The 127,027-nt window shown below is 42.6% G+C and overlaps 1 long non-coding RNA gene across 1 annotated transcript; it reads left to right on the plus strand.

Annotated features, from left to right (window-relative positions):
* The first annotated feature begins 22,746 nt into the window (after positions 1–22,746).
* Positions 22,747–92,476, plus strand: LOC128324821 (uncharacterized). The gene is made up of 5 exons (XR_008307111.1): positions 22,747–22,795; positions 65,902–66,140; positions 86,941–87,086; positions 88,631–88,767; positions 91,773–92,476. It is a non-coding gene; the product is annotated as an uncharacterized LOC128324821 (long non-coding RNA).
* The last annotated feature ends 34,551 nt before the right edge of the window (positions 92,477–127,027 follow it).

Consider the following 127,027-nt stretch of genomic DNA (forward strand, 5'->3'; position numbering starts at 1 on the left):
GGGATTTTCATGCAGAGGTGTTGTGGGTTTTTTTCATTGCCACCATGTCCTTTCACATATAAGCCTGTGTTTCTGCTCCAAGTGTTGGTGTTGGCTGCTGTTCCATCTGCCTGGAAAAGGAGTGAGTACAAATTAAAGAAAGAATGCAGCTCTTAACGCCTACACCCAGGAGCTTTCAAAACAGAAGGCTGCTACACCTGTGGGGATAGAACAAGTGTATCAGTGTCCCGGGCTTTGCCTCGGCTCGTCCGCCTTTGTCAGCTGGAATTTGCCGATGAGACAATCAGGTGCAGCAGGCGCGTGGCAGCCTGCTTCAAGGCTGCTTCTTTGGAGACAGGGAGGGGTCTGTGACTCATGGAGCTGTATAAGCTCATGATGATAACCATTTTCAAATGTGGCAATTAGGGCATAATGGAAAGTATTGTGTTGCTCGGTCTGATTTGTCAGCCCCCGTTCTGTTGATTTGCTAGAGGGACACATTCTCTATACGCAAATAATTAGTCTTGCAGCAAGTACGTAAGGAATATATGTAAGGGATTGCTTGCAAGAGAGGTGCAAAAGTGTGGAAGTCTCTAGGAATAATCTGGGATGCCCCTGCGGGTATCTTCAGATATTGTCCTGGCTGGCTGGCGATTATGAGTGTACTTCACTGGGAAAGGCTCCTTTGCACTGCAAAGTGCAGACCCCTTATTTTTTTATTTTTATTTTTTTATTACATTTTATATCCCGCTTTTCCTCCAAGGAGCCCAGAGCGGTGTACTACATACTTAAGTTTCTCCTCATAACAACCCAGTGAAGTAGGTTAGGCTGAGAGAGAAGTGACTGGCCCAGAGTCACCCAGCAAGTCTCATGGCTGAATGGGGATTTGAACTCGGGTCTCCCTGGTCCTAGTCCAGCACTCTAACCACTACACCATGCTGGCTCTCCTACACCACGCTGGCTCTCTTCAAAATCAATAGGAATTTGTGAAGGGGTCTTTTGTTGCATTTGTGTTGTTCCTAATCATTTGATAGGGTTTGCACAGGAAAACTTCATGAATGGTTCTATTTTATTTATGTATTTATTTTTACATTTATATCCTGCTCTTCCTCCGAGGAGCTTAGAGCGTTGTACATGCTTATTTTTAACCTCACAATAACCCTCTGAGGTAGGTTAGGCTGAGAGATACATGACTGGCCCAGAGTCACCCAGTGAGTTTCATGGTTGAATGGAGATTTGAACTTTGGTCTTCCCAGCCCTAGTCCAACACTCTAACCACTACACTATCCCATGTGTTTGGCGCAGAATGGCCTCTGACAGAGCTGGCATTATGGGTGGGCAGGGGGGGAGAGGAGGCCTGGCCCCTTACTTTTGGTGATGGCCCTTCTAGATACTGTTTTTAGAAAGCTACAGGGGGGCTGTGAGTTGGATAAAACTGATAGGAAATGGGGCTTGTAGATTTCATTAAGGGTCTCCCTACTTTTTATTCGCATAATTCAAGTATTGCTTCCAGGCACCAGTAACCTCCCTAAACTAGCTTCTGTGTATCTTTCAATATATGGTAATATCTCACTTTCTAAACATATGGATCCTTCCTTGAATTGTTCCTCACAACTGGAGACCAACATTATCCCCTGCTAACTTGGCAAAGAGGCACCTTTTAATGTGGTGATTCTCTTTATTTAGAAGGGGGGAATAACTGGCCCTCTCCATCCCCAACACAGTACCTCCAGTGACTGTTGCTGGTGTCCATCCCGTGTTTCTTTTTCGATTGTGAGCCCTTTGGGGACAGAGAGCCATCTTATTTATTTATTTGTTATTTCTCTATGTAAACCACCCTGAGCCATTTTTGGAAGGGCGGTATAGAAATTGAATAAATAAATAAATAAATAAATAACAACAACAACAACAACAACATTAGGTGCCATCAGGCTTGCTCCCAGTGATCCCCACGCACAGCCTAATACAGGCTGGGCTTCCCTAGCCTGGGTTAGGGTGCACATGAGAATAGCCTCAATGTGTGTGATCTAATAATCTATTTGCTGATCCTGCTTTGTACATAAAGAAACAGCTTGCAGTGCATTTAGGGGGCGGTGATTAAATTTGCGTCTCAGAAAGTCTACAGTGCAGTACTGTAATCTAAAATATAGTTTTCTGCTCTAATCATGATGTATCATGTCAGCATAACTGCTGCTTTGACAAATGCCCATTTCTATTGTAGTTTCTCTCCCTTTATTTTTAACATCACACATCTGAACACTGCATGTTAGACTCTGACATTAACACACTCCTGCATATGGATGTTTACTTTAGTTAAAGAAGCATTCTGCACATAAAGAAATACAACCACATTTGAAGTGCAAATGACCAGCATTAAAAAGGTCTGGAACTAAAAACAACAACATATGAATTTTCTAGAAAATGTGAATGCAACTTAAATTGTCATTTTACCAGTATGTGGGAGTAGGGAGAGAGATCTCATAGGAACATAGGAAGCTGTCATATACTGAGTCAGACCATTGGTCTATCTAGCTCAGTATTGTCTTCACAGACTGGCTGTGGCTTCTCCAAGGTTGCAGGCAGGAATCTCTCTCAGCCCTATCTTGGAGATGCCAGGGAGGGAACATGGAACCTAGATGCTCTTCCCAGAGCAGCTCCATCCATTAAGGGGAATATTTTAGAGTGCTCACACATGTAGTCTCCCATTCATATGCAACCAGTGTATACCTTGCTTAGCTAAGGAGACAAGTCATACTTGCTACCACAAGACCAGCTCTCCTCTCCAAACCTGTGCTCCTCTCCTAAAGACTGTTTGTAAAAAATGGACAGCTGTTGCTGCAGTTGGAAAACCCTTCCAGGCTCCACCTGCCTTGCTTGTGCCAATTTCTTTAAGTACCACTATTTCTAGCATGCTGAGTACACATTACTGTCAAGCCCTAGTATTATAAGGATGGGTATGCAAGCCTGCACTAGCCGTTAGTAGCACATTTATAGGCAGAATCAACAGCTCTGAGCAAGGATGGTACATAGGCATCATGCTTTACGTTTGCTCAGGAGCATATGCACAATATGATGTAATGTATTCTCATTTTACAAGCTGAAAATGGAGGACCAATCAACTGCACCTGAAAGAAATGGAAACTCTGATATAGATGGTACCAGATGGCTTATTCAAAGATCCACAATAAATGCACAGACTGAGAAATTTGTCTGGTGTGGATGAGAGAGGTAAAACACTCGTTAATATTTATTATATTTATTATTTTCAAGAATTCTATCCAGCCTTTCAAACCCATGGTCTCTCAAGGCAGATTGCAACCAGATTAAGACATAGTACAAAAGATCAAAAACAGCAATAAAGAGCAAAGTAAAATAGCAGCAGACTAACACCAGGTAAAATCAAATAAATTAAGAGCCTTATGGAACAACTGCTCTTTCACTGCTGCCTTAAAAGCAGCTAAAGAGGGAGCCAGACAAATCTTCCTGGGGAAAGAGTTCCACAGTCGTGGTGCCACCAAAGAAAAAGCCCTCTCCCTGTTCACTGCCAAATGAACACAAGACAATGGCAGGTAGAACTTGTGCAGCAGATCTTAAAACTTTGGTAAGATCACTTGGGAACAGGCAGTCCTTAGGGTATTAGGGTCTTTTAAACAGACCCAACACAAGCTCAACTGGTGCCTGAAGCAGCAGGACAGGCCACTACCCCTGCATACACACACACACACACACACACACACACATTCTCAATTTTTCTCCCCCATCTTCTCCCCCCCATCTCCGCCCCCCTCAAAGCACAAAGTGCACTGAAGACAAGAGCAACTACTCACCACCTGCCCCAAACCCTGATGCCTTTCCCTTTCTCCTTCCTCCCCAGCCATTCCCATCTCCTTGGAACATATGATGCTGAAGAGCAAGTTCCTTCTACCCCTCACTCCAACCCAAATCCCAGCATCTCTTCACCTCTCCTCCTGCCTCCTCACTTTCCCCTTCTCTTCAGTGCACAAGATCCAAGAAGCAACTTCTTTCCTCCACTCCCAACCCAAACCCTAATCAAAATGCCTTCCTCATCCTCCATACCTGCCGAAATTTCAGAATGAGAAAAAGGGACATTGTGTGTGTCTGTGTGTGTGGGGTGGGTGGGAGCGGTGTGTTTGTGTGTGTGTGTGTAATATCTCCATAGGTACAACATCTTTGTCAGACACTATACACAGCCCTACTCTCTACACATCTAAATTTCCTTGGAAAAGCTTCCCATAAGTGAGTGATATGCAGGCTGATCTTCCTGAATAATCTGGTTACAGATGCCATGGTTATGGATGTTACCGTCTCGTCTGGTGGCGACCCAGGACTGGGCTTTCTGCCCCAGGGCTTTGGAATATGCTCCCTACTGAAATAAGAGCATCTCCTTCTCTGTTTGTTTTCAGGAAGAACCTCAAGACTCTCCTGTTTTTGCAGGCTTTTAATTAGAATTAATTTTAATAATTTTAAAACTTGTTTTAACTTCTATTTTATTCTGTTGTTTTTATTGTCATGTATTTTAATCGGTAACTTTTAAATATTTTGAATTTTGTACACCACCTAGAAATCAGGTGGCATAGAAATATGATAGATAGATAGACAGATAAATAAATAAATAAATAAATAATATGCTGAGGCATATCACTTATTCCACTGCCAGGCATTATATTATTATTATTATTATTATTATTATTATTATTATTATTATTTAAAAAAATTATTTTTTGAAGACCCACTGGGATAAGCACAGCACCATTAAACATTATTAAAGCATCTGAAGAATAAACAAAGTATAGCAAGCAGGATCTCAGAGAACATTTATTTCCTGCTTTCCCACCAGCTCTATAGTATTTAGAGCACCTAGCAATGTAGATCATTAAATAAGCAGATAACAATAAAAATCCAATCAATGATGTGATGTAGTCATGCTAGCTGGGGATAAGTAAAAATGTTTTATTCCCTTCTGTCTTCACTCCCTTGTTATGTGGTTATCCAAACTTCATTCTGGCCTTGAAACTTATAGGTCAGGTGACATTTGACATTTTGTTGTATTTTTTAAAATAAAAAACTCTGAATAAGATGCATCTCACTGACCAGAAACCAAATTGTGAAGGAGGTGGGTGGCTGTTGCTGGACTTTTCCCTATGTTGCAGCCATTCTGCAGTGCCAAGAAGGCTCTGGGCTACCAGGAGCCTTCTCGGCCTTCCTCTAGCAGCTCCGTGTGCAGATCTTGTCGTAAGTATCACAAGAGGGGACTTTGGACTCTCATGAGACTTCCAACAAGATCCGCAGATTGAGCTACTGGAGGAAGGAGGAGGAGAAGGCCTAGCCGAGTGTGGGGGAGAGGGAGGCGGCAGTGAAACAGGGATTTTGGCAGACCTCCTTGCAATACTGGGAATCAGTTAAAAATGTGGCTGTCCCAGGTAAAATGGGGCAGTTGGCAGGTATGTTTCTCTTCCCACCATTCCTTTCCCCTCAGCACAGAAGGCACTAAGGAACAACGTTCCCCCTCATACTCCTAACCCCAACCTCAATATCTTTACCTTCCTCCTCCTGTTCCCTCACCGTTCCCTTCCCTTTGGTGCACAAGGCACCACAAGAAGCAACTCCCACCACACACACACACACACACTTTTGCCCCAACCTAAACTCTGACTTTTCCTCACTATTTACACTTTCTCTCAATTTTTACTGCCTTCAAATTTCCCTGCTCTCCCTGACTGCAGGGGTTGGAAAATGGAGCAACAGGGAGTGTGCATCCACACTTCCTGTTGCTCCATTCCCCACTCCCCAAAGGCAGAGAGAGCATGGGTGGATTAAGGCAGAGGCAGAGGAGGCATCTGCCTACAGCAGCAAAATTTGAGGAGTGGCAAATTGCCGCTCCTCAAATTTTGCCGTGCCTCTCTGGGGGCAGTGGTAGCCTAGTGGAGGGTGGCATGAGGGGAAATCCCCCTTTACCTCTAAACATGGCTGCTGCTGGCAGTGGGATGGGGCGTGGTGTCGGTGGCTGGCTGCAGGGAGGAGGGGGATGAGGAGGGAAGAGTGCCCCGCTTTTAACCCTTTAAAGTGCTAGGCGTGGCAGTGGCCTGTCTCTGGCCCCACTGGCAGCCCCTCCAGTAGCATCCTCTGCACGGGGCATTTGCTTAGTTTGAATTAATTAACATTGAAATATACTATTAAGTGAAAATAAACTCATTTGCAATTTGCAGCTTCCTGCAATTTTTTTTTTGGGGGGGGGGTGCGTTTATTTGTGGCATTTCTTAGGGCCGTGGTCATAATAATGCAGTGTCAGCCAGCACCAGCATGCCCAGCAAATCCTTGATTAATTAATGGAAAAACTGTTGCAGGAACGCTGTGTGAATATCAAAATTTGTAATCCAGAAGACATTGCTATTAAGATTGCAGCACATACATCTAATGATATGCTAAGCAGATATTGTGCTCTTTTGTTAAGTATACCATCATCAAGCACTTCAACAAAATTTCCCTGTTTATTCACGTTACTCAGTTAACACAGGACATCTCACAAGACAGATGTGTCATTCTTGGCATGTTGGTACATCTTTACTTGTTGGGAAATGCTAGAGTAAAGCTAGTGATAAAGAGATAAATGATATCTTCTGGTGCTTTCTACTTTAAAGTATTCATCTATGTAGAAAGAAAGAAAGAAAGAAAGAAAGAAAGAGAAAGGAAGGAAGAAAGATAATAAGGCTATTCACACAACAGGAGCCACCTGGGGAAACCCAGGTGGCTTGTCTCGTCTGGAATGCCAAGAGCCCTCCTCTTTGGGCTGCTCCAGAACGTGGCAGCCCTGTTTTTTTTTACCCAGGGTGTTACCAAGGTTCCTGTATGGAAGCTGACGGGAATCTCCTAGACTTCCATAATGTTTGTCATTTACTCTCTTCTATAGGACTTCCTAAATCCATTTCCCAAATATCCTTCAAAACTCTTGGGCAGGCTGGTGGGGAGGTACCAGCCAAAATTTTCATCGAATTACTGCAACCACTTTATCATGTTGGTAGCACAGCAGGTGAAATCAAGATGATATATTTTTCTACATGAAGATAGTTAATTCCATTTTAACAAAAAGAAACAGGGCCTTTGCTCTCAATCAACTTGCTAGGGTTTGCTTTTCCTAATTTAGCGCCCTGAAGAAATATAATTCGTAGGCATGAAAACATCACCCATAAAAGTGTAGATATGTAACATAGTCATTCATTAAAATGAATAATGCTCAGTTGTGATAGTACTCAATGTCCTTGTGCTAACAATACATTGTTAGTTCATGTCTGAGGCACCTTGCTTTACGACTGCAACTAGTGAATAAGGCCTAGTATTTTTTGTGAAAAGACCAACCGTGAGGGTTTCATGATGCTCAGATGCCAAGAGAAATCAGAGAAAAACTTATTCACAGCTACCACTCAAGAGCTACATGAACGGCATACATCATTTTTACCACAGATTTTTTTCTTTCTCCCTCTCTTAAATACTACGAACTACAGTGCTGATGTAAGACACTATGCCTTACATGAAAGAGAGAACATGCTGAATAACATGAAACAGCGCTATGGAACTTTAAAAACCTCAGAGTTGTTTCTGTGTCATCTGACATGTCTGGCATTTGCCTGAATCTGTGGACAATTTTGTTGTGCACATTTCCTAGCTATTCATCATTGTTCTTGTGAAAGGCTGCTGTGAGTGATTCAATAAAAAAGCAGCTCATGAAATTGCACATGACCAGCTGACTCAGACATGCTGAATTTTCTATATATCAGTGCATATAAACCAACTGTAGATCACTACATGAATCTATTTTGCTATGTATTTATGTAGAGATGTGCAAAATGATTTGATTTGAATTGATTCAAGCTTGAAATGGGCCATTTCGAGTTATTTGAACTCATAAGAACAACCCTGCTGGATCAGTCCAAAGCCCTATCTAGTCTAGCATCCTATTTCACACAGTGCCATAGTGGCCCACCAGATGCCTCTGGGAAGCCCACAGGCAGGAGCTGAGGGCATACCCTCTCTCCTACTGTTACCTCCCTTCAACTGGTATTTAGAGGCATCTTGCCTCTGAGGCTGGACGTGGCCCACAGACTAGTAGCCATTGATGGACCTGTCCTCCATGAATTTATCTAAACCCCTCTTAAAGCCATGCAGGCTGTTGGCTGTCACCACATCTGATTGCACATCTTGTGGCAGAGAATTCCAAAGGTTGATGGTGCATTGTGTTGTTTGAAAAAGTACTTCCTTTTGTTCTTCCTAAATGTCTTAGCAATCACTTTCATGGGATGACCATGGGTTCTAGTGTTATGCAAGAGAGAGAGAAATTTCTCCCTATCAACTTTCTCCACACAATGCAAGATTTTATATACCTCTATCATGTCACCCCCAGACATCTTTTTTCTAAACTAAAAAGCCAAAGGTGTTGTAGCCTTGCCTTGTAAGTAAGGTGCTCCAGGCCCCAATCATCTTGGTTGCTCTCTTCTGCACCTTTTCCATTTCTACAATGTCCTTCTTAAAATATGGTGACCAGAACTGTACACAGTAGCAATAGCAATAGCAATAGCACTTACATTTATATACCGCTCTATAGCCGGAGCTCTCTAAGCGGTTTACAATGATTTAGCACAGTACTCCAAATATGTACTGTATATAGTACTCAAATCAAAACACCCTTAAAATAAAGGGCCTGATTCAAGTTAGAATCAAAATAACCCCAATTTGAGTTTGAATCGAGTGACTTGAGCACCATTTTGGGTCCCATTTCCCCCTTGCTGATTGGTTTTCTAGCACTGGATTCCAATTATTTTGAGATCTCCTTGCTTCTTGGTTGGCTTGTTATTCAAATCAAGTGTTGGCATGGGCAACTGTGCCCCCAATGGCTGGGGGAGGGAGGGGAGAGGCCAAAGGAGAGAGTTTTTAAAATTATTTATTTTATTATTTATGTATTTTATATACTGCCTGACTCCAAAGGCTCTAGATGGTTCACAAAAATAAACACAATAGAAGTCCTTGCAGGATTGGGGCTGGGGAGGAGGGTGACTTGGCAGTTTCCTGCATCCTATCTGCCTAGAGCTGCCTGCTCAGGGCTATATAGGCTTCTGCCAGTGACTTCAGCCCCCAGAAGCTTGCAGGAGAGACAAGAGGAGAGACAACATGTGCTCCCAGGTAGACCCCAGGGTGTGAGACTGGGTGCCTGCCTGTGTGCTTCTCCTGATGCCCCCCTGTCTGTTATGTGCCCCCCAGGACTGGTTGCTGTGCTGAGGTGAGGCCTTGTAGGATTGGGGCCGGGGAGGAGGCTGACTTGGCAGTTTCCTGCATCCCATCTGCCTAGAGCTGCCTGCTCAGGGCTACATAGGCTTCTGCCAGTGGCAGCGGGCCTGCCACTGGTGGGGTTGCCACTGAAGGGGTGACACCAAAAGGGGTTGCCCCCTTGGGGGAGCCACTTTGGGGGACAGCCAGGGCCAGGGCCAGGTCTCTTGGCCTAGGTATTTGTATGGGGGGGCATTTAATAGTGGAGCTTCTGTTTTAATTTGTCCTGGGTGAGACAATCTTAGAACGTGTCTGGGCTTAACTGGAAATGGGGAGACAGGGGGCGTGTCCACTGACTGTGGGGAGGCCATTCCGGTTGTGGTGGGGAACAGAAGAAGTAACGTTGGCAGGTCAGTGGGCTGTTATAGGGTAAGGGGACTTGGAAATCTAATAGCTGTTTCCCCTTCCAGCTGTCCTGCCAGCCCTTTGACCTTGGGGAGCAGTGCTGATCATCCTTGGAACCTCACCTTGCTCCTCTGTAATGCCAGGTCGGTCCAGAACAAATCAGAAACCATCCATGATTTGATTCTGGATGAAGGTGCCGACCTAGTATGTATTACAGAGACCTGGCTGGGGGAGGCTGGGGGCCCAGTGTGGTCCCAGCTTCTTGCTCCAGGCTACTCTGTTGAGGAGCAGGTGAGGGACCGTGGGTGGATGTCTTCTTCTTGCTTCAGCCCCCAGTGGCTTTAACTGGGAGCTTCTTTGAATTTTTTTTTCTTGTGTGGATTTTTCCCCCTTATTGCTTGTAGCCAGCCCCCTATGGCTTTAATAACGGGGTGCTGTGCTTCTCCACTTCCGTTTGAAGCCCCAAGCTGCACCTTTTTGCTGCTGCTAATGTGTGCCTGCCTGTCTGGATCAGACTGCATTTTCTTTTTCTTTTTTTGGCAGGTTGGTGTTCTGTGCCCAGCCTGCCCAGGCTCTCTCTGTTTTCCTGGAGTTTCTTTGTCATCCCCCACTTTTCATTTTTCATTTTTGGGGTGGTTTGGTGCCTGACTGGTGCCCATCTGCCCTCCCTCCAGCTTTTGAGTCTTAGTGTCTGCTCAGCACTAGTCCCTCGAGAGCAACACCTGGCCAGACTCCAGCTGAAGGTCCAGGAAGGTAACCTCCCCCCCCCGCACACACCACATCCCCTTGGTCAGGTAATCAGAACTTCTTTCAATAGGGCCTAGTTTGGAAGAGGGTTTAAGTGGGCAGTAGAGGACTTTGGGACAGGAGTTGTGTTAATTTAGGAGAGCCCACAGTAATCCCCTCTCCCTTCCCTTCCCTTCGACTTACCCCACTGTTGCTCACTCCCTTCCAAACCCCCCACCCCAATAAAGCCTGCTTCTTTATTTGAGGGAATTTGATTTTTTCTAGCTTCTGTGTGTATACGACAGTGCTATAGATAGCCCTGTGTACAGCACACACAGACCATCCCATCCCGATCCCACACCATACCCACCTTAACGGTGCTTCTTTTCTCCCCCCCACCCTCCGCATCACAGTTAGGGCTTAATTAAAAAAAAAAAAAATCCAGGATGTCAAGGAGGGTGTGAGAGGCAGAGCCAGGAGCACAGTGGCAGGCAGAGGGAGGAGTGATGCTACCATGCTAACCACATGGCTCATCATAATCATCATCATCCTTTCTTACAGTCATAGACCAGCATGAAAATACATGTTAAAGAATACGAGTAAATAAAAGTGGAAACAGAAGGTGGTTACATATATGATAATGCATATTAAAATTAAAAGAACTAATAATACTAAGAATGTATGAGGGTGATTACATGTTAAAAAATACGAGTACTAAAAAAGCTAAACATACTAAAATACTAAACATGAAAATGAATAAAATAATAGTACTATTACTATTATGTTTAAAAGTCATAAAATGCATTAAAAAGGGGACATAAAATAGAGTTTTAAAACCCCATAATATAAAAGAGCTATAAAAACCAGAATAAAAATTATATTAAGCATTAACCAATTAAAAAGGAATAAAAAGGGAGGCATGAGCAATTACAGGGTCAAATCAGGGCTAAAAAGGCTCAGAGCCTGTCATCCGCCGACGGGTGCCGATTGCAGCTGCACAGTATCTGGCAACACTAAGTTATGGTAGGCTTAAGGTCAGAGAGTAGCAGGGAACTGTAGAACTGTCTCAGACGTCCCGGAAACTTGCTTAACAGTGGAAGAATGAGAGAGGCACGAATGTCTCTATAGAACGAGCAGTATAGGAGGACATGCTCAGTAGTTTCAATCTGACCTGAGCCACAGGGGCATAGACGGTCTGCAAATGGGATCCTTCTATAGCGGCCTTCTAGCACTGCTGAGGGGAGGCCATGGCAGCGAGCCAAGGTGAACGCCCTTCTGTGGTTTGGGGCCTCCAGTTGATTGAGATATGCTGCAGGAGAAGCAGAATATCTAAGCCCGTCACTGATAGAAAATTTTGGGACACTGCTGAGATCAGTTTGGCGCTCAATGTCTGTAATGCGCTGCTTGATGGTTGCTTTTGCCTGATCATAGCCCATGGTGAGCAAGGTCAGGGGGGAAAGGCCCCGAGTAGCCATTTTGGCCTCAATTGTCTGTATCCAACTGGAATGGTAATCATTGTGTGGGGTTAAGGGGGCAGGGCCAATTGGGCAAGAGGATAATCTGAGCCAATAACAGAGTGGTCGCCCATACCCTTATGGTATGGAGCAAACTAATGGGTCTGTAATTGGCGGGAACCACATGGTTAAATGAAAGCCCTGTTCAGGCATTCAGGAGGATGCTTCTGAACATGCTTACAGAGCTTGAGATGGGTTGAAAGTCCCAACCCTTGCCCATCACTCACCCTCCTCCTGGCCCCCACTCTTCATGCTTACTACAGCATTCGCCTGAAGAGACAAACACTGTAAATGTGATGGTGCGCCTTCCCATGATCAGGAGACCAGTCTAAAATTCTTTATGATTCTACGATCCAGTTTTAATGAGATGCCAAGCATGTGGAATGCAACATGGGCACAATTTCCCTACCCTTCCAGCACCATATTTAAATTATACCTGGATCTGTCAGAATGAGAACTTATCTTGTAAGCTGAAACATTGTTAGGACAAAATACATCCAAGAAAGATTTTCTATAGTGACACAGAAGCACAAACGTGAACCCCAGCAGTTACAGAAGATAGTTCTGAGACCGTCTTGTGCTGTCTCTCTAGAATTTTCTATTCAAAAATGCCATTTCTTTCAAAAGCAGCCTTTGCTACATTTTTGTTATGGAACAATCTAGAAGCACAGGACACCAATCAGTTCTAACTGAATGATGAATTTCCCATTGATTTTAATGGTTCTGGATCTCAGCTTTAGATCTTTAACTTGCCTAACATAAACCTAATTGTAACCAGATAAAAAATTATTTACTTGAGCCAAAACTATTCTTCTTCAAATGGAAAGAGTTCATGGTGGTTGTTTTGCTTCTAGAGGAGATGGAATAAAACACTTTGCAGCATTGCTTTGGAGAACTGACAAACTCAGCATGGAAAGGATGTGCTTTTTTAAAAAAGGTTTAGCTGCATGCGGCGGGGGTGGGGGGAGAGCTGTTATAGTGTCACCAATTCTTCTTCCTTAGGCACCATATAAAAAAGAATGTGAACTCTGTTTATCATGAATAGGAATGTTTCATGCTAAATAGAAATACATAGCAAAAGGTTTTTTTACTTGACCATATTGTTTTAACAGTTCTTGAAAACTGTTATTTAATAAGTAAAGTCTCCAAAGGGAAATCTAAACCAACATTTCCCCCCACAAAGGATACATTTATTCCAGTCCAGTTGGATTTTCTGTGGGCACTGCAGTTATAAAAGAAATGTAAACATATGCAGTGTTTTGGTGTCAGAAGACAAAAAACTGCCAACACTAGCTAATCAAAATCAAATACTAGTTCAAATGCAGCTATTCCTCCTCCTTCACAATCCCCTTCCCCAATTATTTTAAATTAAATTAATTTAATTAGGGTCAGTGAAATAGCCTCAGCATATCATTCAGGAAGAACAGCCTGCATATCACTCACTTATGGGGAACTTTTCCAAGGAGATTTAGATGTGTAGAGAGTAGAGCTGTGTATCGTGTCTGACAGAGATGTTGGATCTATGACCTCCTGAGATATGTGATCGAGGCCATACTGGGCATTTTTTGAGAGAAGTTTCACAACTGCATGGAGCCAGTGATATTTGGAACTCTTGGGAGACTCCTTGCGATCACTGCAGAATTCTGTCAGATAACCACCTTCCTCGCTGCACTCTTGTCCTCCTTGCTTTTTACTGGGGTGGGGCAGAGGATCGTGCTGCATGGTTGCTGGATCTTCACTTGGAGGAAGCACATACAGCCCTTGCAGCATAAGCTTAAAAGGCATGCTTTTCCCTTTCCTTAAACCTTCCTTCTGGGGTCCCTAAGTGGTGCAAGTGCATCACAGTCTAGCAGTGGTAAGACTGCTGCCATGGCTGGGACCACAGAAAAAACTCAATTTCCCTGCCACTCAAGGAAAAGGAAAAAGGCAGGTTTTCCCTACCACAGGGAGATGATGTCTGCATGTTCTAACCCTTAAATGCCACATATGGAGATGGGAAGAATGAGTTTCGAAGCTCCAACCCACAGCATACACTTGAAAATTATATATGCTAGATGGAATGTAGATGGAATATATTAGAAAATTATATATGTTAGATGGCAAGCTACCTTAATTATTCTATAGAAGGGTGAAATAAACATAAACAAACATGTTTATTCAGAAGTAAGTCTCATTGAGTTCAGTTCGGCTTCCTTTCAAACAGTGTGCATAGGACCACTGTCTTAGACTCCCTAAACAGAGCAGGATGTATTTTTAAGTGAATATAGGGAGGATGGGTCTGTAAGTCACAACTAACATGTCCACCATTGATTGGCTAGGCTGTGGAGGTGCCTGATTGGCTGGCACACCCAGGAGGAGGAGAATTGGCCGGCCCGCACTGGCGGGCCTGGCCTGGTGACCAGTGGTGGCCACAGACTCTAGCGAGCGAGAGAGGCGAGAGGCGTGGGGGGGAGGGGAAAGACAGGGCAAGCGAGAGGGGTGGGGGGGGAAGGGGAGAGAGACAGAGTGAGAGAGGTGCACGGGGGGGAGAGACAGGGCGAGCGAGAGAGGCGCGCGGGGGGAGAAACAGGGTGAGCGAGAGAGGCGCGCGGGGGGGGGCAGGGTGAGCGAGAGAGGCGTGCGGGGGGAGGGACAGGGCGAGCGAGAGAGGCGCGCGGGGGGAGGGACAGGGCGAGCGAGAGAGCTGTTGTGTGTGGGGGGGACAGAGCGAGTGAGAGAGCTGTGGGAGGACCAGCCAAATGAATTCTCCCAACTAAACCCAAAAAGGAAGTGAACTACCGCACAGATGCTCTGTGTGGGTTCAGCTAGTTACTAATATTTGTTGGGATGGGCATTCTGTACTTTGAGCAAAGTTCAATAGGCTATAGCTGATGTGAGAAGTTAAGAAACTTTACATATTTTAAGCATTTTAAATTCAAAATGTTTAGAAGGGCCGGATCTTACAATCAAAACAATATTGGTTAGACATACATTCTCACGGTGTGCATACTCTTGATTTCTGGTTGTGAGAATCAAGACATTTTTGGCAATATTAGATTGACAATATGCCAACAACTGACACTGACAACTGGAGCACAAATTCTAGATTAATGATGCCAGTTAAATGCTGGGTTGATTTGTTTCAAAACCAACATCAGTGAAATTTTCCAGGTTCTCACAACAGGACATTGGGAAAAGGCTTGTCTAGAGAGCAAGAGGCTGTTAGTTTAAATACCCGTCGGTGTGTTTCCCAGACTGTGCCTAGTAAATATATATTTGTCGTCACCTATATTGGGCAGCAGCGATATAGGAAGGTGCTGGAGGCGGATGCTCACTTCAGTGACAATGGCAAAAGGCATCATCTCTTACTGTGCGGGAGGAAGGCAGTGGTAAACCCCTCCTGTAGTCTACCAAGAAAACCACATGGCTCTGTGGTCACCAGGTGTCGACACCAACTTGATGGCATAATCTTTCCTTTCCTTTTTTTTCACCACGGTAATGTATAGCTTACTGTCTAACTGACATTGTTTTTTATCACAAGAACTGGCCCAAAGTAAAACTTTTCCAAGTAAATTGGTATCAGATACCGTATGGCTTTAAAATATCTTGTGACTATTAGGCCCAAGAAGACTAGTAGATGTTTGTAAGAAAAGGAACAAAGATGTCCAATTATATGACAAATTTACTCCAGAATTACAATCTCATGGCAGCATTTTTCTGAATGACAACACTGAATAATTGTAATGATGGAAACAGAGGTGTAACTAGGAGAAAGGGGGCCTATGTTCACCCCCCTCCCTAACGGCCCCTTGGAGTGAGGGAGATAATGAAGAAAATAGGGAAGGGTGGAGCTGGGGGGTGCTCAGGAGCTGGGGGCCCCAGATTCTTTGAACCCATCCGCTCAATTATAGCTACACCCCTGGATGGAAAGAAGAAGCTACTTGTGTGAAAAATACAGTCTGAAATGAAAGTGCATTTTTCTAAGGAAAAGAAATGTTATGATTCCTCATGCCCAGGTGCTATATGTTTTCAGCCGACATGCACATGCCATAATCTGGGCATATTGGACCAAAGAAGAAATTCACTAAAAATTGCTTTCAGTTCTTGGCAGGCACACAGAACTGCATTCCTGGATTACATGGTAGACTCTAGTCAGTTGGAGGGATGTGGAAAAAATTTATGTCAGTTACCAGTTTGAATGCAATGCTTGTAAATATAGCAGCTTGGTGGAAAAAGCTTGCTCCACTTTTGTCATTACAGTCAGACTGCAAAGACTAGAAGTGTGTTTTCTAAGATCCTATACACAGAGCAGCATGCACAAAATGCTATTTTGTTTGTTTTTAAAAGCAAAATGCATGGGGGTGGGAATCAATTTCTGGTGAGTTATTATAGCACACATTTACTAGATAGAATGCAATTATGAGCTCATCACACATTAAAACTAGATACACATGAAAGCCCTCCTTCTTGATTTGGAATGGTCCTTCTAAATCGGGAGGAACTAAAACTATTGAGCTAGGATTCCTAGCACTGATGGACAGAGATCCATCTAGGTAATTTTGGAGTGTGGACCTAAAGGCCTTTGGGCGTGGGGGCAAAAATTAAGCATAATTATGTTCCATTGGGTGACCAAATCACCCAGAATAGACTAAAGAGGATTTGGGTGCCCCCAGTGGCTGTGGAGGCCCTGGACTTCGACCCCAGGGCTCCAGGGGTAAGAGCGCATCTGCTGATGGAGGCTGCTGAGCTTGCTTGGTGTAATGATTGCTGTAATCTGGAGATGCTCCCTTGCAGGGAACATTGGGATAGGAATTTGGAGCTAATCCCTGAGATGGAGCAGCAAGGAGCATGCAGCCACTTCCAGTTGTAACCAATTTGTTTAAGCTGTACTCAGCTCAGTTCATTAATATTCATTCTGTAATAAAGAAGTTGACTTTCTTGTTCAAGAGCCTGTCCTTGAATAGAACCCAAATATTACACTAGGAAGCATCCAGTGCCTCACTGGAGATACTGTAAACCTAAGCATCGCTCTCTGCCACATGCGCGCTCTCTCTCTCTCTCTCTCTCTCTCACACACACACACACACACACACACAGAGAGAGAGAAAAGTCCTGGGGACATCCATATACTGGTATCCCTCTCTCCTCACATAAGAGCCCTATGCACACATGATGTTCACACATGTATACAGTGGCTGGCATTCTGATTAAATTTACTGGAGGAAATCCTACTGAAATTTAGTAGTCTGTTTGAATAGTACATAGTCCTTAGAATCCTTTTGAGTTGTACAATTGAATAATTTAGTCAGGATGTCTGCCATTATGATCTATAGGCATGTACAGTTATTCACACATGTCCAACACATGTACAGAAGTACACATCCTACCTGTATCATCTGTATCCCGCATTTGAAGGGGTCTATCCCCAGCTTCATTTTTAAAATGAATCCATGTACAGTGATTCACACAGAAATTATGCACATGTGTATAGACACCAGTACACACATATAACATAATGCCTGAATACTGCTAAGGGAAGTTTAATAAAGCAGGAAAAGGGAGAAAAATCTGCAGCAGTAAAGACTGGTGATTTTTCCAAACAGAGAATTCATTTCTGAACCTTGTGATTCTTAAATTCAGTACCATCCCTAATTAAAACCATTCTGAGACAGCTTTCTTTCCCACATTTCTTTCCTAGACTTCCACTGCCTTTTCCCAGGACTGAGCTCATTCAGCACAGATGCAACTTTGTCACTGTTTACACCCACCTCCAACCCCACACTACTCCAAATACACACTGGGGACTATAAACTGGTGATTGCTCCATTCCCTGAGGCTGGTCTTAGAAGAGGGGTTATCTCTCTGTTTTCAGGATCTATGAGCTTAAAATTATTTTAATAGATTGCAATATGAAGTTTGAGATGTAAGTGAGGGGTCTTTGCGGGAGGGAACACCCCTTCCCCCACTTAAGAGGGAGAAATCGGTGTCTGCCATCACAGCCATTTGTAACAACCATAGAATTTATAGCAGTATTCTCATTTGTTCACAGCTTTGTTTTATTTTATTTATTTTAAAAAATTCTATACTGCCCCAAACTTGCATCTCAGCAGTTTGTTTGTTTATTCGATTTCTATACTGCCCTTCCAAAAATGGCTCAGGGCAGTTTACATAGAGAAATAAATAAGATGGATCCCTGTCCCCAAAGGGCTCACAATCTAAAAAGAAACATGACACCAGCAACAGTCACTGGAGGTACTGTGCTGGGAGTTGGATAGGGCCAATTTATAATTAAAGTCATTTAAAACACTTAAAACATTTAAAATCCGATTAAAATTATTAAAACTATAAATCTAATTAAAAGGTCGGGATTAATAAATGTGTCTTCAGTACCTTTTAAAAAGTTGCCAGAGATGGGGGAGGGCCTCTTATTTCGATAGGGAGTGCATTCCAAAGTCTAGGGGCAGCAACTGAGAAGGCCCATTCCCGAGTAGCCGCCAACTGCAGTTTCCAGACTGTGTACAAAGGCAGTCCCACATAGAGCGCATTGCAGCAATTCAGCTTAGAGGTTACCAGTACATGTACCACCAGAGGTTGTTCATCTAAAGAAATTGATGCAGCTGGTGTTTTTAATAGGGAAGCACTGAGATTTCCAAACAGATAGGATAATATGGCAGGCAAACAATGTCCCTGATATGAGGAAATGAGTCTCATCCCATCAGCAGACCACCTATGTGGCAGAGATGGGCAAAATACTCAGAAAATCTATTTTCGATGCAAAATACCCGAGAAAATGTATTTATAAACAAAATACAAAATACTTGGTAAGCAACCAGTAATAATACAAAATACAAAATAGTATTTTAAAATACATCTTAAAATACAAAATACAATGCCTGAAAAAAGGAAACAATTTTGAGGTGTTCATTACTTATCCAAACTTGTTTCCATTTCCTTTAAGCAATACAAGTTTTTCAAAGATTAAATCACTCAAGTTGTGCCTCCTGGGGCTGTGAATCATCCCATCAAAGGAAAACAACCATTCTACAGGACCAACTGACGTTAGACTAGTATTATACCTAAAAAAATAGCCATCGGACAATGGGTTATCCATCCAATATACTAATGTGAATAATCATCTTTTGTTATTGTTCTCAACAAATTTCTAACACTCAGTCAGATCAATAATTAAAAAACCAGGGGCGTAGACTTCTCAGTTTGGGAGGGGGAGCACGGGGCACATGGGAGGAGAGGTCTTGTGGTAGCAAGCATGAATGTTCCCTTTTGCTAAGCAGGGTCCACCCTGGTTTGCATTTGAATGGGAGACTGCATGTGTGAGCACTGTAAGATATTCCCCATAGGGCAGGCCTGCTCAAAAGGTCCCCCAACTGTTTTTGGACTACAACTCCCATAATCTCCAGCCACAGTAGCTATTAGCCAGGGATTATAGGAGTTGTAGGCCAACATCTGCAGGAGAGCCGAAGTTCAGAATGCCTGCCTTAGAAGATGGGATTGCTCTGGAAAGATCACCTGCATGCTTGCATGCAGAAGGTTCCAGGTGCCCTCCCCTCCCTGGAGCAACAGGGCTGAGAGAATCTCCTGCTTGTAATTTTGGAGAAGCTGCTGCCAATCGGTTTAGAAAATACTGAGCTAGATGGACCAAGGGTTTGACTCAGTTAGGGCAACTTCCCATGTTCCTTCCTATATTCCTATGGCTAAAAACAGTCCCCAGGACAGGCACAGGTATATTCATCTATATGTTTTCATTATTTATATTTCTAGATACAACATACAAAAGGATTGAAAATACCTATTTTAAAATACATGTATTTTAGATACTGCCCATCTCTTCTATGTGGAAGATGCTGGAATCGGTCCAAGACACCAACATTTCCCCCTCATGATTGTGTGAAAAAGCTGAAGGGAAAAATACTGAAAGAATGTCTTCTGCAGTTGCTCCAACAAAGCCTATGATTGGTTCCCAAAATGAAGAGGAGTGGCCGATAGCTCAGGTAAATCCCACATCTGAGTATATGTCTTCAAAAAGAAACTTTAGCAGCAGCTAAATAAGACGGTGAAAAAGAATACAAGTGAAAGAAATAGAAGGAATGTTTCAGCACTAGTTTTAAGTTATAAGTTTATTCGGTCATTGACCAGCAGTCAGCACTATACAAAGCCTATTAATTATGTACATTTGATTAATACATTGTTCAGTGAGAGCACTGTATCATCCTTGTAATAACTCCCCATGAACATAAGAGGGAATTGTTGCTGACATTTTGATGAAAATTAGTCCCATTAGAATTAAATGGACAAGTAAGACATTGCATAACTTGTCCTTTTAACATCATTGGGACACTTTAATTTCCCTCTGTATGTCAGCCTGAATATTTAAGCCTGAGTGGCGAGACCCCTCCTGACCCCCCCTAACTCCATCCCCCAAATCACAAACCCTGCATGTGAAGAGTGCATATGCACCATCCACATATTAGTACAAACTAAGTAATGACATGCTTCCAACCCCACAGCTGATCAACTTTACATAGTGCATAATATAATCTGTATTCAATAATGCTTACAAATACACTGAATATTATGCTCATATATTATGCTGAATATTATAATCAACTTGTGGAATTCTCTGACACAGGATGTGGTGACAGCCAACAATCTGGAAGGCTTTAAGAGGGGTTTGGATAACTTCATGGAGGAGAGGTCTATCAGTGGCTACTAGTCAGAGGGCTATAGGCTACCTCCAGCCTCAAAGGCAGGATGCTTCTGAGTACCAGTTGCAGGGGAGTAACAGCAGAAGAGAGGGCATGCCCTCAACTCCTGCCTGTAGGCTTCCAGTGGCATCTGGTGGGCCATTGTGTGAAACAGGATGCTGGACTAGATGGGCCTTGGGCCTGATCCAGCAGGGCTGTTCTTATGTCCTTATGCTCAGGGAGAGTAGATAAAAGATGTGTATCTCAAAGCAGACATACATGTGTATCTTCAAACATGAGGAACATAGGAAGCTGCCATATACTGAGTCAGACCATTGGTCTGTCTAGCTTATTGACTACACAGACTGGCAGCGACTTCTCAAAAGTTGCAGGCGGGAGTCTCTCTCAGCCCTATCTTGGAAATGCCAGAGAGGGAAGTTGGAACCTTCTGCTCTTCCCAGAGCGGCTCCATCTAGGCATGGAGCCTGACCACCGGTGGCCCATGTGCAGCCACAGTCCCGCTGACCCTGCCCTCGCGTCTGACATCAGATGCGAGGGCCATGCCACCGCATCTGATGTCAGACATGGGGGGCATGGCCTGGCTCCCGAACAGAGCCTTGAGGCTCCCTTCGGGAGTTGGACTTCAACTCCCAAAGGGGCTCGTGGCCCCTGCTCGGGAGCTAAACCAGCACCCCTGCATCTGATGTCAGATGCGTGTGTGTGTGTGTGTGTGTGTTGGTGCTGCGAGGCGCGGCCCCTGATTTGGTGCGGCCCAGATTCTTTGAACCCAATTGTGGCTCCGCCCATGGCTCCATCCCCTGAGGGGAATATTTTACACTGATTACACTTCTAGTCTCCCATTCAGATGCAACCAGGGCAGACCCTGCTTAGCTAAAGGGACAAGTCATGCTTGCTACCCCAAGACCAGCTCTCCTCTCTGTTCATACTCTTCTTTAAAGGCTTTAACTGCTTTCTGGTGGAAGAGGCTTGCCATGTATCATTTCTTTCAGTCACAGTGCCACAACTGGCAAATGCAAATACTATTTTTCAGCTTTCATTATGCATGTGCATTGTCTTCCATAACTAACTGTTGGAGATGAACTTCCAGTGCATCGACCTTTTGCACCAACTGTCCTAATGACCACTAGGGGCATTGGGAGTAGAGACAGTGAGTCAGGGTCTCCCTATCTGTCCCTACTCTATGACCCCTGAACTGACTCTGCAGCACTTCCTGTGCTGAGTCACAATCCTTCCTTTCCTCCTAGAGAGCAGATGGAAACATCTCTCTCTCTCCTTACCTATCCACTATGTAGTCCTTTAGATTAGAGATAGGTCTTTCCTATCTAGGTGTATTTAACCAATAAATATTTAGTGTTTAGTCATACAAGGATCTCCATGTGTTTTCTTTAAATAGCTGCAATATCTGAACCATCCTCTGCTACCTACTCTGTAACTGGAGTGTGTGCTCATTCCTTAGTGCTCTGCTGTTTTACCTATTGTGGGTTTAAAAAAAAAATCAACAACCTCTAACACTAACATTACTCTTCCCCTTCTAACCAGGCAAAGAGGCACTCCAAAGTGGTGCCTCTCTTTATATTTAGCAGGGGGAGAGCAAATGGCCCTTTTCAACCCCAGCAGGGTCCCTCCAGTGGCTGTTGCTGGTTTCTGCCTTGTGTTTATTTTTAGACTTTGAACCCTTTGGGGGAGGGGGGAGGGAACCATATTCTTTTTTTATTTAAGTGAACTGCTTTGAGAACTTTTGTTTTGCAAAGCAGTGTATAAAAAGTAATAGTAATATTCTCTGCATAGCTGGGAGCTGGCGACCTTTCCTGACCAGGGTTGTCCTTAGAGAGCCCTGGTGGGGTGTGGGGCCCGGGGTAAATCAGTTAGTGCGGGGCCCCCTTCCAGTTAATTCTAATGGGGTGTGTGTGTTAAAAAGCGGGGCCTGCTGTGGTCACCCTGCTTGCTATGCCCTAAGGACATCCCTGTTCCTGACAGACAAGTGATAAAGCGTTCTGTGCCATTTCAGAAGCTTGCATGTTAGACTTCACATCCACAGAAGATGGTTCTTCCCCTCCCCGCCCGCACCAAATCACTGTATATATTTTGTGCCTGTTTTATTCCCCCTCAGTCCTACATTTATATTCTCTACCACAGGGGAAATAATTTGACTGGCTGGAGTTCTTAAGAAGTGAAGACTAAAAAAGGCATAAGGTAAAAATAAGTAAATTAATTAAAATTCCCAGATGTGGCTGATAGAGATTTCATTTTTTTAAAAATGATTCATTATGAATTCCTGTTCTACTCTGATTTTGTTTCAACGACCTGTCTGTGGATCTTAAACATTTAGAGATTAATATCCATTCTGGTTCTCTGATATGTTTGGTAACATACTCTTAACCTTGGCTAATTTTTAGCATCACCACCCCCTTTTAAGGAAAGAAGGTGCTTGTGTATTCTAGGAATAAAGTACTTTTGAAATGTTCATTTTTCCATGGTGTTGTATATGTGTGTGTGAGTGTGCGTATGTGTGTCTGTTGTGTAAATTTTCCTTGGTGGCAATGAACAAAGTAGTCTTCTGTGGAGGCTGCTCTCCTGTCTCCTTCAGCAGACTCAGTGTCTGTACAGGGAATTCCTGTTCCTGGCCCAAACCCACAGGCCCTCGGCATTGAAGGCCGAGGTCAGGCTTCACACACATGCTCTCTCCCTCTGCTGATAGTTGATCTGTGCTCTGGAGAAATATGGTAGCGAAACCTATGCACACAAGTGCACACACACAGCCATTGCCTTCTTGCAAGTAAAAGCTGATATTGAATCGCTCTTTAAAAACAAAACAAAACCCTAAAGTCTCTTTGATTCAAGCTTTGTAAAAACAAACAAATCTTACTTTAGCTCTTTCATTGAGCTAAATAAATCTGCATGAGGAAATCTTCATTATGTCGCTAACCCTGAGAGCAGGCTAGTGATAAAACTGGATTTTCCAAAATGATTTTGTACCTTTCTGCCCATCCATGCTTATTGATAGAATTTATCCATTTGCTTATTGATCAAATCACAGCAGCAACCAAAGCTGAAGATGGGGATGCTGGCATCGAACACTGCTTCTGTAGACATCAGTCAAAAAGCCCAGGCGGCATACTTCAGGGGTATTTATTTATGTTGTTGGAGATATGCAGGTGCTCCCATAACAGTTAATGGTGACCTTAAATGCACTCTAGGTATTGCAGGAGGCGTTCTTAGGTCTTTCAAGTGTTTGTGTGGCTTCAGAGAAAGCCATGAGCACACATTGCAATGGTTGCTTAAATCTAGAGTAAATGTATCAAATACAGGCTAAAAAGTGCTAGAAGGGATGTCCAGAAAGGAGTAGCACCATTGAATCCATCCTGAGTACAGAACTGTATGAAATTAATTTCACTCTACATGATGGGGTATCAACTCAAACCCATTTTCTTTGAGTTTTGTTTGAATGCACACATACAGGGGAAAGTGAGAATATGCCTGCTGTCCCTCCCCCATATGTACAAAGAGCGCACGTGCATATCAACTCTATGTGCTTCAGTATTCTCCCCATGCATTTGGTGCTCCCCTTCAAGGCTCCATGAATGTGTACCCCTCAGCACTAAAGAGTATATAGCTGCTTTCAATCTTTTGGCAGTAGGGCAAACTGCCAGGAACAGGAAGTATCCTACTTCCTCCTACATACCGGGGTGCTACTACTCAGAAAGGTTAAAAAGCATATAAAATGATGAAAACAGTTTTGGGGAGTCTTGCTTCTGTGTTCTGATGGTATATATACTATTGTTATTTATCATGACTATGGTGTTTTCAGAGCTTCTTTGACTGTCCTAGAGAAGCGGTGAAGCATTGGTGAGTGGATATTCCTCTCCACACACTCCCAGAACTTGTCTGAAGGGAGGAGATGAACATTTTCCCATAGAGATATGAATATTTGTTGTTGTTTTGATCCGTGGATATGAAGCATAGCCCTTCCTTTGGCTAAGAACCAGTGGAGGAAGTACAAGTGTGCCTCCTTTCTTGTTGTGCTTTTCAATGCTCATTTGTCCTTATATTACAACTCCTTTGAGGGAGGTTAAGCTGATTGTTATCTTGGTAGAATTGTTAGCTTGGCAAAAGGGTGTTTCCAAACCAGTGTTTGCCAAGTTAATGTGAATGCAGAGGTGGAGAACCCTTGCAAGGGAAGTTTGAGGGGCAAGCAAGGATCTTGCTTTAATCCCCCGGGTCATTTCCCCCATCCAACAGCAAGGAAAACTTCCAGTTTTGGAGCTTGGCTGCAAAACAACAACCATCTTATTTAAAATAGCTGGGGAACATTTGCAGGGAGAAATCAGTGGGTGGAGGAAAGAGTTAAGCACCCTTCCTGCCTTTTAAATTACTCTGCCTTCAATGTTCATTTCTACCCTAAGAGAGTTTGACTTGTCCAAGGCCACCCAGTGAGCTCCATGGCTGACCAAAGATGGGAACCTAGCTCTCACACATCCCCACTTAATGCTTCACGTACAAAACCAGTCTGACCATAAGGCTGTAAATAATTTGAGAGCTCTGTACAGTTGTTGTTGATTTCTGCATCTTAACGACACACCATAATCAAGCTTTCATGGATTTCTCTGCGGGTGAAAGGCAAAGTTTTCTTCAACTTCCTAACTTCTGTACCTTTAGCTTCATAAAGAATGCTGAAAGCAAGAAACTAAGGAGGCTGTGGCCCTACTTAGACATTATGTTGTACGTGCATTCAGGTTTCTGTGCATATGTCCATGTTTTGGTGGGAATGTACACATATACATGTGCACATTTAAACACTGAACTTGGATACAGAGCCTCTCAAATACAGAGGCATTTCTGTGCACGTATTTAACATAATATGTGAAAATTGTACATACATTCAGATCTGTATGTGCATGGAATTTCCACATTGGTGGAAAGCACCTGGTGACTGATTTTATGAATATCTGAGGTCCCTTTGTTGCTGCTGATATTCCTGGGCTAATACCTGAATAACATGGCATTTTTAACACACAGTTCTTATCTTCACAACTCCTTTGTGGGACAGAAAAGTGCCTTTGACAGAAAAACTGTGAGGCAGATTGATTGCTCCTGAGTTAATGGTTTGAGGATTAAGGTAAAATGGCTAGGCCAAGGTCAAAGAATTATCCTCCTATTGGAAATAGCTCACCCAGAGTGACAAAACAGCACCTGAAGATTTCTGTGTGGGCGTCAGGCTCACCACAGAGCCGATTGTGCTATTAACATTTTACCCACAAGAGTGAAACTAACAACTCAAGTTCCAGTTCATTCAACCTTTCTGGCAACTTCCCAGTTTAGAATCCCTTGCATTAATTGCTTTTGGAAATCTGGCCGTAGTTTTGGTGCCCAAGGTAGTCTGTGCATCACTCTATTATCCCCAGATGGAATTTTTATTTATTTATTTATTTATTTATTCATTCATTCATTCATTCATTCATTCAATTTCTATTCTATACCGCCCTTCCAAAAATAGCTCAAGGTGGTTTACACAGAGAAATAACAAATAAATAAGATGGATCCCTGTCCCCAAAGGGCTCACAGTCTAAAAAGAAACATAAGATAGACACCAGCAACAGTCACTGGAGGTACTGTGCTGGTGGTTGGTAGGGCCAGTTACTCTCCCCCTGCTAAATAAAGAGAATCACCACATTAAAAGGTGCCTCTTTGCCAGGTTAGCAGGGGTTTGCATCCTCTTTACACCAATGTGGGACTTCTCTGAGTAACCTGCACTGGCCTGTGGCTTCTACAGTAGGTGGTAGATCTAAACACCAGACTAGTACCCTACAGCAATTGTGCTTCTAGAGACTGCACACATGCTGGAGTGGTGGCCGTATTGGGCCACCGTGGAGTGCAATTTTTGCTTTATACTTATTTCACAATCCTTTTGCAGTAGAGCAGAAGAGGAGGATGCCCATGCAGGGAAGACATGGCCCAGGCAGGAGCAAATATCTTTGGAAGATCTAGCCATGATTACGAGTACCAAGCTATAGAAAATTTGGCCCTTGCGAGTCTTTCTCTTCATCATCAGCTTAAGATGCCAGATGCATCTGGCCCTTTGGCAACAGGGGAAACTGCTCTGTACTTTTGTTTGTTTTGTTAAGGTTGCTAGTTAGGAATACCTTCTACTATAATAGAACACTAAACCGTCTGATGAGCTGTCACTCCATGAAATGCTGATTGCAATCAGATGGCTTGCCGAAGGCCTTGGCTGTTTGTGTGTGTGTGTGTGTGATTGTGTGTACATGCATATTCCGAGTGGTAATTTCCTGTACTTGGCTCTTTCATTCTCTGCACGTAGTAATGTATCTGCATCCACCAAGAACATTATCTACTTGTCCCAGATAACAAAATCTGCAAGAGATGAAAGTAGGAATAGCTGACTAAATAGAGTGAAAAATGAATGTCAGATATTTTGGAAACAAGCACGCTGTGTTCCTGCTCCATTAGAATCAACGAGATTCTGCTCCATGTTATTGATTTGAATAGGAACAGAACTGTATCCTTCTTCAATATGTGCAGTGAGGGGAGGACCACGGCAGCCCAGAATGTCTGTTTGACTAGGGATGAATACTGCAGAGACCCAGATCCAGAAAATGAATGATTGGCTGTATGCCCAACCAAAGGTATAGGCCTGTTTGCTGTGGAAGGGAGTTCTGTGTCTGGCAGACAGGACTAAAAGGTAGGCAACAGAGTGATGTTACATGAACATATGAAGTTGCAGTGTTCAGCGAATCAAACCATTGGTTGATCTAGCCCTCTGTACTGGCAGTGGCTTCCCAAAGTCTTTGAGAAGGCTCTTTCCCAGTCCTGGTCCCTGACAGATAAATCCTGCCAGGGTCCAAAGGTGATACTCATGGGCCTGCTGGCTCATCCTAAAATAATCTCAATGAAGATACACTGAACAGGCTGACTGAGACCATCTTAATCTCTCTCCCACTCTTACACGAATGCTGGATTGAACAGCAACCATTGCTTGTATTGGCCTTTCTAAATATGTAGGATGCTTCACAGCATCCCTAACATGGCATTCGTAATTTATTATTTTCTAATGGAGCTTCTGAATAATCGGCTACATCCATAGTGACACTCTGCAATGTCACACAATCGCTTGTGGAAGAAGAACCACTAGTGGTAGAAGAGCTTGTGGAAGAAGTAATGCAACATGTTGCGCAAATCTTCCACTAGTGCAAGAACTACTCTAGAATGGAGCTTACTTTCTCCATGTGATGAGCTTGTGCAACATCCCACCACTCATGCAAGAGCTATTCTGCTTCTAGACTGACGGTTCTAGATATTTCCCAATTTCTAGTGTAGGCAGTGTGAAGTAGAGTACATTTAGAATTGCAATCCTGCAATCCAGGATTGCAATTCTGCAATCCAGAATTGCAGCTAAGCCTCCACATTCCTGATACCTCTTTCCTGTCCAACATTTTGGCTGCTTCCTGGACCTGTTTCCATTCTTCAGTTCCATAAATCAAGAACAGAAACAAGACATTCTATATGCCCCCTTAGAGCTTTGATCAGCAGCTTTGAATATAATAGACATAAAAGTAGGATATGTGCACATATAAAAATACGTCAGTCGGTCAACCAGTCAGTAAGGTTTCTAAATCATGAGTATTGCCTGCCACAACTGTTGAGTCCTCTAAATACTCTGGACTCCTTTGGAGCTGATCCTGCATCACCTGACCTTGATCTCAGGGCAACTTTTGACACACATTGTCAGAGTTCATACTGCCAACATTTTGTCTGGCCTTAATCCTTCAAAACTGCTTATACAAAGAGTTTAATCACCCTACTGATGCTCTTAACAGCATTTCATGAAATGCATCAGACAGATGTCACATCATAAGCATTCCTCTGTAGAGTGCTATTTTATCTAGAAATGTTCATACTTGAATCTCAACATAAGATTTGCAATGTGGTTTTCAAGTTATTAAAGTTGATAAAGGCTTGTGTACAAATGAATACAGACCGCTAGTATGAGTTGACTTGGGAGTTACTGTGAGTCAGCAATACACTTCCGAAGAGTCACACTTCCTCACCTGCCACTTCATTGTTAAAAAAAGGATGGTAATTTTATGCTAGAAAGCTACCAGGCCTATCCCTACTTCACACAGCATTGCCTTGTCTATGGGGTGTGTGTGAATAAAACACAGCGAGCCTCCACCCTTAACTTGAAATAACTGCAGAGCTTCTGCTGGCATCCCATCTCTCTTTTTTCTCCCTTTCAGAAACTGCATATTGCCCATTAACTTCCCTAGTTCTCATGTCAGAACACAAAACAATGGCTGATATCCTGATGAAAACTGCAAATATGCACCCACGCCAGGAGGCCACATAACTGAGCAGATGCTCAAAGTTGCTCAGTCTTTGGCGTTTTGATCCACTTGCACAATAAAGATAGTGGATAGCTTCGCACCATTCCCTGCAATGTATATGGGCTAAGGAAGAGGTTTCCCAACAGGAGGTGCCACATGTTGTGCAGGCACCCCCTGTTGCACTGGCACAATACAAATTCTAACTTAGTCTGGAACACACATTCATAGGGACATAGGAAGCTGCCATATACTGCGTCAGACCATTGGTCCATCTAGCTTAGTACTATCTTCACAGACTGGCAGCAGCTTCTCCAAGGTTGCAGGCTGGAATCTCCCTCAGCCTTATCTTGGAGAAGCCAGGGAGGGAACTTGAAACCTTCTGCTTGTCCCAGAGCGGCTCCATCCCCTCCTGAGGGGACTATCTTACAGTGCTCACACTTCTAGTCTCTCTTTTCATATGCAACCAGGGCGGACCCTGCTTAGCTAAGGGGACAAGTCATACTTGCTACCACAAGACCAGCTCTCCTAACTAGCTACTTCAGGGGGTCCCAACCTATTTTACTCCAGATGTTGAACTACAACTCCCATCATCCCCATCACAATAAATTGAAGATGATGTAGTTCAGTATCTGGAGTACCAGAAGTTGGGAACCCCTGCGCTAGTGCAACATCTTCACACTAGTACTTGTAAATTCATTTATTCAAATCTCAGTTCTGCTCATTGAGCAGCCTTTCTCAAACCACTGTCATCCATCCTCAGCCCCTGTTTTATTTGCAGTATATGAGGATGCTGGCCTACATTATTAGTTTGTGAGGGTTACTAAGGTATGTGAAGCATGTATTATAAGCATTATTACAATTTTCATTATCATTTATATCATGCAGGCAGTTATAGTTGCTTTTGTGGTTCATCATCTTTCAATGTGCAAAGAATGAAGTTAGAAGTACATTAGATGTGTTCAGTTTCCTGTCTACACTGCAGAATTGTTGGCCTCCAGTTGATGCTGGGTTCATGAAACGCTGCCTCAGATTTCCTTGCTCTTGATATCACTTGCTTCTGGGTATCTCCATTGACTGTTGCCAGATTTGGCTTTTTTAAAGCCAAATTTTGGGTTACAGCCCATTTGACTCACGAGTATACCCCTGAGGTTCTGGCCAGGGATTGTGCAGCCCAGATTACATGTATCAATTAGACCATCTGTATACTGCAGCCCCTACACACACATGCAAAATGTATGCATAGAGGCTCTGTACATATGGCTGGAACCCTATTTCTTTTGTAGAGATCATACAGATTGCTGAGTGAACGTGAGTGGGGTTAGGATGAATCTTGTTGCTGTGATCCTGCTCCTTTCATATGTATTCACTGTACATATGTTCAATCATTTGAAAACAGAATGCAGAAAAGTAAGAGCAAATCGTTTCTACATCTGTCTCTTGACCACAGAATGTGCATTTTGGGGAAAAAATCCACTCCATGAACTCCTCTGGTACTAGATAAAGGAAGTTGTTTTCTGCAGTTGTCCAGAAAATAGGACTACAAGATTATTAACTGGGACTGGACATTTTGATCATATCACTCTAGTGCTTCATCAGCTGCACTGGCTCCCAGTCTGTTTTTGGGTCCAATGTAAAGTGGAGGTTTTGAACTTTAAAGCCCTAAACTGGAAGAGAGCATTGTCCCATATGACCTTACCAGGAGAAGCAGGAGGGCCTACTGGGCATACTCCAAGTGTCCTTGCCAAATGAGGCAGGTGGTTAGTAGGGAGAGGGCCTTTTTGGTGGTGCCACCCTGTTTAAAGAATAGTTTCCTGAGTGAGGTTCCCCTGGCACATCACTAAGTTTTTTAGACACCTTGTGTTCACCTAGTGTCCCCCCTTTTGTTGTTCACTCAGGCTTTTAAAAAAAGTTACTGTTTTTTGATTATATTTTATTGTCATTTTTGTTTTTATTTCAATGTGTTTTCAGTAATATGTTTTAGTCTATTTTTGTCTTATTGTTTTACTTTGTTAGTTGCCCAGAGAACAATCATTAAGAGATGAAATGATATAATGGTGATGAATGTGCATGCCTTCACAAAAGCTTCAAAATGACCTCTTTAATGCACAAAAACAGGATGTTAAAATAAACTTACAAACGTACAGACATGTAAGCAGAGCAAACGTTTGGGCGTAAAACACCATCATCAGTGCTCTAGTCTTTTTGGCAAAACAGCTGGTAACACTTTAAGCCTTACATACAACACAACAGCCAAACCGAAAGTAGAAACAAATGAAAAGGCAGCCAGTAAGCCAGCATGGTGTAGTGGTTAGAGTGTTGGACTAGGACTGGGAAGACCCAAGTTCAAATCCCCATTCAGCCATGAAACTGACTGGGTGACTATGGGCCAGTGATTCTGGGCCAGTCACATATCTCTCGGCCTAACTTACTTCACAGGGTTGTTGTGAGGATAAACATAGCCATGTACACCACTCTGGGCTCCTTGGAGGAAAAGCAGGATATAAATGTAATAATAATAATAATAATAATGCAAGAACAGGCACTAAGAACAAATGCAATAAGAGCAAAAGTCGAAAAATCCACAATAAACAGCAAGTGCCACCTTTGTAAAGAAGCAGATGAAACCGTGGTCCACCTGATCAGCTCTTGTAAGAAGATCGCACAGACTGACTACAAACAAAGGCATGACAAGGTAGCAGGGATGATACACTGGAACATCTGCAAAAAATACAAGCTACCTGTAGCCAAAAATTGGTGGGACGAAAATGAAGATGTAAAAATATTATGGGACTTCTGACTACAAACAGACAAACATCTGCCACACAATACACCAGATATCACTGTAGTCGAGAAGAAAGAAAAACAAGTCAAAATAATCAACATAGCAATACCAGGGGATAGCAGAATAGAAGAAAAAGAAATAGAAAAAATCACCAAATACAAAGATCTACAAATTGAAATTGAAAGGCTGTGGCAGAAAAAGACCAAAATAATCCCAGTGGTAATTGGCGCCCTGGGTGCAGTTCCAAAAGACCTTGAAGAGCATCTCAACACCATAGGGGTCACAGAAATCACCATCAGCCAATTACAAAAAGCAGCTTTACTGGGAACAGCCTATATTCTGCGACCATATCTATAACAATTGACAATAAAATTCTGGCATCCCAGGTCCTTGGGAAGGACTCGATGTCTGGATAAAACAAACCAGTCGATAACACCTGTCTGACTGTGTAAACAAGAAATAATTAATGGAGAGAAGAAAACAAGCAAACCTTTTAACCCCTTCAGTGACCAATATATCTCATGGCTTCTTTCATCTCTTCCTTTACATTAATATTTGGTTGCAATTGCACTATAAACATTGCTTCTTTAATCTTCCCTTCAACTGTCAATATTGACACTGTTTGTGTTACTTCTGTTTGTGTTACTTCTCCTTGATGTTTTCCCCTCATGTGCATCAGCCACGGTTTAGTTGGATTTTTATTATGCTGCATATCAGCTAAATGCCCCTTATATCTTTTCATTAATGACCTTCCTGTTTCCCCAATATAAAATGCTGCACATTGCACACATTCTGTTTTATACATTGTCCTCTTCCCTTGTCTCATCTCACCTACGAGATGACTAATAGATAAAGTTGTTGTTGCTTTTTAAGGATCCTGGTATTGAAGAAAAGGTCTATCTATAACATGTGTAAGAAAACGATTTGCCTCTGTCTAGAGTTATCAGTTATCTAGAGTTATCAGTTGAAAGCCAAAATCGACTAAGTTCTTAATTCATCTGAAGTATAAGTAAACATGTTTGCAATGAAAACTTACAGGGAAACACCACACTCACTAAGGATGCATCCTTCCAGAGAGGCAGTGAGGCTGTTTTCACAAGCAGCTTAGCCCAGGCTAGGGCCGTCTGGTGTGACGTAGCATACCGGGATCTGCACGGATCCTGGTGCTCCCACACAGCCTAATCCTGCTCCCAAGCCTGGCTCTTAGCCAAGGTTGGAGGAGGAAGTGTTCCCTAAACCCAGCTGCCGGGAATGTGCGTCTCTTTGGGCTCCACGCAGCCTGAGGAGACACAGAGATGGGCATGTAGAGCATCCATCTGATGGGAGAATCCCCCAAGGAACTGCACTTGTCATGCAGTGCCTTGTGGGATGTCCAGAGGCTGGAGAAACGAGTCCTGGCTTCTGTTGATCCATGCTGCCGGGAGCAGTGTGGATCGTGATCAGCGCTACTCCCTGCAGCACAGATTATGTGGGCGCACAGCTCGCGCTCTAAAGCAACAAAAGTCCATCATCTTGGGGATGGTAGGTTGAACCCACCCACACAGTCATGTGAATAGCCCCAGTCACCCTATTCCCATTGGCGGGCAATTAGGCCTAAGCAGAGACTTGCAGTGTAACACCTGTAGTGGCTTCAGATACTAATTAGACTAGTGTAGCCTTCTAATACAGCCTTTGTTTCAAACCCACTTTTTAATAGACTTGAAAGATGAGAGAGATTTAAAGTTTTGATCAATCCATCATACACATTTAAGATAGGGAGGTGCCAAAATGTGATTCAGCATCTGAATTGCAGGCACATCCCCCTGCCCCAAGTTATGCCTGCACACTGGTGGGGTGTCTCCCAGCAGCCCCTGCACAATGCTGCATACACATAGCCTCTGCGCATGAACGGTGGCCATGTGCATAGTCAGCATGGTTGCTGACCATGCAAATGGCCTCTGCACATGCAGGGAGGCCATGTGTGTGCCGGTGTCACGTGGGACATCTGGTGAACGGGCATAGCTGGGGAGAGTGCCAGGATCATGGCAATGGCGGCAGTTGGAGGAAGAGCAGGTATGGACCTGCTCCCCTCCGTGTTAAAGGGGTTGTAAGCCCTTGGTTTTAAAGGGATGTGCCCGTGATTCAGATGCCAAATCGCATTTTGGGCACATTCCTAATTTAAAATAAATTTATATTGTAAAATTTGTGTTTTTTCAAGATAAGTGGCAACGTTACCAGTAAACGAAATAATTATTACAGAGATGGAGCTAATTAATGGTGGCCAATCAAAAAATAGGCGTGCCATGATTCCATAAAATCCTGAGGATCAAATTCTGGCAACCTTCTGTCTGCAAATTATTTCTCAAAGGATTGTAATAAAATAACACTACCCATAGGCTAAGGGCTCACACTAACTCCACAGTAGTCTCTTTCTGAAAAGACTTTATATAAAGAAATGTTGTTTGAATTTAAGCCATGTTGCTCAGCAACTGATGTGTTTAACTTCTTTTTAAAAAAAACATTTCATAGCTCATGGGATTTTAAGCATTAGAACTAATTTATAAGAAGGCTCCACTGTAGTTTTGTGAAGTTTACTTTACCATAAGAAAACATTTCCAAATAAATTGTGTAATCTTCATGATATGTATATTATTTGTAGGCTCCTTGGCTAGTACTATTCCTGAAGCTTCAATAGATGGGTCTCTTAGTGAAAGAAAGTGACTAGTCAAAGTCAAAGTTTTTCAGCTGAAATTCTCTCTCCACTTCTCTCTCCACCTCCCACCACTGACATATATGTACATGCCTTTTCCTATTTTGGTTAATTAATTATCTTCATACAGTTTGTACAGAATAACTAATGTCCTGGCTGAACGGCACCTAGCTAAATGAACTCTTTGTGGGTCCACTAGAAAAATACAGACACAAATATACTCAACACAAATATTCAAAAAGAATGTTCCTGCTTCCAGTTACATAAATGCAATTCCTTCTATATTTGTATGTAATTTTCCAAAGTTCAGAGAATGAGGCTGTTCTCACGAGCAGCCAAGACCCGGCGAGGGCAGCTAAGCCCGGACTGGGCTGCCTGTGAGAACCACTGGGAGTTGTGTGGCTCTTGGCAGTGCCTCGGTGGCAAATCTGCCTAGGGAGCCTGCCGGTTAGCCGAGGTTAAGGGCATGAGTGTGCAACGCAGGCTAACTGCTTGTGTGTCAGTGCCGGCTGCTCCCGGCCACAGATGCGGGCTCCCGGCCATCGCAGGAGGTTCCACACAATGCACTGCGCATCCACAACGTGCATTGTGGGATTTCCGTGGGCCGGGATGATGTGTTCCAGCCCCTAAACTTCCATGCTGCCTGGGGCAGCCACGGCTCATCTGGGTGCATGATCCATGCACCCAGCAACTCTTGTAGATTGTCTGATGGGAAGGTAACCTGCTGCAGCCTTCCCCTCCACCCACCCTCAAACCCGCTCATGGGATCGTGAGAAATGGCTCAATGTATGATTGATATGTTCCTACCAGTGTGGGCTCCAGAATTTTAAGGGGGGGGGCACTCTGGCAATGCATGCTCACAGCATTACTTATGTCTAGAAAAGGGAGCACATGTACACACACTGAAAGCATATTCAGACATTATACATGAGTAGAGCGTCCCAAAGCATGTCAGGAGTCCCTCGCCGGTTCTTTCTCTCCTCCCTCCCCTGAGCTACTCACAGTTCCAGCAGTGTTCATCTGAAGAGGTGAATACTGTAACTGTGATAGGAGACATTTCCATAACCCCCCCCCACCCAATCATGGATCCCATCATGATGCCCGCCCCTCATCATGGTTAAAGCGTGCCTCTTCAGAACCATGAGTAGCACAGAAGGGAGAAGGTGAGTGATGGCTGCGAAAGGACTTCCAGTGCACTTTGGAACTAGGGTTCCCAACTAGGGACTTTTATAGAGGACATGCGACTATTCTGGGCACCAAACAACTATTTTTGCAGTAGGAGGAATAGAAACAATTCTGGAGATCAAACAGATTTCTTTCTGCATGTGTCGTGGTGTCTGAAATACTTCTGGGGAGCAGCTGGAACATTTTGTTTGCTCAGAACACTTCTCTTCTCAGAACACTTCTCAGAAGCAGCTTCTCTTCCTCTGTCCCCTTCCCCTTCCCACTGACCATCCATCCAATGGAGAAGCCAGAGGGGAGGTTCAGCTTCAGTGGCAGGTTGCAGAGCCATGTAATGCAGGAGCACAGATAGTTGAGCTCGGCAGGTTCAGCTTGCTTAGGAACATAGGAAGCTGCCATATACTGAGTCAGACCATTGGTCTATCTAGCTCAGTATTGTCAGACTGGCAGAGGCTTCTCCCAGGTTGCAGGCAGGAATCTCTTTCAGCCCTATCTTGGCAATGTACTGTATGCTTTGGTAGTTTGTTGGTTCAATAAAAAAATCTTGTCCTATTTAAAAATAAATAAATCTTGTCCCATCTTGGAGATGCCAGGGAGGGAACTTGGAGCCTTCTGCTCTTCCCAGAGTGGCTCCATTCTCTGAGGGGAATATCTTACAGTGCTCTCACATCAAGTCTCCCACTCATATGCAGGTGGACCCTGCTTAGGTAAGGGGACAAGTCATGCTTGCTACCACAAGACCAGCTCTCCTCTCCTTGCTTCCTTCATCTGGTGGCGGCGGCACTGAAAGGTTAGCTGTTAGCTAACTGACATTACTCAGTTAGCAGCTACTTCTGCCAACTCAGTAAAAAGGCATATTTTAAAGTGGTGAATCTCTTATATTTATCATGAGGAGAGCAACTGGACCTATCTAACCGCAGCACAGATTTCCTTCAATGGCTGATGCTGGTGTTACCTTGCATTTCTTTTTAGATTTTGGGTGCTTTGGGGACAGGGGAGCATCTTATTACAGTGGTCCCTCGACTTACGATGTTAATCCGTTCCGAACGCACGTTCGTAGGTCGAAATTTTCGTAAGTCGAAAAGCGCACCCACGGAGGTCTGGAAACATTCGTAAGTCGAGGAAACCGCATCTAAAAATTCGTACGTCGAGGAAGCCGCATCTAAACTGGCAACGACTTCCGGTCATTTTTGTCGTTCGTAAGTCGAAAACATCGGGTGTCGAATAGTTCATAAGTCGAGGGACCACTGTATTTATTTTTCTTTGAAAATCATTGTGAAACATTCTGTTGAAAAGCCATATATAAATGTCATAGAGAACAGTGAGCAAGTGGGAGACTGCGCACATACCACTGTGTCAGCATGCAAAGAGGCTGGCTCGGTAGCTAGGTGGCTGTTCTGTCTTGAGCCAAGAGGTGGTATTGGGTCTCACGATCAGTGAGACCCGGTTTAGGGCGCTGAGCGGGAAGAGCGGGCTAAGTCCGCTCTACCTGCTCACGAGCGGGCAGGGAGCCCTGGGTGGCTGGATTGGCCACCCACACGATGGCCGGCCCTGCGACGGAGCCGGTAGCAGCTGGGGAGCTCAGGGGCCACGTGGCCCCCGGAAGCCCCAGTATGCCCTGCATGAGCGTGCAGGGCATACTGTTGCTTTTAAGCCTCCCGGCTGGGGGTCTACTCACGAGTAGCTGTGGCACAGAGCTGCGCTGTGGCTACTCACGAGCAGAAAGCCCGGGTTGGCGGAGCACTCGATCCGCAAACCCGGGCTAAGAAGCGGGCTACAGGAGCGGGTTAGCCGCTCCAGAACTACTGGCCTCGGCTAGGATTTTCCTAGCCCAATTTTTGTGATCGTAAGAATAGCCCCGTGAAGTTGCTGGCCTGGCCCATGGGGCAGGAGGACAGAGGACTGTGTGTGGTAAACCTAACCACGAGATTCATTTATGGTTCAGAAGCAGGGGCCTTGAGAACTCTGCATCTAGACAGCCAACTGAGCCGACATACAGCTCATCTGGTCATCAGCTTCACAGCGGTGAGCTGTATTTATTCTCCAATTATCCAATTTTTATCCAAACATGCATATATAATACCAATAAATATATGTACATTTTATGCACATGGAGACCTTTGGTGAAAAGCAGCCTCTGTTTCCACATTTTTGGTGATGGATATCGACTTTTCATACTTTAAACATTGTTAACATTAAATTCCATTTTGTAATGGAGGCAGTGACTATTTGGGGGTGCAAGTTACAGCAGGAGTTGGGATTTTATCTAGGTAGCTCTGCTCAGCTTTTATCTCCCTCATCTTTCTTCTGGAAGTCATCCTAAGTTTTCTGGCCTGGTTTCTTGTGTTACCCACGATCTTTACTGCTTGTTTCCATCCAGAGCAAAGCAAATACTGCCAACAACAAAAAAGTGTTCATATTCATAAACATTTGCTCAAATAAACACCACAATTTGCTTACATGGTGCCCACAGAGCCTTTTATTCCCTTTTGGCAAATACTGGCACAAGAAAATGTTTGTTCACAAAAATACTTGCCTAAAGCGAGTGTTTTGAATACTTGATTAAACTTATGACTGTGTGAGGGAGTTTGTATGGCTACCTTGAAAGGTCTGTGAGAGTTTAGGAGTTACCCACTCAGGGACCAGTACCATGAGGCATTACTGTGCTGTGAAAAGTGAGCTATTGATAGCAACTGAAATAGTGAAATGTATCCAATGCATATTTGAGTAAACAAGTTATCATCCATATGATAAATTGATAGAATATACATACTTGACAAAATTAAGTACACAAATGTGAAAATAACATGTGGTGGGGGGAAAGCTACATTAATTGAAAATATTCCTTCAAAACTTCGTAAAGGGGTGGAACCAGTTGCAGATAGTGCTGGGCCGTCACTAAGTAGGCAAGACTCTCATATCTTCCCTGTTGTGAGAAGGAGAGCCAGTGTGCTGTGATGTAGTTAGTGCATAAAGCGTTGACTTTGGACCATGGATGATCTTGGACCAGTCACTGGCTGACAAGATGAGGAAAATTACTCAAAATAGTCTCACTGAAATTATAAGGACAAGGTAGGCATTGCCTAACTTTTCCTTTTAATTTCAATTGGACTACTTTCAGTAATTTTCCTCACCATGTCAGCTACCATGTCAGCTACTGTTGCTCTAATTTACCTTTTATCCTGTGAGAAGGGGCGTAACAAGGCTGGAGTGGGCCCAGAGACAAAATTTAAAATGGACCCCTCGCTGATACACCCCCCCCCACATACTTCACAATATATAGTCATGTGATTTGCCTCTGGGGGCCCCTCGAGGCATGGGGGCCCCCAGGCAGCCGCCTCCCCTTGCCTAATAGTAGTTACGCCCCTGCCTGTGAGAATAAAATGGTAAGGGGTCCATTTGTGTAGATCTCAACTCCTTAAGGAAGGGCAGAATACGTGTGTGTGTGTGTGTGTGTGTGTGTGTGTGTGTGTGTGTGTGTGAAGTGTGATAGTAACATGAGCTTTGTGTGATGATCCATTCTTAGCCTTAGCATGTGAGCTGATTTCACAAGCCAGTTTGTTCACAGAACAGGATATTTGGGTCCTAGCAGGAGCATGACAGAACAACTCATACAGGCACAGAGGCCTCAGCTAGGTTACTTTGGCGAATCATGTATGTAACTTTGCTGGACGAACTACTGCTTTAGCTACTGAAGCTAGAATCATCTAATAGGCTAAATCCTTGGCTTGGCAGAGAAAAAAGAAGAAAGTAGTAGCAGGAAAAGGTCTGATTTTGAAATCACTCTAGGCACACTTATTCATAATTTAGAATATGTAGATTCAAATGATAAGCATAGTCTCTTTTGGTGTCGCCCAAAGACATATCTACTGATGTTTCTATGCCGTATCTCTTTTTACATATTACATGTACTTATTTTAAAATCGAAATTTTTCCATGTGGCCTCAGCCCTGCAGGGCGATAGAAGCATTCTGTAATTCAAAGTCTTTCCTAAGGGAATGGGCTTCAGAGAAAATAATTAAGCCATATAAACAGAGACTTTAACAATGCACATCCGACTGTAAATACCCATGGAATGTTGAGACATTCCACTGTGTTAGTGCTAGCATTTTCCATGTGACTTAAACAGCTATTATTTCTATTTGAAGGCCCTAAAATGTCACTGATGTTGGGAGTGCTTTCCTTCACTGGCTATTAACTGTGAAGTCAATGTAATAGTTAAGAGAAAGATAATTGTATTGCAGGAAGTCTGACAGTAAAACACATGCAAGGAGTTGTGTTCATGCCTTGTAGCAAAAATAACCAAGATCTCTGCCAATTTCTGATGCATGAAATATCTCTGTGTGAGTATGTGTGTGTGTGTGTGTGTGTGTATTCAGCCCGGTAGCTAGGGTGGGGCCAGTGAATGCACTACCCCACCTAGAGCATTGCTTCACCCCAGCTAGGTTTTAAAAAAATTGGCTTTTTAATTTGTGGCATGAAAACAGTCTGCATTTAAAGAATGCCAGCGAGAAGGAGAAGGAGAATTACTTCTGTGTAGAAATATGGCTCCCCCCACCCCACCCAAAGAAAAGCTGGTTACAGGGCTGGAATTCACTCACACACTTGCCAACTGAGGAAAAGACTTCATACATCTGATGAAGTGGATTCTATAGTCCACAAATCTTATGCTGAAATAATGTTGTTAGTCTTGAACATACCACAAGACTATTTGTTGTTTATGAAGTGGACTGTGAACATCACTTTATGAAAAGAGCTTTTTTATAAGAAAGAATGCCTTTGGTTTTATGTGGTCCCATGTTATAGTGGCATCATGTTTAATGCTAACATGTTATGATTTGCCTTGAGGTTATTTTGGAAGAAAGACAGGACATAGAATATTTAAAAGCATTAGTTTTGACACAAATCAATTGGGCACTATAAAACTTTCTATTGAAGAGAAGACTTAAATAAGAAGTCTTGAGACTTCTTCATATGAGAGGACGTAATATGAGAGGAGAGCCGGTCTTGTGGTAGCAAGCATGACTTGTCCTCTTAGCTAAGCATGGAAAAGAGATCGGCCCGCACTGCATTGGGCAGCATGGGCTGGAGTGCACTACCTGCCTTAAAGGCAAGGAGAGCCATTCTGGCCACACTGCTAATGCAGTACGGGCCGATCTCTCTCCTAAGCGTGGCCCCATTTGGGAGGGAGATCGATTGGCCCTGCTGCATTAGCAGTGAGACCTGGCAGGGAGAGTCAGTCCAGCTGTGCTGCCAATGCAGCACAGGCTGATTTCGGCTCCAAACAGGGCCACTGATCATGGCCCCTGATTGGTGGTGGCCCAGGTTCTTTGAACCCGTTCGCCCAATGGGGCATCCGCCCCTGACTAGAAGTGTGATCACTGTAAGATATTCCCCTCAGGGGATGGAGCTGTTCTGGGAAGAGCAGAAAGTTCCAAGATCCCTCCCTGGCTTCTCCAAGATAGGGCTGAGAGAGATTCCTGCCTGCAACCTTGGAGAAACCACTGCCAGTCAATACTGAGCTAGATAGACCAATGGTCTGATTCAGTATGTGACAGCTTCCTATGTTCCTATGACTTGGTTGTTCTGACATAATTTCTTTATTTTATTTTGTAGAACATCACAAAAAATAAATATATGTATGCAATTTTATATTAATCTAGGTCTGAGCATAATTTAATCATAGAAGCATGTAGATATCTAGCAATCACTTCACTTTATTCTAAGCACTTAAAATCTATTTGTTTTGCACTAGTATATTTTCAGGAGCGAAAGTTAAGCGAATACATCCATATTAGCTATTTCCCTCCTGCTGGGGCCTGCACAGGTTTCCCACTAGTTCTCATATGTATTAGCAGGTGGTTCTGAGATTTGGTCAGTTAGTTCCTTCAGGATCCTTGGGTGAATGACATCAGGTCCAAGTGGGTTGAATTCCTTCAGACTAAGCAAGTATTCTTGGATACTTAGATTATCAAGGGTAATCACATATGCAGCTCACAGCTGTTTTGCAGTTAGGTAGAGGATATGTAACTTTGGCTGATTTTTTGTTGTGTATTGATGTTAATTTCTCTTGGAATGCCTAAGTTTGTCTTCTAGCGGATTTTATGTTGTTTCTTCTGTCTGGAAGGATTTCTCTTCTATTTGTGAACATATACTATACCTTCTGTCTCATGCCTAAGAACCCTAACAGTTTTAATGGCCATGTTAGGAAACCATTACACGCAAGTAATTGAAATGCTTTGTTAAGTAAGTGAAGCAAATCATAGAAATGCTGGCAGTTTCACTGCCTGTGACTTGTCACTTGTTCTTTAATAAGGGAAATTCACACAACATTTTTAGTTTGCACTTATTCTCCTAATTCAATTTAAATGCAAGACGCATAGCATGGAAAGATATTTACATCCAAAGATTAATTAGGATATGATAGGATCCCCAAATACATAAGTATGATATAAGTATAAAAACTAAAATTAAATACAGGATCCATTTTGTACATAAAATAATGAAACTCTGGGCAGTTATGTCAATTCTGGTAAAACAACTCATACAGTCTTTTATGTAACTAATATATGCTCATCATCAGTACTAGACTAAGAAACTTGGTGGTATGTCCATGAACAGCAACCATTGCAGCAGATGATTCACAAAGAAAATGATGTTTGTCCTTACCGCATATCAAATCCCCCGTATCAGACCCCCTATGATTGATTTTTGTGAAAATAAAAGGACCACTTCCATTCCATTTCTACATTAGGCACATCTTCTTAAGACCGGTTCAGTGTCATGTGAGGATTTGGTTTTGTCCTAAGATTATCTCTTCAGGGTGCTAGGTAGTAATTCCAGAATGCATGCTAGCCTTCTGTGATGATCATGTTAGTATTTGTTTATTTAATTTAATTTTGCTTTATCTGTGTTTGTGTGTTTTATTAGGAATATCTGCATACCTGTTTTATCATAGTTTGTCCAGTGGTATGTAGAAATTTATTTGCAGAAATAGGAACATAGGAAGCTGTCATATACTGAGTCAGACCATAGGTCCATCTTGCTCAGTATTGTCTACACAGACAGGCAGCAGCTACTCCAAGGTTGCAGGCAGGAATCTCTCTCAGCCCTATCTTGGAGATGCCTAGGAAGGAACTTGGAGCCTAGATGTTCTTCCCAGAGCAGCTCCATCCCCTGAGGGGAATATCTTACAGCGCTCACACTTCTAGTCTCCCTTTCGTATGCAACCAGGGTGGATCCTGCTTAGCTTAAGGGGACAAGTCATTCTTGCTACCACAAGACCAGCTCTCTTCTCAAAACAAAACAAAACAAAATATAGGAACATAGCAAACTGCCATATACTGAGTCAGACCATTGGTCTTTCTAGCTCAGTATTGTCTTCACAGACTGGCAGTGGTTTCTCCAAGGTTGCAGGCAGGAATCTCTCTCAGCCCTATCTTGGAGAAGCCAGGGAGGGAACTTGAAACCATCTGCTCTTCCCAGAGCAGCTTAATCCCCTGAGGGGAATATCTTGCAGTGCTCACACTTCTAGTCTCCCTTTCATATGCAACCAGGGCGGACCCTGCTTAGCTATGGGGACATAACAGTTAAGCAGAAAAAATAGAAATTTAAATAGAAAAACATTGAAGCTGCAAATGGCACATCTATATATATAATTCTCTAAGGCATACCCATGGCTAATCCCATGTGTGGCAACTCTCACAAGAGATCATGAGCAGAAGCACCATGGTGATTGGGCAGTGGAGATTCCATATGCAGATAGGGAGGAGGAGCCTGTGGCACTGTGGTGATTAGGCAGTGGGGATTCCATATGAAGATAGGGAGGAGGAGCCTGTGGCACCGTGGTGACTGGTCAGTGGAGATTCCATATGCAGATAGGAAGGAGGAGCCTGTGATGGTTAAGGACAGTTGGAATGCAACTGTTACTGGTCGGAAGATGTTCTTGATTGTAGAAGAGAGGAATCTATATATATAAAAGGATAGTGGGCAGGGGTCTGCGAAGAAAGGGGTTGTGAGGGAGCAAAGAGCCCCTGCAGAAGAAGGATGCTGCCATTGTGTGAATTAGATGAAGAAACAAGATAAGAAAGATCTGTTAACTCAGGAATGGAGAGAGAGAGATTGAGAGAGAAAGGGGGGGGGAGCAAGTGGAGGAGAGAGAAAGAGAGAAAAAGCGGAAGAGAGAAAGAAGGAAGGGTGAGGGACAGGCCCGAGTCTGTCAACAGCCTGAGGGGAACAAGTGGCCATGGTGGCGCCTATTGGCAGCAAGGAAGGTCCCAGTCAACCACTGCTGCTGTTTGGGGCTACCGAGGCCATTGGCAGAGGGAGGCAGGCAGTCAAGGGATGGGCTTGGGCCTGTCAGTGGCCTGAGGGGAATGAGTGGCCATGATGGTGGCAGCAGTGAAGAAGGGCCTGGTCAACCACTGCTGCTGCTGCTCCTGTGGGGAGGGGCAGGATCAGGGCTTGGGTGAGAGTGGGGAGGTCTTTGGGGATAGGGGGCTGCAGCTTGGCCAGTAGGCATCAGCAATTCTGCAGCCGCGACCAAGAGGGGGGAGGGGGATGGAGTACAGGGATGCAGGAGTAACCAAGAGGGGTGAGGGGGATGGAAGCAACAGGATGGAAGAAGAGGAGCAGTAGTGTGGCTCTGGTGAGGGTGGAGGGATCTCTGAGGTGAGGGGGGCTGTGGCAGGGGGTGAGGGGAGCAATAAAGTACTAGCACACAGATGCGCTGCACAGTTTAAGCTAGTTTAAGTTTATAATCCTAAAGACACGTACTTGAGAATTTGTTCCAGTGACTAACATGATGAGGAAAATTTCTCAAAGCAGTCCCATTGAAATTAAAAGGACAAGTTAGGCCCTGGTTAACTTCAGTTCCAAAAAGTCCCATTACTTTCATTGGCCTACAGCATGAGGGAAATTACTTAAAGTAGATCCACTGAAATTAATTTCCCTCATGCTGTAGGCCAATGAAAGTAATGGGACTTTTTGTTTAAGTAAATATGTTTAGGATCAAGGTGGAAAAGTATAAATAAAAAGTTATTTTGGTTAAATGGCTCAATATGCATTATTTGACACATTAACAAAGAAAGAGATCTTGTTAATCCAATAATGTCATAAGCCTATTCCGTGGTCTTAGTGTTTTTCAGTGTTATTTCCTTCAACAAGGTTGCAGAAGAGTGCGACCCTATGCATATTTCCTTGGAAAGTCTCAGTTTTTTCAATGGAGCTTACTCCCTGGCAAGCATACATATGTACACTTAGCTGAGAATAAGCTTCACTGAACTGAGTTGGACGTACTTCTGAGTCAACATGCATTGGATTGATCTAGATATAACTCTTTTACTCAATACTAGGAAATCCCGGGGTTAAATAAAACGTTTATTCTTTCTAGAATTCATTTTGCTGTGTTAAGTACATTTCTTCTTGCTATTAATTTACTGTGGCATGGCATGATGATTGCATCACAATTACAGGATACAGTTACAGGAATATTTTGCCTGTACTTTGGTCTGGAATAACACTTGGCTTACACATTGGTCTGATCTCAAAATAAATCTTAGTTCATACTTTGTCCGATTACAGCCACAGATCTAAAACAAGCAAGTGCCCAATGTAATCCTCATTTTGGAGATGGGGGGATAAAGGACAGTTGCTCACCAGTTTCTGCTTAGTCCGTGGCTGTGTATGCAGAAAACAGGGTATACAGCAAGCATCTCCCCTCTTGGGAGTTGGCTTGAAAGCCATAGAAAAACTGCTTATGGAACAAAAGAGCCACTTCCAGGTTTGTACTGCTCCCTCAAGAGAAGAAAAATCCTTGGGTTTCTTTTAAGACCGTTTTTCTTTACCCCAAAGCACAGGCTGTAGCATGAAACCGCAACCCGAACCTGACATTCTCATGGTTAAGCAGTGAGTCAGCAGCAGAAGGAACTATAAAATTGAGCCATGTCTGCCCTAAATGTTCACGATGTCATTGCACTCTTCAGTGTGGATCCAGATTATCAGGAGCCACATTGTAGCTGCTTACAATTTCACCACACAGCACCTGTTCACTCTAGAGGGAGGCTATCATTTGAGGTCTGTATATACAGTAAATACTGTGAAACATACTCCCACTGTATATGACTGGGATAGTCTGCATGTTAGGCAGAGTCTGAGTCTTTTGCTCAGTGCTGTCATGAATTTTCATGAGGTTTGATTTTCATTTTTCACTGACAAAATTGGTGGTTTGATCGGGGAGGGAGGTGTTAATGAAAATCCCACTATTTCACCCATTTTCAAGCCATTGTTCCCCATCTGTTGCTGGTTCCCCACCCCACCCCCACATGCAACCTTGAAAGTTTTTGTTTCCTGAATGAGCTGGACAGACAAATCTTGTGATAGCTTCCAAAGCTGTATTAGGAAATGTCTCATAAAATTGGAAATAAGCCTCATTACAAACCTTCACTCATAAAACCTGACATTTCCTTATCCCTTTACTAAATGTATTGGTCTTGACTAGGCATTCAGATCCATTTTTGTTCAGAGCCAGGGTATAGTTGAGCGGATGGGTTCCAAGAACCCAGTCCCCCCAGCTCCTGAGGGGCCCCCAGCTCCACCCCTCCCTATTTTCTTCATTATCTCCCTCACTCTGAGGGGCTGCCAGAAAAAGGGACAAACATGGGCCCCCGCTCCTCTAGCTATGCCCCTGTTCAGACCATCTTTAAAAACTGGCAGGTTTACACAGTTAGGTTTATTTCCACAATGGAATGGTACAAGTGTAAAATCAATTTTTTAAAAAAGTTTATTTATTTATTTATTTGATTTATATACCATTTGTTATTTTGACTGTCATTGCAAAATGCCATCCTATGACACGAGACTGGTTTCGATGTCACACAGAACCTCAGTTAAAGCTGGGCTCTGTGCAATGTCTCTGAGCCTTGGGAGCACCCACTCTTCCCTCTCTTGCCTGTGCAAATGTCTACTTCTACTCTAGGTTAAAGTAAACCAAGATTGGTTGTGACATCCGAACCCACTGATCTCAGTTTATAATAGCCTACTTGCTTCAAATAAACTGAGATGATTGCCCAAGATTTGAAGTAAGTTACAGATCTCAGCTTATTTTAAGTAAATAGCTAGAATAAACCAAGATCAGTGGAAATAATGACTAGTCTCATCTTGGTTTACTATAAGCTAGAGTGGAAAGTTTTGTGACTCTGAGGTTCACTACTACATTTAGTAGTAGAATGACCAGTTTTGGACTGGTCATTCATAGGACAAACCAGAAACAGCACACAGTCCCTGCATGGGTTATGTCTGGTCCAAAGTATCCACAAAGTCAATGATTCCATCTATCCTGCCATCAAGAGCAGGACTGTATGTTATGTGCTTTCTGCCCTGAGGGAACAAAATGAAGAGACCATTTCAGGGAAAGGTAAATGGACTGAAGTCAAGGACTGGATGGGCCCTGAAGCACACCACATATTGACCCCTTAAGTAAGAAGCAGCTCCATGTGACATGGACAGTTTTTGTATTACAGTTCTTAGGAGATGAGTCTGTTGAGGCTGAATGATTTTCTAGATGCCAAAGTTATTTCAAGAACACAACCACACACACAAAAAATTATGATTGTGCATTTATCATCAATATAATGTTACTGAATTTATTCAAATAAATTCCTTGGATTCTTATCAAACAGAGGAGGGGAAATGGTTGCCACAGTGAACCCCCTCTCATTCCCAAAGTCATGTTACTTGCATGTTACATTTGCTTTCTGAGATGATTTCAGCCAATGTGACTCATCAAGCACTGTTTTGTTCACTGTTCAGGGTGCACTTAAGTGTGGCTGCCAGCTCTCTGGTGTTCGCAGGGCTCCAGAACTGGCTTTCAACCGTGATTGCCATCCAACATTTTCCCTAATTAATGGTTTTAATGGAGTGTGTGGAGTTCCACCCATTTACACATGTCAGTGAAAATAACTCCCCTTGCAGACCTTTTTGGCTTTTAAAATGTAAGTACAGTTAGAAAGAGAAATGTTGCAGTACCATGTGCAATGAGAGGATTTTTTGCACTCCTTTCAGAAACTTGCACCTGCATTTCCACAGCAAACATGTCTCCCCTGACAAAACAATGTTATGGACACTTTAGAGTGAACCTTGGGGGGCAATCTAGGCTGTTTCATGTATGTGAGAGCCCCCCATCTGCTAGCAGGGATTCCCAACATATTTGAACAAGTGTACCCCTTCTGTCATGAAACGTCAGCTCAGGTAGAATAGAGATTGTGTGTGTGTGTGTGTGTGTGTGTGTGTGTGTGTGTGTGTGTGTGTAGTTTTCACAAGTTTATTTGTCCTGTTTATTTCAGTGGAAGTACTCATGAGTAACATGTTCTTTATTTTTATTATTTTTCTATTATGTTTCTATGTAAACCTCTTTTAAAACTTTTGGAACAACATTTCCTTGGTTGCTGAACCTGCCTGTCAGGATGGCTGAGGGGAGGGGGAAAGGAGTGGTGCTGCCTATAATTCCCCCAGTTTGGAACTCCTGTGCTGTGGGAATCCCCTTGTGTCCTACACATGACGGGATGGACCGGGAGAAGGTCTGGATTATTCCCATAATTTTAAAGAGAGGTGGACAAATGCTACTCCTCGGGCCCTCTACTCACGTCAGAATGGCTCAGAAATAAGCCAAGTTATTTTTTAAATGACTAGTAATAGCTTGGCTTATTATTTTGAGCCATTTCATATGCTCTCTATCCAACCCCCAAAGCTCACATTTTTTCAAATCCCCAGGGGCTTTTGTACCAATGTGCTACAGTCTGGAAATAACATGTTCCCAAACAGAGAGTCACTCCAAGGTAAAGCCCCCCTGGCCCTTGAAGTTAGGTGGAGGTTTTCTCAGGTGCGGCCTCTTATTTATAATGCCCTTTCAGAGATGCTCACCTGAAGCATTTCCAGATGGGGCTTTTAGCCCGAGAGGGAGGGTGTGCATTCACACATCAGCTGGCTTCACGTTGAAGTCCATGCGGGATACTGGGGAGCATTTCATACACAATTCGGGTTTTTCCTTGTGTGTTAAAGCCTAGCCCAATTTATGTCCAGGGTAAAAAAAAAAATCCATGGTGTGTGTGTGTTTCCAAATTTGAACTCTCAGGTGAAGCCTTGCAGTAAACCTGTGGTAAAGCCTGCTGTCTGGGAAAGCTCCTGGTGCTCACCTTGATGACTTTTTGGCATCATGCAAAAACGTTTTTAAATTTGCCCAGATATGGATAGTTGAATTTTTCCGGCTTGGATCTTTTTCCCCATGAAGAATCTTTCCTTCATGCAAAAGTGTGTGTGTGGGTGGGTGGGGGGAATCGTTAACATACTGGAATATGGAGCCAGGAGGGTCAAGCAAAATGACTTTTTGGTTGAAGGAGGGGAAGGAGAGCTGGCCTTGTGATAGCAAGCATGAATTTTCCCGTTTACTAAGCAGGGTCCACCTTGGTTTCATTTGAACGGGAGACTACATATGTGAGCACTGTAAGAGAGTCCCCTTGGGGATGCAGCTGCTCTGGGAAGAGTACTTGCCTGCTTGCATGCTGAAGGTTCCAAGTTCCCTCCTTGGCATCTCCAAGACGGGGCTGAGAGAGACTCCTACCTGCAGCCTTGGAGAAGCCGCTGCCACGTTTAGCCAGGTTGTAGACAATACTAAGCTAGACGGACCAGCGGTCTGACTCGGTATAAGGCAGCTTCCTATGTTCCTATTGCAGCATATCATGTAAAAGGTTTGGATTCTGTTCTTATGCTTCTCTTAGTTTTTAATCATCTGTCGATGATCTGTTGCTTCCGCAGTTTGATTGGTTTTATATCTAATTTTTCATTGCATATATTATTATCTTACAAGTACACCATCCTGAGAACTCTGTGCCAAAGAGTGGCTGATTAATTTATTAAACAAATCTAATTTCACCCTCAGAACAATTGTTCATGGTTTTGAGGCTGTCTACAGATTACCACTAGGGGAATGAACTCCCTGAAAGAGACCAATCACTGTATTTTAGGATTCTTCTAATTAGTAAAATTAATGGTAATGCCTGCTGACTTGCTAGCAGACCCAGCACACCCTCATAAACCCAGAGAGTGCTTGAGAATTTCCAGATGTAATTGCGTTTGTTTACATGTAGAGGAAATTGGGCCATTAAAACAACTAATGGATGTTACCCATTTGGTTGTATGCTGCAGAGGGGGAAATTCAGCATTGTTCAACTGAAGTGGGGGTTTCTAGATGCTCATTAGGGCCATGTATATGAGTCCCACAGAATTAGATCAAAGTTTAGATAGGGGGATTAGGAAGAAGTGGAATTAAACTGAGAATCTTAGTTTATGCATTATGATTTTTGTTACTGACTGTTTTAAAGTCCCAAGGAACACTTTATGACACCAAATAAAATGTCATCTGGTACTCTTGTGGTATTTCCACCATTTAACTGAAATTCCATGAGAAGGCCAAGTCTTACATTGTATTTGCCCAATAAATTGTGTAATGGGGCAAACATTGTGTCAGGAACCGCAGATCATGGGATCAGCAAATTTTTCATGATCATATTTATCTCCTCTTCTATCACGAAAGCATATTTCTGAAAGGGCTTTGTAAATGCAATATGGACAAGTTTGTAAAATGGATGGAATCTGATACAGATACCTGGTCCAGCATCAAAGCCAAGCTTAACATCCTTATTTCTTACAAAACAAAAATGTGGCAGTCCTTTTATTCCTGAAGTTCATAATGATTGTTCTGTTAACTTGGCTTTTACATAGCCCATTATATACTTTCTCTGTACAGAGGAGGAATGAGGGGGAAGGTTGCTGCCTTTCTCTTGCCCCTCACATCCTCCTCCAGCACTCAGAGGGGAAAAACAAATGGACCAGCATTGTGTACCATCCAAGAGAGAGTGGGAGAGAGAGAGAGGTCCACCTAGAAATGTATCTACCCAGGGGCGTTGCTAGATACTTAAAAGATCCTGGCCTCTGACCCATGTTTTATGCTATCTAGTATTCTTGTATGTTTTATGATATTATAAGTTTGTCCCAGTGGGGATCCTGGAGAGAGAGAAGGAGAGACAGGGAGATGGAGTCAAAAAGGACCAGCCTCACTGTCTGGGGGTGCTTATAGATCCAGTACTGTCACTAGAGGCTCAAATGGTCTCTGTGGCTTGGAGCTTTGGCTGATATGCTGAAGCTGCTAAAAGGGAGAGAGAGCACCTTGCCGCATATGTCCCTACCTGTACCTTAAGATCTTTGAAGGCCTTCCTCTGGGTGCCCCTGCCAAACAAGGTGAGGCGGGTGGATACCATGGAGAGGGCCTTTTTGGTGGTTGCACCCCATTTATGGAATAGCCTCCACAGTGAGGCTTGCCTGGCTTCATCACTTTCTTCTTTTAGATGCCAGGTAAAGACCTTTTTGTTCACCCAGGCCTTTTAAATTCAGGTTTTTAAATTCAGTTTTTCAGATTTTATCTGATTTTTAACTAATTTAAAATGAGTTTTTAATGCTGCTTTGTATTGTATTTTGTATTTTATTTTCACCTTTTTTGTCTGTTATGATATACTGTAATGTGTTATGAGTTTTGATTGCATATATTAATCCTCTGTTGTGAGCTGCCCAGAGAACAATTTGTTATGGGGTAGCTAACAAATAAAGTTGTTGTTGTTGAGAAATGGGAGAGAAAGGAGGAGAAAAATTGAGTTGTTTCTGAACGAAGTCTTATTTAAACCAAGTTAAGACTTCATGTTTATGAGGGAAGCAGCTATAAAACAAGCCACAACCTCCCTTTTGATAATTAAACTTAATCAAGAATAATTATGCATGTTTTAGAAGTCTCTCATATTATAATGCAGCACCTATGAAGGTCCAAGCAGCAGAAAGATGGGTGAGACTAGGAGCTCTTTTCCATGCTCTGTGCAGGTGCCTTCATGGCTAAACTTCCCTTCTGGAAGAGGTCATGGAAGAGGGAGGTGGCTATGGCATTGGGGGCTCTGAGCAATTCTTTGGGGGCCCATGCCCCATTGGCTACATCCTAATGATGTCTCTGTGGACGCCTCACCTAACAAGGAAGGCTGGCTACAGGGCTGCTTTGCGTTCCTAGTGCCTGGGCACCTCAACGGGCTAAGAGCTATAACAAGGGGAGTCCATTACGTTCAGCAGGAAGCTGGGTAAGGTTGACAGGATGCACCACAATAGGTATGACAGTCTTCATTTATCTGATGCTAGTTTTGTGGAGGCAATTTTGCTATTCTCTTTCCTGTTCTCCAGCTTTTATTATAAAGGGACTGTTATGTAGAAGAAACCAGACAGCTACAAATGTGCTCTATAAAGCTGTCATCTTGTGGCATAGAATTGGAAAAGGGGATTCTGATGTAGGGTTGGCTCACCTACATCTTAGCATTTCAGTCACCACAGAGCCAAGTTATCACTAAGCCAACCTTAACTTGACTGATATAATAGTGACCTTTCAGAGTTTTCTCCTGGTGGTAACTGCTTTTTCCTCTTTCCTAGCTTAGTCACATGGGTGATTCCGCCCAAACAGGGAGAGAATGCAATAATGCCTAAGTGCTCCATGGCTTGTATTGTTTTCTTATAAGAGAGGAAATAAAGTTGCTATCAACTTCTGAACTTCTATTAATTTTAATTATTGACTGCCATACAGCTACAGGTAGTTCACTCTCAGCTAAATGAACCAACCAGAGAGTACTTCCCCTTCAGCTGTGTTTCTTAAAGGGATAGACATATATTGCACAGCCAATCAGATTTGGCTGCCTGATTTTGACATCACTGAGAGCAATTGAGTGTAAGGGTAATTTAGACAAATAAGCAAACTTTGTTTGACAAAGTCCCAAATTTTCATCCAAGAAATGGTTATTAGTTTCATCTCAGATTTAACACTCACTTATCTCCCAAAGCCTCAGTGATGAAGCTATTATAAACTCCATGGGAGGAAACTGAGAGAGAGAATGAAGAAAACTGGCACAAGGACACACAGGAAGGAAATGGTACATCTGGAAAGAAAATCAGGGTTGCCTGAATTCCTACAGGACCACTCCTTTTCCTGTTTAAGGTTTAGGGTTACAGTGGGATTGGCTACCCCAATAGGCACATCCTTTTGTCAAAGAAAGCAAACTTCATTTATAGCGGATGATTCATTAATACTTAAAGGAGTAAATAGCTGGAGAAGATATAAATCATCCCAGGCCCTGATTTTTAAAATGCATTTACATATTTTTTGATAGCTTCATGTTTTCTTTCTTCCATAGTACTCACTACCACAATAAATTCATTTCAGGTATCTTGGCATAGTTGCATCACATGAAGAGTTTGGGAGTTGTCAGCAGTGAAAGGCATAGCACAAGAACAAGCAGCTCTAAATCCCTTTGTAGTGGTTTATAGCTGAAGTGTGCTTGGCATGTTTACTTGTCTGATTTCCAAGAAAAAGGAGAGCATGGGTTGACAAGCAGACATGGTCACAACAGGTACTTCTGAACAATGTCATCTGAAATAATGCAATTTCCTCCTTGATTCATTTTTCAGCAGAGTGAATCACAGCTTCCTGCTGTTTAGCTTTAATCCTTTCATAACCTAGACATTGCATAATTATGATGAGAATAATAGAAAAGGTAAAGAAGGCATCTTAAGCAGGCTAATCCTATGCATGTCTACTCATGAGTCATAAGAAGAGCCTTGATGGTCCATCTAGTCAAGCATTCTGCTTCCCACAGTGGTTCACCAGACACTCCTGGAAAGCCTTAAAGTTAGTAGCCCTCAAATCATTAGCCAATAACCATTGTCTACTGCTGTTTCCCGAGATGTAGCCCCCACTGAGATGGGGAGCACAGATGTCCAGGGGGTGCAGGTGGCCAGGGGGACTCCCCACCTCCTGCTGTGCTCCATAGTCATTGCAGCTGCTTCAGTGCCAGAAGAGCAGGTGGCCTGTTAGTACTAGTTAGCCTATTCTTCTGTCATTGAGACAGCCCTGCATCTCCAAGCTGGGTCACACTGGCTCAGTGACATCATCAGGCCATGGTGGCTTGGCTGCTTTCTGGCTCCACGGTGATGGTGGTGTGTGTGTGTGTGTGTGTGTGTGTGTGTGTGTGTGTGTGTGTGTGAGGCGGCAGAGGGGGGCATCCTCAGATTTTGCCTCAGGGTCACCTCCAACCTTGCTACACTCCTGTTTCCAGAAAACTATGATGAAGGGCAACATTTTCCCCAGGTTTATTAAGACACTGAAATCTGAGCCAGAGAAGAATTTTCATTCCCAAATGCTAGGCTCATGCTAGAAGCAGGGGCATCTCTAAGGTGGGCAGGCAGGGCACATGCCCCAGGCGCCACTTAATTAAAAAAAATATTTTTTTTTTTAAACTGGCCACTGAAAACAAAATGGCCACTGTGCATGCTCAAATTGCCTCTGTGAGGCCCTAGGACATGCCAGGCCTCACAGAGGCCATTTGAGCATGTGCTGTGGCCATTTTGTTTTCAGTGGCCATTTAAAAAACACACACACAATTATTTTTTAAAATGGCCACCGCACATGCTCAAATGGTCCCTGTGAGGACCTAGAGGCCAGCAGGGTGAGGGGGAACCTTTGTAGACCTCCCCCATGGCCTTTAGGAAGCCCCCAAAGGGGCTACAGGTAATTTTTTAAAAAAAAAAACAAATTAATATAATATAAGTCGCTGTACACATATTCAGTTTGGCACTATGTACAGAGAATCAGGGCTTGTGAGTACTGAGCTGAAGCTTATGAGCTAGGATTGTATTCATTTGCTCTTACTTTGCTTCTTGTGATAAGTGAGTTAGATGTGCTGTCTTAATAATATGGCTATTAATGGTGAGTTTGTCTTTGAATCAGTGTGAAATCCTTAGTATTAAGGCCCACTGGGAGTTTCTTGCTCTCTTTCTCTCATTTTAACTGTCTTTCTGACATACTAGAATATGTTCCATGCAGTGATACAGTTTACTCTGCATATCCTTTAATTATTTTCAGAGTATCTGGGAAAAATCAAATTCTCCATTTATTTTTAAAACTTATGTAATGGTGATGCTACAATGCATAGCAGAGAATTAGACAGGCACTTCTGTTTCATTTTCCAAGTACACCTCCACATAGTTATTTGGGTATTTCATGAGTCCCAGCATACTGAAATTCATAGTTTTCCAGCATTTTTTGGTCTGGCTACGTCCACTGCTAAATATTTTTTGAAATATTAAAAGATTAACAAGCTTGTCTTGTATTTTTCAGCTGATATTATGGTAAAGTTATCTGAAAGATGGGTGTCAGCTGTTTGGACAGGGGGCGCAATTTCAGTGCTTGCCCTAGGCGCTATTTTCCCTAGATACGGCTCTGGCTAGAAGTGAGCATTATGAACATTCCAAATTCATATTTCTGAGACAGGATATATGAATTTGGGGCACAGCTTTGATATATATGACAGTGAAATATAGAATGAAGGAACAATGAGTCTTTCACAATAAATACAGCAAAACATTACTTCATGTAGTTATTATGCTCTTTGGACTCAGTCCTACAGGTCCCCCCCACCCCCAGTCCTATTGAAGTCACCATATTGGACACTTGCCCTCACTGTTAAGACATGCTGGGCCAAGCTTAATATGTCTCCAGATTATAGAGATATATTTCTCTATGTTATTGTGCTTTTGATCGATGAGCAAACTGGCCACCTTGCAGGGATTGCTGAGACCTTGCAGCACTGAATCCTCATTGGGAAGATTTCTTTTCATAATTGCAAAAAGGTGCATTCAGAAGTCAAGGAGTGAACACAAGTAATTTTTCTTTGCTTACTCTTGGTCTTACAGCTGTTGCAATTGCTCTTTGAGATTATACTTTCTACCCATTCAAAAATATTGCAATGATTTTATTTTTTTAAAAAGACTTAGACACAGACCAACGATTCTCTCACTTTCCTCTTTTCATTTCTGTGTCTTTTCTAAGCAATGCTAATTGCCACCAACTCGAATATGTCAAGAACATGCTTCCAGGAACAGACCCCTAGATAAACAAAATCCAGCCACACATCAAAGTGTAAAAACCCTGATAAGTCTCCCTTGATTTATGTCTAAGCCTGAACGAGAGAGGTGTGTGTGTGTTTGGATTGGAAGGTGCAAATGTGCAGCAGAAGAGCACCTGCTGCCTGGTGATCTGACCAGGCCATTTGGCTTAAAAGGCTCAAGGAGATGTAAGAGAGAGAAAATGGGATCCATTTGGAATTTGAAAACCAGCAGGGAAGTCCCAGAGGAACAAAGGGTATCTGCACTCAGAGTGTGGCTGCTTTTTGTCAGCTTCAGATCACATTCCGGGCCACAGCATGGCAGACAAATGCAAGGCCAGATGATGTGATGGGGATCAGGGTTATTCTGATGGTATCTATGCCTGTATTGTATGATAGCAGCAGATGCTGGTTCAGTCTGGATGCAAATGCAGAGGAAACAGGAATCCAGACAGGCAGTTTCGCAAAAGCACTTTCTCCCCCTAAAGCCCTATGGCAAGGTGTCGCAATTCTGAAGTGCCCTCATCCAGGCTCTAACTGAAGTCAGTGGCAAAATTCCAACTGCCCTGAGATTACATTCCAAGAGGGTGCCTCGTATTTTTCTTCACATATAGTTGCCAGAATCCAAAAAGCCACTATGCTAGTTCCTTGCACCCAAAAGAGCTTTGAGTTTGTTTTTCTTGCACACCAGCCTCTCTCCTATGCCATGAGGCAAGCCAGTTTTGAAACTGAGGGGATAAAGCAGCATACTGTAAGATGCAGGTGGGGATAAGTTTGCTGCTCAAAGCAGGGGGAAGTTTAAAAAAAAATACCCCAGGCACTTGGATGTGCTTGAAATAGCTCTTTGGACCTCAACTATAGTATAGGATGCTTCATACAATCAACATTAGGAGGGTAAGAGAAGCCTCCGACCTTAATTGGGGAGCTCTGCATGCTTCTGATTTTTGATCGTGTGTCAGTTAAAAACAAGGTCGGAGGAGGGGAGCTTGATCATGAGCGAAGCCCAGCTGGGTGGGATGGTTATTCTTCCAACCTCATTCTGAAGTTTGGGACAGGATTTGGGTAGGGTGTGCTGGGGCTTAGCTCATGATCAAGCTCTCTGCCTCTGGCCTTGTTTTTAACTCACCCACAATGGAAAATTGGGAGGAGCTAGAGGAGGAGCTAGAGAGCCAAAATGAGGGCAGAAAGCTTCTCTAATGTCAATCATGTGAACTGCCCTTATATATCAGTGGCCTTTCTTGGTGGTCTATTTTATTTATTACATTTTAATCCCACTCTTCTTCTAAGATGCTCAGAGTTCATGCCCCACTCAACAATATCCTTACAATAACTCTGTGAGGTAGGTTAGGTTGAGAAATAGTGTCTGGCCAAATGTCACCCAGTGAGCTCTGTGACTGACTGGAAATTTGAAAGACAAATCTCCTGGCAGTAGACTAAAATTCAAGGCACTATTTCACACTGACTCTCAGTTTCTGCTGGATAGTCACCGAATTCGGATGCATCCTTCCCAATTTGGCTTGCTCAAATGGCCCAAATCATGATAAATGTCACTCTTTTATTGTGAGAGTTTCACAGGTTCTCACAGGCATTTACCAAACAAGATGACTGAAGCCATCACAATAATGTTTCATATGATCAGGTCCCATGATGTCATGCCACAGTTTGCCAGAAAATGAATCAAGAGAAGTGACACAAACGAATAAAGGTCAGAGTCTTGGAAGCATTCTCAGAAGACATCGACAGATGTAAAAATTTTAAAGGGTGTCCCAAACACGCACTACCAACTCACAGGAATGAATCTATTTATTTTGGGCTGCTCTGTTTTTTAGTGAAAACATTGAAACATTATATGTTGCCGACTGAGGTCCATTCTTATCTCCTTGGGATTATAGGCTTTCTGTTCTTGTCTTTTACAGAATCCTCCAATAATCACATGGAAAATGTTTATCAAAATCTCTGACCATTTCCCATATATATGTAGGTTAGACCCCACATGGACTGACAATTAGACAGTAGAACATTATCACCATTTTATAACAGATATTTTGATTTTTGAATCATTTCCCCCCCTGAAGTTGAGTGCCTTGTCATTTAACATTTCTGCATATTGAGGTCAATAAAGATTTTAAATACAATGGCCAACATCCAGGGCAGTCTACCATGGGTGCTGTCTTCACACCATGCTAGCCCTGCACTGCTCTGTACTCCATGAAGTGTGAGCAGGGTGTTTTTTTTTGCTATTGTGCAAGAGTGCAAATATTTTTCAGAGCTTACCCATGCTTCAAAAGTGCTGTGTTCGAGTGGAAACATGTCGCCACATTGTGAGAGAGTCAAGCTAGCAAGTAATCATTGCAACTACCAAGTGACAAAATGGTGCAGTAGGTTGGGTTTCAGAACCATGCTCAAATTATGGGGGGTGGGGCGGAGTTGAAAGAGGGCTTTCACTGTGTCTTTTATGATGGTCCCTTAAACCAGGCATCCCCAAACTGCGGCCCTCTAAATGTTGCTGAACTACAACTCCCAACATCCCTAGACACAATTTTTTGTGGCTGGGTATGCTGGAAGTTGTAGTTCAGCAACATCTGGAGGGCCGCAGTTTGGGGATGCCTGCCTTAAACAATTGTTTTTAGAAAGCTACAAGAGAGAGCCCATGATTCGACTAAAATGGGGGGTAGGGTGAGAAGGTGGGGCTGGTGGTTTTCATCAGTGCTTTCCTTCCTACTACCCATAATTTAAGTACTGTTAATAAATTTATGGCAATAGTAGCTTTGTTTGCTAGCACTGACTATCTCCTTCGAGGGAGTGGGATTAGTTCTTCCTCACTGGCTTTCTTGCTGTAACAAAAAAGAAGCACTTACAGTACTCTGCCTGTTGTCAAAATGGAGGACTGCTTTTTATTCCTTCCATTGACAAGAACAAGAGCTTAGATGCAAGGCTGGTAAGCAATGTTTCTCAGGAGTCAGTCCCAATTGCAAAAGCAATGGCTCTTACTCCCAGGTAAAAGTGAATAGGACTGCAGACTAAACCTGTTCACTTACGTATTTATTTGTCCAAGTTAATATTGAACTTGTGAGGCTGCCTTGTACTAAGGCACACCACTGGTGCATCTAGCTCATTATTATCCACACTGACTAGCAATGGTTCTCCATGTTTCAGCATCTGGGACTTTGTCGTTTGGAAAAGAGGCAACTATGGGGAGATAAAGCAGAGGTGTATAAAATTATGCATGGAGTAGAGAGAGTGGATAGAGATAAAATTTTCTTTTCTCACACACAACACTAGAACCAGGGGTTATCCCATGAAACAGAAGGCCAGGAATTTTAGGACCAATGAAAGGAAGTACTTTTTCACAAAGCACATAATTAATCTATGGAATTCTCTGCCATGGGATGGTGTGATGACCACTAGCTTGGATGGCATAAAAAGGGGCTTAGACAAATTCATGGAGGACAGGTCTCCAATGGCTACTAATCTGGTGGCTATAGACAATCTTCAGCCTCAGAGGCAAGATGTCTGTAAATTCCAGTTGCAGGGAGCAACAGCTCTCACCTCTTACCTGTGGACTTCTCAGAGGCATTTGTTGGGCTACTGTGTGAAACAGGATGCTGGACTAGATGGGCCTTGGGCATAGCTGTTGAATCAGTTGTAGAAAGTGCTCCTTGCCATCGCCTCCACCTGAGATACCAGGGTGAGGCCTGGATCCAAGAGCACTACCAGGCTGTGTACCTGTTCCTTCTGGGGGAGTGTAACCCCATCCACACAGGAAGATCTGACTCATCCCTCAAATTCTGATCCCCCACAATAAGCACCTCCGTCTTGCTTGGATTCAACTTCAATTAGTTATCACTCATCCAGACCATTACTGCCTGTAAAAGGCATTTAGGGAGTGAATGCCATTTCCTGATGATGATGATGATGATGATGATGATGATGATGATGATGATGATGATAAATAGATTTGGGTGTCATCAGCATACTGATAACACCCTGCACCAAATCTCCTGATGACCTCAGCCAGTGGTTTCATGTAAATGTTAAAAAGCATTGGTGACAGAATAGAGCCCTGAGGGACTCCATATAATAGCTCGCATTTTGAAGAGGAACTGTCACCAAGCTCCACCATCTGGAATCTACCTGAGAGGTAGGAGTGGAGCCACTGCAAGCAGTGCCTGCTATCCCCAATTCCCCCAGGTGATCCAAAAGGATACCATGGTCGATGGTATTGAACGTTGCTGATCCAGAAGAACCAACAGAACCAAAAGATCCAAAAGAACCAACAGAGTCACAATCCCTCTGTCGATTCCCTGATAAAGGTCATCCATCAGGCTAACCAAGGCAAACTCAACCCCATAGCCTGCTCTAAAGCCAGTTTGAAATGGGTCTAGAATGATAATTGGTTTCCTCCCAAACTGCCTGGAGCTGGTTATCCACCACTCTCTCAATCACTTTGCCCAACCATGGGAGATTGGAGGCTGGCCTATATCACTGAGGGATCTAGGGAAGGCTTCTTAAGAAGTGGTCTAATCATTGCCTCCTTCAAACAAGGAGGCATCCTACCCTCCCTCAGTGATGAGTAAATGATATTAACTAGGCCATCTCCAACAATTTCCCTGCTAGATAGAAGCAGCCAAGTAGAGCAAGGATCCAGAGAACAAGTGGTAGAATGCACTGTCCGAAGCAGCTTGTCCACGTCATCAGGCATCACAGATTGAAACTGATCCAATCTAATACTGCAAGAGGGATTGCTAGACAACACCTTAATAGACTCTGCAGAAACATTGGAGTCCAAGTTGGCCTGAATACAAGAGGTTTTGTCTGCAAAGTACCCATTAAAAGCATTGTAGCAGAACAGAGTCCCCAGGAACTGGTTTGAATTAGAAGGAGCCTGAATCAAACTCCTCAAAACCCGGGACAGCTCTGCTAAATGCAAACCTGCAGAAGCAATGCGTGCAGACCAGAATTGTTTTTGTTCCCCACCCCCCCACCTGTATGCTTCTACATAAGCCTTCAAATGGGCTCTATGCTGTGTCCTGTCCATTTCCATCTGAGGGAGAAAAAATGTTAGGGTGAAAAGCTAGACTATGGAGCTATTCACACAACTGTCCTGGAGAGTGGGTGGACAGGCATGGGTGGGAGGAAGGCGTGTGTGTGTGTTTGGGGGGGCAAGACTGCAAAACCTTACCTCCACCCCCCCAGAAATCATTCAAATATTGATGGAAGCACAGCCTGTGCTCTCAGATGAGCAGCACTGCGGCGGGCAGCTCAGAGCTCTGGAGGCTGGGATGCCGAGTTTTGGCCTCTGGGTATCCCACAATGCACCGTGAGCCCAGCGCAGTGCATTGGGGGATTTCCCTGTAAGACGGGCGCTCTAGGCACCCATCTCTGTGTCTCCTCAGGCTGTGTGCAGCCCAAGGAGACACATGATCTTGGGTGCTGGGTTAAGGAAGTCCTCGCTCTTGGTATCCCGAAATACACTGCGTGGCAAGCACAGTGCATTGGGGGAATCCCCCGTAAGATGGGTGCTCTAGGTGCCCATCTCTGTGTCTCCTTGGGCTGCATGCAGCCCGAGGAGACACATGATCTCAGCAGTCGGGTTAAGGGATTCCTTGCTCCCTTAGCCTCAGTTAAGAGCTGAGCTTAAAAGTAAGGTTTGACTGGGCAGGAGCACTGCATCTGCGTGGATCCTGGCACTCCACATGAGCAGCCTAGCCCAGGCTAGGTTGCTCGTAAGCATGGGCTCTTTATTTTTGTACAATGGCTTGAGAGCAGCCTGCATATAAACCAAAACAAGGATTGATTATGTTGGTTCCTGTTAGATATTTGCTAAGGAAAAATGTTCTGATTTTGCTTTCCCCAGGAATGTTCACATAGCTTGTTAATCCCTGGGTGTGAGGAGCCAGCTTTTAATAGCAGCAGTAGGAGCAGGATAATGCATCCTTGGTGTTTGCTCACTCTGTAATTGGGATTTTGCCAGATTATTTTTCATCTCTCAGCTAAGGGGATTCATCATTTTGCTGGAGCAGAAAAGGAGTTGTGAGGCATGGGATTTACATTTACTGTGCTACTTCCAGAAATATAAAGTGAGGTTGCCAAACATTTGTCTTCTTTAAAAATGCAGGAGCATATATGCATATGCATTTATTTAGCAAATTATATGGGGTATCTCAGCTATAATTCAGATCTTGGTACCTGAAAATGTAAGTCTGGCATTGGCATTTATCCAAGGAAAAAGAAACTGCATGAGCCCCTGGTGGCGCAGTGGTAAAACTGCCGCCCTGTAACCAGAAGGTTACAAGTTCGATCCTGACCAGGGGCTCAAGGTTGACTCAGCCTTCCATCCTTCCGAGGTCGGTAAAATGAGTACCCAGAATGTTGGGGGCAATATGCTAAATCATTGTAAACCGCTTAGAGAGCTCTGGCTATAGAGCGGTATATAAATGTAAGTGCTATTGCTATTATTTACTGAGTAAATCTGTCCCTGGTAAATCACTGGCCCACATGTTGCACAACATCGTAGTTGTGGAAGTCAGGAATTCCCACTAGCACAAAAAGTCTCATATCTTCATCATGTCCAAGTGCACAAGCAGCTCAGCTGCACAACTTACATTGAGCAAATGCAGCCAGAGGTGCAGCTAGCTGATTTTGGACCCTGGACCTAATGAGCGTACATCCACCCTGAAAAATAAGCAATCTTTCCATATATATACATTTCACCACAAACCCACAGGTCTGAACCAGTGTGCTTTTTTGGTGGAAAGGACAACATAAACCCCAAAGGATCCATATATCTTCTTGCTCATTCACTACAAACTCACAGGGCCAGAGTATATTACACACACACACACACACACACACACACACACACACACACACACACGACTATGCAAGCCCCAATGGATTTACATAGCTTCTTGACCATTTGCAGATTAACTGGGACACAGCACATGTCTCCTTTTCCACAGTTCAAACACAAAACCAACTTGGACATATAATGCATTTGTAAGTGGGGGGGGGGAGAGATAGTTAAAACCACAACACATGCCCCTTGCTTCACAGTTCTCATGCTTTGGTTTTGGATCACAAACCAATTTGAGCATAGTGCATTTTTTAAAAAAAGTTGTTTATTCAGATGTAACCATTAGTTATACTTTCACTAGATATGAAGTACTCTATAGATAGAGACAAGTCTTTCTGGCAGCTTTCCTGCAGTAGAAAAAAAAATCATTAAAAATCATTGGCCAATGTCCTTGAAATAAAAATAAAAAGAGTCCTGTCATCTTGGACTATATGTGTGCCCGGTCTCAGAGCTCTAAACCAAGCCATTCTGGAAATGGAGAGATAACAGTAAAGCACTCTTTGGGAGTAATGCAGATAAGCAGCACATTTCCCAAACTCATCATGAATTAACAAACTAGCTGACAAAGACCCAGTGGAGAGGCTCATAAAAACCATTGATATGTAATCCTTTTACATCTGGAAGACATCCTGTTCTTAAGATAGTCAACCAAGCACACCTCTATTCACCATGTACTCTACATTTGCTTAGCTTCCTCTTGCCTTTGTTGGGCAAGCTACACTCAGAATGATTTGAGTAGCAATGAATGTCTGTCTTTCATGGACTTATTTTATTTATTTATTTATTTATTTATTATTAAATTTTTATACTGCCCTTCCAAAAGGCTCAGGGTGGTTTACACCAAATCTGCCAGACTGCCAGCTCCCCTGGTAAGCTTGGGAGCTGCCTCAGGGCATGTTTTGAGGAATATCTACCTCTGGCCATAGCACATGGTCTTGGAATCTGTTGGGATCACTATTCTATGGACTCTCAGACATGTGAGTTTTAGCCCTTCACTCCTTGCTCCTCTTCTCTGCTTTTCTGCCTATTCCCCATGAGGAGGCCTCTCTGCCAATGTGCAACGAATGATAGGTAAAATGATCAACGTACCAGGAGATGATAGGTAAAACTAACTTTTTGCCCTTCTAAATCTTGTTGCCATTTCTCTGCCTCCCTCCCTGCTTCCCAAGTGCTTTTCAAGGCAAGCTTTAAGCCAGGCTCTGGTCTAAGACCTTAGCCAACCTGAGTCACTCTTAATTAGAGCCTTAGCTAAATTATTTCCAGTAAGACAGTTAAAATATCAGCCAAGATTGAGTGCATTCCCTAACCAATCCTTTGCCTTCTGTACCCCCATTTCACTCTTAATAAAACATTTGAATTGTATTCCTGTTTCTTGTTTCCTCATTTCCCCAATATGCAAAAACTTGCTCAAATTGATACTGGAACTGAACTAAGCCAAGTTAATTTCCCCACCCTAAGCCAAAGCACAGTTAGAATGTCTAGCCAGCACTCCGGGGCAGTTCTGGTAACAGATCTAAGATGGTCTGTGGTGACGTGACTTTTGTCAGGCTTCTGCTCATGCTTTTCTGCTAATCCAAGAAGAAAGGTGCTAACGGGGTGAGGTGGGGGGGAGAACACCAATATCTGCCATATGCCCAACGGATGTGTGAATGGGTTCTGAAGCAAAATGCCTTCTGCTGTTATTTGTATTCATTAGTGATTCATGCCAATACTGAATATTACATCTCAGTTATTTCAGTAATAAGCAAATGCATTTTTTTCATTCTAAGTAGATTTCTTTTAGGTAAATTGTAAAGGTAAAGGTAAAGTGTGCTGTCAAGTCGATTTCAAGTCCTGGTGCCCACAAAGCCCCGTGGTTTTCTTTGGTAGAATACAGGAGGGGTTTACCATTGCTTCCTCCTGTGCAGTATGAGATGATGCCTTTCAGCATCTTCCTATATCACTGCTGCCCGATATAGTAGCAGTGGGGAATCAAACTGGCAACCTTCTGCTTGTTAGTCAAGCATTTCCCCACTGTGCCACTTAAGGTGCAAGGTTAAAATGATACAGCTTTCAATTAAGGTAGGAGAATTGCAAAATTGATGCTATTCTGAAATGGAACAGCTGCAAATAATGTGGCTTCAGGATTAGTGATTTACTAGTTTATATATAGACCTTTTATATAAAACATACATACTGTAGTTGTTAATTTGCATATGTATTTGTGGTCGTGTATAAGTGATACAGCAGTAATGATGATATATTTAAAATGTGTGGATTTCATTTTTCTCCTCTGTTTGATCAGCCTCTGCAACTAGATCCCCCCCCCAAATGCTGTTCATGTGGCCACTGCCATATTCAACATCATCTGTATCATGCTGTCAGTCCAGAAACAAATCTTTTTTTTTTTAATTGTCCCTGTGTGTGTCAAAACCCTTTATTCTTAAATTGGTTTCTGCAGGGTTTTATTACAAATGTGAAGGGGAAATATTTTCCATGATATAATAATTCACATTAAAACAACACAACAAATCATGAATCTGCTCTTTAGGAAAATATAAGTGTCTTAACCTGGCAGGTCAGCTAGTCCTGAAGGCATCAAAAGTCACTGGAAATATATTTTCCCCTCCTCTGCTCTTGGGCTCTTATCCAGTAAACCAAATTACAGTGTGAGAGGAGGAGGAGGAGGAGGGACCTAATGTCCACCATTATCTTTTAAATCAGTAGTTCTTACAACATGTATCCAGCAGACCCATCAAATGTGTTTTGTCTCCGAAAGGTCACTAGTCACCCCTTTCCTGACTGAGAAATCCCCTCCATGACAATTAATTTATCTCTGACCATTGCAAAGAGGATGAGAGGAAATCCAATAGATATGTTCAAAGTTTCTTTTGGTCATTGAATAATGTGCTGGATACCTTAACATAGCCTGAACGTATGTTAGCATTCTACATTTGGCAATCTACATATGCCATCTCACTGTATAGAGCATTGATCTCAAAAGGAATATGGTAACCAAGCACAGAGATTCTGCCCTTCTTCGACTTGTAAATCTCCCTGGGAGCAGGCTGCAGTCTGGACTTCTAGGAAGGCAGTCCTCCTCCTTGAGTGTCAGGAAGCAAGGTTGCAACTGGCCACTTCCTCTGATGGCAAGACCTTCCTTAAAAGGCTAAGATGTGTAAAGTCAAAATAACTGATGGAACTGGAAATCAAACTATAATGAACAGTAAGTGGGGAAAAAATAAGTGAATCTTTAAGATGGAACAGCATTGCAGAAATGAGAGGAAAGCTGGAAAACAGACATTGGGGATTCCCTCCAAAAGCTTACCTATCAGCTGAAAATTCTAATATAGCACACCGTGTGGTTAATCAGACAGGGTGAGGCAGGTTTTATTCTGCTCTCAAGGCGAATTGAGATTTACAGGAAATAACAAAAATTCTATTTTCCCATCAGGATCAGTTCAGGAGCACAGCTTGGACTCATATGGAATACTAAAGCTGTTCAGCTTCAAGGGAGGTCTGACTATAAGGGCTACACAATCAAACTAATATTTTGTGAATGGCCTCCTGCCAAAAGTGACTTCAGCTGATGACCAATGGTCTACCTTGTAGTCTTTGGTGACAAAGATTCTTCGTTTCAGCACAAGAAATCATCGCTTCAACTGGTCAATTGATGGCCGTAGGATAGACCAGGTAAAGCAATTTAAATACCTAGGGGTAGTTTTCCAGTTTAATGGCCATAAAACTGCCCATATGAGATCTGCTGTAGATAAGGCCAAATGAAGTATCACAGCTATACTAAGATTTTATCGGTCTCAAGGGGGTTATTACATCCCAGCTGCTATCAAACTTTACATGGCTAAAGTAGTCCCCCAACTTCTTTATGGGACACAATTGGGGTCATATTCCAATTTTGACGAACTCGAGAAAATCCAAACAGGTTTTCTGAAAACGCTATTTGGCATACCCAATTGTGTGCCCAACGTGGCAGTTCGCCGGGAGGCGGGTCTACTCAAATTGGAATCCAGGGCATGGCTAGTAAGAATATTTTATTGGATTAAACTCCACTTTTATCCAATGGGACTAATCCCTAAATTCTTATTGGCTGAGGTACTATCATCCTGGAGTTAGGGACATAACAGATAAACTTAGTCAAAGCGGACTATCTCCCGTCCTACTGCTGGAGGCCGGCAAAAATACAGCCCGTAGACTGGTGAGACAGAGACTGATAGATATACAAACTGAAAAGGCCAATTTACCGTTTTTCTATAAATCAATTTATGCTAAGGCGGACCTTACTCCTGCAATATATTTATTCACAATCACCTTAAGAAAATTTAGATGGGCCTTCTCTAGGGCCAGGTTTAATGTTTTTCCATCGGCTTTACTCTATGGGAAATATGCAAAACTACCTTATGAAGAAAGGAAATGTCCTTGCAACCAAGCGGTTGAAACATTGGCCCATATTTTATTGAAATGCCCTATATATCAGGACATAAGGCACCAACTAATTGGCCCATTACTAAAAGACCTGAATGGAAAAGATGATGACCAGATGGTAACGTTTCTATTAAATGACAAGGATACAGCAATCTCGGCCGCAGTAGCTAAGTTTTGTTATGTGGCCTTAAGATTACGGCCCTTAAAGAAATAGAGTTTTTGAGGCTTTGGAGAAGCTATAATATGTATATAAGTACTCCATTATAAATGATTAATTGGTTTTATATTTTAATGTTTTATATTTGCTGAAAGTGTGTTTTAGTTTTTCATGTAAATGTATTGTACTATTTGGTCAAAGACCGTAAATGAATAAATACAAAATACAAATACTACCATACACATGTATTTCATGGTAGTACTACTCCAGAAAGCTGCTAAGACTGCAGATCCATGAGCAGAATGGGCCATAAGACCTGTTCCCATGATGAATTATGCCTCATTGATGACAGCAGTGATTCACCTGGATATGAACCCGGACACTCTTTTACTCTTAGTGGTTGTTATAGAAGAAAATTTCAAGGCAACTAATCTGCCTAAAATCCTTTGTATGTACAGTGTAAAATTTGGCACTTTCCTGATGCCCACAATATGCCATGCATTTCCCAAAATGTGATTGGCATCGTGACAAAAGGAGGAAAGGAACAACTCTTCTGCTCTGTGGAAGACTGAATTGTTCTCCTGTAAGCCCACTTTATCATAGTGAATGATGCATGATCTTTGGTCACTGACAAACTTCCTTAGTTCCAACTGAATTCTCCTAGCAGAGTCAATGCAACCAGAAGAACTGTTTTCCATGATAAATGTCTGACAGCACTTTTGTCCAGGGTAATTGCTCTACAAACTGAAGCTCCAAGTAGGAAAAAGATGTACAGTTAGTCTAAATATATGGGGAAACCACTGAGAGTAAACTGTTGATGCATAATTAATAAATGAATGACCTTTTGCAGTTATACCAGAGAATTGTGCTGATGGAGACAGCTTGTTACTTGACACTGATAGCTCTAAGATTCTGAGTTACAGGACAGAAGTCCTGGAGGACTTCTAGAAAGTGTGGTTCTTCTGTTTTTGAGAATGGAATATCTTTCTTTCATGCCTAGAAAATACTTTCCAAATTGAACTACAACATCCTCTTTTGATGGATTGCTCTCAGGGGGACAACAAGGTATGGAATAATATAAGGTACCTGGTCTCACGATCCGTGAGACCCGGTTTGGGGTAGTGAGCAGGAAGAGCGGGATAAGCCCGCTCTCCCCACTCACGAGTGGGGAGGGACCCCTAGGTGCCCGGATTGGCCACCCACACAATTGCCGGCTCCGAGCCAGAGCCAGTGGGGGCTGGGGAGCTCGGGGGCCATGCGGCCCCCTGAAGCCCCAGTATGTCCTGTGCAAGTGTGCAGGGCATACTGGGGAGACCCCCAGAGCTGGGAGGCAGCTTTTTGCCTTCCCTCTGGGAGGCTACTCATGATTTAAAAAAACAGGTTTGCGGAGCACTTGCTCCGCAAACCTGGTTTTGGGACAAGGGTTCTTGAGCGGGTTACCCACTCCAGAACCACCGGGCTCACAGCCGAGCCCGGTGGTTCTGAAGACCGGGAAAAATCGGGCCAGGCTTTCCTAGCCCAATTTTCCCTGATCGTGGGAATAGCCCCAAGGTCTAACTCAGCTGGTTAGAAAATGTGCTGATGCTCACTTCCAGTGACTAAATGGAAGGATAACATAGGATGTTTGATTCCTGGTCTGTTAGCATCTGAATTACCCAAAGAAGAAATACTCATTGCATTAATTTTAGATGCTGTGGACCTAACCAGTCAGTTTCAGTTTGAGATTTTGTTGCATATTACATCCCGATTGATTGGAAGTGGATCTCTACCTAGTTCAAGAGCTGCTTTGCCTATCTGTAAAGGGATGGGGATCTAGTTCTTGTTGATGGAACTGCCTCCGGGGTTGGTCAGCACCTCCAGTCAGAGGTGCTCTTACCCCTGGACTTCAGGCCAAAGTCCAGGGCCCCCACAGCTCCTGCCCCTCCGCAAATTCTCTTTAGACTGTTCTGGGTGGTGTGGTTGCCCGGCAGAGCATGATGATGCTTAATTTGCCGGCGGAGGGGGGGAGGGGCTGCAAAGGCCTTTAGGTCCAGGCTCCAAAATTACCTAGGTGTACCTCTGCCCCCAGTTTGGGTGAATGTGGGAAATTTAGCTCAAAGGGAACTACATTTCCAAGTAGTTTTAATTTGTGCAAGCATCTGAACTCAAGAAAACCAGCTTGGGAGAGAGGTTTTAATGAACAAAAGAGTTTATTGTGAGAAAAACAAATAAAAGCAATAAGACTAAGTTACTAGGTGGCCCTAACATAAAGGCAATACAAATATGTTTAAAAATAGACTTTTGTAAGGCACATTTGGCTTAAGGTTCCAGATTACATGTAAATTCCCAAGCAGGCAAGAAAGACATTCTGAGAGAGGGGAAAGGAGAAAGTTTGAATCGAAGTGATAGATAGGGGTCCTGAGAGCCAGACAACCACTATTCTGTACCTGTCTCTAGGCAACGGGGCTTCAAGCAGAGGGAAACTCACGCCCTTCAGGGACAGCGAGGTGGAAGGCAGGAGCTAGAAGGGCACATGGACCAATCCAGTTAATTATTTCAGGCTCTTTTGAGTTGGCGGCATGAAGATGGTCTTGCTGAAGTCTTTGTTGCAATGGAATCCCAGGTGTAACACACGAGGAAGCACACGATAGAGTCTCCAGTAGGACAGAAAGGGGAACACACTGGGTCATGGAGTCAAGGATACCTATATCCCAAAATGTGCCTTGCAGGCATATTTCTTTTGTTATATTTTGCTGAATAGAAGAGCCCAGATGGGCTGGCATGGAATGCATTGTGTCTGATCATCCTTCATGGGTAGGATGGGGTATGAACAGATTATTGTCTGTGAGGCTGATTGTAATGAGAACTAGAGTATACATTCATTCATTCATTCATTCATTCGATTTCTATACCGCCCTTTCAAAAATGGCTCAGGGCAGTTTACACGGAGAAATAACAAACAAATAAAATGGAACCCTGTCCCCAAAGGGCCCATAATCTAAAAAGAAGATATACAGGAAGGTGCATCAAAGAATATTCTGTGTTGGGATTGACTCTCCCAATAATTCTATCAAAGGTTTTGAGAGGCACACTTTCAAAGTTACGTCACTGACTCACCCCTTTTGTGATGGAGACTGCTGCAGCACTTGTCTTATCTGCTTTCCCTTCTTAGCCTAATTACTTTGTTAGCAACAGGTGTTATCTCTCTTGCGAGAGGATGAGGGGAGTTTTAGAGTTCATCCTAAATCCAAAATTACCTCAGATGCCAGATAACTCACAGTAGCTAGTTCTGGAGTCTGCTTAGCCAGACCTCCTCATAGGGAGAGGGGGTGTGAAGCTAATCCCCTTTGCAATTAATTAATTAATTAATTAATTAATTAATACATACAGCAAAAACATTGACAATAAAATTCAGCCATCCCAGGTCCTTGGGAAGGACTTGAACAAACCAGTCAATAACACCTGTCTGACTGTGTAAATAAATAATAATAATAATTCGATTTCTATACCGACCTTCCAAAAATGGCTCAGGGTGGTTTACATAGAGATATAATAAATAAAAAGATGGAACCCTGTCCTCAAAGGGCTCACAATCTAAAAGAAACATAAGATAGACACCAGCAACAGTCACTAAAAGTATTGTGCTGGGGGTGAATAGGGCCCATTGTGTTGCTTGCAGCCCAAATCGAGGGATGATCAGTCCACTGCCAACTAAGAGACTTATCCTCATGTATAACATAAATTGGGAGCTCATATTGCAGTGCAGCTCCTGAGCATAGCAAAAGTGAAATCTCCAAGCCTGGAGATGCAGCTGTAAACAAGGAGGCTTCTGGGAGCCGGGCAGAATAAGCTCAGCTAGTAACATTATTCACTGCTTGTTCACATATGTTTTGGTGGTCATGATGTCAGTAGGGGTTGAGATGTGTGGTTCTGTCCCAATACTGAACAATATAGAGGACTGGCTTAAGCATCCAGTTTATGGATGTGGTCTTAGAAGCTCCTGAGTCCATCCACTCTTTCCTCTGCCCTCTCCCTATCTCTTCTGCACCCCCATGAAGGAATTGTGGTTTGTTGAACCACAGCTTGTGGTTCATATGAATCCAGAAGTTGTTTACCTGTGGTTTACAAACCACAAAAAAACCCAAACTAAGATTTGTCTCAAGAGTCACATCCTGGTTTAATTGTGGCTCATAAACTCCAGGTTTGGACAAGCCACAGAACTCTGATCTGTGACAACTGCAATGTCAAAGTTCTACACCAGAACTCAGGAGGCAAGGGGAGGGAGAAACGGATGGGCTTGGGAGCTTTTAAGGCTATGTTCATGGTTTGTTTACTTACCTGAACTGGATCGGAGAGTTGAATTGAAACTTAAGACAATTTATGCTTCTTTAGAACATGGATGGATACTTCATCCCTGTATTATGAACTCTTTGCAATGTGCTTCTCAGCCTGAGAGGCTCGTTGGAGATGGAGTTCCAGTGCATCGACCTTTTGCACCAACTATCCTAATGAGCACTAAGAGCATTGGGAGTAAAGGTAGTTAGTGAGGGTCTCCTTACCTGTCTCTGCTTGCCTCTACTCTATGACCCCTGCTTTGACTCCTCAGGTACTTCCTGTAGTGAGTCAGTCCTCTTCCTTTCCTCCTAGAGAGAAGATGGAAAAATCTCTCTCTCCCCCTACCTATTCATTATGTAGCTAATATAGGCCTTTCCTATCTCAAATGTACTTCACCAATAAAACAATTTAGTCTAGACTCTACAGTGATCTCCATGCATGTTCCTTAAATAGCCGCAACAATTGAACTCTGCACTCCGTAACTGGAGTGGTAGCTTCCTTGGCACTTTGCTAAATAATCACAAAACCCCAACAAGGTTCACATATATAGCCACCAAATTTCTCTTTGGTTCTTGAAAAACACTTTGAGAAAGTAGGCCCATTCACATTTTCAAATGAGGATTGTGTGGAGAGAGGAAGATCTCCTACCCTTTTCTAGACAGACACGCCGAGCCACCATTTGGCTTTGCAAACCCTGCACCTAGACAATTGAGGCATTCACATCTCTATTGCAGAAACAGGGAACTGCCTGCTGAGGATAAAACAAAAAACAAGAACTGTCTCATAATTCATTGCACCACCAGTACACTGGGAACCCTCATTACATCATTAACTGTCCCCTGATTGGCTGAGAAGGGACCAAGGTGGGCCCAGCCCTATAAAAGGCATTGTAGAGAAATGACCATAATTAATTCAAGCTATAGGCATATAATATAATACAATACAATACAATACAATACAATACAATACAATACAATACAATATAATAATATAGGCCCATTATGTAAGTATGTATGTATGTATTTATCAAACTTCTATACTGCCCAAACTTTCGTCTCTGGGCGGTTAACATAAAACAATTAAAACACATATAAAAAGTTAAAACAATTCAACAATTTAAAATCAACCATAAAACTAAAGCAGACAATTTTAAAAAGCTGGGAAAGCTTGGGTGAAAAGATGGGTTTTCAGATTATTATTATTTTTTAATTAGTATATAATATACTAATATAGGCCCATAATATACTATATCCTCCCTCGCTCTCTCTCTCTCTCTATATATATATACACACACACTCACTCTATCTATCTATCTATCTATCTATCTATCTATCTATCTATCTAGTATATAGGCCCATAATATACACAATAGACAGTTTGCTGTTTTAAAGTCCAGGCTGGTGGATGGGGGAGCAGGAAATATTTTGTGGAGAGTGCCCATTACCCCTTGCTATTCCTTGGAGTCATCCCTGGCTTCTATAGTTCCTACAACTTCCTAAAATGACACCTGGAGCTTTCCCTGACAGCAGGCTTCACCACGGGTTTTCCGCAAGGCTTTACTCTGAGTTCAAAGTTGCCCCCCCCCAAACAACACAAAAGGTTGATTTTTTAACCCCGGATATGAATCAGGCTATACTCTTAACACATGATGAAAAACTTGAATTGTGTGTGAAGTGCTCCCTGATAGCTTGCAGGGACTTCAGGGTCAATTTGGTTGATATGTGAATGCACACCTCCATTCTAGAGGAGATGCGAATTAAAAGCCTGATGTGAAAAACTTCTTGGGGGATAGCTGACAGGAGCTGGGCAGTATTCAGTTCAGTAAATGCCATCTCTTAAGGTGCGAGGGTGAAAATGATTCAGATAAAACAGAAGAGGACAGAGTAGAACCAGATAAAGAGCAGACAGAAGGCCCTGCTAGCTGGCCAAAGAGATCAAATGGCCAAAAGAAAGATAGCACACTCCAGATAAGAGATTCAGCGTATAGGTGCTCATATACCAGTGCCAGAAGCCTCCAAACCAAGATGAACGAGCTGGAGTGCTTGTTTGCTAATGAAAACATAGATATAGTGGGCATAACAGAAACATGGTGGAACAGTGAGAACCAATGGGACACTGTTATCCCTGGATATCAACTCTATAGAAAGGACAGGGAGGAGCGAATTGGAGGTGGAGTAGCACTGTACATTAAAGAAAGGATAGAATCTAACAAGCTAGAAAAGCTAGGAAGACCGGAGTCCTCCATAGAAACTCTGTAGGTGACAATACAAGGCCGGAAAGGAAGGGTGGTACTAAGGACGTGCTATCGCCCTCTAGATCAAAATGTGGACAGTGACTGAGAGTTGCAGAAGGAAATCAGGGAGGCGTTACAGAGAGACAGAGCTGTAATAATGGGTGACTTCAATTACACACACCTGCCACACAATGGCACAGCGGGGAAGCAACTTGCCTATTGAACAAGAGGCTGTCAGTTTGAATCCCCACTGGTATGTTTCCCAGACTATGGGAAACACCTATATCAGGTAGCAGCAATAAAGGAAGCTGCTGAAAGGCATCATCTCATACTGCATGGGAGGAGGCAATGGTAAACCCCTCCTGTATTCTACCAAGAAAACCACATGGCTCTGGGGTCGCCAGGAGTTTATGGCACAATCTTTCCTTTCTTTTCAACTAAATCTTGAGTGGATTAAATCTTGAGTGGTGCTCTGGACCTGGTGCGAGATAGTGTTGTGGAACCTTTAGGGAACAGTGACCATAGTGTGATCAAATTCAGCATTAACACGATGAGAGAATTGCCAAGGAATTCTAACACAGACACTTAAAATTTCAGATGAGGAAACTTTTCTAAAATGATGAGTTTGGTGAAAAGAAAACTGAAAGGGAATGCATGGAGTTTATTTAAAGCCACAATAAGAGAAGCCCAGTTAGAATGCATACCGAAAAGGAGGAAAGGTACCACCAAAACTGGGAGGATGCCAGTATGGCTAACAAGCAAATTCAAGGAAGCTATAAAGGGGAAGAAGACTTCATTCAGAAATTGGAAGGCCTGCCAAATGAAGAGAACAGAAAGGAGCACAAACTCTGGCAAAAGAAATGCAAGATGACCATAAGGGAGGCAAAAAAAGAGTTTGGGAAACATTCAGCTAACAGCATCAAGGGGAAATAACAAAAACTTCTTTAAATAGATCAGAAGCAGGAAACCTGCCAGGGAGGCGGTTGGTGTTAGGGATGTGCACAGAACTGGCGACTGCTGGTTCGAAGGTGGGGAAAAAAGAACTTTAAGGACTGGTGCTGTCATTAAAATTAGTTCTGTGGGGTGGCAGTGTACCTCCTTGCTCACAGGCAAGTCGCAATGTGTGCACATGCAGCAGCCACTTCCGGCCACTTCTGGTCCATGACATACCGGGGTGGCAAGGAGGTATGCTGTCACCCCACAGAACCAATTTTAATGACAGTGCCAGTGGGGGAAATGTGTGTGTGGGGGAGCACTATCCCCAGTCCTTAAAGTAACCCCCCCCCCCTAACTGGCCGAACCGCCAGACTTTTTCGGAGGTCCATAAAGGGACTCTGAACTGGTTCTGTTCACTTCCCTATTTGGAGTGTTAGACGATAAGGGAGTGAAAGTGCTTATTAAGGAGGATATGGCGATTGCAGAGAAGCTAAACCAGTTATTTGCATCTGTCTTCACGGCAGAGGTACTGAGTGTATGACTGTTCCTGAACTGGGCTTCTCAGGGACAGAGGCTAAGAACTGAGTCAGAAAGAGGTGACAAGAGATCTAAACTGTCTGGTAAAATTTAAAATTAACAAATCTCCAGAGCCAGATGGCATCCACTCAAGAGTCCTTAAAGAACTCAAAGGTGGAGTTGCCGTCCTCCTTGCAAGACTATATAACGTACCCTATAATTTATCTGGTTAATTGCCGACCTCCTTGCAAGACTATATGACATACCCCTACAACTTATCTGCTGGCCTGGGCCACACAGAGGCCAATTGTGCAGGCACGCAGCCTCCAAAATTGCCGCTGCACCACTGGGAGAAGGCTGAAAACTGGTCGAAGAGCCGCCCGAATCAGCTGGAGTGGGCTATAAAGAGAGCTAGCAGGGGAGGGGGAACCTCCATGGAAACGCCCCCCCCGCCACCTACACGAACTCCCCCAATGGAGAGTAAGGTAAAAAAAATCTTAACCCCCCACCCGTGTGCAAACGTTTGCGAACCCCTGAACAGTCTGTGTATGTGTGTGTGTTCGGTCCAAGGTTGGACCAAACAGGGGGTGGTTCAGTTTGACCCCAGATGACCATCAAACCAAACCAGCTCAACGTCGAACCTATCGGACATCGAGCCGGTTTGCACATGCCTATACGCTGATGGGATCTGAGCTGTCAGTGACTGTCCAGGAGAGAGATCTTGGGGTTTTGTTGGTCAGTCCATTGAAAGTGTCAATTCAATGTGCAGCAGCTGTGAAAAAGGCCAATTCCATGCTTGGAATCATTAGGAAGGGAATTGAAAATAAAACTGCTAATATTATAAAGATCTTATACAAAACTAGCGTGTGGCCATATTTGGAGTACTGCATACCTTAAGAAGGTCATTGTAGAACTGGAAAAGCTGCAGAAGAGACCCTTGCGTGCCAGTATGAAAGGCAAGGACAAACCTCACCAAAGCCAGACACATTCACAAGCTAGGAAACTTTCACTTCCAGATACAGATGTGGGGGAAACTAAAGCACCTGCAGCCATGGACCAAACGTTGTTTGAGATGAAACAGATTTTGCAGTCAAATGCCACTGCGCTTCAGCAAGTCATCTCAGATGTGACTCAGATGAAATGAAATATGAATGAAATAAATGATAAGATTTCAAATATTGATGAGACTGTTAACAAATTAGCACAGGATAATAAAGAATTTAAATTAAGAGTTGAAGCGGTGGAGAAAGATGTGGAATTACTGAAAGATGATAGAGAAAAATTACTAGATCAAATGGCTTTGTTGGAACTAAGACAAAAAGAGAGATTCTTAAGGTTTAGAGGCATTCCAGAAACTCCTAACCAGAATATTAGAAAATTACTTGGAGAGGAACTTGCATCACTTTGGAGAATTACAGCTGATGAGATGGAGGCCCAGACTGAGACAGTCTTTCGTTTGAACTCGGACTTTGCTATAAGAAACAAACTAATCAAAGATTGTTTAGTACAGTTTTCCACCAAATCAATAGCGGAGCGAATCATTCAGGCTCATTTTACTACAACTTTAACAATTCAAACTCACCAGATAAAATTTTTGAAAGAAATTCCAGCTAGAATTTTAAGAAAACGCAAGGATTACAAATTTTTGACTGATGCTTTAAATGCTAATGGAATACGTTTTAGATGGGAATTACCAGATGTAAGAAGAATAGATTCACTGAGCTCCTCAAAGCACAAGAATTTTGGCAGAAATACAAAAAAGACTTATCTTCTGAGCATCCTGCTTCATAAATATATAATTTAAACTACACCATATGGATTACAAACGAACTCACAGATTTTTTTCTTGGAATGTAAATGGCTTGAACTCAAAAATTAAAAGAAATAGGGTTTTTCACTTTCTTAAGAAACAAAATTTGGATATAGTGTGTTTACAAGAGACTCATATTAGAAAACAAGATAGAAAACTTTTGGTTAATAAGGCCCTGGGACAAGAATTTGTTTCTTCAGATAAGGGGAAAAAAAAAAAAGAGGAGTAGTATTTTATGTCAAACAGCAATTTGAACCTAAATTGATTTTTAAAGATGAAGAAGGTAGGGTACTTGCGCTGGAAGTCTTAATTTCTGGAGTCAAAACGATGATAATTGGAATTTATGCCCCAAATGAAAAGAAAGTTGAATTTTATAACTATTTGGATCAAAAGATGGCAGATTTATCGAATGTTAATCTGATTGTATTGGGAGATTTTAATGGAGTTGTTTCGACATCTTTGGATAGAAAATCCGACTTATCGGATAAGAACTTACAAGGTAAACTTCCTAAAGTATTTTTTGAATTAGTAGAACATATGACCTTTATGATTTATGGAGAATTAAAAATTCTAATGCAAAAGAATATACCTATTTTCCTGAAAGATACCAATCACATTCAAGGATTGATATGGTTTGGACATCTAAAACTATTATATCTTATATGAAAAGAATGGACATTTTACCTAGGATGTTTTCGGATCATAATCCAATTTGCTTTTCATGGAAGAAGGAAGGTGCAACCTCATTTCGGTGGAGACTGAATGAATATCTTTTGAAAAAACCAGATGTGGTCGAGAAAGCCAAAAAGAAGTTTGAATTGAATTTAATTTGAATTTTGAATTGAATTTAAATCAAGGATTGGATAACAAAATTGTCTGGGATGCAAGTGGTTATGAGAGGTTTTTTCAGACAGCAAAATACATATTTTAAAAAACAAAGAGGATTGAAAAAAGAGGTATTATTGATGCAGATCTCCAAAAAGGAAAGGGAACTGGTATGGACTAAAGACAAGAAGAAGGTTTCTCAAGCTATTAAGATTCTACAACAACAACTCTCTATGTTAATAGCAAATGAACTTGAACAAAATTTGAAATATATTAAGCAAAGATCATTTGAGTTTGCAAATAAACCAGGCAAGTTGCTAGCTTGGAAAATTAGATCTGAGAGGAAGAAAAATTTTATATCTAAAATACTTACAAAAAATTGGCTTTCTTATAATGGAAAGGAAATAAGGATGGAATTTTTCAAATATTATTCAGAACTATATAAAGGCAAAATAGTAGAAGATAAAAAAATTGAGCAGTTTCTTAGATCTAAAAATATTCCAAAACTTTCTTATGAACAAATAGAAATTATGAATGCTCCAATAACAGTTATGGAATTAACAGAAGCAATAAATCAAGCTAAATCCAACAAGGCCCCTGGGCCTGATGGACTCTCAGCTTTGTATTATAACTTACTTAAAGATCAAATTTTACAACCTCTTCAATGGACTATGAATGACATTTTACAAAAAGGGATTATGCCGGATTCATGGAAATATGCAAATATTACAATAATCCCAAAGCCAGATCAAGATCCAATATTAGTTAAAAAAAATATAGACCAATATCACTTTTAAATAATGATTACAAACTCTTTGCTGCCGTTTTGGCAAGAAGAATGAAAGTGATATTAAGAGACTTTATTCATGAAGATCAAGCTTGCTTTTTGCCAAAGAGACAATTGAGAGACAATGTTAGAAGAGTCCTGAATGTATTGGAGTATTATGAAAAACATAATGACAAACAGATGGCGATGATCTTTTTGGATGCAGAGAAAGCTTTTGATAATATTTCGTGGCAGTTCATGTGGGGACTATTAGAGGAAATAACTGCGGGTAATAACTTTATTAGAGCAATTAAAACTATTTATTCGAAACAATATGCTAAGATTATTGTAAATGGAGAATTATCAGACAATTGTGTAATACAAAAAGGGACTAGACAAGGCTGTCCACTCTCCCCATTGCTTTTTATATTGGTTCTAGAAGTGCTTTGTAGAAGTATTAGAGAAGATGATGAACTACATGGTCCCAAAATTGGGAGAAAAGAATATAAGCTGAGAGCCTTTGCAGATGATGTTGTGTTATTTTTAGAAAACCCAATGGACAAGATCGAAAGACTTTTGGACAAGATACAGCAATTTGGCCAGTTGGCTGGATTTTATATAAATAAGACTAAAACTAAGGTTTTGACTAAAAATATAGATCAGAAAACTAAAGACAGATTGTTTGAAATAAGTGCGTTAAGAGTGGAGAAGAAAGTGAAATATTTGGGTGTTTGGTTAACAAATAATAATTCTTTGTTGTTTTCTAATAACTATGTTAAAACATGGAACTCAATGAAAAATAATTTGCAAAGATGGTCCGAAATGAATCTATCTTTAATGGGAAGAATCTCAGTGGTGAAGATGAATGTTTTGCCTAAAATGTTATTTCTCTTTCAGACTATTCCTATAATTAATAACATGACTTGTTTTAGGCAATTTCAGAAGGATATAACTAAGTTTGTTTGGCAGGGGAAAAGACCAAGAATAAATTTTAAGAATTTAACAGATGCAAAGGAAAGAGGTGGCCTTACCTTGCCAGATTTAAGGTTGTATTTTGATGCTGTATGTTTGACATGGCTAAAAGAATGGATAACATTGAGAAACCCTAGAGTTAATGGAGGGATTTGACAGAAGGTTTGGATGGCATGCTTATTTATGGTATGAAAAAAGTAAAGTACATAAAGATTTTTTGAACCACTATGTAAGAAGGAGTTTAATGAGGGTATGGTTAAAATATAAAAATTGGTTAGAACCAAAAACTCTGTTATGGATATCTCAGATTGAAGCTTTATCACGTAAAGAAGTAAATATGCAGGTGTCTGGGGGTATTTATAGAGATCTGTTGCATTTTCATGGAAAGGATTGTAAGTTAAAAACTTTAAATGAAATACAAAATGTGGTAAGAGATTGGTTTCAGTACTATCAGTTAAATGAGATTTATAAGAAAGACCTTAAAGTTGGATTTGAGGATCAGATTTCGAATTTTGAGAAGGAACTATGTCAAGATGATGAAAAATTAATTTCTAAAATGTATAAATTGTTACTTTTAGAGGAGACACGAGAGGAATTGGTTAAAACAACTATGATAAAGTGGGCTCAAGATGTTGGACATAATATAGAAATGGCAGCCTGGGAAAAGTTATGGAAGAATGATTTAAAATTCACTGCTTGTTATACTTTGAAGGGAAATTATTATAAAATGATGTACAGATGGTATTTGACACACACACAAAAACTGGCATTAATGTATAAAAATGTTTCAAACAAATGTTGGAAATGTGGGGATTCTGAAGGTACTTTTTTTCACATGTGGTGGACTTGTGGGAAGGCTAAGGCCTATTGGGATATGATATATAATGAATTAAAGAAAATATTTAAAGTGACATTTCCTAAGAAGCCAGAATCCTTCCTGCTAGGAATAACACAAGGAGAAATTTCTACAAATAACTTAACTTTTTTCCTGTATGCTTCTACGGCGGCTAGAATAACATATGCACAGAAATGGAAGACTAATGAATTGCCCTCAAAAGAAGATTGGCTGATAAAAACTTTGGAATATGCAGAGATGGCAAAACTTACAACACTGATAAAAGATCAAAGCTTAGAACATTTCAGGGAAGATTGGAAACCTTTTTTGTTGTACTTAAAGAATTATTTTCTTAATATGGATCTTACAGCTGGATTTGACATTTGAAATGCAGGTTTGGGTAGACTAATGGTTTTTTCTTTTTTCTTTAAGCTTTAAATTTGTGTTTTTTAAAAATTAATATTATAATAAGGTAAACTTTATAGTTTTTATTTCACAAAAAGAGGTGCGCGGGAAGTCCAATTGTGTTTATTATGGATGTTATGATTATTGTTAAAAATTAATAAAAATTAAATTTCAAAAAAAAAGAAAAAAGAAAAAAAAAGCTGCAGAAGAGGGCAACAAAGATGATCAGGGGCCAAGAGCACATTCCTTATGAGGGAAAGCTACAACACCTGGGGCTTTTTAGTTTATTAAAAAAGATGATTGAGGGGAGACATGATAGAGGTCTATAAAATCCTATTTTGAAAGTTCTATTTGTAACTTTGTAACTATTTGTAACTTTGATTACAGATTGTGGTTTATTTCAAGCAAGCTTAAAACAAGCCAAGAACAGTTAGTTCAGATGTCACAACTGATCCTGGTTTATTCTAAACTAAATAGGACTATCATTCAGGCAGGGGAGAAGGGAAGCATGCATTCCTGAGGCTTGGAGACATCACATGGGACCAGGTTTTAACCATGGTTATATAACACAATATGTGCAATTTTTGAAATCTCCATATGCTCAACATACTTTGTTGATGTACCTTGTTCACAAAAGCAATTTCTCCTCATGGCATAAGTTCCCACAGAATGCAACGGTCCTGGCAAGTCTGCCTCCCGAAAGAGTGGTCCTTACTCATAATTTTGAATCCACTGAATCTAATCCTGATTTAACTGGGGTTTTAACTACTTGGCTTTCTCTTCATGTACAGAATCCAGTTGTTATTTACGGCAATGCGCATTTGCAATGTAAGACCCTTCTTTCTTGAATTAACAACAGCTCTTAAAGTTTGCTACTATTTATATTGTGTTTGCTTTTTTAACTGATAAATCTGTTTGCATTAGGTTGCTCTAGGGATTCTCATCTCATTCCCTTTCAAAAAGCAGTTAATAATCATTCATAACTTTTGGCGCTCCAAAAGCAAATTAGATTATGCTTTCCAAACTCATTTATTCTCTCAATGGAGTTATGTTTCCATTATTTTATTTTTCTTGTACACTAGCACTACAGAAGGAATCCAAGATCCAAAATTCCAGCCCCTCTGGGCTGAATATTCTCTACTTCTTCACCTGACGTGCCAAGATGTTGGCTTTCTATTTTCTTTTTCAACCTGCAAGGAAAGTAGACTAATGGAAACTTAGTATAGTATAATTGAGTATAGAGAAATCTGATGGCAAAAAATAAAATAAAAATTGCTTTGAGTAGTGTTCTGACTGAGATATGAATGTTTATTTCCTCTCTGTGGGTCCATTTGATTACTGAATGTTTCTTTTCCAGAGTGGCTGCATGCTGCTTTGTGGTATCACTGGCTGGTTGTGCTTTTTTGGCTGCACAAGTCCTGGCAAGGACTGCAGGCTTCAGTATTTACACATGGTTTCATTGACCTAGTTTAACAGACTAAGGGGTTGATTCTTCTCTCCCCCTTACATTTTTAGACCAGTGTATTTCCATTGCCTTACACAGAGGGTCCTGGTAATTCACACAATAGAGCAAAGGAAATACAATACTTCCCTAGAGGTGGGGAGCAGCAAAAATATGGAGATGCTTAGGCTCACATCTTTTCATTTGATACTTCTTTAATTAGTCCTGTTATATGTAACAAATCCTTATTGCAAATTGATTTGTTATTATGTATAATAAATCAATTGTTATTATTGATCTGTTTGTTTTCATTTTGTTTGATGCTATTGTATTTTGTTGTATTTCTTGTTGTACTTTATTTTATTTGTAAGACACTTTGATTACCGCCGGGCTACGTTTTATGAAAGGCAGCATATAAATTGAATAATCAATCGATAGATCGATTAATAACTTTATATAGAAAAGTGGGGTAAAAAGTGGGGTAAATAAAAATAAATAAACAAACAAACAAACAAATAAATAAATAAAAGATCAAACGTCCTGATTTAATTAGGATATTTTCAATGGGCCACAAAGATAGAGACCTTTGAATTATGTCTCTTGAATTCTACAATCTGTCTGTTCAGTTACCACATCTGGTCATATAACCTTCTGTTCCAAATGCTATGGATGGACACCACAGTAATATGCTCTTCTCCAACTATCCTGCAAATAATTCCTCTTATAAACAGTTATGGAAAATGTTATTTCCACTATTGGCAGATTCTGGCCATAATTCATATCTCACAAAAGACAAGTTAATAGCAAATCACACATATCATATCTACCCTACACATGAACACGTGTTGACTCAGATCAGATCTTCAGATCAATGTGTGGAGATTGTAAATGGGAATGGACAGCAGAGGAAATCTGATTCCCTTCTCCATTTATTGATTATCCATGTTTTTTAAGCATCTGAAAAGAGCTACTGACTTTCACACATCATCAGGGTGCAAACCCTTTCTGGGAACATAATCTCCATGTTGTAAAAACTACGTGTGAAACACTCTTGAAATAAATATTTTGTTGTAGCTGTTATTGATAATTTATGCAATAATACATTATACATTGCCATAGGCATCACCTCCATCACCCACTTGTCTCAGAATAATCAACAAACCCATATAGCCCTTCCAACCCATGTTGTCCTTCCATACTAAGGCTATTTAGATTTTAAGCAGATTATATGATCAGTCTCATATAAAGAGCTCCCTTTTCCTGACAGTGGTCTTAGAGAGACTGAGTACAAATTCTGTCCCAGAGATAAATAAAATCGTATATAAATTGTCCCTCTTCATGGATGCATGAAAATGACTTTTCACTTACCAAGGTCAGAAGGGCATTCTCTGAAGAAATACAATATTTTGTACACACACTTAACAAAATATTAAGTAATAAAATATTTTGTACTAACCCCTGCTAACTGGGCAAAGAGGCACCTTTTTAACATGGTGATTCTCTTTATTTAGCAGGGGGAGAGTAACTGGCCCTATCCACCCCCAGCACAGTATCCCTCCAGTGGCTGTTGCTGGTGTCTATCTTATGTTTTGTTTTTTTTTAGATTGTGAGCCCTTTGGGGACGGAGCCATCTTATTTATTTATCTATTCATTCATTCATTCATTCTCTATGTAAACCACTTTGGAACCTTTTGTTGAAAAGTGGTATATAAATATTTGCTTTGTTGTGGTGGTGGTGGTTATTGATGGCACTACATTCTTCTTCTTTTTTCCAATGTAACAATATTTAATCCGCCTCCCAGAAGCTACAATTCATGTGTGTTGTGGCTCAGTGCCAGGTTCATGGGGGCATTTGGCCAAGTGGTTCCCCCTTATCAGAGGTTGGGGGGCAGTTACGATGGATGGGGCATTACATTAAAGTTTTAGGATGATGATGGCGGTCACCAATGTGGCTGCTGAAGAGTGCTCTGAATTGTTGCAACTTTCACCACTGCTAAGGTTTCACCACTGCTTTCACCACTGCTTCACCCACAGGAGTTTGAGGGAGGCTTATATCATCAGGGAGGCTCCATGCCTACTAAGGAGTGGGTCCTCACATTCCACTGCTGCCCCCATTGGGAATCATGGGAGTAGCAGAGTAGCAGCTGCAGTACAAGAATGCACTCCTTAGTAGGTATGGAGACTCTCCACCTTCGCAAGCCAGGCCAGTGGGGTTTGAAGTGCTGTGGAAGCAGCATACATGCAGCTCTGTCCTTAGAGAGCCCTGGTAGGGCCTGGGACAAATGAGCCAGTGTGGGGCCCCCTTCCAGTTAATTCTAATGGGGGTCAAAAGAGTGGGGCCCGGGGCGATCGTCCTGCTTGCCATGCCCTAAGGACAGGCCTGCATGCATGCCTGTCACGTAGACATGCAGCTTGCTGTATAGTTTGTGAGCCACCTTTTGCATCATGCCTATTTTCCAGATCTTGCATAACCATTCATTCTCTGATGGTTCACTCTGCTTTGCCACCTTGGTTAATACTACTCTGGCAAACACATCCATTATCAAAAGTGTATAGTTTTGTTTTGTGGCGGGCCACCACTTGTAGAACAAAGGTAAACAGTGGATTGTTCTAATGGCAGTTTTTTCTCCAATGACTTCTAGCACTGTTTTCTAAAATTTCCAATAGCTGCACACAGTGGCTGACATCCTGACTAATGAAGCACATGTGCTTTGAAGGACTGCAAGGGTTCAAGAGGGGGCACAGTGCGACGTCCTCATTCTCCTGCATGCATGCTGTTGTGTAAGAGTCGCTCTCTGTGCTCTCTAAGATCAGAAACATGTCACTGAACCTCAGCAATGTGTTTCCAGTCCCAGAGAGGCCTTCCAGAATGGGAGGAGTACTTGGAACTCTAATGACTCATATGCAATAGTTGCTGGGGCTATTCCCACAATCAGGAAAAATTGGGCTAGGAAAGCCTAGTCTGATTATTCCCGATTGTGGGAACCACCGGGCTTGGCTGCGAGCCTGGTGGTTCCTAGGTGGGTAACCCGCCTAAGTGCCCCTGCCCTTAGCCCGGGTTTGCGGAGCGAGTGCTCTGCAAAAATGGGCTCCCTGATCATCTATGCTGTGGCTACTCATGAGTAGACCCCTGACTGGGAGGCGAAAATCCACCTCCCGGCTCCAGGGGGGTCTCCCCAGTATGCCCTGCATGCTTGTGCAGGGCATACTGGGGCTTCTGGGGGCTGCACGGCCCCTGAACTCCCCAGCTCCTGCCAGCTCCGTGACGGAGCCGGCAATCGTGTGGGCGGCCGATACGGCTGCCCAGGGCTCCCTGCCCAATCATCTGCGGGGAGAGAGGGCTTAGCCTGTTCTCCCTGCAGCTTTGCAAAAAGCGAGTCTCGCAGATCGTGAGACCCGCCTCTGTGTGTGCATAGGGGTTCCTCTTGCTCCCCTGTAATCTCCCAAAGTGTGCATGCTTTGTTAGGAGGACTTTAGTCATTCTCTCCAACAGCCTCCATCTGCATATCTATACATTTAAATTTTTTCAAGCTGTAAAATACCAATTGCATATAGATTTATAAAAGTTTTTCTCAAAAGGGACACACATCAAAGAAACGCTTCCCTATTTTATTCCTGATTATTTCTGTATTTAATTAAGCTGAAGTTTCCACCCAAAACATACCCTACAAGACTCACTTAAAGGTTGATATTATGTTGTACTGACAATTGAGCATTTATTTCATTTTATTTTATATTTATATCCCGCTCTTCCTCCAAGGAGCCCACAGCACTGTACTACATACTTGAGTTTTTCCTCACAACAACCTTGTGAAGTAGGTTAGGCTGAGAGAGAGGTAACTGGCCCAGAGTCACCCAGCTATTTTCATGGCTGAATGGGGATTTGAACTCAGGTCTCCCCGGTCCTAGTCCAGCACTCTAACCACTACACCATGCTGGCTCCCTATCATTCGTATCCCTATCTGTAATGCATCAAGTGGGAATAATAGTCTCAATAATTTCTTGTTTCTCAAACAATTCCTTAGCTGCAAGTATTGGTGATTATCTTATATTTATATTATGAAGTGGTGATTATCTTATATTTAGCAGGGGGAGAGCAAATGGCCCTATCCAACACCAGCACAGCATCCCTCCAGTAGCTGTTGCTGGGTATCTGTCTTATGTTTCTTTTCAGATTGTGAGCCCTTTGAGGACAGGAAACCATCTTATTTGTGTATTATTTATTTTTCTATGTAAACCGCTTTGAGAATTTTGTTGAAGAGAGGTATATAAATATTCGTAGTAGTAGTAGTATTGGAAAAGATATGGAGAATGAAAGTAAAATTCATATGTGTTTTTGAAGAAACCCAAAAGAGACCTGATTTTCTGTTTATATGTTTTATGGCTTGGTTGTAACTGGAGTTTAAATGCCTTTCCACAATTTATTTTATCTTATTCTAATTTGTTTATGCCAATGGGCTGAGTGGTTACCCCAAAGTCCAGGGAATGTATCACTAAAACAAGACAGTATTTCATAGAAACCTTCAATTAGCACTTTGATCCAATGAAAATATAATATGAACCAGCATCTTAAGATGTAAAAATCTAAAACTGTTTATAGTACAGCTTGTGGACAAGCTTCATGGGAGTTAATCAGTAGCACCTAAATGCATAAATTTTATGCATACATTCATTTGTATTTTAGTCCTGAGATGATAATAATACTTCTACTCTGCATTTATATAGTCCACATTCTAAGTGCTCAACACTTTCCTCATGTTATTTATCACATTTATATACTACCATTCATCCAGGAAGCTCAGAGTGGTGTACATGGGATTTCTCCATTTTATTTTCATAACAGCCCTGCAAGCTTGATCCAGCTGAGAGGCAGTGACTGGCCGAGGATCACCCAGTGAGTTTCAGGAATGAATGGAAGCCAGGTTCTATTTACCACACCACGCCAGCTCTCCATTACTTCTTCAAGAGTCCATACAACAGCCATACAAGGTAGGCCAGTAATGTTACTCTCATGTTGCAAGGTGAAGCAGTGGCTTTCCATAAGCCACACGTAAACCGATGGCTATGTTGAGGCTGAACCAGGGATTTACGGCTTACATTAGCCTGCATTTTAAAAGGGTAATAGCAGTAGTAGGCTGAGTCCTATGAGGAGCAGTTAATGGAGCTGGTTATGTTTAGCCTGAAGAAGCGAAGACTTAGGGGTGCCATGATAGCTGTCTTCAAAGATCTGAAGGGCTGTCACACAGAAGAAGGAGCGAACTTGTTCTTTGTTCCTCCTGAGGGCTATACTGGAACCAATGGATGAAATTGCAAGGAAGCCGACTCAGGCTAGTCACCAGGGACTTTTACACAGAGAAGGTTTTACCACAGGTTCATGGGGACACGGATGTTACCCTGAATCTCCTCTGGAAGAGAGTGTGTGCATACACCAGCCAAGCTTACCCTGAACATTCAAGGTCATTGGAAGCACTCCACACACAAATTGGGCTTTGTCTTTTGAATTCTAGCTTATCTCGATGTATTTCTGGGTTTTCAAAATGCTGGTTTTAAGCGACTTTTTCTGAAAATGCCGGAGCAAATAGGGAGAGGCATTGACGTAGAATCATTAACATGATAAGAGGGAAACTCTCTTTAGGAATGCAGATATAGGCTTTAGAAATCTACACACACACACACACACCATTGGCTAGAAGGAAAACACAGAGGCATGTGATATGAACCTGCACCAAAAATCCCCCAAGAGCAGAGGGAAGGGGCTGCTCCTCTCAGCTCAATGCCGCTAGTGTACTTCGAAGTGGCTTCGCTCAACATTTACCCAGCAGCATGAAGCCATGTGTGAATAATTCCCTGGAGGGATTTTCTAACTGTCAGAGCTGTTCAACAGAGAAACTGTCTGCCATGTAAAATGGGGGGCTCTCCTTCTCTCGAGGTTAGAGATGGAAGCTAGATGGCCATTTGTCATTGTAGCATTTTCCTCCTCTGAGCAAGAGACCCTTAAGTAACATATATCAGACACTACATGAAGAGACACTTATTGATTGACGCAGATAATTGTCTTTCCTCAATTTGAACAGACTGTGCAAAGAACTAGATTCTAAAATATAAAAACAAAAGTAGAAAGGGGGAGAGATAAGGAATCATGTACATTGCAAGCAGAGAAAAATTAAAAGAAATATACCTCCTTTCAGGAATTAATTTCCAGCCCAAAGTATGTGAGATTATTTATTAATGTAATTCAGTACACCACATTTTGAGAGGAACACACTCATTTGAATTTGCTTCTTAGCAAGACAAGAATTCACAGCTATTTAATGCACCCAAGAGGAAATAAAAACTTATGTGGATTCAAAGACAGAAATAACAGTGTTGGAACTATTTGAGTTTTTCTTTCATATGATTATATCCTTTCCTTTGCTGTGCTGATCCTTTCTCTGGAGTTTCTAAGCATTATAAAATGAAGTGGCTATTAACCAGGCGGTGTTTGTTAGGGATCTTATTTATTAGCAAAGCTCTCATATTTTCAATTCCTGCAGGACAAACCCAGAATACTTCCCATGACTAGCGCTGATGTTAAAATTAATCAAGAGGATACATTCTTCTCTCACACACAGAGCAGTGGGAAACCATTCTGCCAAGTTGGGCTTGAGTGTGCCCTGTGAGGTCAAAGAAGGTAAAAACTATACACATTTAGAGATTAATGGTAACTCTGGAAAATGGTCTGAAAATACATGATGCTGCTACAGTGTTAAAACTAAGCAGGTATCAGCTTGGCATTTGCCGGGACAAGAAGATTTGGGTAAGCTCGTATAAGCTAGTCTGAGGACCAAACTTAGATGTTTGACAGAAGACCTCAGCCTAGGGGCCTGAGAAACATCGAAAAAGCAACTGTTTCCAGGGTCTTGGAAAAAAATGGCTGGGGGAGCGGAGTATGGGGATGGCTTGGTAGCTCAGTGGAAGAGCATCTGCTTTGCATGCAGAAGGACCTGGGTTCAATCCCCAGCATCTCAAGGTAGGGCTGGGAAAGACTCCTGCTGCTGCCAGTTAAAGAAGGCAGTGCTGAGCTAGATGGACCAGTTATCTGACTTGGTATATGGCAGCTGCCTGTGAATGTTGGGGAAGTGTGGCAGGCAGAAGGATGATTAAAGGCTATTTATTTCAACATGCTTTCCCTCACCTGATACCTGTTGCTTCCAAATTTCAAAGTAGGTGAGACTGAGAACAATGGCAGCTGGTGGAACCTGGGATGGGGGTGGGGTGCTAGGCCAAGAAGGTGATGGGTGGAGCCACGGGTAGTGAGAGGTGGAGCCAATTGTGGGCAGCTGCAGAGGTGGAGCCAGGACTAGGTGGGTGCCTTAGCAATAACTGGCAAAGTACAGATTTGTAGCTAACGAGTGGGATCAAAATACAAACTTAGACACAAGCATACAAATCTCAGTTGCTCATCAGCAGAGCTACAGAGAAATATGGAAAACATCAATTGCTTTATCATGCTTAACAGGACTGTAGTAGCGTGTAGATATGTATCTAACACAGAAAAAGATCAGACTTACCAACAGCCTGCCAGCCTACCTGCTCTGTAACCAAAGTGGTGATTGGATTGGTGATTGGAGTAGCTGAAAGAAAAAGACTTACCCAGCTGCTGGAAATTGATTGGCTACCTGAGGAGTCAATTAGCCTAGTCCCTCTCTGATTGATTAATAAGGTGGTTCTTGGACCACCCACTTGGCAAAAACAAATGTGAGCATTCTTCTTGGCTCCTGCCTTATTAGTATTAATATGTTAAAAGATCTGGGGCTTTTCATTCGTTCTTTGAAGTTGGTGCTACTGTTGCAGGGATTTGAACCCAGGTCTCCCTCTCTACGTTTAACACTCTAGCTGGTACTCTACTTTGGGTTCTTAACAAAACACATCTACTCAGGGCTCTTGTTCTTTGAGTATAAACTGAATTGTTCCAATGGTTTTGTACCTCACTGTGTGAGAATCTACTTTCAGAGATGGGGTTGTCACCCCTGTCCCACACACATATTTCAGGCAGCACGTGATTATTCTGCAGGATTATTTCACAGCAAATGCTCTGAAAATAATCCTTTTGTTTCAGCTTAATGTATCCAAGGGCAGACCTTTGGACCTTGGTGCAAATCCTCCTCCCCATCTCAGCATACGGGTGAACCTAAAATGGCTCCCTTCCTCTGTCTCTGGTTGCACAATACAGTAGTGTCAACATACATGTCTGTGCTAGCACAACATCTTTGATGGGCAACCGTTCCCAGTGCAAGGCCAGCCACAGACAAATCGTGGTTCACAATCACGGGTGCCTGCAGCCGATCAGGCAAAATGTTTTGTCAGTCCAGCTGCTCCTAGGAGATCTGGTCACAAGAACAAAAAGACTGAAAAACTTCTGGAGAAAGGAGCTAGTGTCTGAATAAATTTATAATGGCATTTCCCTCTCACTTCCTAAAATGTGTTAGTCCTTGAACCTGGCTCATTCTATGAATGTGGTTATACTTAGAGCCCTATAATGCCTTTGATCCTACACTTTAATCATGGAAATTAGAGATGGAAAAGGCCTGCTCAGCCCTCTAGTCAGTTTCCTGCTGGTACTCATATTTCTCACTGAGATCAAGAGGAGTTCTTCTCCCAGATCAAGGACTGCACATGGATCATAACTTGTAAAATACAGCACTGAATTGTATATTTGGATGTTATGTGCTATGAATGATAAAACAAACCCCTCCAAAAACATTCATCGTGTACAGTCCAATCCACAGCAAATAGTAGATTAGGCATGACTATGTGGACTTTAGGTGGAGGGGTAAAATGCAGAATATTTATCTTATATGTGTGCATTCTCGGAGCTTTTTGTTGTACTTAAATAAAATGGTTCTGTATGCTTATCAACTTTGTATGTAATCTGTATTTTTAACATGGAAAAGAATGTTGCTTTTTTTCTGCAAGTACTTTTGTTAGAAGTCTTATTTCATCCAAGAGAGAGATGTCTGCCTCCGTCCCACTAGTTGTTTAATAATTTAAGAATTTTTGTCTTAAAACAATCAAGACAAAAATTGTTGTAAACTGCCCAGAGATGGAAGTTTGGGATGGTCTACAAATTAGATAGATAGATAGATAGATAGATAGATAGATAGATAGATAGATAGATAGATAGATAGATAGATGTAGCTAGGGGAGAGGGGGCCCATGTTCACCCCTCCCTGATGACCCCTCAGAGTGAAAATAGGGAGGGGAGGATCTGGAGGGCCCCCTGGACCTGGTGGTGGGGGAAACCATGTTCTTTGAACCCATCCACTCAATTATAGCTATGCCCCTGAATGGATGGATGGATGGATAGATAGATAGATAGATAGATAGATAGATAGATAGATAGATAGATAGATAGATAGAATTCCAGACTCCATTTAATGACCGTTTGCCAGCTCAGCAAAGGAGTTCTGTGACCAGAAGCAGGCTTCCATGCAAGCAGGCAAAGGAAAATGAATCTGAATTCAAACTGTAGTGATGATCCGGGCCACATTGCCAGGCTCAATACATCTTTGATGTGTATAGGTATGTCCATTTATTTCTATGGTGACTAGCTGTTATTAGCAATGATTTGTGCACAGCTAGAGCTGGATTGTGGCTCTGGATTGTGGTCCTGATTGCATCTTTACATCCACACAGGAGATTCTGAACCACTTGGATGGGCCTTTGGATCTCACACAAGTAGAGATGTCATTGCAATAGATCTTCCTCTATCTCAGAATGTGGACCTTGGCTGCTCGCCCTGCTCACCTTTAAATGAAAGGCAATACATCTCCAGAATTATCCTTGGACTCATACTGTAATCTCAACCAGAGGAGAACTCTCTCCCCTCTCCTATCCCACCCCACCCCACCTACCTACCTACCATTATCTAGCTGCTACAGCTTCAGAAATAGGTAGAAACCACTCTTGCTCCTCTGGTATATATAGTAGGACTAATATCCCAGGTTGTCTAGCATGTGGGACATTGTCATAGCAACGTTACGTATGCACTAAGGATGGAAAGGATGGAGAACTCAATCTGACATTGTCACAGTCACACTGGCCAAGAAAGAGTAAGGGATGAAGGATGGGGGCCTTATGGGTGGGTCAAAGGAGGAATGGGGGCTTACAGGGAAACTGGAGGAAGGATTTGGATCCTTTCACACTACTGATTGGGAGCGCAAGGGAACCTGCAGGGGTTTGTAATTGGGCTTAGATATAAATGCACTATTTTACTGCAGGAAACTCCTGCTAAGTGGGCAAAGAGGTCCACTTGAAAAGCAGAATAAAAATATATTTAATAATAATAAAATGCTGTATTGGGCAGACTTCCTGTAGATATAATGAATGTTAGATATAATAACACGGCATAAGCAAATTCTGCTTCCAGTTTGTTGACATTATCCTGTAAAAATAAATTACAATAGAAATTTTGTTTTTATTGGCTACTGAATTTAATCCTTAAATGTTTCTCTCACTGGCCATTGGTAGACATGATTAGGAAATTTACTTGAAGTAGTCCCATTGAAATTAAATGTCTATACATCTCAATGATCAAGAACATTTTACTGGCCTGCCTGGTTCATTGCATGTGCCATTTCCTTTCATGTGTGGAACTTTTCAGGGCAATTAACCTGCTAAGTCACAACATGAAAGAGCCTGAAATCAACTGCCAGACATGTCTGTGTATAGTGTGGCACTGGTCCATGATGTGCACTGCCATGGGGTTTGCAACGTGGAAGCCTGCCAAGCCATTTTAAATATTCTCCATGGTAGTTTTAATTCATATAATTTCCAACACAGGGCCGTGCATGAGTACATCTGAAATGATTCAGACTGCCAAGGGGGTGCAAATACTCTGCTGAGTTGCAAAATCAAATGGGAGTCTTAACCTGCAATTTATATCCAACATTTATTGGCCCATAATGAAAGGCGCCATCTCTTTTACTTTTTGCTTATACGACGTAAGGAGAAATAAAGCTTCTGATGCGGGCTTTGAGATTGTAGGATTGGCAGTGAAAATTTTCAGAATCCAGCCTCTCTAAAGACCCAACTGCTCATCAATTTTATTTATTTTGCGGCGTGTATTGCACTTCTACTGCTGGCTTCCTACTCACAGGTTGACTGTTGCATTACAGAGGAAGGTCTCACCTCCAAACATTAGTTTCAGAGATACCACGTTTGCTGGAAGAGGTCTGAGATATTCAATTTTCAGGAATGGTGCTAACATTCCAGTGCCAAAGTATGTACCTTCAGCCAGACATGGAGGTGTGCTTCCAACCATTCATACCATGTCAAGAAAATGGAATTTATTCCAATTTAAAATGGTCTTATTTGTTAAATTGCCCTCCACAGAATAAGATCTTCAGAAGTTCAAAACCAGTTTTATTAGTAAGAAAAAAATGTGTCAATGAAAATGGGAAACTCCTCTAACAGCCTGATCCTTTGCATAGCTACTCAGAGTTGGAAATAAGTCCAATGGGTCTTGCTCCCATACAACTATGGCTGCAACTGCAACTTCAGTTACTTTTTTACTGGATAAACTTCTGCTGGTGTCCAAACTTTTGCTCATCAACATTCTCTCCTTTCAGCAGAAGAGAGCATGCTAATAGCTAATTTCTGGTGTGTGTGTGTGTGTGTTGACCAAGTTTACTAACTCGGAATATCTTTCAGTGATTTCAGAAAAATATCAAAAGTCTCAGAATCGTGCTAGATGCAGTTTATAATAAAACCAACATAGGTTTTCATTGCCAACTTTCCCATATTCTATTTTTCTTGTTTGGTTTATATTGCTTAAATTAATGTTTTGAATATGTTTTATGGTGTTTTTATGTGAGCTTCTTTGAACATAGGGAAAGAATTATATATGTGATCTAATTAAACAGTTTAAAAAGTTGTGCTGTAGACTTATGTATAATCTCCTTTTTCATCTCTTCCAGTCTTCTCACTGTAGAGAAGAGAAATATTCCTCAATTTATTATTGCTAAATAATACATTCAACCCACATTCTCAACATGCTCATTTGGTTGTGGGGATAGTGGCTCTGCATTAATGACATGATGAACCTTCGGGTTTTCGCTTCTGTCTGTAGAGCAGTTTCATAAGACTCAAAAACTTACATTCATTAACAAGAATGGGTGCATCGCCTTATTTTCTGTGTAATTGATTGGCAACCAAAGAGCAGGACTCTGTGGACAAGGAACTCCAAAATGATGTATTACAAAACAATTTGCTAGCATAAGAAGAATTTAAACGTTTGACCCAGGTTGAAAAAGGCTGTTAAACTAGCCAATATCTTTTCTTTAGATTGAAAACAAAACTTCTTTACTTATTATACTCAGCTGTTTCCTCCTATGATAGGATGCTATAATTAGTTTCCCATGCAAAACCTTGGCAGCTCAGTCATTTTCTGTAAGGAGGACCAGCTTCCCTTCAGTACTGAGGAAATTTTGTGTTATCTTCCCAAGTCTCAATTGCCTTTATATACAGCTGCATCTTTAGCCCTGCTCAGGCATGACAAAGAGCAAGGATGCTATATTCACATACAGAAGTCCACGATAGCATACTCTGGAGACCTGCCTCACACTGATATGCTCAGAAACTCCACCCCCTGCTGTCCATGAACAAATGCTGTTCTTGTGCACAGATTCTTACCTTGATCAGAGCGCCAGTCACTGGAATAATCTGTCTATGAGCACAGCATTTGTCTCTGTGAATAACCATGGACAGTGGTTAGGGTTTGACCACCTCAGGGCAGGGACAGGGCTTCAGACCACACTCTTGGGGTATGCTGCTGTATCCCTGGCAGAGGCGTAGCTATAATTGAGCGAAAGGGTTCAAAGAACACAGGCCTCCAGCTCCTGAGGGCCCTCCAGATCCCTCCCTCCCTAATTTCCTTCATTATCTTCCTCGCTCTTGGGGGCCGCCAGAGAGAGGGATGAACACGGGCCTCCTCTCCCCTAGCTACGGCCCCGTTTCTCTGGTTTTTATGAAGCCTTGAATCAATTAAATAATTTAGTACTATACATGTCTGCTCAGAATACCCCTGCTAACTGAACAAAGAGGCACCTTTTTAAAGTGTTGATTCTCTTTATTTAGCAGGGGGAGTGCAATTGGCCCTATCCATCCCCAGCACAGCATCCTTCCAGTGGCTGTTGCTGGTGTCTATCTTATGTTTCTTTTTTCGATTGCAAGCCCTTTGGGGACAGGGAGCCATCATATTTATTTGTTATTTCTCTGTGTAAACCGCGGTATATAAATATTTGTCATATCAAAGTTTGGGGCGGTGTACAAATGTGATTAATCCTCCTCTTCCTCCTCCTCCTCATCATATTCATCATCTTATTCAGAAGTAGGTCCTGCTGAGTTCAGAGGAACTTACTCTTGGGTAAGTGTGCATAGGATTACAGTTTAATCCACAATTACTTGAGGATAAGCCCCATTGAACTCAATGGGATTGACTTCTAAATGTACATAGGATTGGACTGCACAACATTTTGATCAGTTGAAAAGGTGCTGCTAATTAACTGGTCAGTCGCTTTTTAAAATATTTGATTACTTTTAATATAAAATACTTCTAAAAAACTGCAGACAGAACTTCTAAGGACTTCTTTAAAAACTACAGATAGTAATCATCATCTTAAAAGAGACATTCTCTCCTGTCTGTGGGTCCCACAGTGCGTGACACATGCATGTGTCCAGAAAAACACACCAAAGGAAACATTTTTAGAACAATAGGTTTTTCTTACATACAAAGTTCTCCACATTCAGTCAGTCAATCAACCAAAACTCATATGATAGCATAATATGAAATCATATTATGATTTCTTTAATCATGTGACCACCCTATTTGTCCACCCATTGGTATAAATCCCATTCACTGTGTATGGGAAAATCTGTTTCCTGTGTGGAGGTCGGAATGTTATTCAATTTAAAGTTTTGTTTTTTCCCCAATTTTAATGATGTACTTATTACATATTCATTACCTTGAATCATTGTCTCATTTTACCCTGAAATCAAAAGTGAGATTATGATTTTTTTTTAAACTCTCAAAGCCTTCCCATCATCATCAAATTATATAGAGAGAGCAAGAATGCATCAGTGCAGAGAGCAGCCTGAGATCACTTCCCAACTAACTGCACCAGTGCAGTGGAGAAGTGGCAATTTTAAAAAATGCTTCATTGACTGGTACATAATCATTTTTACAGTGGGCCATGGCAAAACCAGGCTTCTCCATCCAAAAGGAAGCTTTCAGCAATTGTTAATCTAATTAAACAATCTGAATCCATGTATGTTTGGTAAGTTGGAAGCCATGCCAAAAATGGCTATTTATGAGAACCACGGGATGCAAACTTGAATAATAGAGATTTGTTCTAAGCAAATGGTATGCAGGTCATTCCATGACCACCCGGCAAGCATGATGTGCCTCATTACTGATGAGATAAGATATGTTTTCACAGCACAACAGATTAGCTGATGTCTGTTACTAAATCCTTAGGGCTAAAATGTGCCTTAAGTTACATCAGAGCACGGACTGGGTGGAGGCAACGAGGGTACAGTGAGAACCATAAAAAAATTGGGAGAACCACCTGTTGGCTTAGTCATATTGATTTGTGGATTTCTAAACAGGGCCAGTTTGTGTTCTGAACCTTCCATTTTTTGGAATGCACTGATATAACTACTAAAATAAGATGATTTAACGCCTAGCCGCAATGACATCATAATGCATAATACCAAAAAAGGATACAGCATATTTTATTTTGCTTTACATTTTATTTTAGTAAAAGTCAAATACGATTACTTTTGATACACAACATTCTTTTGCTAGAATGTTCTGTGCTGGGCCTGCTGTGCACTTGTAAAGCAGCCCCAATACTGTTGAGAACCACAATGAGAATACCTGTGGTAGTTTTGCTTGTGCTCAGCATCATCAGGGCTGTCTTATGAGTCAACAGCACCCCAGCACAGGGTTCTGGTGCCAGAACGCTGCGTATCATGTTGGCCAATGGTTTTTTCCATGTATTTTTAGCTAGAGGTGGTGAAGCATGAATTCCACTAAAGTTGCCTTTCAGAAATATAAAATATACCAATTAACTATTATTCATACTTTTTTTAATTTGCAAAGTGCTTAAACTTATAACAAGCTTCTTTTAGATATGGAGGAGGGACCAAGGCTAAGACATTTCTGAGTGCAAAGCAACCCAATATAAAACTGACATGTTTGATCCAGGTCTTTCAGACCCAGGTTCTATTTTTTTGACCACTGAACTAAACTGGAGAGTATTTCATACCTGCCATTCAGGTGAATGGAAAAAAAGGGACATGTTGGCAGGTATGGTATTTAAATGAGGCCATTTCAAACCATTTAAGTATGCTGGTGCTAAACTACTTAAGAGCTTTCCTGGAAATCTTTTATTTCACCAAGATGTTCCATTAACTTTTGCTGAACTTGTGCATTAAGAATTACATAAGGGATAACAGTTTAAATATGTGTATTCGCTTTGTTGATTGAGTCAAATCACCTTTTTCCAATGGGAAAAGGATTGTGTGAATTGACCCTTATTCACCCTTTCATCAAAACTGTTAGTTCATTGTTTTTCTCCTTGGCAACCAAGGCTAGAGATAACAACTTGTCCAAGATTTGTTTGTCACTCAGTCCATGACTGAAATGAGATTTGCCAAAGCAATGTACTATACATAATGAGATCTTTTCACACCATCCGGTGTGAACACTGGTACACACCTAAACATATTGACAAAATAGTGCAGAATTGTACACCTCGGCTAGTGTGTGCTATTATTATGTATGCCATCCTGCTTGCAAACGAATGGAACTCATGAATATTAACATTGTGTGTACAGTTTTCAAAAATTCCAAAACGAGATTTGAAATACGACATGAAAAGGAATATGAAGATTGATTACAAAGATATGTGCTACATGGCAATACACTTGCAGGAGGAGGAGTTTTAGTTCTCTTTGAAGTACTGGTGGTCTGCTTAAAAAGGCTTTCTTTCAAGAGACACTGCAAAAATCCTTTTTTCTTCAGAGAATTGAAGGAAGTTTAATGGCATGCATCTTCCTTCTGGCAAAATTCTCAAGGAACGCCTGTGACAGTGTATTATAATGACTGCATTTTTATTTGTAATTATGTAATGCAATGTTACGGAATGTTATGTGATGTAATGTATTGATTAACATGAGTGCATCGCCTAAGTTAAGAGGGAGTTTTAGCTATTCAGTCAATAGTAAATACAGTACAATGCAATAAACCCCCTAGATTTTGGGGAAAGTATACTGTACTCAGGATAGCTTGGAGGCTGCTGAAAGTAATGGCAGAGGAAAGTATTTCCCCCCACAGATCATGTTAAAACCAGAGCACTAGTTACTCTTCTGTTTTCAATGAACACATGAGTGGGGGGAGAAGTCAGGAATGCACTGGCAGTGGCCAGCCCTTGCATGGACACACCCACTGGCCGCCTCCCCAGTCACCTCCACATTCAGTGCTGTCCTTTGTTTTGTGCAGTACACCTGGAGGACAAGACCAGTGGATGCATCGGCATGGGGCATGTGGGTAGCCAGATCACTCCTGTTCCCCATTCCAGGAGAGTAACGTGTGAAGAGGCTGAGGCTGAATAGGAAAGGGTAGCATTAGGAAGCACCACCCTTTCTGTAAGCTAGTTTGGTATTTTAATGCTAAAACCGCTGCTAACTGAGCAAAGAGGCACTTTTTTTTAGTGGTGATTCTCTTTATTGAGCAGGGGGAGAGCAACTGCCCTTATCCATCCCCGGCACAGCATCCCTCCAGTGGCTGTTGCTGGTGGTTTTATGCTACTTTTTAAAGATTGTGAGACCTTTGGGGACAGAGAGCCATTTTCGACATTTTATTTAGTTACCTTATTTCTGCGGAAACCACTTTGTTGACAAGTGGTATATAATTCTCTTAGTACTGGGGCAGAAAACAGAATAAGAAAATGGTGGCGGGTGGCAGTGGGTCACAAAACGGCCCCAGGAGGCAGCCTGGCCTGGCTGCTGGGAGGAACAGGCAGGAGGTGGCAGTGCCGGGACGGCCTGGCCCTGGCCCGCCCGGGTAAGGAGGAGGTGGCGGTGGCAGGCCCCGGCCACCTGGAGGAGGAGGCGGGAGGCGGGCTCAGGAGGCAGCACGGCAGCAGCACGGCTGCCCGAAAATGGCAGGGAGGGAGGGAGGGAGGCTGCCAGGAGGGAGGCCACTGGTGGGCTTAGGAAGAGGTGTGGTGGTGGTGTGGCCCAGCCAAGAATGACGACCTGCCACCAGTGAGGAGGAGACCCAGCAGTGGCGGTGTGGCGCAGCCCAAAATGGTGGCCTGCCACCCGCTGAGAAACAGGTGCAGCAGCTGGACGCGGCCAAAAATGGCCTGCTGCCACAGAGGGGGAAAGAAAATGACCCGCCGCCCAGTAAGGAGGAGGTGTAGTGGTGGCAGCGGGGCCTGAACGGAATGCAGTGGGGGGAGGTCAGGAGAGACTGGTACAGGAGTGTACTGTCTCACAGATGCTCTGTGGCGGTTCCGCTTGTTTGTTGTATTTGCATTTGTATTGTATTGTATTGTATTGTATTGTACTGTAAAACTTCAGAAAGGATCCCTGAAAAAGCAAACATTATGTGAGCTGGAAGCAGGAATGTAGCTATAATTGAGCGAATGAGTTCAAAGATCCTGGGTCCCCCAGCTCCACCCCTCCCTATTTTCTTCATTATCTCCCTCACTCTGAGAGGCTGCTGGAGAAGGGTGAACACAGGCCCCCTCTCCCCTAGCTATGCCCCTGACTGGGAGCAGTGATGACCCAAGACTAGGGATGTTGCTGTACCTGCTGGATTCCAAACCAGATTATGAGGTTCCACTGTACCACATATACAGGTGAAACTTGGAAAATTAGAATATCGTGCAAAAGTCCATTAATTTCAGTAATGCAAATTAAAAGGTGAAACTGATATATGAGACAGACGCATTACATGCAAAGTGAGATAAGTCAAGCCTTAATTTGTTATAATTGTGATGATCATGGCGTACAGCTCATGAAAACCCCAAATCCACAATCCCAGAAAATTAGAATATTACATGGAACCAATAAGACAAGGATTGTAGAATAGAACAATATCGGACCTCTGAAAAGTATACAGTGTACTGTGCTTGATTGGCCGGCAAACTCGCCTGACCTGACCCCATAGAGAATCTATGGGGCATTGTCAAGAGAAGGATGAGAGACATGAGACCAAACAATGCAGAAGAGCTGAAGGCCGCTAATGAAGCATCCTGGTCTTCCATAACACCTCATCAGTGCCACAGGCTGATAGCATCCATGCCACGCCGCATTGAGGCAGTAATTGCTGCAAAAGGGGCCCAAACCAAGTACTGAATACATATGCATGCTTATACTTTTCAGAGGTCCGATATTGTTCTATTCTACAATCCTTGTCTTCTTGGTTCCATGTAATATTCTAATTTTCTGGGATTGTGGATTTGGGGTTTTCATGAGCTGTACGCCATGATCATCACAATTATAACAAATTAAGGCTTGACTTATCTCGCTTTGCATGTAATGCGTCTGTCTCATACATCAGTTTCACCTTTTAATTTGCATTACTGAAATTAATGGACTTTTGCACGATATTCTAATTTTCTGAGTTTCACCTGTATGTACCAAAGTGGAATTCAGAATTTCAGAATATTTTTTGTTTCACAGAATTTTACAGTGAGGAGTCCCTTGCACCCTGTCTTTTTGCAGTAAAGTGGCACCAAATTTTTTTTTAGCGTACTTTCCAGTAGGCTTATGAGATCATCCGGCATTCTGTGTGTCTCTGTGTGTGTCCATCCGTGTCCCCTGCCCTCATCAAATTCACAACACCTGGGCCAATATGAACCAAATTAGGTACAGTTGTAGGGACACACATGGACACCTCAATGGCATCGCTTGTGATGATGTTATCCACATTGTGATGATGTCACCCACCCCAATCCAAGATGGTGGACACGTAAACTTTTGAGGCACAAGTGGGCTAACTTGTGAACTGCTTAACCACTTTGAACCAAATTTGCTACAGCTGAAGGAACACATAGCGATGCCATAACGGCATGGTGTGTGATGATGTCATCCACTCCAATTCATGATGGCAGACACATAAACCTGTGAAGCACAAGTGGGCTGATTTGTAGTCTGTCTAATCAATTTGAACCAAATTAGGTATAGTTGCAGTGAGTGACACACATGGACACCACTATGGCATAGTTTGTGATGATATCATCCACACTGATTCAAGATGGTGGGTGCGTAAACTTTTGAGGCGCAAGTGGGCTAACTTGTGAACCGCTTACCCGATTTATACCAAAATTGCTGAAGCTGTAGGGACATAGGGACACCACAACGGCATAGTTTGTGATGATGTCATCCACCCCAGTCCAAGATGGTGGTCATGTGAATGTCTGAGGTGCAAGCCAGCTAATTTGTGGACTGTCTAACTCATTTGAACCAAATTGGGTACATTTGCCATGAGTGACACACAGGGACACCTCAATGGCATAGTTTGTGATTATGTCATCTGCACCGATTCAAGATGGTCGACATGTAAACTTTGGAGATGCAAGTGGGCTAACTTATAAACCGCTTAACCAGTTTGAACCAAATTTGCTACAGCTGTAGGAAAGAGACACCTCAACGGCGTAGATTGTGACGATGTCATCCAACCCAGTTCAAGATGTCAGACACATAAACTTTTGAGGCTCAAGTACACTAACTTGTGGACAGTCTAACCAATTTGAACCAAATTTGCTACAGCTGTATGGACATATAGGGATGCCCCAATGGTGTAGTTTGTGATGATGTCACCCACCCCGATTCTAGATGGTGGATGTGTGAACTTTTGAGGAACAAGTGCACTAACTTGGGGATTGTCTAACCAATTTGAACGAAATTTGGTACAGTTGTAGTGAGTGACACACAGGGACACCTCAATGATGTAGTTTGTAATGATGTCATCCACCCTGATCCATGGCGCATGAACATTTGAGGTGCAAGCAGAGGCGTATCTAGGGAAAATAGCGCCTAGGGCAAACACTGAAATTGCGCCCCCTGTCCAAGCATCTGACACCCATCTTTCAGATAACTTTACCATAATATCAGCTGAAAAATACAAGTCAAGCTCGTTAATCTTTTAATATTTCAAAAACTATTTAGCAGTGGACTTAGCCAGACCAAAAAATGCTGGAAAACTACAAATTTCAGTATGCGGGGACTCATGAAATACCCAAATACTATGTGGAGGTGTACTTGGAAAACTAAACAGAAGTGCCTGTCTAATTCTCTACTATGCATTGTAGCATCACCATTACATAAGTTTTAAAAATAAATGGATAATTTGACTTTTCCCAGATACTCTGAAAATAATTAAAGGATATGCAGAGTAAACTGTATCACTGCTTGGAATATATTCTAGTCTTTCAGAAAGACAGTTAAAATGAGAGAAAGAGAGCAAGAAACTTCCAGTGGGCCTTAATATTAAGGATTTCACACTGATTCAAAGACAAACTCACCATTAATAGCCATATTAGCAAGACATCACATTTAACTCACTTATCACAAGAAGCAAAGTAAGAGCAAATGAATACAATCCTAGCTCATAAGCGTCAGCTCAGTATTCACAAGCCCTGATTCTCTGTACATAATGCCAATCAGAATATGTGTACAGTGTCTTATATTATATTATATTATATTATATTATATTATATTATATTATATTATATTATATTATATTATTTATTTTTACCTGTAGCCCCTTTGGGGGGCTTCCTAAAGACTGGGATTTTTTTTTTTTGCAAAGGTTCCCCCTCACCTCGCTGGCCTCTAGGGCCTCGCAGGGACCATTTGAGCATGTGCGGTAGCCATTTAAAAAAATAATCTTTTTTTTTAAAAAGACCACTGGGAAAAAAATGGCCGCTGAGCATGCTCAAATGGCCTCTGCAAGGCCTGGCATGACCTAGGGCCTCACAGAGGCCATTTGAGCATGCACGGTGGCCATTTTGTTTTCGGCAGCCATTTTTTTTAATTTTACAAAATGGCGCCCCCTTCAAGTGGCGCCTGGGGCATGTGCCCTGCCTGCGCTACCCTAGATACGCCCCTGGGTGCAAGAGATCTAACTTGTGGACCTCGGTTTGAACCAAATTTAGTCCAGTTGTAGAGACAGTGAATGGAAAGTAGGCTGATTAGTACTTACTGGAACAACTTGTTTTTAGTGTATTTTCTGCCATAGCATGTTCTTCCTCACAAGTTTCCAGTACCACCATAGCAGAATACTGCAGTTTAAAAATTATTTTAAAATAATTTTTAAAATGTCTTTTTAAAAACTGGGAGTAGTGGCTCCCATACTGCTCAGCAAGCTGCCAATCTGAGAGAGGTGCACTCCCTGCTTCTGAGCCACTCTAAAGCCTGCTGCTTCCAATGTTTGGGCTGCTCTGTGGCTACTAAGCAATACATCATCATTGCACTTCCCATGCCAGTACTGTTGGGAATGATGAGAGTAGCACTGGAAGTGCAAGGATGCATTCCTAATTAGCCACAGAGCAGCCCAGAACATAGAGATGCCTGCTAACATCTTCAAAGAACATGGGCTGGTTGGGTCCATCTGAGAAGAGAGGCTGCCAAGGGCCTCTCATCTCCCCCCTACCTCACCTGCTGCCTCCATAGCAGGGATACACAGAATGAGCATGAGGACCCAGCCCTTGGATCAATGAGATACTGTGCTGTATGTAAGCCAGTTTCTTCTCTTTTCCACACTCGCCTGCTTTTTGTGAACGGCCGAAAACTAAGAGATACTGGATTCCTTGGAGTTCAGCAGCTTGTAGTCTATTTGCAACAAAAATTAAAAACACTTAAAAGTAAATTCATTTAGTACATTTGTACTTATTGTCTAAATAAATTACTGCTATATGTAGTATAGCAATATGATCAATGTTATTTCCAATTTGGCTTATGCATAATACATTGTATATTCTTAAGAAACCAGGTGACTTCAGATCTGTAAAGGGTGCTAAAAGAAGTACTGCATATATTTCCACCCAAGTTTCTGTCCCCCCCAACAACAATTCCCATGCTCCTGCGTGCATGTGCACGCACATACACGCATGCTCTCTCTCTCTCTCTCTCTCTCTCTCTCTCTCTCTCTCTCTCTCACACACACACACACACACACACACACACACACACACACACACCCTGCCATGGCTTCAAAATTTATAGAAAATTTACATAAGGCAGCCTCAAATGAACATTCTGCCCCTGGGCCTCTCAAAGTTTTAAAAAGGCTCTGCACATTGCAGTCTTTGCTTGTTGGGAGTTGGGGAAGCATGTGATTGGAAACAATACCTTTTTATTGTCTCATCTCACCTTCCGATTATTTGCTGTCAGTGATTTAAAGGGTGCAGGAATAACTTTTTTCTCCTTTCAAAGGATTTGAGTTTGCCAAGAAAAACAGTGACATTTTCACCAGCGTAACGGTTTACACAACTAGCAACTGAAGGAGAAAATTACACAATTAAGGCAAGGTTAGGTTCAGGCAGAGGCTATTCTGACAAGCAAAATGAAAGTGACAGTTAGGAGGACCCAACAGTGCAAGGTATAGCTCAGGCCTCCTTTGGATTGCTAGAATATGAACATTAAAAATGCTCATTTCAGAGGCAACTGAGTAGTAGTTAAAAGAGGGCTTGACCACTTTTGTTCTCTCAAGGTTGAGGCATTGACTGTGCTAATTTGTCACCCTTGTGACTTATAAGCATTCTTAAATGATCTGGATCGGTAAGAGTTAATTGTTGTAGATTGATTTCATGTGAACTGTTTTTCATGGTGGAATGACTACAAACTCCATTAAGTGGTATGATAGGACCAGATGGAACTGGATTTCTACAAGCATGTTTCCCTGCCATGTTCTGCTCTCGCTGGTATCTCCAAAGGCTTTTCTCTGGAAATAACAAACCAAGATAACAGCCCCCATGTATGCATACATAAAGTATATTGGCGCAAACAGCAATCAGCCATTTGTCTTCGAGGTATAAGCTAGATGCTTTAATTTCTTTGTATTTCTTCAAACACATTTTTTAAAAATGCTGGTTGATGCTTTAACAAGTTATGGCACAGTATTAAAAAGGATTACGTTATCTTACTGAGGTAGTTAAACCTTACACGGAATGTAAACTATTTCTATTTTGATGAAAGAAGAAACATAAATACAAAGATATGGCATATGTTAACTTTCCCTTACTTTCCCCATCTGGCCCACTGTGATTCCACAAAGGAGAGATGAATTTGGGACTAATGTCCAATTTCCTGTTTATGACACTGGCAGGCTTAAAATAATGTTGTGAAAACGTGCCTAATCCTCCTCTGGAGCCTGATTTTTGAAAGCTGTTTCCTGTAGTCATCCCTCATTTGCACTGGTGTAAGTGAGGTCCAGTTCATATGATCATGTTGAGGTAGTGAGATGTGCTTTGACGCTTCCCCCTCTGAATATGTGGCGAGGAGGGTGTGTGTGTGAGTGTGTGTGCTTCAGCACAAAACCAAACTTCATGTTTTCACTGCAAAACCCCTTTTCAGAGCTGCTCCAACCTGGAGGCTGCTGAAAACTGCTTTTTTTTAGGAACATAGGAGCATAGGAAACTGCCATATACTGAGTCAGACCATTGGTCTATCTAGCTTAATATTGTCTTCACAGACTGGCAGCGGCTTCTCCAAGGTTGCAAGCAGGAATTGCTAGATGGTACTCTTCATAGGGGCTGTAATATTTCTCTGCCTCTTATCTTGTGTATCTGCTGGGTATGTATCTTCAAACACATCAGTGGTTTCCAGAAAGATGTGATATGAAGAGTCTTCATGTGATTAGATCAACACAGGTTGTAAGAGATTTAGAACAATTATGCCCTCACTGCTCCAAAGAGGTAATTTTGGTGGCTTCCACAGAGCATCATACACATGAATGTATACAATGGCATTATACTGAGACAGACCATTGTTAATTTAGCCCAGGACTGTCAACTCTCACTGGCAGTAGTTCAAAAGTTCTTAAGTACCTCCCCTCACCCCACTGGAGATTGTAGGGATTGAAACTCAACCTTTCTGTATGCATTGATTGATTGATTAAGTGCCGTCAAGTTGATGTCGACTCTTAGAGACCACATAGATAGATTATCTACAGGATGATCTCTCTTCAACTTGGCCTTTAAGGTCTCCCAGTGGTGCATTCATTGGTGTCGTAATCGAGTCCATCCACCTTGCTGCTGGCTGTCCTCTTCTTCTCTTTCCTTCAGCTTTCCCCAGCATTATAGACTGTATGCATAGCATGTGCTATATTGCTGAGACATGGGTCCTCCCCAAATGTTTGAATCAGGGGCTACCTACAATGGAACAAGGGTGGACAAATGTTCCTGGGCCCCTGAAGAAGGGGACCCCACTGTCTGGGTGACAGCTTGCTCTTTGTCCTACCCTTTGCACCTCTCTGAAGAAGGGAAGTAGGGGTGGCCCTTCACTTTTGTCCCAGAGACCCTGAAAACTTGTGTTGTTGGAGTTTTCTTATCTCAGTTTATCATCATGCTCCTCAGTGATTTTGCCATACACTAAAATTTCATCCTGAAAGTAAATGATGCCATCTGTAACCCCAAAAATTGCATGCATCAAAGCTGTAGAGGCTAATCCAAATGGCTGACTTGGATTAGCCATTTGGATTGTATTGAAAATGACCCTCTGGGGTAATGAAGGCTGTGTATTTGTGAGAACTGTTGAGCAGAGGAATTTGATGACAGGCCGAAGACAAGTCCAAAGTTGTGAACACGGAGGCCTCTTTCAGAAAAAACAGCACTTCATTGATATTGGGTAATGGATGACAATCCACTACCACGTTGGAGTTCACATCTCTTAAATCTATGTACATTCAAAGTATACTGTTTGATTTTTGTACAAGAACAATGACAGAGACCCATTCTGATGAATCAACAGGTTTCTATGATGTCAGCATACTGTAATTTTGAAAGCTCCTCTTTAAATGGTTGGCGCAATGCTATGGGTACAAACCTCACTTGTATTGCAATTGCCTTCATTTGAATTTTATGTTTGAAATGTATGGCAGTGCAGGAGTATCAGCAAAAACATCTGAGAAATCAGCAGTCATATCAGCATATGGATGCTCCATCATCTGCAATATGTGTTCTGTGCTATTTGAGTCTTAACATGAACCATAGATCTTTCTGATGTTTCCAGCCCAATATTGAGACTCTTTTCTGTGACACATACATTTTCCCTTCTGCAGCACATCCTTTGTATTCCAGGCAGTGGAATATCCATTTATGGCAATAGGGGAACTCCATGGGTGGATGTTTGAAGATCTGATGCAGTAAGTTGTAAGGAGTTCCTTGTAAAGGAGATGAGAAATGAGAGTGTATGGAGAACTGGGACCAGCCAGCATTTCCATTTCATGGCCATTAAGTTTAACTTGACCATGTGGAGAAGCAGGCTCTGAGTCTGTTACACTTAAAACGCTGTCAGGGAGTGGAGACTTGCAAACCTTAGCAAAATGTCTTTTCTTGCACCTTTTGCAAGTGACCTTCTGTGCTGGACAGTAAGCAAAATCAGCTTTGTGGGCAGAGTCTCTACATCGGTAGCAACACCAGCTTCTCCTTTCTTGTGCTGCCACAAGATTGGGTCTGGAAGGATTTAGACTGAACAGCCTGAATTTCAGGAAGTTGGTTCGGGGGTACCAAAGGTTGTGATTTGGCTCAGTGAAGAGCATTTTCCCACCCTCCTAGTCATCTGTATAACTTTATCCAAGATAAGTTTCTGCTCCAGTAGTAGTTTTTCATGCAATTTGGAGCAGTTTGTTTACTGAGGCTGAATCCAGATAAGATGGATAAGAGATAATTTCCAGATAATTAGCTGGATAATTTCCAGATAAGAGATCATTTGCTGAGGCTGAATCCAGATAAGACGGAGGTACTTATTGTGAGGGGTCAGAACTCGGGATATGATTTTGATCTGCCTGTTCTGGATGGGGTCACACTTCCCCAGAAGGAACAGGAATGCAGTGTGAGGGTGCTACTGGACACAAAACCCTCCCTGGTATCCCAGGTTGAGGCAGTGGCCAGAAGTGCCTTTTATCAGCTTCAGCTGATACGCCAGCTGCGTCCATTTCTTGAAATAAATGACCTCAGAACAGTAGTACATCTGATGGTCACCTCCAGACTTGACTACTGCAATCCGCTCTATGTGGGGCTACCTTTGTACATAGTCCGGAAACGGCAGTTAGTCCAGAATGTGGCAGCCAGGTTGGTCTCTGGGTCATCACCCCATCTCTTACATCATCTTAAAAGATCTACACTGGCTGCTGATAAGTTTCCGGGCAAAGTACAAGGTTTTGGTTATAAGCTATAAAGCCATAAACAGCTTGGGCCCTGGGTATTTAAGAGATTTTCTTTACTATGAATCATACCGCCTTCTTTGCTATGAACCACAACACCCATTGAGATCATCTGGAGAGGTTCATCTGCAGTTGCCACTGGCTCGTCTGGTGGCTACTCGGGGATGGGCCTTCTCCATTGCTGCCCCGAGGCTTTGCAACACCCTTCCTGCTGAAATCAGAGCTTCCCCATCTCTTACAACTTTTTAAAAGGCAGTCAAGACGCATTTGTTCACCCAGGCTTTTAATTAGACATTGTTTTAACTGTGTTTTAATAGTTCTAACATTTTAAATTTTAACGTGTTAATCTTTTTATTGATTTTTATTGTCTTGTAAACTGCCCAGAGAACTCATGTTTTGGGTGGTGTAAAAATGTGATAAATAAATAAAAATAAATAAATACATAACAATCTGATCCCTGATAATTTCATCAGTGAAGTTGGCAAACTCATAGATTACACTTAAGGCACACAATGCTGTGACATATTGGTCGACAGATTCACCAAGCGGTATCTGGAATAGAACTTGTAACATTCAGCAATCACATTCAAAGTAGGGTTGAAATGATCATCTAAGGCTTGAAGAGCAGCTTCATAAGGGTTGGTATCCCCTTTCAAGCTGGTAGGAAAGGGGAAATGAGTATATATTATCTGTCCTTCAGGGCCTAGGCAGTGAAGCAATATAACCTTTTGCTTTGCTGGAGTAAAATCAGGGGTCAGTATAGTGAGGAGGTAATTGCAGAAACAGGAGCTCCATTGTTTCCATGGAAGAGCAGGTTCTCCTGAGGAAGACAAGAAAAATGGTGGTGGTGAGATCTGAGCCATGCTGCAGTGGGCATCCAGTGAACAACAGAGTCCAGGACTGAGAAGAAAAAAGTAGCTTCAGGGGTTGTGTGCAGGTCAGGAGGCTGGAGAAACAAGCAGCACGGGTGTGGCTATTATTGAGCAGATGGGTTCAAAGAACCTGGGGCGCTCAGCTCCTGAGGAACCCCCAGCAACACCCTTCTCTATTTGCTTCATTATCTCACTACTACTACTATTACAAATATTTATAAACCGCTTTTCAACAAAAGTTTCCAAAGCAGTTTACAAAGAGAAATAAAATCAAATAAAGATGGATCCCTGTCCCTAAAGGGCTCATAATCTAAAAAGAAACATAAGATAGGCACCAGCAACAGCCACTGGAGGGATGCTGGGGGTTGGAGAAGGCTAGTTGCTCTCCCCCTGCTCAGTAAAGAAAACCACCACTTTAAAAAGGTGCCTCTTTGCTCAGTTAGCAGGGGAATCCTTCACTCCCTCACTCTGAAGGGCCACTGGGGAGAGTGGCGAACACGAGTCTTCCTTCCCTCAGCTACGCTCCCAAGCAGCAGCAATAGTAGGATGCAGCAATTCAGGAATGTAGTCCCAGTAATGCAATGAAATGAAGACGCAGGAACTTTCACAAGCTTTGCTGGTTCTAAATCTCATCACCAAATGTTTTATAGCTGCTTCCTTCGCAAACACAAGCACACTTATGTTTGTTTAACTAAGCTTTACTCAGAAACAACTCCCTTTTTCTCCATCTCCTTTCCCTTCGTTTCTTTTCACACTCTCTACAGGATCCCTACAGGATGTAGGGACGTTATGTTTTCTAATTTAAGAAAACATAAAAGATTGATAAATAGAATACAACCTACTCCAACCTTGCTACACCCCTGGTTTAGGGAGGGTAAAAAAGGTCAGATCTCATCTTCTCCATCTATATTATACCTCAAGAAAATATGAATGAATTGGCCTGCATAAGAAAATAATGCCTGAGGACATCCTGCCCTAGGAAATATTCAGTCTCATCCACTCTATTCCATACCAGCATAATAAAAAATAACCATTCCAATTGTTTGCTTGCCCCGCTAGTTGCTGTACAGTGATGAAAAGGTGCAGCCATTAGGGCTGGCACTGGGATTTGAAAGAGAATTCCAGACTGATGTAGTGCCATGTGAAAAGAGAAGCACCGATGTAGCACCAGGGCTTCTGAAGAGTTCCAGACTGACGCTGCACTGGTGCTAATGTGAATGTGTGTGTGTGTGAGAGAGAGGAGAGCCGGTCTTGTGGTAGCAAGCATGACTTGTCCCCTTAGCTAAGCAGGGCCTGCCCTGGTTGTGTATGAATGGGAGACTAGAAGTGTGAGCACTGTAAGATATTCCCCTCAGGGGATGGAGCTGCCACTCTGGGAAGAGCAAAAGGTTTCAAGTTCCCTCCCTGGCTTCTCCAAGATAGGGCTGAGAGATTCTGAGTGAGAGTCCTGCCTGCAACCTTGGACAGGCTGCTGCCAGTCTGTGAAGACAATATTGAGCTAGATAGACCAATGGTCTGACTCAGTATATGGCAGCTTCCTTTGTTCCTATGTTCCTATGAATCTGTGGGAATTTCAATGACCTTCCCTTCCCCCAGAAGACTTCTGTGTCACCCCAAAATATGCACAACCCCCAGGGATATATTTTTTGGTGGCATAGAGTGCTTCCGGGGGAAGGAGAGGTTGTCAAAAACTGAACCCACCACTGAGCCAGCTGTAGAACTGATTTAGTATAACTTTTCAGAAATACAAGTGCTTCTCCAATTGCACTATAGTCTGTTAGTCAGGATGCTAGCTGGGGCTCCTCCCAAAGAGCAACATGAAAGGTTACTCTCATGACCAGGGATTCATGGGTAGGAGGGAGTTAACCCAGGAATCTCTGGTCATCTGGAGCATCAGGAGCCCTCCCAACCTAGCAGCTCCAAGCCTGGGTAGCCCAGATCTGCCACCCAGGCTAAGAGTGAAGTAGGAAGAAAATAGAGCCCATTCTAACTGTTGTTTAGGTCGTCTGTGCCACCGCCACTTTTAAACTGCTCCCAGGTGGCCAGCAGCCATGTTATTAATTTGTTTGGCATCCTGTTACCTTTTGTGTTGCCACCCTGAGACTATGGAATACGCTCCTTGCTGAAATAAGAGTGTTCCCCCCACCCCACATCTCTGACAACATTTAAAAAGTCTTTAAAGACACATTTATTCACCAAAGCTTTTTAACTTGTGATTTTAAATTGTTTTGAGGTTACAATTTCTGTTTTAATTTGTTTTATTTTGTTGTAAACCCCCTAGAGACATAACTTTGGGCGGTGTACAAATATAATAAATTTGTACACACACACACCTCCTTCTGGTAGGGAAGCATGAAGAAGAATTTTTCTCACCTCTCCAGTGATTTTACACTCTTGTTGCTTTCATACCTTTTGCTTTTCTTGAAGATTCAGAGTTGCCAGAACCTAAGGGGTATACTCTTGGGTCAAATGGGCCATAAGCCAGAATTTGGCTTTTAAAAAGCCAAATCTGGCCACCTAGTGTGGGATAGAGACATACCTACCTACCTACATACATACATCCTGTGTAGCTTTGAGTAAACATATAAGAAAATAGCATTCATGCCTGTCTATTATATTTTTGCTTGCATTGCTGAATCTAAAATTTCTCTTGTTATGTGTTAAAAAGTGACATTTACACAATTCCCCACCCTCTGGGGAAAAATACTACTCATTCTGTTCTTTTCTCTTACAAGCTGGATTGCATCAACTCTACAAAATGTTAGGGCACCATTCAGGCCCCTGCAGATGCAGTTCCTGCATGCATCCTATAGCAGAGACCGGTTTTACATTCCTTCTGGAACATGAGTTACTTTTAGTGTTCCATCAGGGAGATCTGGATGGGAATACTGCACATTCTGCAATATATGGGGCAAAAATGTATTTTTTTAAAAGTTCATTTACTAATTTTTCTAAAATATTTGAAATCCTGACAATGTTTGCAAAAGCTAGGCTGTGGAAGAAAGTTCTTGAAAACAGTTTTCAGCTTCTTTGTGTTCAAGCCATTCTTTGGAAGATGCCAACATTCTGTCTTAGGAAATGGAAACCAAATAGGAGCAGAGTTCATGGACAGCGACTCTTGCTTTGAGCTGGAGACATCCCTCTAGACATGTTTATTATCATTTTGTACCGACTTGACTTCAGGTTTAAGAGCAAAGTATAAAAGCTGTTCCATTTAAAGGAAGATGTAACTCATTTCATGATCAGCACGCCATCTAACCTCAAGCAGCTGCTTCCATATGGTGCTACTATGAGGACCAAAGCTTTGTTCCATGGCATCTTTAAGATTAAAACAAGCACGGTACAATAAACACAATACAAGAGTGAGATAATTAAACACAGGGATCCTCTCCAGCGGAAGACAAATATCTTGTTGTGCAGGGATGTGATGAGGCTATGTGACCCAGACAGAGTGTACTGGTGTTGGCTCATGTTACTTTGCGTGAGGTAGTGTAGTGGATTGGAACCCTTTGGGGACAATGAATTAAAGCCACTTTGACTTATGCTGGTTTCTAACCTGAATGTGAATAGTCAAGCTTGCTTTAGGCTTAATCTTGTCTTTTAAATCAAAAGCACAGAACAGTGGCTGACGTACTGTGCAACGTTAACCTACACATGTGCTGGAATGTAATGTGTGCATGGTGGGCAACAGTGCTGTTGTGCAAGTGCAAAAACTGAACAAATGGAGTTGTGAAACAGTGCAGTCATCATGACTGCAACTCCACTTGCACAATGTCTGTGCTTGCAATAGCACAGTTGACCAACTGTGCAAACATTACATTCCACCATATGCTTAACATGGCACAGTAGGTCAACTCGTACGTACAGGCTTCTGAGGCATATCTAATACAACTCCGAAAAAGGAAGGATCTTCCATTCCCAGCAATTTCTCCAACATTAGGCAGAGGGTAGAGATATATGAGATGCACCACAATGATGCAGAGTTGTTTAATAGAGCACCTATAAAATGTGCCATCAATCAAGCCTTGCTATACAATTAAAGGGGCACAGGAATGCCCCTTTAGTTAAGGCATGCAGGGGGAAGGGGGGGGAAGTCCCACCATTGTAAGATCAAAATTCTATTGCTTATAAATATGACAACTGTTGAGCTAGTAACTTGAAACTTGGTGAGGCTATTCTCACGATGGGGGAAAACAGGGAGCCCAGCTCCCCAGCCTTCAATCATGAGAACCACCAGGCTCACGGGCAAGCCCAGTGGTTCTCTGGTGCTAGCCTGCCAAAGAAGCCCTCCACTTAACCAGAGCGAGCGCTCCACTAATCTGGGTTTTCTTGTTGTGTGCCACCATGCCTTGGCTCCGTGCCGCAGTGACACATGAGGAGACCCCAGCCGGAGGCTGAAACAAGCCTCCCGGTCCCGGGGGTATGCCAAGGATGCCCTGCCCTGGAACTTCTGGGGGCCGGGCGGCCCCTGATCCCCCCCCGCAACCAGTTCTGTGATGGAGCCGGTAATCGTGTGGGTGACCAATCGGCTGCCCAGGGACAGCTTGGCGATCATCTGCAGGGAAGGGTAAGTTAACCTGCTCTCCCTGCAGACGTGCCGGAAGCTCTTCTCATTGATCGTGAGAAAAGCTTCAGTGTGTGTGATCCACTTGATGAGGTCTACAAATGTGCCTAATTTCAAGGATATCTGATCAGAATTGCCACAGCTACAGCACATTTAGAAGGGCTGAAAATGGACAAATCTACCCCCTTTTGTCCCAAATGTATCCAGATGTATAATTCTTTTCTTTCAAATTTTGGTGAAAATGACTGGTGTACTCTGTCAGGCTTGTCTAGGAGGAGCACCTTTTAGTGGTTTGGTGAAGTTTTGAGCAGTAGTTCAACAGTTATTAAGGTTTTCCTGCCCCATTAAAGTCTATGGGCAACAAGTGCTGGCAAAGTTATACAAGCATGTCTGGTTTGACAATGAAGCTAGAATGCTGACACATTTGCCAGTCCCCTGACATCACCGGGGTAAGCAGCTAGTGGATTCTATTGCAAGTCCAATGCCTTTTCTTTAGTGATGGAAGGTGAACAACTCTCAGGGCAGGGTGCGGGGGGGAGACATGGAATGGACAGTTGGGGAAAGCCATGTGGATTGTTAGTAGCACTGGGGGTGGGGTGGGGCAACAGTGGTGGTTTGAGGGGTGTGTGGAACAATTTTGAAAAGACACACACACTCACACAGAAACACAAACACGTGCAAACAGATAAGTAAAAACACATATGCAGCTCCGCATACACACATACACACAACTCCAACAGACACACAGACATGCAGATCATCCCCATCTTGATTTGGGTCTCAAAGACTAAGGAAAACTGTGGGTGCATGGAGGGTAAGTTGTAAGTGAGTACCATTTGTGACACTGCACAATATCATTACTGATCGTGTTGCACCTGCCTTAGGTAAAGACATCAACCTTATGTTCCAGTTTCCTGGCTTTGTGGAGCTTGAGCCAGATTGAGGCAGCTTTAACTCTGGTCTTAAAGTGGCAGGGTTTTTTTTTTTACTATCAAATTTATAGGAGAAAGGGATGCCCCTCTCTTCAAGCCCCCTTGCCCCCCCCCGGTCAGGTCTGGATGACAGCTGGTGTAGCAAAGAATACCAGTGAAGAGTATTCTATAGTATATTTCTTCTTCTGGTATTCTATAGAAAAGAATCTTCTTTTCTATAGAATACCAGATCTTTGCTATACTTTGCTGGTATAGCAAAGAATACCAGTGATGAATCAGCAAGTCTCCACTTCTAATCCCACCTCTGCTGTGAATTTGCTAGGTGGCCTGAAGCAAGCTCCTCCCACTCAGCCTCAGCCCCCCTATCTGCAGTATGGGGATAATAATTCTTATGTACTTCATATGTGAAAATCTGCAGTCTTATGATGACAATTCCTTTCTGCATCTGCAAAGTTAAGCCTAGAGCATAAAAATCAATCCCAGCTGTTGATTTAAATATATAGCCACCCATGCTAAAGGCACAGTGTGGGCAGTGATACATTTTAAATAAATCAAAGATTTCCAGAGCATTATTTGAGGGCACATTATTTGAGGGCACTTACATTGACAAAGCTAAGCAGGTCTCTGTCTCAGTGGGAGACCATTTGGCTGGGAGCCCAGTACCAAGCACACTGTACTCCTCAAAGGATGAAGAGGATTGAGATGAAACCACAGAGCCCTGTGGTTGTCTTTGGTAGGATACAGGAGGGGTTTCATCATCATCATCATCATCATCATCAATTTTATTACGGCCGTTGGCCAGCAGAGGAGGGGTTTACCATTGCCATCTCCTGCGCAGTATGAGATGATGCCTTTCAGCATCTTTCTGTATTGCTGCTGCCCGATATAGGTGTTTCCCATAGTCTGGGAAACATACCAGTGGGGATTCAAACCAGCAACCTCTTGCTCCCTAGGCAAGTTACTTCCCTGCTGTGCCAACTGGGGTGTGCCAACCGGTTTGACAGGTTCAGGCTCGAACCAGATTGGCCCTCCAAAACAGGGGACTGGTCCAAGCTTGAGCCGAACTGGGGCCGACTTAGATCGAACCAGTTTGGCCCCATTCTAGTGCTTGTAAAGGGGAATCCAGCAAGGATTCTAGTGCTTGTAAAGGGAATCTGGCCCAAGATTAGGGGGAGAGCGCCGGTGGGGTCTAGAGGAGCCACTGCAGCCCTCTGCTGCCTCCGAGGAGCCACATCACTGCTGTGGTGGGTAAGGTCAACTCTCACCCCCACCCACCCTTTTAAAGCCCCACAGGGTCCCCCCCGCCGGGTGCTTGTAAAGGGGAATACCTAGTACAGGGGATATGATAAATTGTTTGAATACTATGAGAGTTTATTATAATACTTATTTTAGTATTTTATAAGAAATAACATCAAATTGTTAATATACCATTATCATAATTTAGCAAAAGGATTTGTCCTCCTAAATGTTTCTTTGCAAGCTCTAGTTAACCTGCAACACTCTTTTGGCAGTAACAACCATGCACTGTATTTGGATGTCAAAGGTGTTTTTGACAGATGTAAAAAGTGTCTGGACCAGAATTGTAACAATAACGAGTTATTGTAAGGTCTAGTTATTAACCTAGACCTGTAAGGTCTAGTTATTGGTGACCATTTGTGCTTTCAGAAGATATCATTTCTCTTCCTCCTCCTCTTCTCCACCTCCTGGCAAGCTCAGATCTTGAGAGGAAAGGGAGACATTCTCAGAAAAATGTCACCGGTAAGCCATTTGAAGGCTTCTTAATAACTGCCCTCCCTTTTACTCAGAGCCTTTTTAAGACTCTGAGAAGGGTGGGGGGCAGAATATCCATTTAAGCCCCTCCCACTTTTTTATTACTGGCTGACATACTTCTCGGGGTAATGCATGTGATGAAATGTTACAGTTTTGCTGTTATACGGTCACACTAATATTTTTTTAAACCTAGATTTGAACACTTAGGAACATAGGAACATAGGAAGCTGCCATATACCGAGTCAGACCATAGGTCCATCTCACTCAGTATTGTCTACACAGACTGGCAGTGGCTTCTCCAAGGTTGCAGGCAAAAATCTCTCTCAGCCCTATCTTGGAGAAGCCAGGGAGGGAACTTGAAACCTTCTGCTCTTCCCAGAGTGGCTTCATCCCCTGAGGGGAATATCTTACAGCGCTCACACTTCTAGTGTGAACTAGGCCTTTAACTAATTAGTTTTACTATCTTGAATTAAAAGGATAGATGTGATCATTTCAAATAGTGAGCCATGCTTTGGATTCGCCACCTCACTCCATGTGTGGGACCGAGGGCAATTGCCTTCCTTGTTCACCTAGTCCTGCTTCTACTGCAAAGATGTTGAGGTGTCGGATCACAATATTTATTTATTAAGACGGTATAAGGGCAATGAAATATGCATCTCTTCATTCATTCATTCATTCATTCGCATTTCTATATTGCCCTTTGTCCTAAGACTCAGGCAGTGAACAACGAATTAAAAACTATAGATAAAACAATCCTTCAATTTTCATTTAAAAATATACTAAGAATCACAAACAGCGACCACTACCAGGGGAAGCAGTGGGGAGCTACTTCTTAATCAAAAGCCCGAATAAAAAGGGCAGTCTTCAGTCTCTTCTGAAAGACTGGGAGTGAGAGAGCCATGTGGATCACATCTGAGAGCGGGTTCCACAGTTTGGGGGCAAGCACTGAGAAGGCCCTGTCCTGTGCTTGGCAAACAAGCTTCAGCCAGTATTGGCATGCAGAGCGATGCCCTCCCAGCTGACTTAACCAGGTGGTAGATTCAGCTGCTAGCAGGCAGTCCTTAAGAGACTTGGTACCCAAGTCATTTATGTACATATTTAAAGAGCCTGAAGCCAGGTTTTTCAAAAGCTGTATATTTCCCCACATTCATTAAATGCCATATTGCCTGTGTGAAGGCTTCAAACCCCGTTAAACCCTACTGTTGTTTTTATACTTGTTTTCCCCCCATTCATGGTTATGGTGGGAATGAAGTTCCCATAATCTCCCATAGGAGAAAAGCTCAACCTCCACCATGGCATGATTCCAGAAGCACAGAAAGGTGATTGCCCACCACCCATCCATCCTCTGTTCCTGTATGCTAATACCCCAAGCAGCCAGGGAAACAAACCATTTCACTGACAGTAAAAGGAAGCAACTTTCGCTGGGGTTTAAAAAGGGTTTTCAATAGCATATTTGTTTCTTTGTGCAAATCATTTGCCCACAGTGTGTGGAGAACGTTTTCTAATCATGTCACATTTTCAGACAGCTTCCTGAAATCAACTGTAGTTTGCATTAAAGCTGATTTCTGGACACACTCTATAGGTGTTTGTTTATTAACTAAAAAGGAAAAACATACATCAATCATTATTTTGTTCTCCATTAGGTTGCATACAAAAATGACTTTTTGTCTTTGTTTGAAGGCTGGCTTTTGGGGATGTTACTGAAAGAACCTAAATGCATGGAACAAATCCCTTGGCAAAAACAGCATGGAGTAAACAAAATCAGGATTCTGGTCTAGAACATCTTTGCTTCAGTTTCTCGCTCCTGTCCCTGTTTTTCTCTTTCCTCTCCACCTCCCAAGTTTCTTCCCAGCCTACAGAACCACAGTCTAAAGAAGAAGCCCCCCCCCCCTTTAAGCAGGAGGGTATGTGACTTATCATCTCTGTGCCTCATTTACAATGAGACTTAGCAGCTGCTTCACAACCATGTGATACATTGAGCTTTGTATAACAGTTCACTTGAAGGTCTTTGCACAGTTCAGGCATGTCAGCTGAGTAACTTCAAGCAGTGCAGGGACTTGTAATTAGACGGCCCTGAGGCTGCTATCTTTTCTGAGGAGGCTTTGTTTCCTGCTGATTATCCAATTGGCATCCTGTTTCTCCAGAACCTCTATCAGAATGCTCTAATATAGGGCCGGGGAGGTGGGGAGCCAGAAGTATGTGAAAACAGGTATGAAGGCTCAAGCCTAGACATGAGGGCTTGTTAGTCACCTCAGCACAGAACGTGCAGCACCTTGCCTCTTTGAAAAAGAGAGAAGGAGGTAAACAGTCCAACTGCATTGACCAGAATACACGTTCCAAAACAAATAAATCCACCAGGTCTGCCATTAATGATTTTCCTCCCATCAGCTGAGCACTTTAACATGTCAAAGATCCTGGGAGGGATGTCTCTGTAATCCTGATGCTGCTTCGTTTCAGAAAGAGCAGTCTACGAAGATTAATTTATTTTCTCACCATCTATTATTATTTTTAAATCATGAAGCCCAGATAATAAGTTAAGGGGGAAATCAGTAAGTAAATTGCACTGTTTGGGGTATATTAAAAGCAACCACTAATACTTCTCCTCTATACTGAAATTGCAACACCACCCTTAAAAAAAGAACTCCCCAAAGAAGGAATTAATGAAGTCATCAAGTCTGTAATTACCTTGATTGGGCTATGAATTTTCCAGCTTGCAATGCTCAGCTCCAAATTATGAATTATGCGCCATTTCCCTCAGAAACTCTTCTCTGGTTCAGAATGTTAAAGGAGATTCTACACATGTGCAGTCAGTAAGCAGACCAGGTGTCCAAAGCCAACTGCTTTTGTACAGTTCTTTAATGTTAACTCCTCACTCTCGAGGAATCTCCCATCGATTGCAATGAAGTTATATAAACTGCATGCCAGCTGCTTTGCCATACATGTGCAAAAGTTCTAACTTTAGCCCCTCACTCTCAATAGAATGCTCAATTCCATCCATCCAGACGGATCCATCCAAGAGTCCTTAAATAACTCAAATGTGAAATTGCTGACCTCCTTGCAAAAATATATAACTTATCCCTACAATCAGGCTCTGTACCAGAAGACTGGAAAGTAGCAAATGTAACACCGATTTTCAAAAAGGGATCCAGGGGCAATCCGGAAAATTGCAGGCCGGTCAGCTTAACGTCTGTTCCAGGCAAATTGATCAAAATCATTCTCAAGGATAAAACTGTAAAGCACATAAAAGAACAGGCCCTGCTGGGACAGAACCAGCATGGCTTCTGCAAAGGTAAATCTTGCCTCACTAACCTTTTGGAGTTCTCTGAGAGTGTCAACAGGCATGTGGATAAAGGTGATCCAGCTGACATTGTATACCTGGACTTCCAAAAAGCTTTCAACAGCACAAAGCAAGGCTGGCGGCAGCTTGTGTTCGGCCACCACAGCGGCCCCCTGGCCCTGCCCCCGCAACTGACATCATACGTGAGGGCATGGTCTTCCTCCCAAACTAGGCCACACGGTCCCGTTTGGAAGGGAGATCAACCCACGCTGTGTTGGGCAGTGCTTGCCAGAGCAACTCTCTCTGCCTTTAAAGGCAGGGAGAGCCATTCCGGCCCGCACTGCCAATGCAGCGCAGGCCAATCTCCCTTGTTTGGGAGGGAGATCGGCCCCACTGCATTGACAGTGAGGCCAGGAGTGGCTCCCCCTGCCTTTTAAGGAAGGGAGAGTCGCTCCAGCCCATGCTGCCAATGCTGATCTCCCTCCCAAACGGGGCCATGTGGCCCCAGTTGGGAATGAAATAACACCCCCCACTTCTGATGTCAGATGTGGGGTGTGTGTCGGGGCCAGGAGGCGTTGCCCCTGATTAGTAGTGACCCGGGTTCTTAGAACTTGTTCACCCAATGATGGTTCCGCCCCTGGCTTTCAACCACGTTACTCATCAAAGACTCTTGAGAAAACCTAGCAGTCATGGAATAAGAGGGAAAGTATATGTATGGATTGCTAACTGGCTGAAGGACAGGAACCAGAGGGTAGGTATAAGTGGAGAGTTTTTACAATGGAGGGCAGGAAGAAGTGGGATCTCCCAGGGCTCTGTACTGAGACCAGTTGTTTTTAATTTATTCATAAATGATCTAGAAGTAGGGGTAAGTAGTGTGGAGACCAAATTTGCAGCTGAACCCAAACTATTTAGGGTAATTAAATCAACAACGCGTTGTGAGGAGCTCCAAAAGGATCTCTTCAAACTGAGGGAGTGGGAGAAAAATGGCAAATGTGGTTCAATGTTGGCAAGTGTAAATTGATACATATTGGGGCGAAACCCACTCAATTTCATATATACAGTGATGGGATCTGAGCTGTCAGTGACTGACTAGGAGAGGCTTTTTGGTTTAGAAAAAAGACTGCAGGGAGACATGATAGAGGGCTATAAAATCATGCATGGTGTGGAGAAAATTGATAGAGAGAAAATTTTCTCCGTCTTGCATGACACTAGAACCAGGGGTCAACCCAAGAAATTGATTGCCAAGAAACTTAGGGCCAACAAAAGGAAGTATTATTATTATTTAAAATAATTATACCCTGCCCCTCTAGTACTCTAGTGCTCTTGGCGGTTCACAGCACAACGCGTAATCAGCTTGTGGAATTCTCTGCCACTGTGACAGCCAACAACCTGGATGGTTTTAAAAGGGGTTTGGATAACTTCATGGAGGAGAGGTCTATCAATGGCTACTAGTCGAAGGGCTATAAGCCACCTCCCACCTCAGAGGGAGCCTCTGAATAGCAGATGTAGGGGGCAAACAGTAGGAGAGAGGGCATGCCCTCAGCTCCTGGCTGTGGGCTTCCCAGCAGCATCTGGTGGGCCACTGTATGAAACACGATGCTGGACTAGATGGGCCTTGGGCCTGATCCAGCAGGGCTGTTCTTATGTTCTTATTACCGTGAACTCTGCAACCACACTACCCAAATAAGCAGCCTTTGTTTGGCAAGTATCTTTTCTATTTAGCTCCATCAATTATTGCAAACAGTTTATGTGGCTATTGTCCCACATCCAGATCTAAAACCCTGTCTGACATCCAGCACAACGTTGCATCTGCACAACCCTGCACTGTAGGGCTGCCGCAGTCTTCAAAGCAACACCTGGGATGTGCAAACAAGGAGATTGCACAAGCAGATCTTCTGCAGATTTCCCCATTGTCCCAAATAGGGAAATCTACAGAAGCACTGCCCGAGGGACCACCTCATTTCCACAACCCCAGTGCTGCCTTTGAAAGGTGCAGCAACCTCACTGTGGTTGGGGTACTAACAGCCCTGCAGCAGAGTGTTACGGAGGCATAACACTGTGCTAGATGTCAGTCCATATCTTGTCCTTGGTTGTGCTCATTGCTGTGTGTGTGTGTGTGTGTGTGTGTGAATTTCCAGGTGGCTCTCTTCTCTTCTCTGGTGCTGTGATGGTGTTCGTGCAGGGCAGCTACAAGCTCTGAGATTCAATAGAATAATGTGCACGAGCATTCATGCACAACATTATGTGTCAGGAGGGAACTCACAGACAAGTTTTTTTCTGAAAGCATCCTGATCTGCTTCCAAACTGACCAAGGGAAGCTAGAAAGAACTCCCTCTATTACAATTAAATAATCAAAATAAACCAGAAGAGTGATGTCATATTTTAAACTTTCCTGCTAGGCTAGCAAGCGAATGCTAGGATACATGAGGCTCTTTATTTGACAATTCTAATAATTATGCTCATGAGCTGTGTTTATAAGAGAGCTACGTGGGCCATCAGGGCTTTTCCCATAGTTTTTCATGGGAAAGAAGAAAAAAGATCCATCACACAGTAACAGTTCCCAGTATGGCTTGCTCATCAAAATCAATCAACTGCTTTCAACTCCCAAAGGACTGATGAAGTCACACATATGCATCCCTTAATGTATGCACTTTGGTCTCTAAGGTCACAACCTCTGGCTGCAATCCAGCCCATCATTGCATGTGCTAAAGTCCTAGACACCACAATGCTGTAGAAAATATAGTAATTGTTGTCATAGTGCAGATAGTAGCTTGTGCTAATGTAGCTTCAGCTGCCTCTTAAGTGGAGCAAGAGAGTTGAAAGTTGACATTCTTTGTGCTTTCTTAAATGCATCAGCAAGGAACAGTTGCACACTTTTAGTAGACTCTACTTTTTCTGGCTTCCATCAACCATCAATGTGCCTCCCTGACTATATCAGGCCTATGTGAAGCTTCAGCCAAAGCTGAATACTCTGCACAGTCCCCCTGGCACCATGTGGAGATGACCATTCTCACCGTACAGTGCTGCACTTTGCCTAGCGCCAGGGGGCACCTTTAGGGGAAACAGAGCTCCATTTCTCCTCAAGGGCCCTCCCTGAAGTATGGTGCAGAGGTCAGCGCAGTGGGGAAAGGCTCTCACATTAAAGCTTTTTTTTGCTAAAGTGGTCACCACTTGAAAAATGATGATGATCCCTGCTCTATAATGATGTTTGGTGTTTCGACATTACATGCATTGTTTCTACTCCTGCGCTATCATTGCTCTTCCCCCAGTTCTATGATATGCATGTGATGGTGGTGTTGGGTGTTCCTAGCAGAATGGGGTCAACCCATGCTGATACACCAAGACAACATTCTTGGTCAGCTCATGATGTTGCTGATGTTGTTCATGATTACACCCTTCCTCATATGGAATCCTGCTTTTGGGATTCAGTTATATGCAACTGAGGTCTGAACCGAAGCCTATATTAAGCCCTGCGAATTGAGCAAGGAGGCACCTTTTAAAGTGGCAATTCTCTAAGATTTAGCCAGGGAAGAGCAACTGGCGCTATCCGGCCACAGCACAGCATTACTCCAGTGGCTGTTGCTGGTGTCTGCCTTGTGTTTCTTTTTAGATTGCGAGCCCTTTGGGGACAGGGAGCCATCTTATTTATGTTTTTTTTTAATTTTTCTATGTAAACTGCTTTGAGAATTTTGTTGAAGAGCGGTATATAAATATCAGTAGTAGTAGTAGTAGTAGTGTATTAGTTGTCCTAATATTTATCTCACAGGGCTTTGGAGGCATGTGTTTATTAAGGTGATTTTGAGTAGGTGTTTTTGGATCAAATTTCCCATTTCACTGTCAACTTGAAAAAATATTGAAAAAGAGAAAGAGTAAAGATAACAGAGAAATCTTAATCTTAGTATCATTACAGGCAAACACTTGAAATTTACCTCACAAATGATGTTTAATATCAATTAAAAGACTTGAAATATTTTCACCACATTTGTTTTTATCTCATTTATTTATTTTTATTTATCAAATTTGTACACCGCCCCAAACTTTCGTCTCTGGGCGGTTTCTCATGCAGTCATCTCATGCAGTCTTCTATTCCAGTACATTGCCATGGGAACTGCACTTAAGTCAATATACTAGACATTATAAGAAACATGTTTACCTGTTGCAATTTGTGATCAGGCTACGCAGTCGGGACAAATTAAAATATTCTACAGGATCTGCAGCAGGGCGTTCTTCATACAGCAGGCTTTACTCTGAGTTTACTGCGAGGCTTTACTGCAAACTCAAAGTTGTCCCCCCCAAAACATTTGGTTTTTTCCTGAGCTTTTTCAGGGAAGTTTTGAAAAAAGCTTGCATCTCTCCAGTTTTTTTCCAGAGAAAGCTCGGGGGGGGGGGAACGCTTGTTGCGGGGAGATGAAGGAATCAATGGCAGGGAGAGCTCCCTGAAGCAGGAGCTCTCCTGCAGAAGAACACAAGAAGAGCCTTGCTGGATCAAGCCCAAGGACAATCCAGTCCAGCATCCTGTTTCCCACCAGATGCCTCTGGGAAACATGCCCCCCCCCCACCATGGCTCCCCTTCGCCTGGTATTCGAAGGCCTCCTGCCTCTTAATCTGGAAGGTGCATGAAGCCATCAGTATTCTAGGAGCCATTGATAGGCTTGTCCTCCACCCATTTGTCCAATCTCGGCTTAAAGCAGGGCAGGCGCGTAACAATGATAGGGCAAGGGGAGACAGTTGTCTGGGGGCCCCACTGCCTGGAGGGGCACCCCAGAGGCACCTCATGTGACTCCCCATTGCCCCCTGCCCAGCCCCATAGCCTCTCAGCCACTTGCCCTCTTCGCCGTCTCTCCTGCTTGTTCTGCTGGCCCGCAATCGAAGCAGCAGGCAAGCTGCCAAGAGCTCCTTTTCTCCCGCCTCTCAGCTGATCGGCGGGTGGGCGGGGCTTCCACGGAGGCCTCCGTGTAGGCCGCAGTGAAGCCTGAACTCGAGTAGGGCCCAAGCAAGCCAGGAAGGAGGAGGCAGCCAGAGTGTTCTCTGCAGCAGAAGACCCCTTGCTGCCCTGCTTAACCCAGACCAGCATTTGCCAGGTAGAGTGTGAACTCCTTTTTGTGGTTACCTTTCCCGCCCCCCCCCCCATATATAGGGATCTGCTTGCCATAGGGCTTGGATATGGGGGGGGGGGAGGGACCCAGAAGTCTCTGAATATTTATTTTGAAACAGCTTGGGAAATTTGCTGACTTAAAAAAAACTATCTAAAAAGTCCTATAAGTGGCTTGTTTCATGGCAGAAAATTGCAAAAACTTCTGGAACAGTATTTTATTAATTTTATTTATTCATTCATTCATTTATAAATGCACTTATGTTCAAGTTGTTTTGCAACCCAGAAGGTCGGAGTGAGAACTGTGAAGCATGCCTGGTGCTTTTATTTTATTTTTCTTGTGTGTGAACTGCTCCCCAATAACTTGCAGGGACTTCAGGGTAAATCTGGCCAACATGTGAATGCAGCACCTCCATTCCAGAGGAGATGTGTCTTAAAGGGCTTTAAAAGCCTCCTGTGAAAAACCTCCTGCAATCAAACTTGACTGAATTTGTTCAGAATTCTGGGAAAACAAACATAGGTTCACCCTGCATGGTTGAAAGTCTCCTTTGCTAATCTGCAGCGAGGGGCCCATTTTAATAATTCATCTTTCTAGTGTGTTCTAGGCATTAAAAGTAATACAAATGTATAGTACTCAATGTATATCACTATATATTGTGATGTGTGTGTGTGTATTCAGTGAAATGTATTTGCAGGCAGCATACTTATTTTGGAATATCAGACTTAAATCCTTGGGGGCCTGGGGTGTGCGGAGGCCCTGGACTTTGGGGGGGGGCATTTTAAAATCTTGTCTCTGGGCCCACTCCAACCTTGCTATGCCCCTGGCAGGGCTGCTCAACTTTGGCCCTCCTGCAGATGTTGGCCTACAACTCCCATAATCCCTGGCAATTGGCCACTGTGCCTGGAGATTATGGGATTTGTAGTCCAAAAACAGCTGGGGGGCCTAAGTTGAGCAGGCCTGGCTTTAAGTCATTCATACTGGTAGCTAGCCATCAACACCTTGTGGCAACAAGTTCCATAGACTATTTATATGTTGTATGAAGAAGTACTTGCTTTAGTTGTTCCTAAATGCCACTAAACCAGATGTCCCTGTGCATGTTCAGGAACAAAATTTCCTGCCGGAATTCATGGGATTTCTAGATAAATTGAATGGAGAGATAGAAAATGGCATTTCTGATTTTGCTCAGAAACATCCCACTCCTGTCCATTGCCCTTTTGCACAAATAACTTTGCTTGGAAGGGAGAGGGATTGCTGGCTGGGGGGAGGTGCAAACCAACTTATTACCTGGGCCTGATTTGGGGCTGGTTTTGTGGCAGCAAGCATGGATTGTCCCCTTTGCTAAGCAGGGTCCACACTGGTTTGCATTTGAATGGGATACTGCAGGTGAGCATGGTAAGATATTCCCCTTAAGGGATTCCCAGAGCCGCTCTGAGAAAAGCATCTGCATGCTTTCATGCAGAAGGTTCCAGGTTCCCTCCCTGGCATTTTCAAGGTAGAGTTGAGAGAGACTTCTGCCTGCAACCTTGGAAAAGCTGCTGCCAGTCTGTGTAGACAATACTGAACTAGATGGACCAATGGTCTGACTCAGGCAGATTCCTATGTTCTTAGGGATTTAGGCTCAGTTATTAATAGGATAAGGATTTCTAAACTGGGTATGTTCATATTTCCACATTGAGGGACTTCACCTGTTTTGCCAAGATTTAATAGATCATTGGAGGGGGCCTCTGTAAATGTTTTAATCCTGCACTTTGTATTTTATTGCTCATTGTTTCTGGTTTTTAAAAACCATGTTTGTTGTGGTTTTGAATGGTTTTAATTGTGATTTTAAAGTTTTTGTGCTAGTTGCCTTTTGGCTATAGTGAAAGATGGAGTATAAACAGACAAATAAGTTAATGAATAAATAAGTATTCTAAACTCCCCAATTCCAAATGTGTCCCCATTACTAGTTCCATACTGACTTTTGGGTGCATGCAGCTGATCTC

This window comes from Hemicordylus capensis, chromosome 4 (assembly GCF_027244095.1).
Source record: "Hemicordylus capensis ecotype Gifberg chromosome 4, rHemCap1.1.pri, whole genome shotgun sequence".
In the NCBI taxonomy this organism is placed as follows: Eukaryota; Metazoa; Chordata; class Lepidosauria; order Squamata; family Cordylidae; genus Hemicordylus; species Hemicordylus capensis.